This window comes from Fistularia commersonii, chromosome 10, assembly GCF_037954325.1.
Source record: "Fistularia commersonii isolate RoL2024-O1a breed Wild chromosome 10, RoL_Fcom_v1.0, whole genome shotgun sequence".
Classification (NCBI taxonomy): Eukaryota; Metazoa; Chordata; class Actinopteri; order Syngnathiformes; family Fistulariidae; genus Fistularia; species Fistularia commersonii.
The window spans coordinates 19,388,509-19,532,687 of record NC_141293.1 but is presented as its reverse complement, the minus strand read 5'-3'; the positions used below and the strand labels follow the sequence as shown (position 1 = coordinate 19,532,687).

General features: G+C 40.5%; 1 protein-coding gene across 1 annotated transcript; it reads right to left on the bottom strand.

The window, feature by feature from the left end:
* Positions 1 to 26,986: 26,986 nt before the first annotated feature.
* mgat5b (alpha-1,6-mannosylglycoprotein 6-beta-N-acetylglucosaminyltransferase B) lies at positions 26,987 to 138,871 on the bottom strand. Its single transcript, XM_086154236.1, has 17 exons — positions 138,710 to 138,871; positions 137,614 to 137,726; positions 112,431 to 112,575; positions 97,140 to 97,249; positions 92,713 to 92,798; positions 91,731 to 91,898; positions 88,524 to 88,688; positions 83,710 to 83,879; positions 55,122 to 55,253; positions 47,345 to 47,478; positions 45,791 to 45,921; positions 42,040 to 42,195; positions 41,801 to 41,947; positions 40,468 to 40,584; positions 33,734 to 33,808; positions 29,875 to 30,143; positions 26,987 to 28,564 (listed from the first exon to the last, which is right to left on the bottom strand). Exons 1-17 carry the CDS (start codon positions 138,775 to 138,777, stop codon positions 28,366 to 28,368), a joined length of 2,385 nt encoding a protein of 794 aa, XP_086010362.1. The 5' UTR covers positions 138,778 to 138,871; the 3' UTR covers positions 26,987 to 28,365.
* Between the last annotated feature and the right edge of the window lie 5,308 nt (positions 138,872 to 144,179).

Here is a 144,179-nt window from a genome sequence, read left to right as displayed (position 1 = left end):
TGATATTACTGAATAGTAATTCAATAATGAGGCGCGGTGTACGATTTTATCTTTAACAAAAGCGCAGATCAATTCGCAGACTGCAAAATGGTCCGCCTCCGCATCGCCGCAAAGCAAATCATGAAAATTTGAAAGAAATGAAAATAAATAAAGAAAATTGGTTATGTTCAAAGTAGGCGCGTGACGGCTCTGGAAAAACGCTGCTCTTCTGAGTCACTCGCTGAGCTTTGTTTCCCGCTCACGCATCGTCACATCAGCTGTGCTGACCGACGGGGCGGCATAAAGAAAGTTATCTCCCGAAAAGAAGAGAAATAATCCGGTTATGAATGTGCGAGAGCAGGGTCAGTATGAATCATCAAAACAGCTGAGTTTCAATTACACGGCCCATGAAAATCATAAAGATGTTTCTCCAGAGGGACACCCAAGAGTCCCTGGTTGATGATTAAACGTCCAGAGCACTTATTAAGACTCTTAACGGCAGAAACAACAGCTGCTGGCAGCAGGATGGGCCGCGGACTAATGAGAAACCCGGAAAAATGCAAAATGAATCCAGCACAGGCTTTCTGTGTTGCCAGAAGAAGGTCTTCTTCTGACAAAATAGAGCTCCTCAATCGCCCACGACATCATATGAAGACCCTGGATTAATGTAGAACTATGAAGAGCACGGAGGAACTGCAGGAGGACGTTTCTGAGATCAGCATGCTGATGGAAAACACACACACCTATGTTTTCCACATGTATGAATTCGGCGTGAATACACATTTTTCAAAAGCACCGTTTGAGATGAAAACCTGGTCAATATGTGGATGAAAGTAACATCATGAAAAAAAAAATATTGAAAATAAAGATATTTTATATTGTCACTTTCTTCAAATAATTTCCCAAGTCACTTTTGGATTTTTTTTTGGCTAATTTAACTCTTATTCAACATATGGATAAGTTTGCTGAATTTGCTAATAATAATAGTGATGATAATAAATGACTTTGGTGATCATTTTAAGATGACATTATACAGATTATTTAGCTTATTTGTGTTCATTTTGGGCAAACAAGAAATCACCTTTCGATTACGGTGGAATTCAACTCACAATGAATTTAAGTAATTAAAAAAAAGAAAGATATTAGTTGAACGGTAGACAGCACTTGACATCACTTCTTACCCTCCAAAAAAAGTGACACCCGCCCAAAAAAAACATTATAAATATTGTTAAATAAAGAAAGAAATTGTTAAATAAATGATTAAATTAAGTAAGTGAATACCTTATTGATTCCCATTTGGAAAATTCTGAAATATCATACACATATATATATATGATTTTTCCATATATACATATATATATATATATATATATATATATATATATATATATATACACACACACACACACACATATATATATACACATACACACACACACACATATATATAGAGAAAGAGATAGATATATATATATAGATATGTATATATGTGTGCGTGTGTATATACATATCTATATATATATCTATATATGATTTTTCCAAATTATAAATGTATTCAATTTTATTACATTTATTTTCAAATTAATTTATATATAAATACATACACTTATTTTTGTGGAAGGCCTTGTCTATTATTGCATTCTGGGTAAAGTCGAGCCACGTAATGTTAAATAATGTTTCTTGATCTCGTCGGTTTTCTACGAATTCCACTTAATTCACCAGAAATCAGCTCAGAGGTAAACAGAATGTGTCGAGATCAACATTAAAACGTTCATGCTCTACATTCAAAAATAATAAATAAATAGAAAATAAATAAATAAAATAAGTTCCAGTGTTGACTTTCTCAGTGAAATGCTGCTTAGCGTGTCAGACGCTTATGGTGAGAACGCCGGCTGGGAAAACAGAGGCTATGTTATATTAGTGCATCTGCTGCGCACTCATACACATAAAAACACACACACTCACACACACACACACACACACATGCCGCCTTCGACTTCCGGACGACAAGGAAAGAAATGACAGCAACAGTAAAACAGGAGCAGATGCTGGAGTTGGAGTTTTAAATCATGTCATCTTCGCGGTTCAAGAGGCAAACAGTCGACCCGGCTTCAAATCACCCGCCAGACGCATTATATGTGACGCCGTAAATTCAAATTTGATGTTTTGCGTAGATATATATGTTTACCTCTGTTTTATATTCCTCTGAGTTATAACTCAGCATTTACCGTACATCAAGGAGCAGTCAGATTTGGAGGAAGACGCACGACGCGCTCGCCTGAAGCTGCCAGATTTCACACTGGAAGCCGGTGAGATTTCAATTACTTTGAATTTCCAAGCCCTTCCAAGAGCGCGGGGGTGAAAGCGTCGCGCCGGCCGGCCACAACAACAGATGCACGTCAGTCTCAAATAATATCCCGCAAAGTAACAGCGCCCGTTGAACATTTGGTCTTCTATTGTGTAATTATTATCACTATTATTATTATTAACTTGAATGGAGGCCCGGGCGGGAGACTGGTGTTCCTGCACCATGGTGACGGCTTTCCATTAGAAACACAAAACTAATAAATATACTGCTCAAAAAACATAAAGGGAACACTTGAACAACACAATGTAACTCCAAGTCAATCCCACTTGTGTGAAATCATAGTGTCCACTCAGGAAGCAACGCACATTCATTTTGACTTGTTTTAAGGACATTACATCAAAGTTGGATCAGCCTGGAGTTTGTTTTTACACTTAAATTTGGAGTGTGATTCCTCATCCAGACCTCCATGGGTTGATACAATTGATTTCCATGGATCATTTTTGTGTGATTTTGTTGTCAGCACATTCAACTGTGTAAAGAGCAAAGTATTTCATAAGAATATTTCATTCATTTAGATCTAGGATGTGTTTTTTAAGTGTTCCCTTTATTTTTTTGAGCAGTGTATATATAAAAGCACATATATAATATATATAGATATATCATATAGTTACCGTGAGCGTATTTATATTGTGATTTTTTTGTCTCCGTGAAGTGCGGAACATTTAAATACTGATCTAAGTTTATGGTTTTAACTTCCGCACTCATACGAGGACGCCGGGCCCAAATTCCAGTTTTCGCAGACTTTGCGTTCACTCGGTAGTGAACTCCGTGCAACTGCTGCTGGTTAACAAGTGAACTCCAGCTGCTGGTTAACAAGTGAACTCCAGCTGCTGGTTAACAAGTGAACTATGCAACCACACAGAAAGTTAACCACATGTCGGGTTTGTGTTCGTACGAGGGTTAACCTCTGTATGCGTGCACACACACTCACAAATGCAAACATTAAACACTGACCAAATGTCATTTCATTTTCATTTCAATGAACAGTTGAAAAAAAATTGAAATAACCACAACTGACTTACTGGATTATAATCCCGGTGAGCAGGTTGATGCTCCGGTCATTTGTCCCATTTGCTGACCAACAATAAAATCCAATGGAATTTGCGTGTCTTAAACTGTGGGACTCAACTCTGCTTCTCCAACAAAGAGGAACTGTTTGCATGTGTGTGTGTGTGTGTGTGTGTGTGTGCAGAAAGAGTCAACATGGTCCAAGAGAGGCCAAGAAAGAGAGCGAAACAGAGGAGATAAAGGGAAGTTCATAATTTGTGATGCAAACTGCAGGAATAGATAGTATTAGATGAAGTCTTCTCATTAGTTGAGGTCTTGTTGTTTAATAGATTCAACACTTTTGTTGATTTTTTGTTTTGTTTATGAGTAAAGATAATCACCTGACAGCTCTTCCCATTCTAAGATTTCTCAACCACGATATCCGTCCCTGTGAATCCAGGGCGCGGCCGTGAAATCCATATTAATAAGATCATTCCGCCATCATGACTCAAGGCGCCGTGATGAAGTCTGAAAATTAGATGTCAGGTTCATCTGGCTCTTACATAAGAGTCCGATCTTCTGCACGTCAGATATAATCTCCGCTTGCCGTATCTCTTTTTAATCTGGGAACAAATACTTTAATTTCAGAGTGATGTTACTGTGTGACCTCTGGAATCCTGTGCTCAGGTCAAGAGTGCGTATTTAATTTTTCATTCATCCATCCATCCATCGATGTATTAACTCATTAATTCATGTATTGTCTAATTTTTTAATTTAATTCCTTTTAGTTTAGGTCCTGATTTCAAATAGTCTTGCCACCTTAATGACATATGAGCAGGAGGTGTAACCCTTTTTGGACAAAGTAATCGATTACTTGTTCATGGATACCTAATGTGGAGCGACGGTGTGCGTTACCAATGACGGAGTGAGACGCTTTTTAATGTGTGCATTATTTTTAATATCATTGTTTATTTTTCCCCCTTTCAAGAAGAGAAAACACGAGGTTTCGTGTTTTTCATTTTTATTCTAATTTTCCCCCCAAAAAAACAAAAGGATTTCCCAAATTCCCTTCAAATTCAGATACATGCCTCCTTTTTTCTTCAGTCAGAGAAAAAGAAACAATTTTGTTTTTTTTAAGTTTTGAGTCATCCGTCTCTATGAAGTTTAATGACGGTGATCATTTTAAATGGTAATAAAAACCTCTTTCTCTCCCTCTTGAGAGGGTGTTTTGGTTTCCCACCGAGGGCTTTCAAGTTTGGGTGCCACTTTCATTTAAACTCTAATTACGATCAAAGGCTTCACAAAGCATCCTCGACTCCGCTGTGACAAAAGTGGTTTCTTTGAAATTAATATCCTGACAAAAACCCCGCCGCCTCGTTGAAGGATAATAAACACGGGGCCTCGTTTCTCCCCGCATTTAAATCATCGCCCAGATTCTCCGGCAGCCGCGGCGATATTAGGCCGTTGTGACGCAAAGTGCAAAAGAAAACACGAGAGCCGAAGTTTCCTTTAAGCTCGACTCGAAACCTCGGAGCTCATCATCCTCTTTGGAATCCTCTCAGCCCTCCTTCCTAATTACCTCCGATAATTAAAAAAAACAAGGCGAAGAGACTTCGCCGCGACTTCGTTCGCCGAACGCGTGTGGCGGCTTAAAAGTGCCGCTCAATCTCAAGGAGAGAAATAACTGTACCACATACACTCACCGGCCACTTTATTAGGTACACCTGTCCAACTGCTCGTTAACACTTAATTTCTAATCAGCCAATCACACGGCGGCAACTCTGTGCATTCAGACATGTAGACGTGGTCAAGACAATCTCCTGCAGTTCAAACCGAGCATCAGTCTGGGGAAGAAAGGTGATTGGAGTGACTTTGAACGTGGCATGGTTGTTGGTGCCAGAAGGGCTGGTCTGAGTATTCCAGAAACTGCTGATCTACTGGGATTTTCACGCACAACCATCTCTAGGGTTTACAGAGAATGGTCCGAAAAAGAAAAAATATCCAGTGAGCGGCAGTTCAGAAATGCCTTGTTGATGCCAGAGGTCAGAGGAGAACGGCCAGACTGGTTCCAGCTGATAGAAAGGTAACAGTGACTCAAATAACCACCTGTTACAACCAAGGTAGGCAGAAGAGCATCTCTGAACGCACAGGACGTCCAACTCTGAGGCAGATGGGCTACAGCAGCAGAAGACCACGCCGGGTGCCACTCCTTTCAGCTAAGAACAGGAAACTGAGGCTACAATTTGCACGAGCTCATCGAAATTGGACAATAGAAGATTGGAAAAACGTCGCCCGGTCCGATGAGTCTCGATTTCTGCCGCGACATTCGGACGGTCGGGTCAGAATTTGGCGTCGACAACATGAAAGCATGGATCCGTCCTGCCTTGTATCAACGGTTCAGGCTGGTGGTGGAGGTGTAACGGTGTGGGGAATATTTTCCTGGCACTCTTTGGGCCCCTTGGTACCAACTGGGCATCGTTGCAACGCCACAGCCTACCTGAGTATTGTTGCTGACCACGTCCATCCCTTTATGACCACAATGTACCCAACTTCTGACGGCTACTTTCAGCAGGATAATGCGCCGCGTCATAAAGCTGGAATCATCTCAGACCGGTTTCTTGAACATGACAGTGAGTTCACTGGACTCAAATGGCCTCCGCAGTCACCAGATCTCAATCCGATAGAGCATCTTTGGGATGTGGTGGAACGGGAGATTGGCATCATGGATGTGCAGCCGACAAATCTGCGCCAACCGTGTGATGCCATCATGTCAACATGGACCAAACTCTGTGAGGAACGCTTCCAGCACCTTGTTGAATCCATGCCACCAAGAATCGAGGCAGTTCTGAAGGCAAAAGGGGGTCCAACCCGTTACTAGCATGGTGTACCGAATAAAATGGCCGGTGAGTGTATGTTTCTTTATGGGCAGAAAGCGATAGAGGGATGGCGTGGAAAGGGAGCGTGGAGCGCTGAGGCAAAGCTTTGCCGCCAGCGAGGACGCATGTGCAAAAAAAGATTGATTTCCAACCTTAATTCTGTTGAAACCGAAAGGAGGTGAGCCTCCAGCTCGGGTCGTCCTCGCCGCCGACATGAGGTGTCGCTTCTCTCTGACGCCGGAAAAAAGGGGGGAAAAAAAAAAAAAAGAAAAAACACAAGGATGTATTCAGTTTAATTAAAACCGGAGAGCTCGCTGACAGATTGACCTTCAAGGGATTTAAAAAAAAAAAAAATGAAACCAACATTGCATGAATAGATTATTCAAAAATACTTCCAGTAACTCTCTGATTTATTCATGCAAGACTTTCAAAACCAAGGGGGAAAAAAAAAAAAAAAAAATCAATTAAATGTAAAGGGTTCTCGCCTGCATGGGCATGAGAGTCCAATTATTTTAGAGAGAATTGAAAGTATTTTGGAAAACATTGCCCTTCGGAGCTGATCTGATTCCGGTACAACCAGGTTACATTTCTGTCTCTAAATCTTATCACATTTGCACCGACACACTGGATAAACGTACATTATGGCCTGCACTTTTGGGATATTTAGTGGAATGGAGCTCCTGGCAAACAGGATTTTAAAGTGACCATTTAGTTTCAAGAACACACACACACACACTCGGTCATTTGCTGGTCACACAACACACTCCGGACAACGGTCCGAAATACCAATCGACCGCAGATGAAGGACGTTTTATGTGATTATTTTCATCTTTTTACTGACAGATTGCAGCTGAGACAGAATGGCAGCGACACCAACTTTATGATAACGGGTCGGACCGGCGGCGTCAGTCAACCTCCACCAGAGGGCCTCAGTCAATTATCTATCGGAACGGTGAGGAAATAATGTCAGAATATGACATTGGAGAATACAAATGGGTTCAAGAGAATCGTGGAAGTGAAACAAAAGGGATTGTGTCGGCGTGGACGTGGACGTCACCTGTGTGTCGTTTCTGTTGACGGGGAGAAAGAAATCATTTTGCCTTTTGTTAAAGCTATTTGGTCGAGTTTCAAGAGTGTGACCGGGCGAGTTCGCAATTTGATAAATTGCATAAAAAAAGGAGACATCGGTTTTTATGGCAGCCATGTAACCGATGTAAACAGGCCCGAATTTAGCTGGACAGAATTCAAACGGCACATCATAAAATTCCTTTCAGACAGTTTGTCTGCTAAGCATGGGGAAACTAAATAGCAGCGCAAGAGCAGGGGTGAAACATTTCAGGATAAAAATAATTTTAAAGTCTCGGAAAAATAAAAAAAAAATAAAAAACGTATTAAAATGTAGATTATAAAACTGAAAAAATATAATACGGTCCTTCTCGTAGCTTCTCTTTCTTTTCCTTTTCCCGGCAAGTGAAAACTACCATAAAATTCCAAAGAAGCATAAGCCTTGCAAGTTACATCAGATATTCTGGAAATAAATGAAAATTAACAGGTTGCTTGAAAAATTGCGATCGACGCAGTTTGTTGTTTGCAAAGGTGCCAAACTTTAAACAATCACTTGTCGATTGTATCGTAAAGTGTATTTTAACAGTTTCTTGCAACAAAAGCACGGCTTGTTAGCTTTTGGCTAATTGTTCAATGTGTTGTGGCCCCTGAGCGGGACGGCAGAGGGGGTCACATTGAAATATATTCAAATTATTATCTTCTGGGGTCAAACAATCACGAGTAATCGATTACTAAGATCAAGAAAACATCTAATTTGTGGAAAATATCAATGAACTGAAATTTAAATTTGAAAAGATGACGAATACCAACAAAATCACAAGAAGCAAAGCGTACACATGCCTCAAACGCCAGGGATTTTGTAATATTATATCAATAAATAAAGTAAAAAATCTGGTAAATGTCTAATCCTGCTCTTGCAAAGCTGACATACATAGATTTATTTATTTTCAACATGGAAATGATCTCTCAAGCTTTTAGAACTAAATCATGATCTAATCTTAAGGTACGCTCGGGGGAAACTGGCAGCCAGAGGAAAAACTAGATCAATTTAACAAATAAATAAGCGCACACACACACACACACACACAAACACACACACACACACACACACACAAATCCAGAAAAATGCATTGTATGATTTTTAAGTAATAAATTGCTTTTTTTTGCATGACAAGTATTTGATATATCAGAAAACAGAACTTAATATTTGACACTGAAGCCTCTGTTGGGAATCACAGCGTGGCTGTTGAGCATGTTTGCACTGCAGCAGGGCCTCTGGCCCACCCCTGCATGCAGATCTTCTGCAGATCCTCCAGGTTTCGGTGCAGAAGATAGACTTTCCTCCAAAGAGTTTCAGGTCTGGAGGTCGTCCAGGCCACTCCAGGACCTCGAGACGCTTCTCGCGGCGCCTCTCCTCAGTTGCTCTGGCTGTGTTTGGGGTCGTCGTCACGCCAGAAGACCCAACTATCTCCAAGGCTCAAGATCTTGAGATGCACGGCCCAGTCCGTCCTCCGGTCAATACGCCGCGATACGATGAGGTTTCCACCTCCAGCTTCAAACGCGGTGAGTGGAGTTTCGACCCAAAAGCTGTATTTTGTCTCACCGGCCCACATGACCGTCTTCCATTCCTCCTCTGGATCATCCAGATGTTTGAGCTTGAGCGCCGCAGGATGTTAATCCATGACGCCTCATGGTTTTCTTGGAGACCGCGGCTCTCTTCAGGTGAAGGACCAGGTCTGGACTGATCCCTCCTCATGATCGCTGAGGCCCCGCCAGGTGAGATCCAGCGTGGAGTTCCAGACCAGCCAGATCGACACTGGTAACCAGTGCAAACCGGTGAAGTTAATCCAGGTAATGAGTGGAGAACAAGAGGGCGTCTTAAAGAAATAACTAAAAGCTCTGTGACAGCTGCAATTCTTACTGGATGGGAGGTGATCAAATGATTATGTTGTGCAATAAAATACAAATTAATGACTTAAAAATCATAAAATGTGTTTTCTGGATTTTTGTTTTACATTCTGTCACACAGTTGAAGAGTAGCAAGGATCAAAATGACGGAACTCTGCATGCTTTGCAAGCGGGAAACTATATATAGATATACAAGAATAAGAACAACTTTATTTGTCCCGAAGGAAATTGTTGTGCCAGAGTTACAAGAAAAACATAACAATAATAAATAATAGTAGGAAATTGTATATTCAGTAAAAAAAGGGGGGAGAATAAGAAATACAAATAAACTATAAAGTGTCTTAAGTACTAAGTGAAAGATAAGGAGTGCACAAGAGTATGAAAAAAATACTGTACATGTGTATACACACACACACACACATACATATATATATTTACTCACACACACCTATATATATACACACACATACATACATACACATTTATATATATATATATATATATATATATATATATATATATATATGTATATATATATATATATACACACACACACATATATGTATACCTATATATATATGCATACACACACACACACACACATATATTTACACACACACACCTATATACACATACATACGTATATATATACACATACATACGTATATATATATATATATATATATATATGGGGAGCACAAGATTAATCCGTCCAATCTAACTTTAGTTTCTCCACGGTTGCACCAGTTTCAATGCAGCGGATGTATAGATCCAAAATAATATCCCCCCTCTTGTTAGCGATCGTACGACCGCCACCTTTTGTCGACGCCGGGATGCCATTTTACGGCCTCATCCGAGTCACACGTTCCCAAAACTGTGGCACAACAGCACATAACCTGGGGGGTAATGAAACACGCCACCCCAGTAAAACACCACATCAAATAGCAGCGGCTCCCAGTTCACCCGGAGGATAAAAATCTAATAGAAGAGCGAAAAAAAAAAAAAAAAAAATGTAATTCATGAAGGCCCAAGCCTCTCATTTCCAAGAGAAAGAAAAGGGGCAGGGTAACCTAAAATTAGCCTTCTAAAATCACTGTAAGACAGAAAACCGTGATATGGCCTGGGAGGCTAAAATAATTACAACTCAGAGCAATATTTTCCAGCATTGGATTTAAGGGGCTCTGGAAACGGAGAAAAGGAAGCGAGCAGACGGAGATGCGAGGCGGTGATATGCATCGCTGTCCTCAAACAACTCCAACACGTGAGGTTTCTCCTCTTCTAGGTTTCTATAGGAGTGCAAGTCCCGTGTAAAACCCCTGCCACCCGTCATGCAGGTTGAACGTTAATCTGCACAGAAATGTTCATGCAGGTGATGTGGTGGAGATGACAATCTTTGTCATGGCGGAGATGATTGAATTGGACGTTCAAACGTGCGTGTTTTTAATCAAGCCGAGGTCTGAGCTTCGCCGCGGGTGACGGAGTGACACTTTGTGCGGGAAAAATACTCCGGTTGACTGCGATCAGGTACAATATCGCCGCCTTTTTGTTGTGAAGCGATGGCTGGCCAGGCTCTCCAACGCGCGGCGTCAAGCACCGACCGCAGGCGGCAGCAAACGGTCACTAAATGGTCTTCAGAGATGTTTCTCTGGAGGAGGGTGAAGCCGATGTTTTGAGGCTTCCTACATGCAAAACCCTCTTCTGTTCACCTCACAGGACTACTATGCATTGGGTGCTTTTCGTGGCAAAAAGACACATCCATGTATTACCTTCGATTATTTCAGCCATCGGTTCGTTCGGCGAGGCTTGGAGAGCTCTTCTCCACTACAGCTCCCAAATTCACCATGTGCCGGAAAGAAAAAAGAAATAAAATTCTATTGAATATGTTGTGCTGAAAGTGGGTTTACAATGACCTCTATGTTGGCAGGAAGGTTTTATCTAAATACGTGCTGATAAAGTCTTAACTTGTGAAATAACTTGAAGAGTTTCCAACTCTCATCTCAAGAGGCTTCTTTAAATCTAACGATTTGTTACAGTATTTAGATACAAGACTCAAAATTCAAGATTCATTTAAGCCCAATTTAAGCCCAGTTGTAATACTGAAACTCCCCTTGGCTACAGTCAATTGTGAGTCCACATCTTTCTTCGGCCTCCTGATTGGAACGTCCTCCAGCGCTGGTCTGTCAGTCAAGAAAATCCCAAGCTGTCCACCAAACCTCTTCATAATGACTTCTTTTCACTCCCTGGTTTTAAGGCAAAAGATAAATTCGCCTCCTGTCTTATCAATCCCTGCCCTCTAACATCCGGACCAACGTTTTACGAGGCTCGCGGTCCATCGCTCATCAGAGTCATCGGAGAGGAAAGGGCAGCGCTTACGGCGGCAGAAGGAAAATGTTCAGAAACCCAAAGATTCCTGAGCCTCCCATCGTTTTTGAAAATTTGCTGAAACCCCCTACAATAAGAACGGAATGCGAGGTCCAGCAAATGCTGGGAAACTATTTTTTGCTTTTAACTCTCCACAGCAAGAACAAACTTTCTGGTGTACAAAACCGGTTCCTCGAGCTTCAGCGACGACGCCTGCCGCTGCTAGCAAGCAGCGCCTGGTTCTGGCTTGTGACCAAAGAAACAGTGCGGTGCAGTCAGGGTAGGCAGGACTGGCCGTGCCTCACTTGCCAATCTTGGGAAGCAAAAAAATGGAAAATGGTAAAAATAGAATGAAATGGTTATATTTATCAGTGATTTGCACTAGAAAGGTATTTCTCATCTCACTTTATCAGTTTTAGATTGCTGGTTTTTAACATTTAGTGTTCAAATACTGAGAAGAGACGTGCGGTGAGGCAACGGATCGTTGCGCCTCAATGTAGACTGAGCATTGCACGAAGACCTGCACTAAGACCACATTGCTGACTCTCTGACTCTCTCATATTAAAATGTTTAAGCACTTTTGCTAAATGAAATACGTTTCCAATATACTGCGTTTTATTTTGGCAACAACTTTATGTGTATTTCTAGTTTCTTGTGCTGAGTACTATGCGAGGCACGCCGTTCTCCTGCCTCACCAGCCATGAACCTCACTGCACGTCACTGCAAAGAAAATACCAGCGCTGGATTTGTCCTCACAGAACCTCCGACAGACCAGCCATGCAGTCGTGAAGCCAGCAGTCCTACTGACGCGGTTCACTGGTACACATCCCATCGAAAACACACAAGCGCCGTAAGCAGGCCTTTGAATTCAACTGACAAAGACTGCATTGCAGAACGTAACCCAATCATTGCTGGTCAGCTGTCTGACCTCCCGCCATCAAGCCATCTTAGCCAGATGGCTTAGTTCAGTGTTTCCCAACGTCCGTCCAGCAGCACATTAGTGCACCCTGACAGAACCAGTAGTGCGCCTTGGTACATCTATACATTTAGATGGGCAGCATGCAGTGACAGGCAGAACATTAGATGGGCTTCCACTAGATGGCGACAGGTGGTGAATGAACTTGAGTTTGTAGCTGCTGCTGCTCAAACAGCTGCAGGTAGATTCACCCGGCTGACTGCTGACAAGGACTTCCCCATTCTGCCAAATAAAGCTGTTTCTCCACAACACACCGACGAGAGCTGGGCTTTTCCGCCAAGACTCTCTTCTTCTTTTCTTTTCAGCTTTTCCCTTCAGGGTCTCCACAGCGAATCCACCTTCTCCATCTCATCCTATTCTCTGGATCCTCCTCTCTCACACCAACTAACTTCATACCCTCCCTCACGATGTCCATCCATCTTCTGCTTGGTCTTCCTCGCGACCTCCAATTCCAGCATCCGTCTACCTATACATTCCTTCTCCCTCCTCTGTCCATGAACCAACCGTCTCAATCTGACCTTCTCTCCAAGACATCTAACACTTGCCGTCCCTCTGAAGTACTCATTCCTGATCCTCTCCATCCTGGTCGCCCCCACAGAGAACCTCAGCAGATTTGTTTGCAGATCATCTCACCAGTGTCTCCACCACCTTTCCTTTCGGCCGATGTTCTTCTGACACTTTTCTCCACCCATTCCAACCTGCTTGGACCCGTCTCTTCATCTCTTCTCCACACTCTCCTACGCCCTGGACTGTTGACCCCAAGAACCTGAACTCCTCCACCTTCTCGATCTCCATTCCCTGTAGCCTCAGCGTTCCACCAGAGTTCCTCTCATTCACGCACATATATTCTGTCCTGCTGCGACTCACCTTCCTTCCTCTCCTCCACCTCAATAGATTTTCAATTTTCAATCATGACTAATAAAGACTAAAAAAAAGGAGATCTTTCCTCTGTTCCTGCAAGAATATCAGCTTAGCGTTTAATCAAACAGGGCCAGATTTCACACTGAGGAAGTCAATTGAGAGTCAATTTCATTCTATATGTTTTTGACATATTTATTTGTTGGTGTGCCGTGTAATTTTTCTGCTGTAAAATATGCGCCATGGCTTGAAAAAGGTTGGGAAACACCGGCGTAGTTAAACACTGGAGTTTGAAATATCAGGAACTGCTTTGTTTCCAATCTCTCATGGAGGCATTTTACTTTATCCACTTTAAGTAGCCAAACCGTAGTAAAAGTCCAGATCGCCCAAAGATTCTGCGCTCATGTTCTGGCCTCGTCTCGACGAAAATCAAAGTTTGTGGTGTTTTCATCGATTCGCGAGACTTTCTGTACCAACATGATGCTGACGACGGATAAGATCTATCACTCTTGTCACATTAGCTCACGGCGTGACCTGAAAAGATAAGATAAAATAAGCTCGCACCTGCTCTTCAGGATAGTGGACTGACAAATAAAAGACAAAACCTTCAGGCTCTCTATTTGTAAGACAGAGCTCCTTGTTGTTCCATTCTTTCAATATAACTGAATATCCGGCTCCGTTCACCCCGACTCGCACAAACAATGCAAACCTATTAATAAACTAATAAATAATGAATCGTCATTAATCACAAAGTTGAGTTTTGTGCTACTTTGCTCTCTTTACATCAGCAAAACACGAACCTCCCCGTCTGGACGAGCAGCACAACCTAGATTCTGCTGTATCAATCTTGACATCGGCTCACAAGATGGACAAAAAACTGGCGCTTTCTTGGTGTCGGAAGGATTTAAAGATGTGTCTCTTTGAAGAACAGCACTTATTGGTGATGTTATAATTGTATAAATGCTGTAATATTGCAACTTAAAGCCCCTCAATCATCATTTAGACCATAACCACAACATTGCATCTGCTAGCCAGAAGCTAAACGCTGCCGTTGTCCGAACGTTGCTGTGACTGCATTTGATTTACTTTTTGCATCTTTCATCACTAAAGTCATTGAATTGAAGTCAACATTTTTCAATGACAATTCTGGAAAAATTAAACTTTTAATGTTTTTTTTAAGAGTCTTCTCCTCATCATACATTGGACAACTGCCCCTGTGTTCACAAGAGGTATTTTTTTCTAAGTAACTGAATTGTGGTTTGTAAGAAAATAATCAAGAAATATATTATGCAGAAATGCACTGCAATAAAAAATAATGCACTGTCAAAATTAGTTCTTATATATTGCAATTGCTGCGCGCCAAAAATACCAACATGGCTTCAAGTCAATCATCATGACATTTTACCGTAATTTCCAGACGATAAGTCGCACTTGAACTACGATGCGGCTAATATATACATTTTTTTTTGGGGGGGGGGGGGGGGGGTGCCAACGATTTTCACGCCGCTAAAACATTTTTCCTCGTCACATCAAACCGATGAAATGACCGGGAAATTCTGAGAATTTCCAAAGAAGACGACGACTTTGACGGTTATTGTGCGCAGGAGGAAGCCCAGGATCGCGACCGGCTAGTCGGTGCGGCTTATATTGAGGTGCGCTCAATAGTCCGGAAATTACGGTATTTTCCGAACCCCGTCAGAGAGGCCAGAGAGAACGGAGATGACCTCCAGTGTTACACGAGGACAAAATAAACTCTCCAATTCTGAACTGGGACTTGGATTAATCCGCAACAGGAAGCCGGTGGAATCGATTAGCAATCTATCGAATCATTTATCAGACTCGGCTTTGAGCTAACTAACAGTAAGGGACCCAAAGTATTTCCACAGAGAAAGGACATATTCAATCACAGGTAAACATCTTAAGGATTTACCGCGTTGAATATGTGTTTTGGTACGAGGCCATTTGCTTCTTGCAAGACGTCATCCAAGGAGTCAAATGAAAGTAGACAACGCTGGCAGGGAAAGGCTTCCAATTACAGACTCAATGATGCACCGGGTGCCTGCAGACTCGCCGGCCTGTGCAGGAAATGCTGGAGGCAGCAGGTTGTGGCCCCATATAGAATGGGAAATTTGCCGGCGAGATAACATTGTGCAGAAAAGCACTAACGTGGTTTGCAATTTCATGCGGTCATTAGGCTGAGATTTTAATGAATTTATTTGTTATTTGAGCATATATGCATACATCCGCCTCAGACATATTTGCATCCTTTTCATGATGGTCCATCTGTTTTTCTAGTCTTTATGTCCAATTTTAAGAAGGTTTGCCCATGCGGCTGAAATGCACCACGCATTATTAGCTCAGCGCCGCAGATGAAATGGTTTGGGGACAAAAAAAAAAAAAAAAAAAAAAAAAAAAAAAAGAGCGTCAACATGCAGCCACATTAATAAGTAGGTCAGCTGCTCTCGAGTTCCATTTATCAGATATAAAATGTCCATCCTCGCACCATTAGTCACCAGATGCTTTTAAAATGCTAGTTAGATAATGAAATATTCAATAAACTGCAGTGTATACATATATATTTGTAACAAACGTGGAGCATGTGATAGAGGCAGCTGTGTGAAAAAGGCTTGTGTTTTTTCTTTATTTTACATTTCCCTTGTTAGTAATTATTAAGAATCGGACAAAAATAATTCACTCAATGTTGTCTGTATTTTGGAAAATATGAAATTATGACATTGTTTGTCCTCATTTAATGGAAAGATGGATGATACACAAACAGTCATTCATTGTGTAAAAGTGCTGATTCTTTTGTTAATGATAGCCCACCTTGCGAAATACAAATCCAACGTCGATGCACCGTCTCTTAGTAACACTTCTCTTTTTAGGATAATTCACTTTTAAATGGGTTTTTAAACCATCCCATAATTTGCTAACTTGATGAGATCCACATAGCTTTTTAAATGTTTAATATATGCACACATACTTGTATGACTGCTACTTGTGTTAGTGTCATACAATAAAAAAAATAAATAAAAAATGAAAAAATACATATTTTCCTCAAACGTTTGTCTTTTGATGTTCAATTATTTTGATTGTTTTATTTGATCACAAGCATGAAAAACAACAAACAATGTTTTACTGAAATATTTTCAGAAATATTAGTGTTAATGTATTCTGTTCTTCTCCAAATCTTTCTTCTCATAGTAACTGGCCTGAAACTAATAAATACATGAATTAATTATCATTATACATTTTATTTATAGCTTTTATGTATTTATTCATTCAGATATTGATATATCTATTTTTTCCCCACGTTCAGCTGAGACAACTTAGAATCCTCTTTGTTATGTTTTGGTTTAAGGTTTTGTTTATACTGTAATGTCCATGTGGATGTAAAATGGAAATACACTGCATGACATCGACATCAGCATCCACTCTCCTCTGTCCTCCTGCCAGATGCCCCCTTACCTTCTGCACCATCCAAAGTTTGTTAAATAAGTCATGAGTACATGCACCATGTGGGCTGTAAAACTGCATGATATCTTTGATCTCTCCGAAAACTTATACATCAAGCTTCTGACAACACTGATCTGAGAAAACATGTTTTTCTGGGAATTCCCATTAAAGAGACTTGGCCTTTTTCTCTGCCTCCGTGCTTTGCTGCTTGTGCAAATTCCTTTGAACTTACCCTGTGCACACACACACACACACACACACATGTATGTATGTATGTATGTACAAACACACTATATGGCCAAAAGTATTGGCTCACCTGCCTTGACTTGTATATGAGCTTCAGTTCCATCCCAGTCCTAGTCCATAGGGTTCAGGATGATGTGGGTCTAGAACAGCTTCAAGTCTTCTGGAAGGCTGTCCACAAGCTTCAGGAGGGGGTTTATGGACATTTCTGACCGTTCTTCCAGAAGCGCATTGGTGACGTTGGACCAGAAGGCCTGGCTCTCGGTCTCGGGTTGAGGTCTGGACTCTGTGCAGGCCAGTCAGACTCTGTCCTCCATGTCTTTCTGGATCTTGCTTGGTGCACTGGTGCACAGTCATGTTGGAAAAGGAAGGGTCCAGCTCCAAACTGTTCCCGTGGAATTGTCCACCATGTCTTGGTATGCTGAAGCTTTCACTGGAACTAAGGGGCCAAAAACAAGTCCACACCATAATCCCCCCCTCCAGGGAGCTTCACACTTGGCACCATGTGGTCAGACAAGTAGCGTTCTCCTGGCGACCGCCAAACCCAGACTCGTCCATCAGCTCGCCAGAAGGAGAAGCACGATTGGTCACTCCAGAGAAGGCGTCTCCACGGCTCAAGAGTCCAGTGTCTCCATGCTTTACACCACTGCATCCCAACTTTGCGTTGCACTTTGGATGCAGCTGCTCGCCTATGGAAGCCCATTCTATGAAGCTCTCTGCTCACTGTTCTTCAGCTCATCTGAAGGACACATGAAGTTTTGAGGTCCTCAGCCAGTGACTCTTCTGACGCCACGCCGTCACTTTACGTGGCTGTCGTTCCCAAACGCATCCATGTTCTACCAATCCAGCTGACATTTGACAGTTGTGGAATATTTAGGAGTGGGTGGAGTTGCACAGGTGCATCCGATCACAGCTCCAGGCTGGACTTCACTGAGCTTCCGAGAACGACCCATTCTTTCACAAAAGTTTGTAAAAACAGTCGGCATGCCTTCGGTGCTTGATTTGATACACCTGTGGACATGGAGGGGATTGGAACACCTGATTTCCATTATGTGGATGGGCGAGCCAATACTTTTAGCCATATAGTGTGTATTTTTATATATATATAAAATTCAACTTCTTTGAGGTTACTCTTCAATCATCTGTCTTCTTGTCCATATCCCTTTTTATCTTTCATTCAGTCGTCAGGATATATGTGGCTATCTCACTCTCACGCCTGCTTAGTCACCTTTTCCAAAATCCACACAACAGGGTCAGAATCTTAAATGCAGCTTCTGTCTGGAAAAGGGTTCTCCTTAAACCTCCTTAAACATTTTGTTGAAAATATAATTCTTCATCAAATTAAATTAGATTAAATTTAATTAAATTTAATTAAATTTGATTTAATTTAATTTAATTTAATTTAATTTAATTTTAAATTTAAATTATTTTATTTTATTTTATATATTTATTGATTTATTCATTGACTTATTATATGCATTTCGACTCAGTCGGGCCTTTTCAGAAGCCAGGCAGCCGATCTGGGGACAGAAGTGATGTCGGCCGTTGAGTCTGTCGACCAGAGAGGAACCCGATTCGGGAACTTTGCATCTCATGAGCCGGGTTTTCTGCGAGGCCATTAATCAGAGCTATTGTTGGGCGACTCGCTCTCTTGTTTGACCCCGGCCGGCCCAGGAGGAACTCTCCGGGTCCGTTCTCGGGTAAAAAGCGCCAACTTCAGAACCACCATTTTGAGGTGATGCTGCTTTTGGTCTGAAATGATGTCACATTGTCTTCGATTTTGACACTTTTTCCGTTTATTTGTTGTTATATCTTTGCTCGGTTGGACAGAACTTTGGCTTCGTCCCTCAACCCCGGCCCCGTCATCCTGTTTTTGAGTCTTCTCCGACTGTCATTCTGCATCTACCATTATTTTAAATTTAATAGTCGAGCTTGAATGCCGTCAAGACGGGTGTGAAAAGAACGCATGCGAACGAAATGTTGTTTACCCAAATTTCTGAGCTTTTTCAGTGTAAAGGCAAGAATCCTGGGAAATTAGTGAAATGACTTATGCTGATAAAATGTGTAAATAATCACGACCTCGTATATAAAATCCCATTAAGCCTTACTTTGGTGTTTTCCAAAAAAAGACAGGTGAGCTTAAGAGGTGCTGGCAGGTGGGTTTGGTTGTATCGGGAAAGAGCTGAGCTGGTGTTTGAGCTTCCTCTCCTTCCCACAACCTCACTTGCTTCACCCAAACACAAGACCCATATTGTTTTTCCCATCGCTGCATATCAAAGTATGACATAAAAATTCACTCATTTCCCTTTTTCCCCAAACCAGCCATCAGTCGGTGTCAAACAGATGGATGAAATCTCTACAGCGTTTAAATAATTATGCAAATCTAGACAGAGTTTGCATTAATGATGCCATTTCCAGCAACTTATCCATGAAACAGCTTTTAACACCATCTGGACTGACCGCGCAAAGTGAAATTCTGATGAGTGTGGTCACGCATGTGTGTGTGTGTGTGTGTGTGTGTTGTGGGGAGGGGTCATCTCTAAGGAGGTGTAGCTGAAAAATCAGCTTGATTCAATATATTCTGTTAGCGCTGCCCCTTCAAACCTACCTGTGATGCCCCGGGTTGGTTTTTTAAATAACTTCCCTGCGGTAGACAGGGGAGCCTTATCATGCAGCAGCAGAGCTTCTGCAAGTGCTGAGCCGTCTGCTACCTCAGGAGCTTCGTAGGCGTCCAACCCAGACAACAAGTTTCCATTGCATTTATCCATTTTAATAAGCGCTGTGGAAATACCGGTTGTCGTCGCCGTGAAAACCGAAGCGGTTTCCGCTCTCGTCTCAAGCGGGCTTTCATTTAAATAAGGTTCAATTTTGGTCAAATGTAGCAAATGAAGATATAACGTGAATGAAGAAATCGGCAAATCAGTTCCGCAATTGATACAACGCAATGAAGTATTTTCAAGAAAAAGTACCATAGGGAGTCTCATTTGGCATTTGTTGCTTCTTTTCTGAATATTAAAGCTTGACTTATTAAACTTATGACATCATGTCAATCATTAGCATGTATTATTAGATATAGAGTTTGGATCTGCCCGGTGAAAGGCAGTTTTTGCCCAATTTGGGAGTCATTTCAAAGGGTGCGATCCAGACCTGCCCTACATGGAAGGGTCAGGGGACAACTCCGTTGGGATTTTCCACTTTATGAATAAAACCTGACTCGACTTGCCCTTTTTTTTTTTTCTTTTTTCATCCATGAATCAGGAGAAAACACTCAAAAGCCACAAAAAAAAATTGCAGGAAAGTAACATTTCCATGACCGCTCTGCGCCGAGCTGCAATTTCATCCATCCCTCCATCGTCTGCACTCAGGATCTGTCCCGGCCCTGGTTCAGATACCCTTCGCTCTTTCTTTCGGGACGATTTTCCCAATTCTTTTCCACTAAACCCGCTGCATGTTTTTGGACTGTGGGAGGGGAGAACGTGCAAACTCCACAAAGAAAGGTCTCCTTGTTGGAATCCAACCGGTGTTCTTCGCGCCACCTTCCCCCCCGAGCTGCATTTTATTGCTTTTATTTATTTATGGAGTCAAGCTTTCCCGTGACTGCGCTGACCGTCAAATTATCAATTATAATCTCGGAAAAAAAGTCCATCATCATCAACTTTCACGGTTGTTGTCAGAGCAGGTTTATAGAGCTGTTCGACTCCTCGAACAGAAGAATAAGAATAAGAATAAGAATAAGAATAAGAATAAGAATAAGAATAAGAATAAGAATAAGAATAAGAATGAGAATGAGAATGAGAATAAGAATAAGAATAAGAATAAGAATAAGAATAAGAATAACATTGTTTATCCTGAAGGAAATTGTTGTGCCAGAGTGTCAAGTAAAACATAACAATAATAAATAATAGTGGGAAATTGTATAAACAGAATTGTATAACAGAATAAGAAAATCCAAATAAAAATATAAAGTGTCGAAGTAACAAGTCAAGGCTATAAAGTGTCTTAAGGTCTTTAGTACAAAGATTTTGAGATTCCCTGCGGCTGAAGGGAGAGGAATTAAAAGTCTGATAGCCTCTTTAATTTAACTGGTGTTCTTTACCTTGACGTCATTCACTCGGACACAAACAGACCAGCTTTCACTCTCTCGTTCATTCGGGGTGATTTTCCCAATTTTTTGCAATGAACCCCTCACATGTCGTTGGATTATTATTAGCATTATTATCGTGATTATTAATAGCAGGCGTAAAATAAAATCAACAGCTGTGTATCAGTGACTTTGCAAATTCTTGTACTTTCATTTACAATCAAGAAAATGTTCTGTTGTTTTTACTTTTAGCTTAATATTCTAATAGTAAGAGTGAGAGAACAGGGTTATTGGATACATGGATAGCCACGTCTTGATTCTCATGTTTTGGAAAATCCAATCGCCCACGCTTTGTTTCTTAAATAAACGCTTGCTTCGTAACGCCGGATTAAATGTCCAAAAGCATCAACCTGTGGAAAAAAAAAAAAGCATCACCCGCTTGGAGAAAAAAAACTGTTAGGTTTTAACATTTGTTTATGTCCTAATGATCTCGGATAGTCAGGAGGCATTAAAAATTCATCACAAACAAAAGCGCGGGTCTCGGGAGGTTGAGGCTAAACGCTTCCTGATGATGATTTGTTCCCGCTCTGGGTGTTTTCGTAAAGAGCACATTTTCACGATAGTTAGTGGATAAATGGTAAAAGAGGATATGATTCGGTCTGGTGTAAATATAATATCCTAAAATGATCCATTTCCCCTTCGAGGGTGCTTTCTAAGTACAAATAAACACATGTTCACTTGGAACAATGGAGTTTTATCCTTGTTAAAATCCTACTGGTCCCAAATAGTAATGAAAAAGGCGTCACACATAAAAACTGGAGATTTTCAGACGGACGCTTCCACGAAAAGGTTTCTGCTCGTCCTTCATTAAGTCTCTGAAAAAGTCACTTTAGTGTGTGTGGGGTTTGTTACTGTGGAGAAAGACCTCTGCATACGGTGAGCAAGAGTGGGTCACCTAAACATTCTGTGATTCATCTTGACGGGCGGCGACTCGCCACATCCTTGTCCATCCTCATGAGCCAAAGGATAGAAATCGACTGAAAAAAAAAACACGGTGTACGCGTACGGCTGTAGACCGGGGACGATCCGACGTTTAAGATTTTAGAAATACAATCAAACATGCAAATAAGAGGTGAAAAAGAGATTTCATGAGGGGAGATGGGAGGAATGAAGATGCTGGCGGTTTGGGAAAGTATTATTAATCCCTCTCCGTGTGACTTTTCTGTCCACCAAATATGTCTTTCTGCACCAGGAATCACGCCGGGTCAGGGTCTTGTTTGGAAAATGCATTTTCAGCGCCCTGTGTGCTCTACAGCTTCATATATCTCCACCAACACACCTTTTGAAATGAAACCGCCGCCCCTTATTTCTTTGTCCAGTTTGAATTTTAAAGGACGGACTTGTAAATACGCCAAAGAATTGATCATATATCACCAGAATTTACCCATTTTGGAGCAAAACTTATTATTCATTGTCTAGCAAATGACCCTAATTCTATTTCTTATCACGTTAAAGGCAGCTTTTCTGAAGGACCGCGGTTCTGAGAAAGTCAAATGCCACTCGCCAAGCGTTTATTCATCGTCACAATTTCCCGGCCTCGGTCGGTCGAATTAAAGTGACAAGGAAGAAGGAATTTGGCGTGGAGTAAAATGGGTTTGCTGACGCAGCTTTCATTTCTACGGTCTGTCACCTCAAAACCATTGCAATCCAGGAAGGAAGCTAATGTTAGCAAATGAATCTCTTTCAGGGAGGTTGTGAGAAGAACATGGAAAAGTTTGACTGGATTAAATCCAACCTGAAGAAAACTTAAAAATAGATCAATCGAATAAATACATCACATAAAAAAACACCGTATATGTAAAGGGGAAAACGTGAACACGATGTAACTCCAAGTCAGTCACCGAACGTGATCTGGACTTATTTTAAGAACATTTTATTAATGTTGGATCGGCCTGTTGTGTTTTTACACTTTCATTTGGAGTCCAGACCTCCGTGGGTTCAAACTTTTCATTTCCATTGATCATTTTGGTGGGATTTTGTTGTCGGCACATTCAACTATGTCAAGAACAAAAAATGGAATAAGAATATTTCATTCATTCAGATCTAGGATGTCTTATTTTAGTGTTCCCTTTATTTTTTTGAGCAGTATATATATATATATACAGTGTTTATTTGTATGTTTTGTGCTATATATGTATACACTATATGTGTATGTATATGTTCTGTGTATACGGTTATATACATGTGTCTATATATGTGTGTGTGTGTGTGTCTGAACAGGACTGTCTCAGAAAATTAGAATATGGTGATAAAGTTCTTTATCTTGTGTAATGCAATTAAAAAAAAAAAACTTTTTCATGATATTCTAAAATTTTGAAATAGGATTTTTGAGTTTTCTTAAGATATAAGACATAATCAGCAATATTGAGATAATAAAAATCTTGCAATATTTCGGTTGATTTGTAATGAATCCAGAATGTATGACATGTTTTTGCAATTGTATTACAGAAGATAAAAAACTTTATCACAATATTCTAATTTTCTGAGACAGTCCTGTATATATATGTATGTATATATAGGAGGGAATCTCTCGTGTATATATAAACAGAAAATATACGGCATAAAGCATACGGATATACAGTGTATATGTGCATGTATGTATCTATATACTGCATGTCGTCCTTATTTCTTATGAAAAAAAGGATGACTGAATTATTGCAAGAAGTGAATGTTGCTACATATCGTGCACACAATGGGGAAAAAAAAAAAAAAATCAAAATAAATCTCCAATGACAAGCATCTGTTGGTCGGATCAAGAAGATGAAAAATAAATAAATACATTTTAAAAGAAGCTCTCTTCTTTTTGTTACCTGATAAATTCCGTGCAGGTGTTCGAGGTGCACAGCATCTTCACCAGGACACGGCGAGTCTTTGAGAGTCTGAAGTGAAACAGCTTATCAAAGGAGCCCACTTTATCAGCAGCATGAAAAAGCATTCCTGCGCCGCTGCAGCATTTTCTGGTGACGTTTTCTCACGGTGGCACTTACTTCTTGCCAGGGAAGTAATGAAACCTTTCTGCAAAAGGCAAAAAAATAAAAAATAAATAAAAAAAATAGAAGGGAGTCTTTCGTGATCAGTGGAGCTGAATAGAAATGTACTTAACTGAAAGAAGCTCTGCTGCATTACACCGGGAGGGAAACGGTGTTTTGCAAAGCTCTGAAATGAGTTTGTTTTTTGCCAGTTTTTAAGAAAAAAAAAACAACAAAACGCATTTTTCCTCTCCCTTCGCTCGATGAGAATAAGAGAAAGAGACGATGTCGGAGAGATTGTTATATTGCAAATGGTGCTATCAGTCAACGAAACGCCATCCCTAAATGAAAGTGACTAAATTTTGAGTCCCGTCTTTTGAGAGTCTCATTAAAATCCGCTTATCAGAAAGGGTTCGGCTTCAGTGGAGAAGCGGCTCGGATAATAATGGCTGCTGACATTTCAGCCGTTCCCTGGATGTTACAATGCTCATCTGTAAAGGTGACTTCTAATAGCCTGGGATAGTCATCTGAACATGCAAGGTCCTTCTTTAAGGCTGCACAGCTTCATATTAGGCCACCAAATGTGTGTGTGTGTGTGTGTGTGCAAACCTTCACTGATCTGCTTGGGAGTTATTTTGGGGGCATCATTCATGTGAAAGTAAACATATTTATACATAAACAAACAGAGAATGCACGTAGATTTCAATGTAATTTATTATTGAATGTCTAAGAAAATAAATAAAAATCTTCCAAATGAAGCGGTACGTCAAAACAAACGCTCTGCGTGACGTCCCTGACAATTGCTCTTGTAAATGATTTGCTAATAAATGTAGCGTATGGATTCCATTTGATGCGGCGTGCGGAATGGGTTATTAGAGAGGATAATATTGTTTACGATGCTTCCCGCTGCTCCGGCAGCCACAATTATGTGACTAGAAAACGACACTCGTGTTTTTCCGATAACGCCGATCACTTTTGCGTCAGCTCCGTTATTGAATGACGGTTTGATTTATTTCAGACGCATATGTGAAGTGTGAAAAGGTCATCATTTTACTCTCTTGACATAAAACCGCACTTGAGTGTAATATTAATATTTCTGAAATATTTTGCTTTCAACTGCAATCCTGTGCGCCGTAACTGTACGTGTTCGGCTGACGCTGGATATTTACTGCGGCCTGTCTTATCTTAATTCAAGAGTTGGTTTGTTGTTGTAATTTGTCAAGTGAAAGTTACTTCCCACGTGTTTATTAAGCATTTATAAGACATGTATTAAAACTGTGTGAGTGAATGATAGATTCAGCTACACTCAAGTGATTTGCATCCCTGTAGTTTTCATCATAAATGCTTTGTAAGATTATCTAAGATGCTTCTCTTGAACCTGGAAAATGTTTTCTAGCTGCTGCAATGATTCACTTACTATGTCAGTTTTATTTTTATTTTTTTGACATACGCGCTAACCAAGTTAATATCGTAATACATCAAAATGCACTTTTCTCCTCCTCACTATCAGGAGTTCAATCAGGGGTTGGCCAATTATTTTGGCTGGCGGGCCACATTTCACATTTAATATTTATACGTGGGCCAACTAGGTATCCTTTAAATTGAACAAAAATTAAAATTGCAATTTAAACTTTATTTCAACTGTAAAATCATGAATGATCATATGCATATATGTAGTCATCCATACAAAATTAAACAAAAAGGAAAAACTAAGGCGTTTCCAAATTCAATATTGATTGAAAATACTTATTAAAATATTCAAAGAAAATATTTTGGCGGACCAGATAAAATGCTTGGGTCTGCGTAAAAAAAAAAAAATCATGTTTAAGAATTAAGATTCTGTTGACATAGAATACTGCAATGTTTCAACCCAAACAACTCGGTTTTTTTTAAGTTGCACGCTTCCTAATGTAACTTTCGCCGAAATGCCGTTAAATGACGTGTAAATTTGACAAAGGCAACGCAAAGTGACCTGTAGAAGACGGTTTGAAAATAAAAATGTGCTGCTCGGATGTAACGCAGCCACAGAGACAAAGAACCCAGGAGGACCAAGGTGGCTTCCTTTCAGTCGACCAAACACCAGACAGATGTTGTGTCCAAAAAGTGATTTATAAAGTAATGAGCACCGGCAAGCAGTGTTTGCATATAAATCATAGTGGAGTAATTAGAATATTTCCTCTTGGCTTTGTGAAATTGACCATAAAAGATTGATGAGAAGTTATTATTCAATTGAGTCGTACTAATTGAAGAGCGCTGGGTAATAATAATAATAATAATAATAATAATAATAATAATAATAATAATAATAATACATACATACATAAATAAATAAAGTAAATAATATTAATAATGATAGTAATAATAATAAATAGATAAATAGATAAATAAATAAATAATAATAGTAGTAATAATGATAAAAATAGTAATAATAACAATAATAATAATGATAAATTAAAAATAAATAAATAAATAAATGAATAGATAATAATAACAATAATGATAATAGTAAATGATAGTAAATAATAATAATAATGATAATAGTAATAATAATAATAACAATAATAGTAAATAATAAGAATAATAATAATCATAATGATAATAATAATAATAATAACAATAATAATAATAAAAGTAATGATAATAATAAATAAATAAATAAATAAATAAATAAATAGCAATAATAGTAAATAATAATAATAATAATAATAATAATAGTAAATAATAATAGTAAATAATAATAATAATAATAATAATAAATCATAATAATAATAAGCATCTGTCCACAAAGAAAGCATCTTTCTTTTTACTCCATTTTATTAAATAACATGTATGTACAAATATATTTATTACGGAACATTTAAAATAGTACATTTCAACACGGTGTAAACGGCATTGGGTACATCTGGTAGAAATGTCCACACTCCACTATGGTACAAGTATTCACACGCCACCGGGTAAACACAGTTGTGGAATTCAAGCTTTTTTTTTTTTCGGCCCCACGTTCGATTTTCAATCCTAATCTACCCGAAACATCGAATGACTGATTACTTTTGTAAAGACAGTGGTCCCCGTACAGCCATGTAAACCGATAAGACGAGGTTTTCAAACCCTCCTGATTAGAAGCACAATCATGCAGGTCCCTGAGGTTTTTACCACCTTAGCTGCATTTCAGTAGTTGATTTCCAGCCCTCGTTCATACAGCCCTTATGATTCCCCGTAAGATCGACGTCTCCCTCTTGTTCCCGGCGTGATTTGCCAACCACGCATTTCTGAGTCTGCAGTAAGGCTGACATCCAAAACGGCGTTCGCGCGACGATAGCGCCGCTCGGCCTCGGCGAAAGTAATGGTGTTAATCGAAGCGAAGCGCGTGTTGCTTTTCATCGGACTTACAGTCGAGTCATCACATAAAAATGAGCGCCGATGTGACCATCGGTTATTTCTGAGCTCGGAAATATCGCTCGGATGAATCCGACCCCGACCGGCGGCGACGAAAACCGATCGGTAGTTTTGACGCCTCGCGGTTTAACCTCGTAACATCGTCCTTAGCGAAGAGAATAATCCCGACAAGACATTTCAGAGGTGATTTGTTTGTAAAGACTAGCAAAATCCTGTTCTACGATCGCAGATGTGAAACGTCACAGTTTGAATATTTTCTACTTTGCACTTTTTCAAACACATTCTCTCCGTCGCAAAGCCGGTTCGGTTCTTACGCGTGACCTTTTACCCCACTGGTGAGCGCTCCTTCTTTTATTTCTTTTTAATTCCTGGAACGCTTCATCGTCGCGGCTGACTTTCCGTTGAAATTTAACTCCGAGTCAAGCGCGACGGGGAACGCCACTTTTGTCGCCGGCGATTTTCCGACCCGCTCGTAAACTTCGTGTACGACGGTCGTGGTCGACCGGACGGGTCGGTGAAAACTAGAGGTTCGGAGGTTTTCGATCAGCATGTAAATCGAGCGGCGCTGAACAGGAAAGGGAAACGATCAGGATACATTCCGGAACAGATCCGCCGGATGACGACGCCGCTCAAAGTCCACTTGGGTTCCCGGGTGCTTGGAACGCCACAGGGGCGTCTGAACGAGGGCTCGTCTTTCGAAACGCGCCCCGAATCCGCTTGTGCGGCCACGTGCGCGGGAGTTGCGCGGCGGCGTTGCTGGAGTAAGAACCGGACGTCCGCGGTCATAAGCAGTCTCTGCACAAGGCTACCTGACCGCTGCGATAGTCCCTGCAGGGGCAGAGGCGGCGGTGCGCGGCGCCGGCGCCGGCGCAGCTGAACAGCAGCGGATCCAGCTGCAGGCGACATTCGCCGCGTTCCGACGAGAAGGCGGGGAAAAGGTGATTCATCTCCGACTCCACGCTCTGACACGGCAAGTCCAGCCTAGCAGAGGAGCGAAGGGTTCACAATCTGAGAATAACCGCATCGCCACAAGTCATTCGGCTCCGGTGTAACCGGGAAACGTGTTAGAGGTTATCGATTCTTTTGGACGATAATACGAGCAGGAACGCCGCAGGTGATCCTGATTATTCCGTAAATATATTTACGACAACATGAATACTGCGGCGTTGCCTGGAAGACCTCAGAGGAAACGAAAGGCTACGTATTCAAGACTTTGCGCTGCTGCATAATTTGCTAACTCCAGTCGCTAATGATGGCGGCCTGGCGAATCATCTGCAGGATGAGCTGCTTTACGCCGTCATCATCTGTGCTGTCGCAACCCTCCGGCCTCGGGTTCCACTTTTCGGTACGCAAACTAACTTCCGCAGAATTTAACACGAGCCTCACACTTTTTTTTGTTTTGTTTTGTTTATTCATTTTCCAGCGGCTGCAGTGATTCTCTGCAGAATAAATGATTTGATCAGAGTCTCACAGCAACGCCTCTCTTTTGTTTACTTCCGCTCAGCCTAATGAGGTGCCGCTGTTATTCTGGGGTGACCGGCATCTCCGACAGGAGCATCAGATCCTCGCCAACCTTCTGCCGTGATGTCGATCATATAATTCTGTTCATTTAAATCTCCCAGTTCAGCCAATGCCTTAAAATCAGAGAATGCATCATTTCACGTTCGAGCTGCTAAAATGAATAGATTTATTCGTCTCAGATTGAAATTGAGATTTCAAATAAACGAAGCACGTTTTTTTTGAGCGTTCATTATAACCCGGTTGAATATCATTAATTAAAACCACTCAGGTCCACTATCTTCATGAGAAAAATCCAAATATATATCTTGTGTATTTGCAGCTTCTGTTCACGTCCCTCTTGAGGGCCACATTTAAACCTTTAACAACTTAGAATTCATACTTTGAATTACTATGACAGTTTTGCATGATGAGCTGAGACATTTCTTTTCTTTCTGCCTGGTTGCACCAGATCCAAATACTAAAATTACAAACCTTATCAACTTTTATGGCTACTTTATTTATCACGTATTACTCTATATGATACTATGAAAGTCCACTAGGGGGCACTATACCTTTATCTCCAATCAGACTGAATATAGAAATATAAATATTACAACTTTATTTTTTATGGAAAGATATATATATATATATATTTGTTATGAATGAAAAATCCAATTAAGGAAAAATATGAGAAAGTTAAAGGAGCAACTGAACTTTTTATTCTTAGCGGAAAGAGCGCCTCACTTTTGCAACGAGCCGCTAGGATTTGTGGAAACAAAGACACGTCTTACGCGCTGAAGGCTTCCATGACGTTGATGAACCGATACAAGGTGGGTTCGCAGATCCAGCCGGCGCTCTGGCACGCCTTCACGCACGACTCGCCCTCCGCCGACGCCAGCAGCCGCAGAGCGCTGAGGGGGGGCCAGGACGCGTGGGGGTCCACGCCGGCCCCGCTGAGGAAGCTGGAGCTGGGCCGGAGCGCCGACGGACCCGAGGGGCTCGCGGTCCACATCCCGGGCGAAGTCACGGGAGGGATCGAGATGGCCGGAGCACAAAAGTCCTTCGGAAATAAAATGAAAACACCTTCATCAGAGAGTTCGCGGTTATATTGCAAACGCACAAAAACACGATTATACAAGCGAAGGTTCTTTTCCGAGTCCCCCGTCGGTCTAGCGGGGGATAATACGGACGCCATCGAGCGGCGAATGAGGCGGGAGGCGGAATTATGATTTGGTAAGAGCCCAGATAAGATTGCCCCTCCAGCTGGAGCTATTCATAAGATCCAGGTAATAACATTCCTCTGACACGTCCCTCCGGCCCCCCGGACCCGTTTATTAGGCGGGCGCCAAGTGCCCACAGGCAATAACTAGTCCTCCAATTTCTCCGTGTCTTCGGCCTTAAAGCTCACAAACAGAAACATATAGGATCACACACACACACACACACACACACACACACACACACAAGGCGCCCTCGCTTCGCTCATCCAAACGTACCGAGTTGGAGGATGCACGAGTTCACGCCGGCGGTTGAGGTACAAGTGGGAGTATCTGGATTCAAGTGTGAGTCTTGAGAAGTTTAAATTGGATTTATTCAGCCACTTAATTACGGATGTATTCAGACTGGAGGATTACAGCACATTTAGCTTCATTCTAATGGAATAATAGCAACGGCGTCAGACTCAAAGGCAGCGCTTTCTAAATATTTCTCTTGGAAAAAAAAAAAAAAAAGCACGATAACTGTGGAAATTCTACTAATTGAATTTTATATTAATACCCGACCGTTTTGTAATTGATCCGCAGAGGAAGCGGCTTCGCTCCGACGTCTGGCCGTAAAGCAATAGATGCAGTGGGATTGTGTAACAACCAAGAATGCAATGGTATCGCTTGTGACGCCGCCCGTTTGGACTCCATCCTGCCTCTCCATCCCAGAATATCGCAATTAAAAGGGAGTCAGGTGGCTTCACATTGGCCGGCGCCGATGGGCCAAAACATAAAACCACGCTTGTGAGAATATGAAGTATCCTTTGAATGCAACCGGATCATCGGGCTTCTGTGGCCAATTAATTGTGTTTACCGGTTTACCGGGAACGCGGCGATTGATTTGGACAGATGGGGCGTTACAAAACCCCACATAGAAACACATAAACACATGGACCGTTTATGAACCGAGAGCCGAACGTTAAACCGCTTTCTTTCTTTATTTCTACCTTTTATTTCTTTATTTAAGGCTGAAATTGGCAACGTGGCAAATTGCACTTTTGTGACAATAACAATAAATAATTCATTTACCTTGTATATAGTGTTGTTTTTTTGTTTAATTGTTAAACATCATCATCGCCGCAGATGATTCTTCATAAAAAAAGCGATTCAAAATTGTGTTAAATGAATTACGGCGGTTATATTTGTGCGTACAAAATATGTATGTATCAGGGGAAAATAAAGTCTTTTTTGGAGACTGAATGCTAAAATACACTTGGAAGTGATGAATAACTCATATATACATCCATATTCAAATATATAAGTGTAAATATATGTGTATGTGTGTGTGCGTATGCATCTAGCATAATAAGCACTTTGCAGATCAGCTCATGAATGTCAAATAAAACATTTAAAACTCCTTTTAGAAACATGATATGCATTCATGTAGGCAGGATAATTCATGAAATATTAAATATTTTCAATAGCTTGCGTCTACCAGGTCGCAGTTCTTATTAAGAGTCATATAACCGGCACGGGAAAGGAAAGAGCGAGCAAAGAAAGAAACGAAAACAACGGCAATAACATACCGCATTGATTACAAACCTTGCAGACGATGTAAAAATGAAAACGTCATGAGAACTCTCGCCTTCTTTGGAGTTGAAGGTACACGGATACATGGGAAGTAGAAAACACCACCGCCGGGACCGGTGACAAAAGGAATTAGAAATCAAATTGGAAATGTCCACGACAGGAAGGAAAAAAGGTAAAGAAAGTTGAGGGACGGGAGAAAGTGATTGAGAGTCTGGGCTTGTCCACACCGGGCAGGCAGCCTCATGCTGATTGAGTGTGTGTGTGTGTGTGTGTGTGTGTGTGTGTGTGTGTGTGTGTTTGTGTGTGTGTGTGTGTGTGAAGCTGACAGCTGGGGGCAGATGGAGTCAGAGCAGAGTTGAGGTTAACACATTTCCTGACCTGCCACTGCCAGGAATTGTAGCAGCCATCACACCATTTTCGATGTGCCAAAGGATGACAATACTAGTGCTAATAGGGGACACGATTTTTTTGAGATGCACGGATTTTCAGTTAAGGTGTACAGCTGCAGACACATTTCTATTTTATTACAAATATAGATCATTTTTTTCATCATTTTATTTTTATTTATTTTTATTTTATTTTATTTTATTTTATTTTATTTTATTTTATTTTTTTTATTTTTATTTTATTTTATTTTATTTTATTTTATTTTATTTTATGTTATTTTATTATTTTTATTTCATTTTATTTTGTTTTATTGATTTTATTTTGTTATATTTTATTTTTTATTTTTTTATTTTATCAATGTATATATTTATTTAGCATTGCAGTGGTGATAATTGCAATGGTTCTGATTTTTGAATGTTGAATTGAGAAAGTTAATCTTATGCTGCCATTTTCTACCCTTGGGTTCATTTTTCCTTATTTTGCAGTTCTTTTGAAATTTAAATCAATGCAATAAACTTGGCAATAAGTTTGTATTGCCTGTTTTTGTCAAGAGTAAAAACAAATTAGATTTAATTGAAATCGACTGAATATCCTGCACCAACAGATTAAGCATTTTCTATGATCCATAGACCATTTCCGTACCATTTGGGGAGGTGAGAAAATAAACATCATTTATTCCAGGGACTATAATATAAGTAAATCATGAAAATGACTTCAGCATTGGCTTTAAAAGTTGGATGTCTGACAGCAAAAAACGTTAGAATTTTTAAGAGAAATTATGCAGAAAAGCAATTAAAAAAAAACAACTATATATATATATCTATATATATAGATATATATATAGACTCCAGCATCCCTGTGACTCTGAGTGTAGGATAAGCGGTAGATAATGGAAAAAAATTGAAATATACATACATATATACCGTATATATAGATATATATAGATATGTATACACACACACACACACACCATGGAATAAATAAACATAAAAAAGATGAATGCAGTTATTCATTCCCTTTATTATCATGAAAAATAATCAGGTCAAAGATGTTGGAGATATTATACCCCCGAGATCCATCATTAAGTTTAGGTAAACAGAAAGCCTGGATGTTTTTCTCCCTCTTGAGTGATTTGTCTCATCTATCCGGTCAATGAGTGCAGCCGTCATTTTCTTTTTTTCCACATCCATTCTATATTATTCAGTTGAGATCGAATGCATGATTATATCCTACGCTGGAATCCAGGGCTTTTTACACCCTATTTTGCAATTCTCCTCTTCATGTGAGGCTCTGTGAGGTCTCATTGTGGTGATAATGTAACTTCCATTCACACGTTAAAAAGACTCTGTATTCTTAATCGAATTTTTCTTTTTTTTTTTTTTTTTCAACCTACTAAATATCTCTGTATTATTTGGGCTTTTGCTTCTGGGAAACCCAACACCGGAGTTTGCGCGATGGCGCCGGGACCCACCTGGTTCTGAATGTAGGCATGTAGTCTCTCCAGCATCCCCTCGCAGGTGTATTCGAAGGGCAGGAAGGGCTCCACCTGCAAATACAGGTGCACGTGAAGGCACGGTTCAAGAGCCAAGCCGCTGTAATTATAGCGCACCAAGCATCTGATAGTTAATCAACGCTGACATATTCATTAGCGTAATTGTGCAAGGCTTATATCTTTGCACATTAAAATCAATCACCTAATACATCACAGGTGACAGCTTTGAAAATTGATTTCATTATTTTTAGTGATGACTTCATCAATATGTCAAACAAGGGACGGCGCCGGCAGAGGACCAAAGGTCACGGCGAGCGGCGAGGGGACTGCGGCGTTTGTGCATTCGGGGGCCGGGTTTGTTGACGCCAAATAACCGGACTGACATTGATCAATAGCTTTGCCTTTTTTTCCAGCGTTCTCTGCGGAGGTTCCACTGACTGCCGCTTTACCGAACACATACTAACTAAGAAAACATCATTAATTTACAACGCACGGCGAGCGCCGAGGAAACGTGCTCTGATATGTTTGTCGCACGCGAAGCAAAACGCTGCTAATTTTCGCGGTAAATTGAAAAAAAGCGCGAAAAGTTCGAGCTCATTAGGAAGAAAAACGTCATACGAGACGAGTTAAGTCATTTCCAGAAAACACACGATAAATAACGCGGCTTGCAGGTCGCCGACGTCAAAAAGATGTCGGCCAGAAGAAGCGGTGGAGATCCAGGACACCAACTCTCCGTGGGGTTTTCCCAAACATGCTACGCTAATGAAGGTACTTCCTTAATAAGCACCTTTTTAATGATGCAAAAGGGGGCGGTTTAGTTTACTGGTTGTTGTCTTGACATTAATCACATGATTAGAAAGCCTATCATAGTTTTATAGCGCCTATAATTATGAAGTGTATCCGTCTAATGTGTATGCCTTGGCTCTTATGGTGGTTCATCAGTCTAAATGTCTCCCGAAGTGAAACCCCATTGTTTGCTCAGGATATTAAAGGCTTCGGGCTTTTATATTGATGAGTATCTCCTTTTGCTTTTGTGCCCCCTTTTGCACCGTCTTGTTATTTCACGACATCGCAGCTTAATGAAATGTATATCGTACTTCATCAGCAATTCTATGACATTATTTGCCTTTCGGGAGGCTTTACGAAATGGAATCCCGGGATCGGGAAACGGTTTCTGAAATGACAATTTAAAAGGAGGCCGGGGCTCTGCGGCAAAATATGACTGACATTTATGATTCCGTGTTGTCATTTATGACATGAAATAAAAGCGACTCGGTCCGGCGGCCGAGTCTAAACGCGCCGCTCAGACGACGGACACTTCAGTTCTTCTTCATCAACTCCCTTTTTGTCCTCCTCTCAATATATAACTGTCACCTTGCTATTAAAATCCCAGACAGCAGTTGCGAGTCAACAGGGAGCTACTGAGCTACGCCTCACTCGACTCAAACATGGACGGACTTAGAAACAAACACAATAGGCGTTAGAAAGCGACCCGTCAACACATGGCATCAGCAGAGTCACGCCGCGATCGGCGTTCACTGTCAAACACAGAAAGATGACTTCTAGTGTTCATATAATAACACTGGTGGGCCGTCAGGGCCTGCAAGGCCTTCTCTGCTGGCCTAAAAATATCTGAATCACAGAGGTTAATTATATTTTGTCCAGGGGAAAAGCTATGAAAGGAAGTAAACAGACCATTTGGAATTATTTAAAAAGTATTCATACTTCCTTCCTTTTATAGCTTTTCCCCTGGTTGTCCAGACATGCGTTTTCATTTTAAAGCGTTTAACCAATCACATTTCAGCCATCATTTGTTACCAGGCAGAGTCAAAGTTAAAAAAAATCTGCCTGTGTGTGTGTGTGTGTGTGTGTGTGTGTGTGGGTGGGTGGGGTGGGGGGTGGGGTTCTACTAGTCCTTTATGCAAAAAATGAGTGTTGATGACATTGTTACTTCAACCAATCAGATTTTGAGTTGGCGAGGTCAAAGCCTTCTAGCAGGCTACAGCAACACCAGCCTGTTCACACTCTCTGATTGGATAGTCAGAGAGCGGACTGTTGTATTTGTCGTCATCTGATGCGTTCCTGCGGGCTACTTTTAACACTACACAACATGCATTTCTGCATAATAAGATGTTTTTTTATTAATCACTGGGGGTTGGATTGTTTATGAGGATTACTGAAGGCCCGGGTGTAACATGCACGGCACGCCACTGTATAATAATATCGTGGAGCTGCCAAACCCGCTGCTTTGCATTTGCTCTTTGCTTTCATTGGTGTCACAGCGTTTTTGACCCTCCGTTACTCGCCACCCGTTTGCCGTCCAGCTTGAAAAACCTTCTCCAGCGTCTTACATCGACCACAGAGAGGGTGAAAACCTTCTAACATAAGAAAAGAAAACAGGGAGCGCGTTTGAAAACATCCATGAAGCGTAGAGCGGACAAACGCTGAGCCAATTATAGGCATTTTATTCACTGATGGTGACGATTTGAGGCCTGGGAACATCTGACGATGTTTTTTTTTTTGTTTTTTTTAAGCAGCAGAAAGATGCTGCCAAGGGGATGGCATAACAAGAACACTTTATCACTGTTAAGATAAAAATGAACAAAGATGTGGTTTTCTCGACCGCTGGAAGCGTCGGGTTATCAGATACACGTTTCCGAGCAGCTCTCTTAACTTAAATTATTTGTTTTATGTCCAAATGTCAACAGGACTTAAATATCCCCAGATTGCGTCATCCACATTTTTTAATTCTAGTTATTGACGGAGCGTCATTGACGAATGATGAAAATACATCAAATACATTTTTGAAAAGAATGATTAAAAGAATTTGCCCGGTTGTTTACATCCAAATAATGATAATAATAAAAATCTGATGCTTCTTATTGATGCAGAACATTCATCTTTTTTTCTTTGTCCTTTGACAAAACTTTCCCATTTATGCTAAAACCATCTGTCATTTTAGTATTTCTACCTATTTGGTCCCCAAGCAGCTCCATAACTTTTGAGATATAAAATAAAATCGGGGACGCGAGAGCAATTTGTCTTAGTGATTTTTCTCAGGCATTGCCAGACTAAAGGCTTATGATGAAAATGTTGCTTTTCTTGTCGTGAATAGGAAAGGAACCGATTGCTTTAAAAGACACAGTACAATAAAAATAATATAAAGTCCTATTTTGTGTGCCAATGTTTAATGGATGCCACTTATTCCTTATTTATTAATTCTCCAGGCCGGTAATCCTGCACATCGGGTCATAGCGGGCCGGAGCCAGCGCCGGCTGAAAGTCGGCCAGAGGCGAACTTTAACTAACTCTTAAGCTGTCATTTGGAGCGCCGCAAAAGGAGACGTTAACCCACTCTGTCATTCGCACCCATGGACAAGAAACTTTGGTTGACCGTCCGCCTGTTCGTGCTTTATCTCTGGAGAACCCGGAGAAAAGCTAGGTTGCCTCGGGGAGAGGATTCAAACATCCATCCATCCTCCTCCTCCGCTGGTCTGCCTGGACCAGTCGCTCATCCATCACAAAGCCACACACACAGACATACGACCAGTCAATGTCATTCATACATTTGTGAAATTTAGGACTGTGTGTGTGACACACACACACACACACACACACACACACACACACACACACGCACACACACACACCAACGCAGGCACAAGAAGAACTTGCAAACTCAACCTAGACAGGACCCTCATGAAAATGATGACCACTGCACTACTGTGTCTCCAAACGTTATTAAAATTATCATTATTATTATTAATATTAGTATTACCAGTATTGTTATTAACATTATTATTATTATTATTATTGTTATTATTATTATCATCAGCATTATTAGTATTATTATTATTTGTTATTAGTGGTAGTAGTAGTAGTAGTGGTAGTAGAATTATCATTATTATTATAATCATTATTATTATTATTGTTTTATTTTGTTTATTTAGTTTTATAATTATTATTAGTTATGTTGTTGTGTTGTTATTGCTATTAGCATTATCATAATTGTTTTTATTATTATTATTATTATTATCATTGGCATTTTTGTTGTTATTGTTGCTATTATTGTTTCTTTAGCTAGTTGGTATTATTATTGTTGTTTTTATTATTATTATCATTATCATTGGCATTTTTGTTGTTATTGTTGTGATTATTGTTATTGTTGCTTGTTGGTATTATTACTGTTGTTGATGCTGTATTATTATTATTGTTATTGTTATTGTTGTTGTTGTAGTTGTTGTTGTTGTTGTTGTTTTTTATTATTGTTATGTAAGAAGAATGTATTAATAGAAACGTATCATCATTATTAGTAGTAGTAGTAGTAGTTGAATTATCATTATCATTATTATTGTTTTATTTTGCTTATTTAGTTTTATTATTATTATGAGTAATGTTGTTGTGTTGTTATTGCTATTAGCATTATCATTGTTGTTTTTAATAAAATTATTAGTATTATTATTTTTGTTGTTATTGTTGCTATTATTGTTACTGTTGCTACTTGGTATTATTATTGTTGTTTTTATTAATATTATTATTATTATCATTGGCATTTTTGTTGTTATTGTTGCTATAATTGTTACTGTTGCTAGTTGGTATTATTATTGTTGTTTTTATTATTATTATTATTATTATTATTATCATTGGCATATTTGTTGTTATTGTTGCTTGTTGGTATTATTATTGTTGTTGATGCTGTATTATTATTATTATTATTTATATTGTTTTTATCATTATATTTGTTATTGTTGTTGTTGTTGTTGTTGTTACGATTACGATAACCGCTCAACAGACTAAGCTTACTAATGCAACTGTTGAATGGATTCCCATCAACCTTGTTGTGGACAATTTACTAAAATTCTACATCCAGATCACCTCTGCTGACCTTTTAAAGAAACTTTTAAAGGGAAACATTTCTAAAAGAATCCTGACCAAAGTAACTCAACTGGAAGAAGCTTTATTTGCCACTGGATATCAGCTAGAACCATTTTACCATCTGACCCATGTCATCAGGGGGCCGCCGGCCTTCGCTTTACTGGCAGAAAAAGCCCAGTTTGTCATTTGAATCCATCTGCTTCACTAATGGCAAGAAAATCGGAGGATTTTATCATATCAGATCAACAGATGTTGATAATGTTTTCCTTCGGGGACACATTCTGCTGCTGACAAAACTGATGAATAGCGATACGTCTTAATAAATTGATAACGCATCATGGGGCTCATTTTGATTTCCATCCCTGCAAGCTGTAATCATTTACTCTGGTAATGCGTCTCAGTGAGTAGAATTTTCAAACAACTAAAAGACGGATTACAACCGGCACGCACAGGTTTGTACGAGTTAAATTAACAGGTCATACTGAGGCCGTTTATATGCACTTTATATATCTTTAAGCAAAATACACAAGAAGCCAAACACAAATACTGTCAATAGTCTTTGACGCAATGCAGACATTTTTCCAGACTTTGCAGACACACCTGCATTTTTCTGTGTGTCACCCGGCTTAATTTCTACAAGTTAAGCGCGTTTGGATCGATTCTCAGCACGGCTTATTTTTAAAAATAAACAATTAGTTTTGAAGCCGATCAGAGCCGGTGTGAAGCCCAAAGTCCGCGATAAATTCAAATCTCATAAAAACAAGTTTATGAGGTCGGCGAGTGAATTCCACAAGAGCAACACACACACACACACACACACACACACACACACACACACACACACACACACCAAAAAAAGCGTTCCTTAATGTTAAGGCTCATCTGTTTGGATCACAGTTTTTATTAACTAATACGAGCTCATCCATATCCCTAAGAATAATTTAAGTTAAATCATTTCATTTAATGACTTCAGCAATGCAAGTGTGGAGATGTTTATGTGTATTTATTTGTGTGTGTGTGAGTCTATAGAAATATTTAAAAGGTATTTAACTATCTGTTCGTACGGAGGAGCTTTTCTATTTGTTTTTTACGGTGACACTCCAGCGGCAGACCCACGAGGGAGATTCTTCACCTCATTCCGCACGAACAAAAGGCGAGTCGCAGTTGATCAGTTCTTTGCTGACACGCACGCCTTCCTCCCTGGAAAGGGGTTATCCTGTTGCCATGGCGACCAGACACCTGCCCAACCTGACTTTTTTTTTAAATAAGGCCCAAGAGCTGACCCTGGCAATTGTTTATCCCGTCGCGAAAAGACCCACAAATGGGCGTCGGGATTTTTGCGCCCCTCCGACCCATCGCCCGTCCTACTGTTCTGCTTTTGTTGTTGTTGTTGTTGTTGTTGTTGTTGTTTTTGATGATGGCATCTTTAAAATCCCCAAAGGTAATTCGGCCACCAATTAAGCCCAAGGTCTTCCTCATCCGTGGAGCGATTGCGTTTGGAAAGCTGCCGTTTAAGCCCCCGGTGTGGGTGGTGTTTACATGCCGAGCCCTCGACAATCTCCGGCAATCAACGAAGCAACGAAGAAGCCAGCTAAGCTTTATTTATTTTTTTTGTTTGTTTGTTTTTTCGCAACGTCTGACGTCGTGATTAGGAGATCTGCGACCTAGATGGGTTTTAACAGCGGGTCAGTGAGTGTGAGCGTAGATTTATCCTTTCATATCTCTCTGCGCCAGTCGAAAAGAAAAGGCAATTATTTTTGTTTAGCGGCTCAAGAGGACAAACAGCCACCCCCCCCCCCCCCCACACACACACACACACACACACACATATGAACATACATTGGTCTCCACGATGTCACGGATGGCCGCCTCGAACTCTTCTGCGTTATCGAAGTCGATGGTGAAGACGTGCGGCCTGCCGATGTACTGCTCCACATACGGGTGCTGCGAGGAAACCTGAGGGGGAGCAAAATATGCAAAACACCAATAAAAAGGCTTATCAGTCAAAACAGAAGAGATGTTGTTTATTCATCATGGGTTTGTGTTAAACTAAATAAAACTTTGTTGAAAAATTTAGTTTTTTTTTTTCATTTATCACTTTGAACTCAGTTTGAGAACTTAGGAAAGTCACATTTCTGAATGGATCATAATCCTTACGCTACGTGAGTTAATGGCGGCATTTTACAGTTCAGGCCCAAAATTGTCTGAAATATCACTCGGGCTTGAAACCCGTTTGAAGATTTGGTGATTTACAGCTGAAATTGCTTGCTGTCACATTCTACTGGACATTTGTTCGGGCTACGGCTAACCAGGACATGTTGAATACTTTCACCGCTTCACATTTTCATCAATTTGTGTCATGGATTACTTTTATAACACATTGGTTGGCTTGTATTTCTTATTCTCCCCCCCCTTTTTTTTTTTTTTTTTACTGTTTATACAAGTTTCTACTATTATTTATTATTGTTATGTTTTTCTTGTTACTCTGGTACAACAATTTCCGTTCTTATTCTTATTCTTATTCTTAAATTTAACAGCATGGTTAGATTTTATTTTTGGCCTGCTTCAAAGCTGAAACATTATTCACATAAACTTACCATTTTCTATAGGATGAAATAATATTAATATTAATATATAATAATAATAATAATAATAATAATAATAATAATAATAATATTACAAATATCAATATAATAATTATTATATATATAAAACACAAAATAAAATAATAATAACAATAATGGCATTATTAATAGCATTATTATTATTATTTAAAGGTATTGCTAATGTTATTATTATTATTATTATTATTATTATTATTATTATTATTATTATTATTATTATTATTTGTATATGCATAGTATAATAATAACTAAAATGGCATTACTAATATCATTATTATAAATAACAACTTTGTTGTAATAATAATAATAATAATTATTATTATTATTACTATTATTATCATTATCAATAACAACAACAACAACAATAACAGTAATAATAATAATAATAATAATAATAATAATAATGATAATAATATATTGATGATGATGATGATGATGATGATGATGATGATGATGATGATAATAATAATAATAATAATAATAATAATGATAATAATAATAATAGTAATTCTTGCAGTGTTTGAAATATGTGTAAATAGAGTATTTACCTCCCTGGAGGTGGGCTTCCCTCTGAAGAACATATGATTGAGAGAACTATGAGGAGGGTTGAACTTGGGCTGCAGGAAGATGCATCCATTGGCTATGGCTTCGAGGGGAGCGGGACCCTCATATGGGAACCCAAATCCAATGAAGAGCTTGATAGAAAATGTGAAAGATAATCAAAATGTTACAGGTCAACTTGATACATTTGCATTATTATTTTCAATTTCTTCCGACAAGGTGACACCTTGGCCTTTCGAAGGAGCTGCTGCAGCTCCTGCTGAGTCAGGAGTCCGTGGTTCTTGACATAAGCCGGCACCTCGGGGGGACGCTGCGTTTCGTAGTACACCGTCCCGTGGACCTCCATGTAGTGATGCAGGATCTCCAGGAACTTTTCCTTGCCCTTTTAAAAGAGAAAGAAAAGAGCACGATCGACTCGCAGAAGGATGTTCTCCATTTGCGTAACATTTTATATTACAAGTCCCTTTCTGCAGCTTATTGCTATGGTTTCCAGGCCACATCCTTTATATTTATTTATATGTAAATATATATATTTTTTTTTTTTTCATAGGTAAATTTCATCAGTTATTGCGGAGAGACTCTTTCTACTTTCTACAGTGTGATATTGAATGAATAGGGTGAATTCTAATCAATACTAATCTCAAAAAGCATCTTCTGTGTGATTTACTTTAATAAAAAAAAAAAAAGAAATAACTAGGATTAACTTTAAGCGTTAAACCACCAGGATAAATCTGGAGATAACAGCAAAGCGTAAATTGCTTTTCTTTATTTGAGGGTGGAATCATGAAACTCCTCTCACTGTAACCAATTAAACCGTGTGGCTTTATCACTTTTTATGTTGCAAGGAAACTATCAACAACAACAAAAAGAATTGGAAACACAATTTACATCAAGTTCAAGGCACCTCTGTCATTTTTGGAGAGAAAAAAAAAATTGAAATGTCTGCACAGCTCAAGAGTTCAATTAGGATTATTTCCTGTCACAAGAGATTTCAGAGAAAGTTATGCATTATGTGCCGGTGTTAAGTCTTCCAGGCATAAATCATCTATAAATGTCATGGAAATGTTATTGCCGAGTTTTCTTTTTGATCTATTATAAAGTCCTCGCAGCATCACTGCGAGAAAACATGCTTCCTTTTCTTTTGACTGATGCAAAATTCTTCTTCCGCAAGATAAAACGATAAACTTAAACAAGGTGAAATCTCAAAAGCTTTCTCTTAAAGCATTTCAGCAAAAAACAAAAAAAAACAAGAATTCACTAATGCAAAATATATCACATATAGAATTGTGTTTCCCATGTATTTATGGAAAAAAAAAAGAAAAAAAAAAAAGAAGCAACAAACACACACACACAAGCACAGTCCTATATATGCACACACATATACTGTTTACATGTAAATATATGTGTACATATATTTTTCTTTTTATCGCCATCATTTTGCTCGTGCTTTGCTGAATTCAAGATATCTGCATATGTACGGTATGCATACATAAGTATATACACATATACCTATATATATACATATTTGTGTACTTTTATATGCTTTTACAAAAAAATGAAGCAAATTTGCTTGAAAAACACGCAAATAAAAAGATGCAGGAGGTTATCAAAGCAAAACAAAAAAAAAATTCCAACACTCCATCAACATAATGATTTTTTGGCTTCTTTTTTTTTTTTTAAGATGTCACACTTTTTTTGTGTGTGTGTGTGTGTCTGTTTGCTTTTTTTTTTCAGCATTCGGAGAATCAATCATGTCACCGAGGAGGAGGTGGACTCACTTGAAGCTGTGAGGATCCATCGATGATGCATCACAGAATGAATATAGAACAGTAAGGGGTGACAACAGTTGGAGGAAAAAGGGGAGTGGAGAGAGTGGAAGGTGACGAGGAGAGGAAGAAGGACAAATCGATTAATCCAAGATGTTGACAGGCCAAAATCTCAAAAGGTGAACCTCCGGCCGGGGGCGAGCGAGGCGGGAGCGAAGTTATTTGCCCGGAGGTACTCCGGCTCTCGAGGATGTTTTAAGTGCTAAATATTGCAGTTGTATCTTGCAAAACAGGGATGGTGGAGGAACAAAGTGAAGCAAACCTTGAGGAGGTGCTTCAAAGATCCAGAAAAAATGGATTCCGCACTAAAAAACGTTGTTCCTCCATCATCGGACGTCAAGTCAGATTCCTCACAGCGGTTGCTAAGAAACAGATGTGTTTAAGGGAGTCGACATTTATTCCGATATTACCGTCGGTTTATCAAATCTGAGTTGCTATTTCAATGAGGATTTCAACATCAGAGCTTCGGCTGCTGAGGAGATGAATTAAGGAAAAATGTTCCAAATGAAACAATGATTATGGAGATCGGTATCTCTAAAAGTCCATCATTGATCTTCGGTGCACTGATATCTCACACCCTGTAAAGCAGGGGTGTCAAACTCGAGGCCCGCGGGCCGGATGAGGCCGGTTTAATCCGACTCGCAAAACCAAACGATACCGTCTTTCAGGCGTAAACTGAACAATAGCTACATTAGCGGGAGTTAATAAGTCGCGACGCCCCTGAGCTAAAATGAGTTTGACATCTCGCCTCCGACGTTGAGGACAAAGTCTTCATCCACGGGGTGTCTTTGTAGCTCAAGTTCACCAAGAGCAACTTTTAAATACACATTAGCAGGAACAATTGTAGATTGTGTTATATTATAATCACACAGTAACTCTTACTTCTTCTTCTTCTTCTTTCGGCTTTTCCCTTCAGGTGTCGCCACAGCGAGTCCACTTTCTCCATCTAACCCTATTCTCTGGATCCTCCTCTCTCACACCAACTACCTTCATATCTTCTCTCACGACGTCCATAAATCTTCTCTTTGGTCTTCCTCCAGACCTCCTGCCTGGCAGCTCCAACTCCAGCATCCGTCTCCCAATATATTCTCTATCCCTCCTCTGTCCATGACCCAACCATCTCAGTCTGGCTTCTCTGACTTTCTCTCCAAAACATCTAACATGTGCTGTTCCTCTGATAGACTCATTCCTGATCCTCTCCATCCTGGTCACTCCCAAAGAGAACCTCAACATCTTCATCTCTGCAACCTCTAGTTCTGCCTGCTGTCTTTTGGTCATTGTAACAGTTTCTAGTCCAAACATCATCTCTGGTCTCACCACTGTCTTGTACACCTTTCCTTTTCTTCTGGCTGATGTTCTTCTATCTCTTGGTACCCCTGACACTTTTCTCCACCCATTCCAACCCGCTTGGACCATCTCTTCACATCTTTTCCACACTCTCCTACGCTCTGGACTGTTGACCCCAAGTACCTGAAATCCTCCAGCTTCTTGATCTCCACTCCCTGTAGCCTCACCGTTCCACCCGAGTTCCCCTCATTCACACACATATATTCTGTCTTGCTGCGACTAACCTTCATTCCTCTCCTTTCCAGAGCATACCTCCACCTCTCTAGATGTTCCTCCACCTGTTCCCTGCTCTCACCACAGATCACAATGTCATCCGCAAACCTCATGGTCCATGGAGATTCCTGTCTCACCTCATCTGTCAGCCTGTCCATCACCATTGCGAACAAGAAGGGGCTCAGAGCTGATCCCTGATGGAGTCCCACCTCCACCTTGACCTTCTCGGTTACCCCTACAGCACACCGTACCAGTGTCTCACAGCGAGCATACATGTCCTGCACCAGTCTAACATACTTCTCTGCCACTCCAGACTTCCTCATACAATACCAGAGCTCCTCTCTTGGCACCCTGTCGTATGCTTTTTCTAGGTCTACAAAAACGCGATGCAACTCCCTCTGGCCTTCTCTGTACTTTTCTATTAGCATTCTCATAGTAACTCTTACTGTTTCTGTCAAAAACACACCAAAATTAAGAGAAATATAATGCATGCATGCATACACATACGTTTACACATAATGCTATACTAAATGTCACGAGTGGCAGGGTTTCTGATAGGTGGATAGAAAAGATAATCTTTGTTTAACTAACCTTCCACATGTTGACTTCTTTCCCGTACACCACCGCCATATTGTTAACCTTGTTCCTCTGGACGTGTTGTCTCTCCGTCTCATTGAGCTCTTCTGCCACAAAGCCCATGAAGGAGTTGTCGGGTGTGTGAGCTGCCGAAGACCAACCACGCAAAAGGTAACACGAGTTCGATGTCGCGCGTTGAAATGTGAACGGAACAGAAACAGAAAATATTTTCAGGTCAGCTTTTTAGAGATTTTTTTTTCTGAGTGAGCTTTTATCCCGTTCACGTCTTTGGCAATGTGATGAAATACTCAAAATGTAAGGATTAATGCATGTTTACTGCTAACTAATGTTTATTTTTAACTCTTACACTTTCATTGCAACCCAGCAATATAAATAAAATACAACACCCTATATTACACTGATTGAAAGAGGGTTGCTTATTGATAAAATGTGATTTGCAAAATATTATGCGTTAATTGAAAATATAATACTCATTCTGGGTGTTCGATTGTACATTTTTTTACTTAAATTTTTTACTTTGAAAATGGATTTTTGTTGTTTTCTTGATATCCAGCTTGAGAGAAACACAGGTTCTTAATTGCATAATGACATATGACTTTAACATGGGATTTTTTCGACCACAATGCAAGTTGCCCGTGTGTAAAATCAGAATTGTCAATTTGATCACAAGTAAATAAGTTTTATCAATTTTAACATTGCTCAGCCAAAAAAAGGAATAATGACGCATGTCTGATCTATAACAAAGCAACAATTCAATCAAAAACAATTAAAAATTATAATACTTTAACAATATGGAGGACTCAATAATGAGTGTGTAAGGTTCATGTTTTTGAATAAATTATTGATATATTTCTTCTGCACTGATGTTTTGCAGTCTTAACCTCAAATATTGTAAACACCTTAAAAGGTAGTTAATAGGACGTTATTTCCAGGTGACTTGCAATAACAATGGGCTGAAAATATGAACAAAATAATTGAAAAACCAATGTCCGACCTCTGGGATCTGCCACGGTTTAGCCCTTTTTCACGACGACAAGAAACACGAAGAGCAAAGAAGTGACGGAAGAGACGAACGCGAACGTGTTTCACTAAAAAATACTTACAATAACACCAAGTATTTCCGAAACAGCCGGTCTTGTCCAATGACGCTGAATTAATTGGAGACTACAGGAACAGCTGTATTCATGCATGTGCGTGCACGCGTGCACCCGTGCTTTTGTACATTTCCCGATGCAAAAATGTGTGTGTGTGTGTGTGTGTGTGTGTGTGTGTGTGATTAAGGCTGGTTGTGCTTGGCCGCTGTTGGTGGCTTCAGGCATCTGTGCAGGCGCAGATGCTCTGGATGATTTTTCTGTTGCGTTTGTGTCCCCGAGCCCTGCCTTGTGACGCCGTTGTGTAAATTCACAATCTGCTTGCGACGTGCACCCGCCCTCCGATGAACGCACGTTTAAACACCCCGCATTTGTGGCTTGTTATCGTCTGCGAAGATTCCCGCCGACGTCCCATTGATTCGTGGCGGCGTAGCGCGAGGTCACGCGTGTGACTTACGGAACATGGTCATGTACTGCTTGCTGTGAAGGTTCCAGTAGCCCCAGTTGGTCCTGAAGCCGTGCATGGTGGCGTACGACTCGTGGTTGTAGGCCGGCTCCGTGCCAAACGTGTCGATCACCCGGACGTGGCACCTAGAATCAATCGTGATATGATAGAAGCCGATCACAAACATTGATCGCAACACCCACTGATGATTTACCACGTATATCAAGATGAGTATAGACCAGTAAACATATAGATCCTCATAATTCTGACAGCTATCAGCAGTGTAGCATTTAGATGTCTTGTTATTATTATCATTCTTATTATCATCATCACTATTATTATTGTTATCATCATCATCATCATCATCATTATTATTATTATTATTATTATTATCATCAGTATTATTATTATTATTATTATTATTATTATTATTATTATTATCATTATTATCATTATTATTATTATTATTATCATTATTATCATTATTATCATTATCATTATTATTATTATTATCATTCTTAATATTATCATTATTATTATTATTATCATCATCATTATTATTGTTACTATTATTATTATTATTATTATTATTTAAGTGATTTTTTTATTTTATTTATCTGTTTGTTTATTTATTTAAATACATTCAGAATTCATAATTACATATATGTCTATAATAATGCATTTGAAATGTTTATTGTACATAATAGTGTAGCATGATTTGCATAAATATGTATTTTTTTATGAGTTCATTGCTGTGAACCATTTATTATTTTGAATGTACTGTTAAGGATACTCTTTTCTCTTATTTCTCTATATATAAATATATATATTGAGAGACAGAGAAAGAGTATTTTTACGAACCCACTTTCTCAGAAGAGGAACGCTTTGATAGATGCTAAATTAAATGTTTGCGTCTATTTTTTTTCCCAGAATTCTTTTTTTCCCTCCTAATCAAAGAAAGAAGTACGTCAGAAACAGCAGGACACCAACATCTCAACCTCTTATTTAAATGACGACACTAGAAACTAAACTCAACTGATGTTTTGCATTTCATAGAATGTGGAATTCCTTGCTGCTAGTGACCAAAACATTAAAAAAGTCAAAAAAAGAAAGAAAGAAAAAAGAATTATCAGAATAAAAATGTGTTTGAAAGATATCTTCTTAAAGTTAATACCGGCTCATTTGAAAGAGAAGAAGCATCTCAGCCCTTTAGCGGGAACTCAGGAGGTTAAAAATTGCTAAATGCATGGAGGAGTGGGACATTTATGAGGCTTCGGAGTGTCTTAATCAGACAAAGAAGAAGGAGAAACATCCTCTGAACGCTGAATAACGGTGAATTAATTAAACGACGGATTAGATCGCGCTAAATCTCATTAGAGATGCATCACATCTCATCCCCGGTGGCGACGCGGCATCGTCGGGGATGAAAGCGATCACGACATTAAGATATCTGGCATCTGGAAAAATGCGAGGAGGCTTTCCGACGGTCCTCGCTCCATCCTGAACGATACGAGGGGACCGGAGGGAGGAAAGAAAATGAAAAGATTCCCGTCGTGAATTCTACTACTTATGCCGCTTTTGCACATCTCAATTCGTCGTCCTTGTCTTGCTGTGTTTTGCCTTTTTTTCTGGTTTCGCTTCCATTGTTCTCTTTCCCGCTGGTTTGTGGGGGATTTGATATCAGTACCGATGTATCAATAATGTAGGCGGCTGCTTCTGGATCATCCACCTGGAGCTACACGTGTTCCTCGCAAAAACATGCCCTTCAATTTGAGGAGAGATTGGAAACTATACGGTGATCCCTCGCTATAACGCGGTTTACTTTTCACGGTTTCGCTACTTCACGGATTCGCATGGTGCATTGTGTTCTACATTCTGATTGGCTGAAAAGTCACTCCGCTTCTTCTCTACCTGTGCGTCAATAACGTCGCAGTTTAATATGTACACGTACGTAAAACAGCTTGCAAACTTACATGACGTACGTGCAAATTCTCTTGCAATTTCGAGTTTCTCTAAAACCCATAATGTTGACAAAACGCTCTGGAGCGACAAAAGGCAGCGGAAGATGCTATCTATGGCAGATAAAGTTAAACTTCTGGACATGCTAAGGGAAGCTAAAAGCTATGCGGCTGGAGGTCGGCATTACGGAATGAATGAATCTTCCGTTCGTTCCGTAAAGAAGGAAGAAAAAAACATAAGGACGACAGCAGCGATAAGTTTTAATAAGGATGCAAAAAGGGTCGCAACTGTCCGCAATTTTTTTCATAATCATTTTTAATTTTCTCCCGTTTAATCCAATTCCTCGGGTCGCGGTGGGCGGAGCTAATCTCCGAAATCTGAAGCCTTCTGTTCACATTGATGATTAAAATTATTATTTGACAGTACGGCACAGAAGTTATTTGTTGAAAAAAATGTTTTCAAAGTACAGTACTTTTATTTGTGAAACAAATGATTGAGCCTGTAAAATGGTTTGTTCTTTCTTTTCAATGTATAATAGAGTATTTAATTATATAAAAAATACAATTGAATACAAAAAATAGAAAAATAAGGGTTTCTACTTCAGGGATTTTGCCTATCACGGGTTCTTTATAGAACGTAACCCCCGCAAAAATAAAGGGTAAACTGTATTTGTTTCATCTTCTTCTGTGAGCAAACATTTTGGGGGAAGATTTCTTCTGTTTGTCCTTCAAAACGAAGCAAGACGCAAGAAAGCTGCGGTTTTATCTCAGCTTCTGTGAAATTTTCGGAATTCTAGGATTTTTGAATCTCGCTGCAGGCGAAGTAAGAGAAAATGAAATATTGTTTGGCCTTGTTTTCAAATCTAACATCTCGTCCTGAAGGCAGGAAAACCAAGGAAAGCCCGTAAATCCTTTGGCCACCTACATCTGAAAACCAGCAGACGCAAAAGACCAGAACAGAAAGACAACAAATGGAAGGACATCGTCATGCCGTAAGTTGCTGGACTTTTGGAAAAACTCACCAAACACCAGCACACTTCAACCCCACAGTAGCCCAACACTCCGTCCACATATTTCCTTTGCTTTAGTGTAAAGGAGAACAGGTAAATGATAAAAATCTTTTCTATGCAATGAGCTGTTCCTTAAAAAAATACTTGACAAACAACCTGAGATTCTGTAAGAAAAGTAAGTGTGATTTCAACAACATTGAACCTTGGTTCCGTCTTCTCGGTTCTCCGTGCATTTCATTGTATTTTTTTCGCCACGGCGAGTCTCATTGGTGGCAGGTTTCTGATTAACCTCAACCAACAAATATTGGGGGGTAAAACCCTACATTCGATGTCCACGTTTCTCTTTTTTTGGACGACGACATCTTGCATCTTACGTTTCTAACAAGAAGACAAAATGCTACGTTCGACACTTCTGCCACGTTTTTCACACTCACAAAAACACTGCAATCCTAGCACATGATATAGGAGCTGCTTTTTTATTATAAAAAGGAATTCATGATTTTTATGTATTTTTTCAAATTGCACATTTTTTAACCCCTCGGTGGGCCAGTACTGGCCCGCGGGCCGTACGTTTGACAGCCCTGCGCTAAACCAACCCGAAACATCCACCACCACAACCAGACCTGGTAACTACCACCCAGGCCTCAGTCCAGCGCCTGTAAGCCCGTAGGTTTCTCTTCTTTGTTTCACATTCTGACAATTTTGCCAACCCGCCTTCCATTTGAACTGAAGAAGCCTCTCAGATAAGGCAGAACAGCGTCATATTTTTTGTGAGTGTGTTTTTGTGGAGCGGCATCAGCGCCAGAGACTCCGACAGACTAGCGAAGTCACGAGGCGAGCCGGCTCTCTGATGGGGCTCAGGATGGAGAGCTTGAGACCCTGGTGGAAAGGAAGAGGCTTTAGAAACTGCAGTCCATCATGGACAAGCTGGACCGCCGTCTCCATCTCACACCGGATGGACGGCGGAGCGGCTTCTGCAGCTTCTCCAGCTCCGACGTCCAATGCAAGATACAAGAAATCTATCCTAGCTCACGCTGTAACCCTGGAAAATAACGGTTACTGCACTATTTCACAGTGACACTTTGCTCGAGATGTATTCCTCTATATCGGTAAATATAGAGATGTTTTATTTTTGGATTATACTTGAACACTTCAAAGTGTTTTCATCTTATTTATTTTCTATTTTAATCAGGCATTTACTCGTCAAATTACTCATCTTTTCTTAAGCAACGGAATGCATATTGGTATACGTAGATAAATACAGTGCTTGATAGATAGATAGATAGATAGATAGATGGGTGAATGAATGAATGAATGAATGAATGAATGAATGAATGAATGAATACAAAAATTCTGGATCGCACCCCTCTGTTCAATTCACAGTAAAACACACACCTGATTATTTTCATATTGTCAGATTATTGTTTTCCGTGTCCACGTTTTTATTTCCAGCGTTATGATGGCCGTTCAATAAAGCGTTATCACCGTCCTGCTGGAAAAAAAAAAAAGCTAAATCTTAAAAATGTGTTTATAATCATCAAATCAGAGCAGCGGCCCCCGGAGACAGCGTCAATATTTTATGGTCATTTTAAATGCTTCACATTTACACTGTGTGCTTATTTGAACGCATTTCATTGTATCTCAATCATTGCATTTCATCCAATCAGATATAAGAAAAGGTACCAAACCACAAAACGACACCGGTTCATTATTAAGTGTGTAATATGTAATTATCTCCCACTGATACGAGTTGACGTCGAGCACCGACCAGCTTGGAGAACAATAAGCTAACAACGGCATATTTCATCGGGAAAGCAATTAGTGTCTGCGATGTACAAAACAAACAGTCGACACTGTCAGACGTTGTGACGCGACTCGGGAACGTTTCCATCCCTCCGGATGCAATTTACTCGACTGCCCCTTTGGAAGACTTATAACTCCGCCTTTATGTAATTGTATTTTGTAACATGCACTTTTACAGAGGTCCAAACAAACAACGTGCAATTAAAAGTACATTAATCTCAGCATCCTTCTATCAATAATAGGTCCTTCCTGCCCGCTGTCGTTCGACTCTTTAACCCTCAGCTCTGCTCGCGATGGACTTTCATTCATTCATTCACTCGTTCTTTCATCGACTCAAGTGTCCATTCATTCACTCTTTGTATTTTCTTCCCAGGACTACAGATGGAGATTAGCTATGAGCTACAATCTGGTACAAACATCTCTGCCTCTGTGCTTAATGGAATTGTACACTGTCCTAATAAACTTCTAAACAAACAAACTCTCCCGCTCATCCGCTCACTCCGACACCGCTAATGCTGCTAATGCTGCTACCGCTGCAAGTACTGACACTTTTGCACACTTTTTATATTGCTAATATATTATCATCACATTGTTAAACATTGTAAACACTTTAGTTTTTCTATTTTGGATCACTTTTCTTGCACTGTCCACTTTCTGCTGTGAGTTCTTTGAAATTTCCCAAACTGTGGGATGATGAATGGAATATTCTACTTTCTTCAGTTCTGTTCGGTACGCCCCTGCAGTGATGTGCGGTCAGGGGAGACGTCATGATAACATCAAATAAGTATTGATATTCATCCACTGATCGGTGTAAATAATGTATCTTCCGTATGATTCCAATCATTTCATCAGCAGCGAGCCGGGCCGAGCCTCTGCACGCACAAAACAAGGACCTGGACCGTGTGGCCTACGCTTTGTATGTATAATAAAATGTTTGTTGAAAGATTTATGGTATTGTGTACACCGTGACCTTCTCCAGTCTGTGCAATGCCTGTGCTGGAAGTGTGTGTGACAGAATTATTGCTGATTGGACAATAAACTGCAGAGAAAAATGGCAGGTGAGGCAGGCAGTACCGAGGCTCACCTGAAGGGGGCGCAAGTGAGCAGGAAGGTGACTTGGATCTGCCGTGTTTTTATAAGCAATAAAATGAGAAGGACTTTTACAATAAAGTATCCAATCTTTTCGGGGAGAAGGACACGCACATGGACGTTGTGTACAAATAAAAGCAACGGCACAAATGCTTTTAAGTTAAAAAAAGACTAATGAGATGAGAGTAAAGCAAGTATTTGAAAATTAAAAAAAAAGAGCCCAATTGAACAATTCTGTTTTTTTTTTGTATTCTTCCTGCATTAACACTGATTAAAGTATCTGAACTGAACATTTTAAAAAACAACTAAAAGTTTCACTTGAAATGCTTTCGTAGACCATTCTTTACTTTTATTTATTTACAATGAGCATTTTCTGTATCTGCTGTCTAAAAGAATTGTTATTTACTTAAGCGAACCGTGTTCCTATGTTTATGCTGTTATTGTTGCGTGAGAAAGAGGAAGCCTGATGAGATATCAAACATCGCCAGTCGTCAATATGCATGCAAGCGAATGAGGAATGAAAACCTCTTGCTCCTTTGCACGTGTTCAAACCATCTCGATCTGACTTTATCTCCAAAACATCTAACATGCACCGTCCTTCTGATGGACTCATTCCCGAGCCTATCGATCCTCCTCGGTCCCAGAGAGAACCTCGACATCTTCAACGCTGCCGCATGCAGCTCTGCTTCCTGTGTCTTCCTCAGTTCCCTGACTCTAAACCGAACAGCAGTACCGGTCTCGCCTTCATCTTTTACACCTTTCCTTTCATTCTGGCTGATACTTTTATCACACATTACCCCTGACACTTTTCTCCACCTGTTCCAACCTGCTTGACTGCATTTCTTCGTCTTTTTTCACACACTCTCCATTGCTCTGGACTGTTGACTTTAAGAACTTAAAAACCAACACCATCTTTAACTCTACATTCTCGGAAATGAAACCAAAATTAGCTCTTGCAATAATGTATAAACAAAAACGGCAATGACAGTGGTCGCAACATCAATGATAATAATCATCATTGTTGTCATGATCATGGTAACATTTGAAACTTATCTGAGAATTAACAAGAAAAATTACAAGAAAGCTTTAGGGCAGTGAGGTGCAGTCAGGGGAGGCAGGAGAATCCGTGCCTCACTTGAAAAAATGTAAAATGAAAAAAAAAAAAAATGGAATGGTTATATTTACCAGTGATTTGCACTAGAGAGCTATTTTTCATTTCACTTCACCAGTTTTAGATTGTTTTTTAATTAAAATTGCTGGATTTTCACATTTACTGTTGAAATGCTGAGAAGAGGTGTGCGGTGAGGCAGCCGACTGTTGAGCCTCAATGACAGCTGACTGCCGGCATGCTCTGCACTAACATCCCACTGCTGTCTCTCTGTATGTCACTAGTAAAATGTTTAAACATTTTTGCTGTCTGAACTATAAGAATGCTATATCAATTTCCCATGTACAGTATTTTTTCACAACACTGCTACACGTTTCTAGTGCTGAACGATCATAAAAGGGCTGCCAAGAGCCACAAAGTGAGGCACGCCGTTCTCCTGCCTCACGGTAGGAGGCGCTCGTGACTTATTTGGCCAATCAAGTAGGGTTTATATGTTTATAAGTCAGTGCCTCACCGGCCATGAACCTCACGGCACGTCACTGCTTGAGGGGATATAAATGACTGTGTTTATGTTCCATAAGTTGCAGCGTATCGTATGTTGTGTGCTGTATTGTTTCAAGTTATATTCAGAAGTATTTTCCGTTGTTCTGAGGTACAAATAATTCCCAGACTTGTGAAAAAGGTAAACATTGTTAAGATACAACAGCAGGACCTCTAAGGGTCCAATGTCAGTGACAAATGTTGGAGCCCTAAAGGTACAAACATGGTCTTTTGACAGCGGGTCGTAAATAAAAAGTATTTTCAACAAGCAAAGTGCTTACTTGTGCCTCTTCAGTGACAAGCCCATGTGCTGCTTCATTTGCTGCAAGCCGTGGTAGTCTGTGTAGATGATGTCAAAGGGCAACGGTCCTGCCACGGGGCAGCTTCCTCTTCCTGGAGGCACCCCCAGAAACCTGCGTGCAGATAATATCAACAACCCGGTAAAAGGAAGCGAGCTGCACATTTACCCCGTTGAAATATATCCATATACTGACATTACTCCTCTCACAGGTTATTTTTACACTGTATTTTACAAAGAAAATCCGGAACATCTGAGTCAGATTAGCGATGCACAACATTAATCACTGAAGTACTAAAAAGTATTTGTAATTTCAATACGAAAAGCTGTTTCTCACTTGGAATTCATGTAAACATTGCAGAAGGTAGCAGTAGCTTCTGCTTTCTACATGCAACACTCATTGAGCTGCAACCAATATGAGGGACTGATTAAAAGTTTGGTTAAAGCAAAGCTGTGGAAAACTTCATTTGCTCTGGGAAATGTAGTTTGGTCTGCTTGAGCTAACGTCTTCGCCTCTCCCAAGAGCCCCGGATTTAAAATACCAAAATATTGCCCTCTTGAGGTTGACAAGGAGGGGAAATAAATAACTCAGAACTGAATGCCCAAAATATTTTTGTTACTATTTTTTTTTGGGTGGGGGGTCCTACAGGTTATTTAATATAAAGTTAAATCAATATGAAATAGTTTGGCCATTTTTTTAAACACAGCCCAATAAGAATGCCAGCATATTTTACATTCAAAATAACAGTTCTTTTCCTGTTTACCAATATTTTCATTTTGAACTGAGGTCAAGTCTGTAGAGGTAGATTGATAATATAGAAACACTGAATAACCAAAAAACAATATGTATATATGTGCCCATCTTTGCATTATTGCATTATTGTACTATTTTCCACCACATAACCTAAAAGAACATATAAAAAGTAAAATATTTGCTATCGGAGAATGAAAACAAACCCCTTGAATCTCCGTAGAATTCAGTGAGTCACATAATGAGCAAAGCATTTCCTTTGTGAGAGGTCAAGGAGACCTTTCGTTGTGAACGCTTGGGATGAGTAAAATTGTACACTTTAGGCTTAGATCATTCATCAGTGAATTAATGTGAGAAGCTGAAGAGTTGTAAACCCACGTGCTATAAAAGAAGAGCGAGAACAAATACATCCTGGAAATACAGAGGCAATTATGAAGTAAAGAGAGCAGAGCCATTTCTCCCTCTCAAAAAAGTACTAAATGACAGCACAGTGGGTGTAAGATCATTTCAGCGTGAAAAACACTTTTTTTTTGTATAAAAGGTGAGTGGAGACATATGGTCTCACCTGGTTTGGAGTTGTGTGTCTGAAGTTTCTTCTGCAACAATCTTTTATCAACCAAATAGTACGATAAAATATTTTCACGGAGCCTGTGACGAAATATTGTACTCAAACATTTTTCATATGTTACCTCTACAAATTTGAACTAAACAAGCACTGATAATTGATAATTATATAATTGTAATAATAATAATAATAACAATAACAACAACAACAACAATAATAATAAAGTAATAATAATAATAATAATAATAATAAAGTAATAGCAATAATAATAATAATGATTACTATTATTGTATTGTTATTATTTTAATAATAATAATATGATAATTATTATTATTATTATTATTATTATTATTATTATTATTATCATTATTATTATTATTAGACTTGTCTTATATATTATCATTATTAATAATAATAATTACTTATTATTACTACTACTGATACTACTACTACTAACAATAATTATTATTATCATTATTATAACTAGTAGTAGTAGTTTTATATTCAAACCCTTTACCGTTTATGTCTAAATCAACGGTTTTCAATAGATTTCTGAAGAATAAAAGAAATGGATTGATTTCTCCGTCCGATTCTGCTTTTCCTTTTTCAAACCTCTTGTATATTAAACTGTTACCAGGTAAAGTAACTGGAAATAAGTCATACATTTGACACTTAATGTACTGCCAGTGTAAAGATTATGTCTCTCCGTGCACAGAGCTTGTGATAAATGAATCCTGAGTCAGGGACTATATTGAAATGACAATCATTTTCAGCTGCCACATCTTTTCAAAGCTGGGACCGATGAGGTAAATGTCACGGATCTCAGCAGAACACTGTCTCAATATTCTTTCATCCCGGTTCCACGTTTGATGGAGGAACGGGGATCACTTTTGCGGCGATAGAAGAAGAAGGCGGTCCACCGCTCCACCAATCAATTCCAATGAAGGTTCGGCTCTGGGGCAATACGTTTCCGGACTACCTCATTTGGAAACTCATATGAAACGGCGGAATTTCAACACGGAATTGTTTTCTTTTTGGCCGAAAGTTTGATCTAGCAGACAAATATTGAAATGTAGCTTATAAAATGTGATTATCTATGAATAAGGCTTCACCTTCCTCTCCAGTGTTTCACCTTCCTCAGCAGTTTGTACAATTTCTATCTAGCAATTAGCCTCCTACAATATTATATCATCTCCGTTACCAAGTGCGGTGACGTTCAGTCAGTAGAGGCAGCTGAGGCCGGGCCTCACCCGGCGTCATGGAAAGAAAAAAATGTAAAATGATTTGAATGGTTATATTTATTCAGTGATTTGTATTATAAAGTTATTTTCCATCTAACTTCAGAATGTTTAGTCGTTTTTCTTTTTTCAAAATCGCTGAAAAAAAAAATCCCATTTAGCGTTTAAATATGAAGAAGAGCCGTGCGGTGACACGGCAGCCAGCGGAGCCGCTATGGATTGCACAATGATTCTGCTAACTGTGCTAGCATGCTATGCGGCTGAGACCGTATTGCTGTCTCTGTGGATGTCACTATTAAAATTTTCAAACACTTCAAGCACTAATATATGAACTAAATTTCCATACTTTAGCTGATGTGTATAATTTTGTTCATCAACAACCATAAATTGTTTCTTGTCCCGAGCGATTGGGAAGCGGCAGCGAAGGCACACTAAGTGAGGCACGCAGTGACGGTGCCTCAAGGTAGGGGGTGCCGCTGATCCCAGGGAGCCTTTTTACTACTCGGCTAAAGAATAATAGAATTAGCAATAGCAAGCTACTGTAAACAGTTAGCAAGTAAGGTGCAGCCATCCAGGTATTTTTTCCCTCTTTCTTGGCTTTATTTCCAAAATAGAGGATTACATAGCTAAACTGAAAGAATTTTCTAACATGGACTTTCAGTCAAAGCAGGAGATAATAAGTAAGGGAAGACCGACGCCGGCGCTAACGGATTTGCTTCAGACTAGGAGACGGAAGACTCGGTCTGTTCAAACGGAGCGTTTCACTCGAAAAGGCTGCTGTGTGGATGTCCAATAAGAAAGAGCCTTTTCTGCTTTTCCTGCATTCTTTTCTCAACTTCTGACAATGTCTGGAGTCACATGGGATATTGTGACCTGAAGAATCCGCAAAGAAGCCGAATCAAACATGAGCGGTCGGCCGCTCGCATTCAAAGTCAAATCGCGCTAAAAACATTCAAGATGTCCAGGATAGATTTGGCTTTAAATGAACAGCAAAGACTCAACATCAGCATCCACAATGCTAAGCTAAAGGAAAACCGATGTTTGTAAATCTGACTGATGACGTCAGTGGCTCGGCAGCCGTGAACCTCATCACACGTCACCGACTAACTGTACGTGAATGGGAATGTGTACGTGCACATGCGTGTGCATGCACAAGGGATACCCTCAATTTTTCAAAGCTGTGTTATGCAATGTCATGTACGTGCACGTCGGTGTGTGTCAGCACCCTCATGAAATCAAGGCTTGAAACAGCAGCGAGGAAAGAGCTCTCTTTTTATTGAAGCGTGTTGACGCCGTGAGGATAATGATTGCAGGCGATTTCTCTGCAACAAAACAGACCGTATGGCTGAACAAAGCGGCGTCTTGCGGCGGCGCGCCCGCCCATTTGTCTCGTCGCAGACTCTCACATGAAAATGCATGAATATCCGTTACATCTGCGTCGTCGTCGTCGTCTTTTGACGGCTTTGTCAACGTTCGCTTTCTGCCGTTGAATCCGTGTCGTGCAAGATGTCTCCCAGAACTTCTTAAATAAACGTCGCCTCAAAATTGCGAGGAAAGACATTCCGTATCAAACGTGGCGCGGCGCCGACTCATGTCGCCCCTCCGCTCGAGTCAATGTTGCGTCTGACTGAAAGGTTTCTTCGCTTCCTTCTAATGTGGTGTCAAAATGAGGTTCCATGTGTTTTTATTTTTCTGAATTTACATGTGACTTCTCCTTACGGTGCATCTGAGGCTGAGCGCTTCCTTCTTTCTAGTTGACCGCCCGCAGATACAGAGAAAAGATGAGTGTTGCCAGTGAGATCTGGCAACATGCAGCCTAAAGAGAGAGGCCTCAAAAAGTTATTTCCCACGATTCAACTGAAATATGCCATTTTTTTTCTCCTTTTGCATCCCAATGTTAAAAAGAAATATGGCCGGCTCAAAAAGGTGAGCACCAAGAGAGTGAACTGGCATTGATCGGTGCGACTGCAGACTCCTCACGCCCGTCAGTGTTAATAGACTCGGGCTCTTTCAGTTCAGTTTCGGCAGCAAAGTGCAATCCCATGTGACCGAAAGGCAAGAAAAAGCTCTCCGGAGAGCCTTTGTCAGCTCTCCAATTGAAAATAATTACCATGTCAGTGTATGAGGATTGCTTATACATTTATTCTGTTTTGTTCTTTTCTTTTTTTCCTCCTCCTGTATCCTTAATTTTCTCAAAGGGGACACGTTTCATCCCGGCCAACCGCTTTCTGCACGGCTTAATTAGTATCATCGGTCTGCTGTTTTTAAAAGATAACACGTGAATCGCAGTTATACAATATCTTCTCGATGCCAATAGGAGAAAAAAAAAAAAGCACCCTGTGAAAAGTTGCTTCAGATCCCGGCGCTCGCTTCAGATCAAGGAGGCACTTTGTTGAAGAAAATCACAATCAAGAAGGTCTGCTTTCGTTACAAGAGAAGACAATGCTTCCTCAAACACGGACGCTTAAAAACAGATCTAATAGCAGGTAAATTACAGTTAATAAACTCATGAGTTACCGCATCCCGCGGTAGCCGACAAGAAACACTGTCATACCTCATGTGTCCTGATATTTTCATTAATTCAAGTATATTGAGCTGAGTTTTTCCATTTATCTATTCCCCTGATTTTTTTATTCCTACTTTTAGTCCCACTTAGATCAGAGATCTCCTTTCCACGACAAACCTGGCCAAAATTGAAAGTACGTCTGAAATTTGCTTGATACACGAATGAACGTTAAAACAAGAATGGCTGCTGTTCAAGGTCAGCGCCCTCGTTACTTTCTTTATAGAACTCGTAAAACCATGAATGGATATTAATGTATTTAGCTTTTCATAATCAACGTCATCAATCACACACACACACACAAAGCTTTTGGTTAGCCGACCTGTCAATCAATATTTCATCAGATGTTAAAAAATGTATAAATAAAATCCCTTGACTTGCAGAATTTTGCAGAATTTGGTGCTTTTGATAAAATCCTGAACTTTGCTTTCTGGGCATTTAAAATATATTTTTGATGCTGCAAAGCTCTTTGAAGTGACTGATATACGGTCAAAAGTCTATGGTGATACTCTATATTTCTGCAGAGTATTACCGATGATATTACTTGCAGTAAAACAGACTTAATATAAGATGTATTTTTATCCTGAGAAAAGGAAATGAAAATAGCAAAAGGCCTTATTTTTGAAGTATAAATGACAGCCTCCTCTCCAAAGGACATAGGAAAATAAACCCACAGCGATGAGCCTACATTTCTTTAACTGCAAGAAAAGAATAAGACGCATCATTATTATGCAAAGATTGCATGAAAGTTTAATTATTTTTATTTTAGTGCTTTACACACATCAATGCTTTCTTTCGCAGTGTTGTTCAAGAGCCTATCTATTCTAGCCGTTACCGCGCACACACAAACACAAACAGGCAAAAAAATACCTACAAAAAAAAAAAAGGGGACTATTGATCTTCCTGCACTACATCCTTCTGGCAGCCGGTTCCCGGCACTGGATGGGATAATGAGCCAGAGTGTGTCAGCCGGCGGCACTTTAAGTTGCAGATTCATCAGTCACAGGTACTCGCACAGGGGTTTCAATACTTACACCTAAAGAGTGTTGTTCACTTCACATTCCTGTTTATTAGGTTGCGTGTAATGAATTGAATAGCGCCGGGAGGTGCGGCTCACATGACAGCACGTTACCGCGCTCGCGGGACCGAACTTCGACTGACTTATTTACAAAATGGAGTGCTTTGGTCAAATGTCTTTTTTTTTTGTGGTAAATAAAGCCAAAGTAAGATATACTAAATGACTGTTTTCGTGATGTTTGACTATACTGGGCAGTAAAATTAATGCAAATTAATGATGACATTTTTGAGGATACAATTTCAAACATGGCGGGTCTTTTCTTTCCTTTGATAGCAACATATTGTTCTTCTCTTTCTTTGGGCTTTTCCCTTCAGGAGTCGCCACACCAACTACCTTCTTATCCTCTCTCACGTCGCCCATCCATCTTCTCCTTGGTCGTCTTCTAGACCTCCAATTCTAGCATCCGTCTACCCATATATCCACTCTCCCTCCTCTTTCCATGACCCAACCATCTCTGACCTGGTCTCCAAAACATCTAACATTGTTCCGTCCCTCTGATTTATTCCTCATTCTAACCATTGTCATCGCTCCCAAAGAGATCCTCAACATCTTCATCTCTTTCAGATCTACCGTCTCCAAAGCTTACAGCAACATTATTCTTAGGCAACATTAAACCCGTCTCTTCACCTCTTTTCCACACTCTCCATTGCTATGGACTGTTGACCCTAAATATTTCAAATCCTCCATCTCCTTTATCTCCACTCCCTGTAGCCTCAGCGTTCCACCCGGGTTCCTCTCATTCACACCACACATATATTCTGTCTTGCAGAGACTAACCTTCATGTCTCTCTTTTCCAGCACAGACTTCCACCTCTTTAGCTTTCACTTCACCTGTTCTCTGCTCTCCCTATGGATCACAATGTCATCTACCAACATCATGGTCCATGGAGATTCCTGTCTAACCTCATCTGTCAGCCTGTCCATCACCGCTGCAACCAAGAAGGGGCTCAGAGGTGATCCCTGATGGAGTCCCACCACCACGTTGAACTTCTCTGTCACACCTTCAGCACACCTCTGCACCGTCTCACATCAAGCATACGTGTCCTGCACCAGTCTAACACACTTCTCTGCCACAGTTCACCTCTCTGCACCCTGTCGTCTGTTTTTTCTTGGTCTCCAAAGGCACAATGAAGCTCCCTTTGACCTTCTCTGTACTTCTTTGCCAGCATTCTCAAAGCAAATACTGCATCTGTAGTACTCTTTCTAGGCAAGAAGCCATACTGCTGTTCACAAATGCTGACTTCTGCTCTCAGCCTAGTTCCGCTACTCTTTCTCATAACTTCATTGTATGGCTCATCAACTTTATCTCTCTATAGTTATTGCAATTCTGCACATCTCTCTTATTCTTAAAAATGAGCACTAACGCACTTCTTCTCTACCCCTCAGGCATCTTCTCACTTTCTAAGATAATTTTACATAATCTAACCAGAAACTCTACTGCCGTCTCTACTGGACATTTCCACACCTCCATGAGTACATCATCGAGACCAACTGCTTTCATCCTCTTCAATGCCCTCCTCACTTCACCTTTGCTAATCTCTGCTACTTTGTGCTCCACAATAATCACCTTCTCTATGCTTCCCTTTCTTTCATTTTCCTCATTCATCAGCTTTTCAAAGTACTCCCTGCATGTTCCCATCACTCTTCCGGCATCTGCCAATGCATTGCCCTCTCTATTCTTAATCACCCAAACCTGCTGTGCATCCTTTCCATCTTGCTGACCAGTACAAATCATTCCCTTTCTCCTTTCTGTCCAACCTAGCCTATAAGTCATCATACACCCTTTGTTTGGCCTTTGCAACCTCTACCTTTACCTTACGCCGAATCTCCCTGTACTCCTGTCTGGTCTCTTCAGTCCCCTCTGTATCCCACTACTTTCCTGCTAACCTCTTTCTCTGTATGCACTCCTGCACTTCCCTTATCTACTTTCCTTCCAGACGGCACACTATATACTTGTTTACTCGTTCCCTGGTTACATTAGCTGTAGTTGTTCAGTCATCCCTGACCCTGACCGACCCAACTTGTCCTTTAAAAACCATACAAACTCTTTTCAGCTTCTGCCACTTTGTGCTTCGCTCTGCCTCTGTCCTCTTTAGCTTTTTTGTCACCAGATTCATCCTACAAACCACCATCTTATGTTGTCTGGCTACACTTTCACCTACCACTCTCCTTTGCAGTCACCGATCTCCTTCAAATTTACATCGTCCATACAAGATGTAGTAAACCTGGCTGATCCTACCTTTGCTCTTATAAGGTACCCTATGTTCCTGTCTTTTTTGCCATTTCCATCCTTCCATCCAACACAAACCTGCTCACCACATTTTCATCCCCTCTCTACATGTCCATTGATGTCTGCACCAATGACCAATTACTCTGCATCACTTCATCTCACTCCAGAAATTACTCTCCTCTAACTCACGTCCCACCTGTGGGGCCATAGCCACGGAAACATCGAGCATCACACCGTCCAGTTTCCAGTTTTACTCTCTATCTGACACTCTTTTAATTCCCAGAACGTTACTAACAAACATTACCTTCAAGATAACTCCTACTCCATTTCTCTTCCTGTCAGTAACATGAGAGTACGAATTAAAAAACTGCTCCTAAGCTTCTCGCCCACCTGGTCTACTGGACAAACAGTATATTAACCTTCCTTCTCTGCATCATGTCAACCAACTCTATCTTATCCGGTCATCATCCAAACAAGGTCTTTCCTCTCAGACTCTTGCCTTCCTTCTTCTCTCTGCTTCCAAACATGTCTTCCTCCTCTCCTTCTCCAACCCACAGTAGCCTGATTTCCACCGGTACCCTGAAGGTCAGCGCCGCTAATGGCGGCTGTCGTTAACCGCGAGTCGACTTTCGCAAGTTCCATTTGCATATTTGGTTTTGGCACAGGTTTTACATCGGACGCCCTTCCTGAGAGAAGCCTCTGCAGGTATCCCAGCTTTGGATCGGCTCAAACGGACACTGGCTTGCAGCTCCCTGAGGTCCAGTAGTTAATGTGAAAACATTGCTGGATGAAAAAACATTTGAAAAAATAAATAAAATACAACAAGTCCAGGTTTCTGAGTTAAGGAGCTGCAAAGGCACTTGAATAAATAAACACACTTGTTCATTTGTCCCCCAGGCTGCTTTCTGTTTTACTAGAAAAGTTAAATCTATTGTTTTTGCCTTTGAAAAGAAATGTAATTTAAAAGGTAGAAAATATAGTTCCTGATTAATTTTGTTTGTAGATGTATAAATAACGTTGTGACAGTTGTTAACAATAGACAATTAATATTTAATAGAAGAATAAAAAAAATAAAATCAATTAAAAAATTAAAAGTAACAGTTGTTAACAATTGACAATTAATATTAAATAGAAAAAATAAAATAAAATTAATACAAAAATTAAAAGTAACAGTTGTTAACAATTGACAATTAATATTAAATAGAAAAAATAAAATAAAATTAATACAAAAATTAAAAGTAACAGTTGTTAACAATTGACAGTTAATATTTAATAGAAAAAAAAACAAAATTAATTTAAAAATTAATAGTAACAGTTGTTAACAATTTATCCATAAACTAGTACCTAGAGTGTACTAAGATGTACTTTGTATGTAAAACAGAGAAAGTAACCTGGATATCTGCATCATATATATATATATATATATATAGATGAATAATAAAGATAAAAATATATCTACATATATTTTTATCATTTACATTTTAATCAATATTTTTATTTTACTCCCATTTAAACATGACCCTGATCAGCTGTTATCCCATTGTGTATCCTGTGTGTGAGAACACACCAGGGTGCCATATTAACACGTACATTAACTTGTGTTTTCTGTTTCACTTATTCGATGCGTCTGAAGTTGATGCCAAACGCAAATATTACTGATGAGGTAGTTTGGCTGAGGGAAGATTTTCTTGTCACTATTATCTTAAAACCTATCACGCACACATAAATTCCAGTCACAATGGGAGACAACATGACACTCCAGGGGTTATCAGGTAATGTATCATTGCAATGTTTCCCAGCTATTTGGGAAATTAGGACAATTTTAATATTTTAACATGTGGTTTTTGTCAAATGAGACGACCTCAAAGGGGACGCCGGGATTATTTCAGTATAAGATGGTCACGCCGCACTTAAGCCTTTGTCTTAGCGACCACACAGAAAGTGCTCACTGTGCCTCGCTGTCTTTACATGTTGAAAGCAACACTAATCTCCATACTTCAGTTGGTAAGTTCACGGTTTTACAGAATGAAGGATGAGGTGTCTCGAAATGTAACGAGGATTCAGTATCACAGGAAGTTAAAGTGTGTTCTCTCAAGGGTTATTGTGTGCATGATGTGTTAGTCCGCAGGGGAAATTAAAACAGCAGAGTCCTGCATAATTTACTGCTAAATGGCATCCATTTAAAAGCAGATGTACTCAGGAACTGAGAGGAAAAACTCGGGGAATCCACTCATCACAGACCCATTGATGCAGCTGATATTTGAAGAACTAATGGAGGAGAAGCATGACTGAGGCACTTTTAAGAGGCGAGCAAATGGCTTGGAAGGGGGGGGGCGGGGGGGCAGAAGTAAGGCGTGTCATCCGCATGTGTTTGGGTCGCAACATGTAAAGCCTCAAACAGTGTGGTTACATTTAAAATGCTTTTAGCTGTCCACTTACCTGAGGAAGAATATGTCTATAATATATAAGTATATCGATCTATACATACACTCACCGGCCACTTTATTAGGTACACCTAATATTAGGCAACCTACTAGCAGCACCTTCTCCTCGCTCTAAGCGATCTCGGGCAAAACTGTTCTCAGTTCTACTACCTCAGTGGTGGAACAAACTTCCAGAAGCAACAAGACGAGCATCATCTCTCTCAACCTTCAAGAAACAGGTAAAAACTTTTCTCTTTCAGGACTTTTTACTGCGCTGATGCCCCAGATCAGGTTAGGCAGCAAGTTAGGCTATGCAGTGTGTGTGTACGTTTGTGTATGTCTTTGTTAAAAAAAAAACAACTCACTAACCTAAGCTTACTGTTCTGTATATTTCCTGTGCATCTTGTATTTGCAAGTGTTATTTGCAGTCCTTATGTCCTCTATTGTAAGTCGCTTTGGATAAAAGCGTCTGCCAAAATGCAATGTAATGTGATGTAGTAATGGGTTGGACCCCCTTTTGCCTTCAGAACTGCCTCAATTCTTGGTGGCATGGATTCAACAAGGTGCTGGAAGCGTTCCTCAGAGAGTTTGGTCCATATTGACATGATGGCATCACACGGTTGGCGCAGATTTGTCGGCTGCACATCCATGATGCCAATCTCCCGTTCCACCACATCCCAAAGATGCTCTATCGGATTGAGATCTGGTGACTGCGGAGGCCGTTTGAGTCCAGTGAACTCACTGTCATGTTCAAGAAACCGGCCTGAGATGATTCCAGCTTTATGACACGGCGCATTATCCTGCTGAAAGTAGCCGTCAGAAGTTGGGTACATTGTGGTCATAAAGGGATGGACGTGGTCAGCAACAATACTCAGGTAGGCTGTGGCGTCGCAACGATGGCCAGTTGGTACCAAGGGGCCCAAAGAGTGCCAGGAAAATATTCCCCACACCGTTACACCTCCACCAGCAGCCTGAACCGTTGATACAAGGCAGGACGGATCCATGCTTTCATGTTGTCGACGCCAAATTCTGACCCGACCGTCAGAATGTCGCGGCAGAAATCGAGACTCATCGGACCGGGCGACGTTTTTCCAATCTTCCATTGTCCAATTTCGATGAGCTCGTGCAAATTGTAGCCTCAGTTTCCTGTTCTTAGCTGAAAGGAGTGGCACCCAGCGTGGTCTTCTGCTGCTGTAGCCCATCTGCCTCAAAGTTGGACGTCCTGTGCGTTCAGAGATGCTCTTCTGCCTACCTTGGTTGTAACGGGTGGTTATTTGAGTCACCGTTGCCTTTCTATCAGCTGGAACCAGTCTGGCCATTCTCCTCTGACCTCTGGCATCAACAAGGCATTTCCGCCCACAGAACTGCCGCTCACTGGATATTTTTTCTTTTTCGGACCATTCTCTGTAAACCCTAGAGATGGTTGTGCGTGAAAATCCCAGTAGATCAGCAGTTTCTGGAATACTCAGACCAGCCCTTCTGGCACCAACAACCATGCCACGTTCAAAGTCACTCAAATCACCTTTCTTCCCCAGACTGATGCTCGGTTTGAACTGCAGGAGATTGTCTTGACCACGTCTACATGCCTAAATGCACTGAGTTGCCGCCATGTGATTGGCTGATTAGAAATTAAGTGTTAACGAGCAGTTGGACAGGTGTACCTAATAAAGTGGCCGGTGAGTGTATATATATATATATATATATATATATATATCGATCTGTATATATGCATGTTTGTATATGAATGTATGGGTATGTATCCATATGTACATGTTATTTGTGCCAAATCCTGAGCAAATGCGGTATTATTGTTTTCTGTTTTTGAGGAGACTGTAGACAAGTGGCTCGCAGTACGCTATCGATCCCAGGTACAGACAATAAATAAATATCAATGTCATCGGGGAACTGCTCCCTCCCATCGCTGGCCTGTAATATATATGGATGAGACTGTCAAAAAAGAATAAAATAAAATAAAAGCGGTGTGTGGAGGTGAACGTCTCTGGACAAAATCCTCCTTAAAAAGACTACTCGCAGCAGTGCGGCTGGGTGGAAAGTGCAAGTACAAGTGCAAGGTTACAGTGCAGAAAGAAAATGAGGCAGCGCCGCATGAGGTGAAGGGGAGGAAACGGCGTGTTGGAGGAAGCCAAGAAAGAGCGCATCAAGAATCAGTAAGAGGAAAATAAAATCTTGCTGTCAGGTCAAACTCTGTGTTCGAGGGGGAGGCAAAATGAGGAGGATGGCGGGAAGCTTCGGAGCTTCGGCATCCAAGACAAGCTAACAGCTGCGCCCCAAACAAAAAGCACAGCTGGCCGGGGAGGCGAGGGGGAACCTCGACGGGGCGGAGGGGGACCCCGTCTGCACAAGGAGGCCCGGGTGGCAGGAAAGAAAAAAAAAAAAAAAGTCACTTTACAGGACAGTTGTGTCTCAGTGGAAAGAAAAGGCGATGAAAAGATCTCCAGCATGTCAGCGTGTCCTTGGCCAAGACACTGAACCGCCAGTTGCTCCCAATGGTGTGGTTAGCGCTTCCATTCCAGCCGCCATCCACATGTGTGTGTGTGTGTGTGTGTGTGTGAACGGGCGAATTCAGCGCGAGTGGGTGTGCAAGTGGAGACCGTTCATTCAAAGACGTTCAAGGTCACCCCGTCATGTATGGGATGGAAAGAACATGCAAGCCATGATAAACAGGTGTGTTGAAAATGTAATGGAGGAGATCCGGCTTGTTTTCCTGCTGCTTGAAGAAACCAGCGCTTCACTCCGCCTTAAATCTGCCTCCGTGGAAAACCCCTCAAGCACGCCGCGCTTCCTCCTATTCCTGTCCGGAGACTTCACTTTCCGGGAGATGAAGAGTTTTAAAAATGCGAATGTGAAATCCTGACTGAGCTGCAAGCGGTACCAGACCACCGGCTCCAATAAAATCCAACGGTGGGCAAACTTTTGTTTTCAATCACATCTCAAAAGACTGAATGCGCCGGCAAGTGTACATTTAATATTTTAGTAGGACAGGTATATTAAAAACGGCAAGTTTGTTTATAGTGGCATTTCACATGAAGTCATTGACTATAATACACTGCAATATATAAATATTCGTATGGCATATAAATATATAAATATATAAATATTATAATATATAAATATATATACATATATAAATAATATATAAAAAATATAATAATATATAAATATAATAATACATAAATATTATATTTAAAATATATAAATATTTGTGTGTATACATATATATATATATATATATATATATATATATATATATATATATATATATATATATATATATATATATATATATATATATTTTTTTTTTTTTTTTTTTTTTTTTTTTTTTTTTTTTAAAGAAACGCTCTGGCTTGATACGGGTGGGAAATGATGTAGCTTGAGCGGTTTCTTACTGGTCATTTTGACTTTCAACAAGCAGCGTCAGGTTTGTAGAAAAGATAGAAGGATCAAGAAGTGACCAAATGTATTTTATCAGAAGTACAGAGCCTGATCTATCCGGTTTAAGAGGAGCTCAATCCATTCGATATGCAGTCAATGAGATGGAAAAGCCAGGAGACGACGACATCATCATTAGTGACAGAGAGAAAAGGTTGAAGCTGCTGGTATAAAAATGTGAGATTTATCAAACGTTTGTATCCGAACATACAATAATAGCCTACGGACTTATAAGAATGGTAAATAATCTCAACTCGGAGCGCTTAGCATTCGATAGCATTCACACATTCGGGAGCAACTCAGGGTTCGGTGCCTGAATCCGCAAATTCTGGTAACATTTATTTCTATTTATTCATTTTAATAACCACGTTATTTTCTTTACCGACAGGTAATCCCAGAGTGTCTACGGCCTCATTACCCCCAAGAACAAATAATGATAATAAATAAGGGCTGACAAGAAATGACAACGGGAATTACACCCTAAAACTAAAAAAGACACTTAATGAGACGAATTAATGCAATCGAAAATGAACGTTCGGTTCAGAATAAGATGAAAATGTTGTATTTTTCAACAAAGTATAAAAGTGACGTTGAGAGTAAAGGCATAAAGTGGAGTGAAAATCATGTGTTCAACAAGATCAATAGGTTTTCATATTTCAGATCAAGGTGTCAAAGAGAAGAAACCCCAACATGGCAGATTTAAATAAAGTGCTGCGTCAACGATCAAACTTCTCCCGAAAGGCTCGGGCCATCGGTCTATCCATCACTGTCGTACACGAAACCGGGATATTAATAACATGTCATCATAATTTCCATCGGGTCGGTTAAACAAAGGGGGTCATCATCAGAGAGGCCTTGCAGACGCATTAAAAGCTCGTGTCAAAACTCAAGAGATGTACTTCTATTGAAGATGCAGTGCATGCTTTTGCATCAAAAAATAAAAAAAAAAAACAAGAAATGTGGGGGTGTGTCGGTGTTCACGCGGAGACGTTAATATTTGAAGAATCCGGGGTGAACTTTTTTGAACTTAATTTGCTTTGTTTGTTGTTTTTAATAAGCGTCAGCGCGACGCAACGTCAGCAGCTCATTCCTCTTTACTATTCTGGGCTTGTGTGACGAGCCGTCAACATCACAAGGAAGCCGAACCTTCTAGAGGAGGTAAACAGCATCCTGGAGCAGCTCATGACGCACCATGCGGGTAAAATCACCTTCCATATTTTTTTGCATTAAATGCCGGGACGCGCTTCGCTCTCGGTCGGTGATAATATGCGTTTTGGAAATATCCGGTTTCGGATCATGTTTGGAAGGTTGATTAGAAACCAGCGTGTGAACCCCCTCTGATGTTATAACTCGGCGATGTCTTCACTTGTTATTTTTAACCGCTGCTTTTTGCTTTTCCACAACAAAGCGAAGGAGACGCATCAGTCAGGAGGCTCCGGGGCGAGAGTGCATCAGCGCTCATGGAGAGGCGCAACCTCAAACTGGCAGCGCAATAAAGCTCTTTGTCAGGTCTTCCAGATTAAAACAGCATTGATTTCCAGTTTCAGATTTTACACTCTGGGGAGCCTGTCGAGCCTAACATAACTTTGACTCCTCAGACAAGGCTGATGGATTATAAATGCTATTCAAAAAAACAAAAACAAAACATCATTCTTTGGGGGTTCACTGATCCATGTGTTTGCTGAGAGGTCAAATTTTGTTAATGGCCTTCCGTCAAGTTGTCAACGTCGTTCCGCTAAACGGAGATGAGTCAGAAATGCAAAGCGAGACTCGCATCCGGCGTCAAAACGAGCGCAGACGGGTGACGTTAACGTTCCTCCGGGGGAACCGGGGTGTTTTCTCTGCAGTGAAGGTTTCCAGGTCTATTTTAGGCCAAACAGGAACCCCAAGTTTCATCCAAGGTTTTCCTCCCTGCACATGCGATCCGAGTCAAAAAAAGCTCTTTCTATTAACTTTGTCTGAGTGTGGTTGTTGTTGTGGTTGTGATTCTCTTTTTTTTTTATTAATTTTGTATAGTGGGTGTGAGGTGTAGCCAACAATGCTGGAATTTCAGTCCCTTTTTTATTTATTAACCTTTTTCTCAAGTTATTTGAGTGTGTGAGAGCTGAACCGACCTGATCATTGTCAGTGTTTTTTCCCAAAACAAACCCCATAAATAAATAAGGAGGGCTCAGATACGACCTCTGAAACCTGCAACCTGAATCACTTGTGATATAACTGAAGGTATTATGGTTACTGTTTTGGAAAATCCACTTATTTGCACTTCTACAGTTTCCACAGCTACGATCATCAGAGCAGAGCAGGACAAACAGTACCCTGAAGAGTAGCTTGAAAAATACAATTAAAAATGACATTGAAAAAGAAGTTCTTATTAGTATTAAAAGTAGTAGTAGTATTAGTAATCGTATTATATTATATTTTAGTATATCATATTATATTATACTATATTATATTATATTATACTCTATATGATTATGATGATTATGATGATGATTATTATTAATATTATTATCATTATTATTGTATTTGCAGTCCCTATGTTGTATTTGCAGTCCCTATGTCCTCTATTGTAAGTCGCTTTGGATAAAAGCGTCTGCCAAATGCAATGTAATGTAATTATTATTATTATTATTATCATCATTATCATTATTTTAAATACTACTACTATCACTATTACTACTACTACTACTACTACTAATAATAATAATATTAATAATAATAATGATAATTAATAATAATAATTAATAATAATAATAATAATAATAATAATAATTGATAATAATAATTAATAATAATAATGATAATAATCCACAATATAAACTGTTATTATATCATCAGTTTCCAGCTATCATTGGGTGAAAGGTGGCGTTCACTCTGGAACTTTGTCAATTTATGGTCTGAAAATGAATATGCCATGTTTTCGGAGACGAAACTGAAGAACCCAAAGGAAACGCATCTGGACGTGAGGAGAACATGCAAACACCTCACTGTTGGAGCCTCCTGCTGAAGATGGAAGCGCAAACCGCTGAATCAACGTACGGTCGAAATAAATCATGGGATCGTTGATAGGGATTCAGTACATTTCGCCTTTTCCCGTGTTAATGTCAAAGCAAAGTTAAATTTGTCGTCGCAGTTACCGACAATTAGACACAATCATAAAGCTGGCAGTGAGATCGTAAGTGCATGTAGCTCAGGTGATTTAAAGACATTAAAACCTTCCCTCCAGGCAGCGAGTTCGGGCTGTAAAAGCCCAGATCGCAGGGAGGATCTGCAGGTTTAACCCAGGAATTTGGGTCTCGTCGGACGACGGACCTCGGCTGCGGGAGGCCGGGAGGTTTCGTCATCTCATCAAAGGGTCAGCTCTCTTGTTGTTAAAGAGGCAGGTGAAACCGGCGGCGGGTATCTGGTTACCATGGTAACGTAACAGCTCTTTTACCAGGAGGAAGGCATGAGTGTCTCCCAAGACCTGATCGGATGTGATTGTGTTTTTGTTTGAGGAGGATGCGGCGAAAAGACAAAATAAAACACGACTCCCTCCGGCCCGAACGCACTTACGACCAAGAAATCCCACGAAACGACGGACGAACGTCGAAAACGCAAATATTTCAACGCAGACTGACAGCGACCTTACTAAAATTAAAAATCCCCAAATGTCACATCGTATTATTCTCGGTGATTTTAAAGACCCATGGATAGGTGTGAATGTGGCGTCTGCCCCGCCCGCCGCCTGGAGCTGCCGCACATCCAGACCCATCGCACGCTGTTGAGCCGCTTTTTGTAATAATGGTGCATTTTGTAATAAACGTCCAAAATGTAATAACTTTTTCATTTCATTTTGTAATAAAGCCGCATTTTGTAATAAACTGCCGCATTTTGTAATAAATTTTGCCGCATTATGTAATAAGTTATTACATTTTGAGAAGATTATTACAAAATGGACTTGCAACTTTTTTATTCTCTAGGAAATGTAATAACATGGAATTTATAGAATATTCTCTGTTAATGCAACCTTTGAATAGTGTACTGATAGTAATTGCTAAGTACTGCTACTAGGCTAATACACTGATACTAATAGGCCTAGCTTTTACAAATACTTTAAAGTAAAATAAAATACAACTAACAAACAAACTATGCTTTAGAATTGTTATTACATAATGCACCCTGTTATTACATTTCCTAGAAAATAAAAAAGTTGCAAGTGGATTTTGTAATAACAGTGCATTTTGTAATGAACTTCCAAAATGTAATATTTTTTTCATTTCATTTTGTAATAAATAATGTAATAAGTTATTACGTTTTGAGAAGATTATTACAAAATGCACTTGCAACTTTTTTATTCTCTAGGAAATGTAATAACATGGAATTTAAAGAATATTCTCTGTTAACGCAACCTTTGAATAGTGTACTGATAGTAATTGCTAAGTACTGCTACTAGGCTAATACAGTGATGCTAATAATAGGCCTAGCTTTTACAAATACTTTAAAGTAAAATAAAATACAATTAACAAACTTATGCTTTAGAATTGTTATTACATAATGCACCATGTTATTAGAAAATAGAAAAGTTGCAAGTGCATTTTGTAATAATCGTCTCAATATGTAACAACTTATTACACAATGCGGCAAAATTTATTACAAAATGCGTTGGGGCAGTTTATTACAAAATGCGGCTTTATTACAAAATGAAATGAAAAAGTTATTACATTTTGGACGTTTATTACAAAATGCACTATTATTACAAAATGCGGCTCAACAGACGCCGCTCGCAGCTGATTCGGATTCATCCAATCCGGCGTCTCCAAACAAGCGTCTCCAGCTCGTTGCATCCTGATGTTTATCAAGCTCACAGAGTTGATACAGAAGCTCCGACGCCGCAAACATTCAGGCGGTTTTAGCACGAGCTATTCGTCAACAGCACAAGGCGTTTTCAGACAAACGCGCTCAAAAGGTATATTTGCTATCTTTAAGTCGGCGTGCACGGCGGAAAAAAAAATCTATCACGTGCACGCGGCACACGCACATCTATTAGGACCTCCGCCGACACATCCGTTGTGGCGTCACTTCCCCGATCTACTGACACAAGCGGCTAACAAGCCGAAGCCTCCTTTCCAGCTCCACCAGAGCTCAGGTGCTCCGTCGCTCGCTAATTATCGTGCAGCTCCTGGAGAAAACGTGGGCGTGGCGTCCCCGAGCGGGAGCGACAGCTGTTTATGTCACCCGTCAGGAACGCCGTCGGGGATGCGAGGGCCTCCGTCGTCCGGCCAATCACGCGTAAGGGCTGCCCTCGGAAGAACGGCGTCAGTTAAAAACACTCCAATCATAGCGAAATGATGTCGCGCGGATTCAAACGCGAGCGAATCGTCTCCCAAGGGGTCGGATCGCTTGCAGGGAATCTGGATGTGATTTGATTTTAAACTAAGTCTTTGTGTTTCCCTCAAACTGCCACTTATAATCACGGCGTCGCCCCCCCTTCCTCCCCCTTCCTCCCCCTCTCCTCGGCAGATGTTGTCTCGCTGTTGTTTTGCGCTTCGCTTCTGACTCTAAATATCCCCTCCGGCGGTGGATGTTTGTATTTCGCTTCAGTCGCAGGATAAACTCATCATCACACTCATTCCGCGGTAAATCCACTGAGATTCGCTCGGACTCAGTCGCAGATCGCTCAGACAATACGCCGGGGAGCCGCTCGGTTAAAGAGCGTTTAATGTGCCGTCCTACCGCTTTGGATATTTGCTTTTGCGAAAGGAGTCCCTCCGGGCGACGTCTGGATAATGTCGGATGCGTGTGTGAGGACGCTCAAGGACAAACTTAAATTAACAGACACGTCAGAAATGCGGTCAAGAAGTTGAAATCGGCGGCGCGGAGGCCTTTACTTTGACTTGCTCCTGCAAAGATCAACAATTGCCAATGTGATGGAAGATGTTCTTTTCCTACGAAGCCGCTGCCATCTTGCAGTCAAACAAAAATGTGTGTATTTGGACTCGCTCAGGCTGACATTACACACAAGGAAGCTACAATAACCCTCAATATGTCAAGATAACCCTCAGACGGCCGGTATCTGCCGGCGACAGACGCAGAGCCGTCCTCGATTTCTCGACCCATTACGACAAACAAGTAATAACCGTCGGCCTTTTATTTCCAGCGTTGGAGGTTCGAACCGCTCAAAGCGGCTTGAATTCACTCGCGTTTGTTATGTTTTTCCATCCGGCTCTACATGTTTGAAGCTTAACTTCTAAAAAAAAAAAAAAAAAAAGAAAAAAAAATCTCAAACTTTTCCAAAAGCGCATCACGGACTTCCTGTAGTAATGCAATTGTCACGGTCTGAATGCAGCTGTGCGACGTGAACCGTGCGAGAGCGTTTGCAATCCACGAAACGTTCAGATCGACGCGCCCGGCAGGACACAGGTGGGTTTTTCTATTCCAGATACACAGCAGGCATTTTTATACATTTCAAGAGAGAAACAGTCGCAGAACAAGGCTGTTCATCACCTACTTTGATAATTCGGTATAATCACCAATTATATTATCATTTTTTTTTCTTTTTAGATTTTATTTTGGTTTTACACTTCAGAGTGTTTTTATTTTTTTACTTGTATTTTTAGCTTTTAGTCACTGTCTCGCCCTTGTATCTCATCTCTTGCTGCTGCTGCTAAACAGTTTCCCGATGACGGGGTTATCAAAGTGCGTCTCATCATCGTCATTCGGGGGAATTCGGTCACTGACGAAGAAGAAAGTTCGACCCGCCAGGAAGTCGTTCTCTTTGAATAAGAATAAGAATAAGAATAAGAACAACTTTATTAATCCCGAAGGAAATTGCAGTGCCAGAGTTACAGAAAATATAACAGTTGTAAATAATAAAAGGCAGAATTAGAAATAAAAATAAACTATAAACTATAAAGTGTTTCAGTGAAACTATAAAGTGTCTTAGTAAGCAGTGATAACACTATAAGTGTCTTAGTAACAAGTGAGGTAAGGAGTGCACAATAGTATGATAGAAGGGAACATTATAGTGTAGCTGTTATGAGATGAGATGAAATATTGCACAGTTTCTGAATATTGCACAGAAATTAGATATTGCACATTTTTGTTTGTTTTTAAGTTAAAGATAGGTTGTTATGGTTGTCGGCGGCTGAATGGAGAGGAATTAAAAAGTCTGATCGCCTCAGGGAGGAAAGACCTCCTGTGGCGTTCAGTGGAGCTCCTCTGTCCTCTTTGTCTGGGTTTCTTCAAAATTAAGGATGTCGCTGTTTTGCCGACACGTGAGACATTGGTACGGTGTGCTGTTGGGGTGACAGAGAAGGTCAAGGTGGAGGTGGGACTCCATCAGGGATCAGCTCTAAGACCCTTCTTGTTCGCAGTGGTGATGGACAGGCTGACAGATGAGGTGAGACAGGAATCCCCATGGACCATGATGTTTGCGGATGACATTGTGATCTGTAGTGAGATTAGAAAACAGGTAGAGGAACATCTAGAGAGGTGGAGGTATGCTCTGGAAAGGAGAGGAATGAAAGTTAGTGGCAGCAAGACAGAATGTATGTGTGTGAATGAGGGGAACTCGGGTGGAACGGTGAGGCTACAGGGAGTGGAGATCAAGAAGCTGGAGGATTTCAGGTACTTGGGGTCAACAGTCCAGAGCGTAGGAGAGTGTGGAAAAGAGGTGAAGAGACGGTCCAAGCAGGTTGGAATGGGTGGAGAAAAGTGTCAGGGGTACCAAGAGATAGAAGACTTTCAGCCAGAAGAAAAGGAAAGGTGTACAAGACAGTGGTGAGACCAGCCATGATGTTTGGACTAGAAACTGTTCCAATGACCAAAAGACAGCAGGCAGAACTAGAGGTTGCAGAGATGAAGATGTTGAGGTTCTCTTTGGGAGTGACCAGGATGGAGAGGATCAGGAACGAGTCTATCAGAGGAACGGCACATGTTAGATGTTTTGGAGAGAAGGTCAGAGAAGCCAGACTGAGATGGTTGGGTCATGGACAGAGGAGGGATAGAGAATATATTGGTAGACGGATGCTGGAATTGGAGCTGCCAGGCAGGAGGTCTGGAGGAAGACCAAAGAGAAGATTTATGGACGTAGTGAGAGAGGATATGAAGGTAGTTGGTGTGAGAGAGGAGGATCCAGAGAATAGGGTTAGATGGAGAAAGTGGACTCGCTGTGGCGACACCTGAAGGGAAAAGCCGAAAGAAGAAGAAGAAGAAGATGTTTTGCCGACACCAGAGGAAAAGCCAGGGGGATTAGCGAAGCCATCAGGATATATTATCTGGGAACAATGAATGCTTGTAATGAATTGGATGGTAATCCGTCATTTAGTTCTGAGCCGTATGTGGCGTTTAATCAGCGATATCCCAGGAACCGCGTCGCGTTTGCCGTTCAAACTAAGCAGCGCATTGCAAATGAAGTACTAGAGATGATAAGACGAACAAATTCAGTACAATAAATGAGTCAATTGAAAACGTTGCAGATAAATTTTAATTAAAATAAATTTGTTTTCATTTGCAAATACACCGTGTGGTTGGGTTGAACTCAGAACCCAGCATGTGTGGTACACAAACACAGCAAACGCAAAGATGTTTATATTTTCTAAAATGACTCACGTGTCTAGATAAAGCGACACACAGAATTAAGTCTCGCAAAGATTCATGAAATATACATATATTTTTTTACAGGTTGAATGATGAGAGTAAAAATCGATATGTATCCGTGCAGCGGACGGGGTTTTCCCACTCATGAACATGACAGCGGCACTCGGCCCATAATGTCATTATTTGTAATTGGCTCCCTCGGAGGTCTGGCTGCGCTGTGATTCATTTCAGCCAGATTCGGCGCTCCGTTCCGTTTCAAATGTGGGTCACATCTTTACGATTTATTTGCCTCTATTTCATGCCAAATATCAGGCTTGGACCGATCCAGCGTAGTGGAACTGACAAACTGACTACAAACATGGCGATGTGCACTCACTGTGCAGAATATTCGACCGGAGGCAGAGATAAAGCTTCCCGACGCCGTTCTGGCCACAAATGTCCGTAAAAGCCGCTCAACCTGGACCACAAAATCTGAGGACTTTCAAATTTGGAAGGGGAAGAGGATGTTAAAAAGTTTATTTCCATAAGCTTGGGACTTATTTTTATTTATTTATTCAGTTTTTAACCTATTTGATATCGTTCTAAAAAGTAGAGATGGGACAATATTTACGGTCCAAGCTCACAAACTCAGCCTTTTGCTACAATACAAAAAAAAAAAAAAAAAAGGATGATTTTAGCAATTTCACCGAAAAAGAAAAGGAGGGAAATCAATTGTTCCGACCGATGGCTTTCCTTTAGATTGGAAAGACAAAATATATCTTCAAAACAACATTTTTGAGCTCTTATAACAGCACAGATATGAGGAACTGGCCATGGTTTAATACAAAAATGCAAAACAAAGGAATACATAGTCTTCAGCCATTGAAAACCATGCGAATATTTTTCTCACCTCATTGCTTTTGTTTTCCTTTTGGATGCTAACAAAGTCATTACAGCGTAGAATGATTGATTATATTGCATCATAATTGCTCTAACATAATATCCTATGCAAGGAAACGTAACATAATTCCATAACTCCTGACCGGGAGATGTATAAATATACTGCTCAAAAAAATAAAGGGAACACTTGAACAACACAATGTAACTCCAAGTCAATCACACTAGATTCATTTGGACTTGTTTTAAGGACATTACATCAAAGTTGGATCAGCCTGGCGTTTGTTTTTACACTTTAATTTTGAGTGTGATTCCTAATCCAGACCTCCATGGGTTGATACCATTGATTTCCATTGATCATTTTGGTGTGATTTTGTTGTCAGCACATTCAACTGTGTTAAGAGCAAAGTATTTCATAAGAATATTTCATTCATTTAGATCTAGGATGTGTTTTTTAAGTGTTCCCTTTATTTTTTTGAGCAGTGTATATAGTTCTGCTATATAGGTCAAGTTTCAAAGAGGGTGAATTCATTTTTCTTTGTGACTTCATTTGACTCTGCTCAGCTGTAAAACATCCAGGAAAGGCAAACCAAAATAAATGTAGACGAAATATATATTTATATATATAGAGAGAGAAAAAACAGCTCATTTATCTGAGACGGGCAGTGAATAGAAGTGATCACTCAAAGGAAACCACAAGCGAGCATCCGTGTTCCCAATTAGGGGCAATAATGTGAGGCAAGCCTGCAGCTTGACTCCCGCAGTAACTAAGCTCCCGTTGTGGCTAATCTGTCCATCACAAGATAAATTCCACACATATCAACAATCTTGTCCGCACATAAAAAAAACCAGCGGAGCCCCCTTTCAGCTCCACTCAGCTCTTTCCAAAGTGTGGGCGTGGGGGGAGTGAAAAGTAGTAAATGTAAATAGATACAAGCCTGAGGGAATCTGTGGGAGCGCAACCCACATAACGATCTGTCAATTTAATGGCGTGTCAGGGCCCGAGAATGAGAGACGCCGAGATGTGTTTTTTTTTTCTGATTATTAATCGCCAACGAAAATGTATTTATAAATGTGTTGCGTGCGCCTGTAACTGGACGATTTAAGGAAGCCGTGGAAAAGGACAAAAAAAAAAAAAACATGCATTTTTACGACAAACTATTTGAGTCCATTCTGTCCCCCGGGGTGTTTAATCAACATTTTACTGCTCATTACTGGACTTAAATGTTATTGTATGTGCTCCAAAGAGTCATCACGTGGTAATAGATGCATAATTGTTCATCACAACTTCTCAGTGTGACGGCAGTCGCTCGGAGGAGATGTTAAAATGGTCAAAATTAAATTGTGCTAAAATGTGAAAATGTGCCCGGAGAGCTCGCCGGTCCTGCATCGGTTTGCCCGGGAGAAAAAAAAAAAGTAATTAAAACATATTTTTCAATTATCCCTTCTTGATATTTTTTTTTTAATTGAAAAAATGTGATTTAAAAAAAGACAGAGCAAAAAAACACAGCTAATAAATAGATAAATACAAAGAATAATGTGGGAAAATCAAAACAAAAATGTTCATTTTTTTGTCAGAAATAATGTCAGATGTTACCTTGAAATTACGTCTGTATGTAAAATGTCGGAAACGCATGAGAACAAAATCGTATTCAAATAAATACGGCGTGATATGAGATATGTTAAAATATATTATATATATTTATATTATATATATATTCAATATATATTGAATATATGAGATGAGATGAGATGAGATGAGAACAACTCTATTTATCCCGAAGGAAATTGTTGTGCCAGAGTTTCAAGCAAAAACATAACGATAATAGATAATAGTAGGAAGGAGGGAGAATAAGAAATACAATAAAATATAAATTGTCAAGGTTAAGGCTATCAAGTGTTCTAAGATCTTAAGCACAAAGATTTGATTTATTCAACCGGAACCATTTCTCTGGAACAGTGTGAATGAAAGCAAACGTAAAGTAGACGCAAATATATCTGTATACCTCGAAATCCAAACTGATTCACAATGAATGCCTTTTCTGTATTTATCCTTCAGCTGGAAGTAAAAAAAAACACCCGATGAAGTTCAAGCCTGCCGCGAAACATTTGGGACGAATCAGCGTCCGTCGTCGGGGTAAAGCGGCGGGACCGAAGCGTCGAGACCTCGATGTGGACGGTAAAACCGAAAGGTCAGATGGTGACTCATTTGTTTGCCTTCTACTGCAGCCGCACAGTCACTTTTCCCTCTGAACAGATGTCCTGCAGAATCTCCTCATAAGCAGAGTCCAGTATATATATATATACACGTGTGTGTGTGTGTGTGTGTGTGTGTGTGTGTGTGTCCATCGGCCCTATAAACCTGACCTTGTTGCGTGTAGAGACATATAAATCCATGTGGTCAAACTTGATCAATGATAGGTTTGTGCATTTCCTCTTATCGTCTAAAGCAGGGGTGTCAAACTCATTTCTCATGGCGGGCCACGTACGGCCCAGGTAGATGTCAAGTGGGCCGGACCATTAAAATAATAGCATATTCAACAATAAATAACCAAAATATCATGTCTTTCCTCTGTTTTGGTGTAAAGAAGTACATAGACATTAGAAAATCTTGGAATTTAATGACCAATCCTTTTACAAAACATTTCATGAAACACCCCAATACATACTGAAAATGTATGGAGTTGCATGAACAGTAGAATTCCATCATACTAGTTTGTAGTGAAGCTGGTGACTAACTTTAAATTGCACATATTCGCTAGCAATTAGCTCGCTGGCTTTTACCGCTGCTTCACTGATTTCTCAGCTCTGGGTGAAAGTGGACGCTGTTTCCTCGGACCTGCCAGCGATTGGTTGATCTTATCTCTTCTCAGTTTCTTTGCGAGCCGTCATATTTTTCGCGGTGATGAGTCTCGTAGTGGCGCCGCATATTATATTCCTTAAATACCAAACTTGTTGCAAACACGCCAAGCACAAAGGTTTCCCGTGCGTCTCCGAAAATAAATAGGACGTAGTCAATTTTTCTTTGAAAATTCTACACTCTTTAACTACTTTTCTCTATTTTGATAATGACATTTTGGCGTAGGAGGGACGTAGAGAACAGGGTAGAAACAACGTCATAACAAGCAGCAGGTGGTGCATTGATACCGTCTGCTGATTGGTCCGTCTCAGTGATGCGGATTGTCTTCAACTCTGACCAAAATGATGCGCCTCCTCGCGGAAAATTCTCGAATTGCTCTTCATTAAAAAAAAAAAATCCTTGTCTTTTATGCATTTTTTCACTTTCAAATTATCCTGCGGGTCCGGTTGAATCCCCTTGCGGGCCGGTTCTGGCCCGCGGGCCGTATGTTTGACACCCCTGCTCTAAAGGTTTCCGGCGGTGGAAGCTCTGCGGCAACCGAGTACGATGGCAATTAGCGGAGGAAAAGGGTGTGAGGGCGACATGTTTTCCACCTCACTGATCTCCGCGGCGTGTTCTTATCAAAGCATCTTCTCCTCACAGACCTCCACAATACTTGGATCATTGGAGCTTCTACCTTCTACCCCGACAGCAACGGATCTCTGGCTCAACGACGCGTCGTCACCAGCCTTCCTCGCCCGCCCACAGCAAACATCACCTTTTATTATTCTTATTTCCCTCCTCGCCGACATTGTGCTGCTGCGAAAGCATCTGCTGGATTGGACCAGTTAGAAATATCCCCTTTTTTTTTTTATAAAAAAAAAAAAAGAAATAAAACAGCTGCATGACAGTCAATACTCCTATATTTTTAGACGCTTCCTGCCTGTCTGACAAGAAGGTGTGTGTTTGATTTATGTGTGTGTGTGAGTGTCCACTGGCATGAACGTTCATGTTTGTGATGACGAGTGACAAGCCCCTTATCACTCTGGCGTCTGTGAGCTACAGTGGTGGTAATGCTTGCGTAGCGCCTGTGTGTGTGTGTGTGTGTGTGTGTGTGTGGGAGGGTTTGCACCGGGATGCTGTCAAGCCCTCGGGCTAAAACAACACACTGCAGGAAGGAGATTTCACATGCAGAAATAAGCAGCGTTCCTAAGTGCACGGCCAAAGGTAGCCAAAGCAGGAGAGCTGCGAGCGCACGATGATGGATTTGCCTTCACGTGAAAACACAATTTAAAGGATCATTTTTCTCCTAATCAATACACTGACTGTTATTTTTCATCTATTTTGTTTAAAGTCTCGCGTGTTGACGGTCACAACAAAACACTTGGTCGAGTGTGTAAATATGGCGTCACCGTAATCACGATGAAACAAAGGACTGTTATTGTTAAAAAGATATTCAGTTGCAACTAAGAATAGTTTCTTATTTGACAACAAAGTTGCATTTAAACAAACTAAATTCACCCACGGAATGAACAATCGACTTTTCTTTTGATGAAATGGTAACATGGTAACGTTTCAGCTTTAGCCAAAGGGCTCAAGTGCAAACAACTGCCGTATTAGCATGTACAACAAGAAAATAACTTTTTAAACTTGCTACTCATAAACTTTTGGTATTTTGAAGGGCAGGATAAGTTTTGAGCCGCTTCAATTTTATCGAATAAATTGCGTCTCTTTAAGGCGCTCCTGTATGACGACGAGACAAATACGACTTCTTCAAGACGGCCGCTCAGAACCACGAATATTATTGATTTATAGCTTTTATTGACAACAGCGCCTCCACAACAAAGTGACCAGTGTAGCTGTTTACGCAACACGAGATTGTCTAACAATACGACCCATGTTAAGATGATATATTGATGATGAAATTGGCGACGGCGGTTTTAGCGGTAGCGTAGCACGGTAGCGTGGCACGACTTACCCGTGCAGCTCGCTGACGGACAGTGAGATCTTCAGATCGTGTCCCAGAACAAACAGCGCCGTCAGGATGTCGGCCCACTGCACCATCTCCCCCAGCGGACCCCCCTTCAGCACCAGGGGGCTGAAGACGTCCCCGGACTCATCCGTCAGAAAGCCGACGTGCACCAGAATCTGAAAGGAAGAAGGGAAAAGCGCGGGTCAAATGGCATCGTTTGGTTTCGTTTCTTTTTTACTGCAGTTTAAAAGAAAGATTCGGTTTTTCGGATCGCCTCCGCCGAGAGTTTCGTCGAGACACTTGAGTTGCTGCTTCCGTGAATAAATGCAGATATGCCGAAAGCACCAATGAGGGCAAATGTGGTTTATTTTCAATATAACGGAGTATTAAATGGAGGTCAGATGTCTCGGTGACAACGCACTCACCGGAGAAACACAATCAACCGCGGATTAATTCCCTATGAGGACTGAAATGTCGAGGACCAATTGATATGCAGAATGCCGCCGCGGCAGATTAATTGCTGATGTAATTTCAAGCCAATAACAAAATTAATTTGGAAAGTCTTTTTCCTTTGCAATTATTTTTGTCTCAAAGAAAATAAAAGACAGTTTCATCCGGCTTCAAGTGCCCACGTTGCTCGCCGTGTCTCGGCTATCGAGGGTTCTTTAGTGATGAATCTTTAGCCCTTTCAGACGTCGTACGACTTTCTGCCGCCTGCTTTCACAGTTTGACCGTTAATGACTCGCCATTCCTTTCCTCGGGGGGGTTTATAAATGTCTAAAGCTGCATGTTTCTTCCAATAAAACAAGACTTTCTCTTTACATGATTATTTTTTTCATTTGTCTATTTCATATGTTATTTGACGTTACCCATGCAATCCAATTCCAATTCATTATCAACATTGATAGGCAGTAACAGAAGCAGGATTTTAATAATAATTATTAATAATACATTTTATCTTATTATTTCATTTTAATAATAATATATATTATTATATATATCCACTATATATTAATAACAACACATAATCATATCTTGTGTTGTATTAATATTTATTAAATATATATGAATTCATCGAGTCATCACGTTACCCCACTGTCGTCCTTCAAGTCAGAGAATATAATCCTAAAAATACCAATAAATCAAAGACCCTCATGGAAGCATATTAGAGGTTCAAGCTGAAAGTGGAAAAAGTTTTATTGCGTGAATCCTAAAGGGATGTTACGCTAACAGAGAAAAGAGCAGGGAGACAGAAAAAACATCTTCGATCAACAAATCTGTTGCTTCTTCCACTTTTCCTAAAAAGTTTTCATGTGCTGGAAGCCATTATCATTGTCATGCCGTTAATCTCACGTGCTTTCATTTAGGCCGAGGAAAATGTCACTGAAAATTAATGAATGGTAGAAATATAGGTGAAATAAGATGAATCCGAAAGGCAAAATGCTTTTATGTCAAATAAATCTCCCCCCGCTCTATTTACCAAGCCCAGCCCCTTTATCAAATTTAGTAATATTGTGCAAGATTTGGTATTTCATGGCCTTAAAGACAAGAGGGCAGCAGTGGGATTACACGAGGATTGTATCTATACTTACTTTCTTACTTTTATCAACATTCCCTTTGTTTAATAAAAGATTATTAACTGATTTAGATTTGCGCTACAAGTCCAGGACTAATATCCAAGGCTGCAGTTGCACTGAAATTCTTACTCTGATATAAGTGACGATTCTAGTGAGACTAAATGAATCCATTTGGAGAAGAAATTAAAAAAAAAACATTTATTGTTGGTAGGGCAACTTCTGGTTGAGGTGAAAAAAAAAAAGAAACGTTCATTCAAATTGAGGACTTGGCAACAGTTCCCACAAAGCTGTTTTCTTTAACAAATGACCTCATTACTATTAGTATGAGATCTATTTGTCCACCGGCTAAATGTCTAGACAGCGGAGCTCAATAATAACATGGTGTGAACTCCAAAAGTCAGAGTGTGTGCAACACAAACATTATCTGCAGCAGATACTTAAGTCCACTGATGCCGATCAGACCACGTTTCTTCCACAATATAGCTCTGAGATAGCATGGCTTTGCTACAATGCTACTGAAAATACGCAATTTTCATGCATTATATGGTCTGAAAAGGTAAATACAAGCACATCCAGTGAGGTGTGCCTTTGACAGCTATGCCATGTTTAGCAATTAAAAAAACAAAAATTACCTTTTCATGATATTCTAATAATTTGAGATAGGATTTTTGAGTTTTCTTAAGATGTAAGCCATAATCAGCAATATTAAAATAATAAAAGGCTTGCAATATTTCAGTTTCTTTTGTAATGAATCCAGAATGTATGACATTTTTGTTTTTGTAATTGCATTACAGAAGATAAAGAACTTTATCACAATATTCTCATTTTCTGAGACAATCCTGTACTCTACAATATATCATTATGCATCTTCTATCAAGAGGAGGTAGTGTCTCCTAAAATATTTGGTGAGAAAATAAAATAAATACGTATTTTCTGACCGTCAAAGACACAGGGAAGAGTAAAACGCCCCATTTATTCTTTTTTTTTTTTTTTTCCATTGATTATTTTCATCTTATTCAAGCTGGTGTCGCGCGGTCTGGATTTGTTGTATCAACAGAAAAAAAAAAAAAGTCAGCCCCACATAGCTGCAAAAAAAACAGGGTGTTTTTGCTGATCAACAAATTCTGCACATGGAATAAAGAACGGCAGCTGCAAATGAAAAATTAATGACGAGGCTCTGAAATGAGCATCAATGATGATGATGATGATGAGGAGGAGGAGGAGGAGGAAGAGGTAACAGCTAAATGCACGCTGAGACACAATATAAACCTTCAGCAGATCTGATTATAATTTTGTTTTCCAGTTGTTTAAAGTCTCCTATTATTTAAAATAACTTAAACAACTGCTTTTATTGCGCTGTTATTTGTTTGCTGTTCGTTCTTAAAGGCGACTGCTGATGCTTATATTTCTAATAAGTTACTTTCTACTCTGCAAACTCACTGCACCCCTTTTTATTTTACATGCTTATTTTCTGTCTCCCAACTCGGGGAATATTGGACACAACGGACGCAACGGATTTATATTTTCCAAAGGGAGCAACTCAAAACGAACCGTCAAAATTGATGTGGCAGAAAACCGATTCATGCAGAATAGCTGAATTAATAAACCGCATCAAGATTTGTTTTATTTTATTCCTATGTATTTCTAGCTTGGCTTCTGTTGGCGTTGAATATGAGTTTCCAAAAGTAAGAGTCGTGCAAAGGAGCGTTACAAGCCGTTTTCTAGCTGCGCCGCGTCCATCAACAGACGCCCCTCGTGTCAGAATAATACAGGAAATAGATGAACGGATAAAATTCACGCCTTGTCATCCAGGTGATGTTCTCAACTGGCAATGTGTTCCTGTTGCCCCGAGCAAAGTGAATGGATTTCAAATGGCAAGTGTGTCCACGTCAACCGGCGAGTGTTTAATCTGGGTTGTTGTCACGGCGCCCTACGTTTGGCTGTCTGGGAAAAAAAAAATAAAAATTGTCATGGCCGGTTTAATTAAAGTTGATGGATTGAAGGAAGTTTGGCTGAAAGGGGAGATCAGTTAAAGAACGTCAACGTGTCTCAGACACACTGAACATTAGAAATGGAAAAGCCTCTGCATGATTTCCAGAGCTGCTTCATTCTGATGGGATATTTTGATCAGGATGTGCAGAATAAAGGGAATCTAGGTTTTAAAACTATAAAAGATGCCTTTTTTCTAGATAGATAGATAGATAGATAGATAGATAGATAGATAGATAGATAGATAGATAGATAGAGATAAATTTATGTACATGCATACATAAATATGCAAATATGCAAGCATGCATAGGTACAAACAAACAAATGACATAACGAACCAACACGTACACATGTACAATACATATATGCATACATACATAAACACACAAACAAATATATACACTTGCAAACGTATATATATAAGTACAATTTTGCTGCCTTGTTGATGTTTTGATTTTGGTCTCTCTCTCTCTCTCTCTCTCTCTCTCACATTCCTTATGAAAAAGATTTTTTGCACCATTCTGGGGAAATTCTGGCTGATTTTCTTCTTTACAGTTCTAAATAAGATAATTCCATAATTACTCATCCCTTTTTAGACCATTTGTAAGTCAATTTTTGCAACAGCTGGATTTTAAGATAGTATCTCGCTGATTTTTGGTAGAATATCCCGCAATCTTTTTCATGATTTCAGCATTATTTTACTTCACGTTGACTTAAGAGTTTCTAATCTTCATTATAAAGTAAAATGTTTATCATTTTCTGATTTATTCCTTTTGAATTTCAAGTCTTCCCATGTGGGTCCTCAACACATTTTGTTATTTTGAGGTGATTCTTTTGGACGTTTTTCAGCTAATTTGCTGCTTTTCAGCTAATTCAGATAAATCCAGGAAATTTGCAACCGTATTTGAACCAGTTTTTTTTTTACATCATTTTCAGTCATTTTAAACAACTACACGATGATTTCCAGGTTCCTTTTCTTGTAAAACTCTGTGCAAGTCTGTTTATTCAGCAATCACTTCTCACAAATTTCAAGTAATTACCGCTGATTTGAAAAAGAGGACAAGAGGAGTCTGTGAGACAATGTCACAGCTGTTTTTACAATTATGATATATTAGTGCATTCTGGGAACGTGTGTGTGTGCTGGTTTGTCCGTCGCCGCTGACAACCGTACGCATCAATTTAAAAGTGTGACAATTTTCCGCAGCTGCAGGAACCCATGAGGAACGTCAGTCAAAAGGAAGGCATGGCGCTCACCCTCTTCTGGTCTCTGGCGTGGTTGCGGAGCTTGTCGTCCAGCCGTCGGGCGGCAGAAGCCCACTGCGCCGCCAACCTTCCGATCCGCGCCTTCATGAAGTTGACGGATTCCTTCCCGTCGCCCACCTGCTCCAGCAGAGCCCCGAGGTCGGACCGGAAAACAGCCTGGACGGCGGAAGCAACAAAACCAGGGTATTACAAGGTCATTTCTGCAAACGATTGCTTTCAGGAAAAATCAGAAGGGATCTGGTTTACGCGGGACAGGAAGCCCGTCTGATTGGCCGGTACCCAAAGGTCACGCCTCTTCTGGCGGGCCAGCGGAGGGATTAAACATGGCTCTCATAAACAGTCTGCTCTCGTTTTACACCTGCCGCCCAGCGCCCTCCGCATCGCACCGCAACATCAGCATCGTCGTATCAATCAAGAGACTGAGAGCCTGGGCAGCAGAAAGAGCTTACATCTGCAAAACTGCATCAGGAGCACCAACTCCAGCAGGTGACACCCCCTAACACACACACACACACACACACACACAGTTTGAAGTTATTACGTGGTTTGCTGCTGTGATGCATCATAATATCGTAATATACTATGAATTATCCTTTGATTTTAAACATAACGCTGATGTTCATATATATGTGTAGCAACCTGGAGGGACTTTTTGGGATTTAAATGTTGTATTTCCGGTGCCCTGCTTGGTCAGTTCTAGAACAAAAGTATTCAAAAAAATAATAAATATTGTAAAAAAAAAAAAGAATTATTATTGTATTATTATTTTCTAGTAATTAATTTTAGTGTTTAAATCTTTTTTTTTCATCTAACATATTATTTGTAAGCGATTTTCAATGCATATTTGATGTAAACTATGTATTGTACTGATGTATTGTTTAAACAAGATTTTATTTATTATTCATTTATTCAATCATAAATTCATTCATTTATTCATTCATTCATTCATTTATTCATTTATTTCTTATTATTATCTTTACATTTCCAATAATTACAAATTTTGTGTTGTTTTTTTTATATTTCATTGTGGATTTTTAGGTCATTTGTCAAAGGAATTTTATTCTATAACATCTTGAATGATAATTGTTTGTATTTCTAAGGGTTTTCATGCATATCTTATCCTCCTAATTTCTTTAAAATCTCGGGTAACATTCTGCCAATGCTCTCAGAATATTCAATATTAAATGTGCAAGACTTCTTTCTCAGGAACCACAGGCAGAACAAGTAAATACAGGAGAGCAGAAAGAGGCCTTGGAATGACTGTCAGAAAGGGCAGCCATGAAAGACGCTGCAGGCTGAGCCTCACAAAGGTTTCACACTTCAATGAGTTATTAAGAGAAATAATTTACGGGCGGCTAAAATAGAAATGAACAGCAAAGAGGGGAGCGACGGCCGAAGGAAGTGAGACATTCACGACCTCCCGGGATGATTTAGATCAAATGTGAAAACCTATATTTGACCTTAAACATCATGCTACAACGTAGTCACCAAATATTAAACATTCACATTCTTTCACATTTTCATTGAAATAGTATATTTTCTCTTTCTAGCGCCATACATCCCGGTCAAAGCGAAGTGCAGGAACCTGCCAGAGTGAAGAATGTAGCCTAGAATGGGATTAAGAAGTTTAATCAAAAGCGCAAACTCTTATTCCATGCAGGATTTGATTAGACAAGAAATGATTTTGTTTCCAGGATGGGAGTTAAGACTCCTTTATAAGTCACCATAACTGATACGAATGCCTTTTTTGGGAAAACAAACAACCTCCAAACTTGATATTCCTTCTTCCTTGGACCAAGAGGTGGGGTTGCATCCGACCCGAGCGGCTGTCAATCATCGGACCACCAAGAGAGACACGACCGTCCCCCCTGACGTTCACACCTACGGATATCATGGAATTGTCGCTTTATTTCTATTTTCTATTGTCAGTGTGAGGCGGGAGTGCTAATCACTGCATCGCCGTGCCGTCAAGTTGTTTTCTTCTCTTTTTCTTCACATGGTTTTTGTCCGACGGAACATCTTTTCTACTTCGGAGTTGCACCCAGACCAGGCGCGGGTTCACTGGACGTTGGGTTTTCCTCCCCGCCTTCAGGTCCGAGATGGATTCCGACTCTTTCCTTGTTGGAATCTTCTCGTCGTGGCGACCGGACTTGAATTTCTTCACTTGAAGAGACTCCTTCGGTTCCTCAGAGGCTCTCGGACGAGAGGTGAAACATCAGGTCGCCGCGCCGAGAATTCATCACGACCCGGGTTAGCAAGAACCATGGCAGACATGATTCACCATCCCGGGTACAAAAGTACCGGATCGCGCCGTCGGCTGCGGTTCAGGGATGGACGGTTGGACTCGCGGCCGCATGTTCTGGACACTCTGGTCATGAGTCGTTGGTAGCGATCAGCGGCCGAAACCAGTTTTCTCCGCAAGGCTTGTGTTCAAATCTACTCCGTCCCGCTGCCTCGGTTATAACAGCAACAATCACATCTAATTCCGTCCAGCATCTTGTTTATGATGAAGTTCCCAGTGAGCGTTTAATAGTGAATAATATGTAACGTTTCAAATGAACCTAGATATTTTGAATCTTTCTAATTTTTTTTTTTTGTTCCTGGAAGACATTTTCCTCATGTCATGTGGTATTCAAGTATAAAAGACAGAGTGATTTTCGGTAAAACCTCTGATCCGCGTTCCGTGTTAAGACATGAAAAGTATGCCGATTGTCATGAAAAATTTCATTTTGCATTTGGCGTTAACGGTTCCGAGAACGTCAGGCTGAATGGTCGTCCCTCGCACGTTTTCCCCCTCATCAAATATGTCCGTCTGTGCGAAACGTTTGCCTCAGAGGAGCTGAAAGGCAACGGAAGGAGCTCCGAGTAGAGCTGCTGCTCCTCTGCATTGTCCAGGAGGCATCTGGCCAGGATGCCTCCTGGACGCCTCCCTGCTGGGACCTCCAGCCCTGGGCAGGAGTGAGTTTGTCTCTAGGCTGGACGGGAACCCCTGGGGATCCCCTGAGGAAAGCTGCATCAGGGCAATTTGGTGTCTTTACAAAAAAAAAAAAAAAGCAGGGAGACGATATTAAAGAAGAAAGCTAAGCGGATCATAAGACATTCTCTGCCGATTTTATAAGAAATAACCCTCAACGTTTCTCAGAAAACGCTGACTTCGAGTGTATTCGTGTTCCGAAATGTCGCCGAAAGAGTCCGTACTTGTTTCTTGGGCAAAGGCCTCAGGGTGGGAGTGGCGCTCTGGTTCCTCCACGCCAGCGGGGGGCAGAACCACTCCACCTCGCTCAGGTAGATGAGAAAAGAGCAGTTGGAACCGTCGACGCCGTAGTGAGCGTAGCAGGGGTCCGAGGTCCAGCGGGCTCGCATCCACTGCAACAACACAACAACATGGACACGTCCAGGTTTCAACGTTACAGTGGCGTCTGGCTTTATTTGAAAAACAAATGTCGTCTTCAAAGGCTCATTTTAAGGCCATTCACAATGATTCCTTCTCAACTCTATAGGGTTTTAATTTATTCAAAAACTGTAGCTTGAGTCTGTGAAAAATTGGGAATAACGTTTTGGCTTGTTTTGTCGTGGCGCCGGTTGATTTGCTGGTCAATTTTAAATCTTATCCTGATTCCCAAATACTGTGTTGCAGTATTGTCAGATGTGTCCGATGGATTTTTGCTGATAATAAAATAGCTTCTGAATAATTATTCCGGGATTCATTGTACATGATTTTAATTTCAGTTTATTTGAAGCTTTTCCTACCTCGTTTCAGGCTCACGTTAATATTCTCAACATTCTGTCAATAATGTTGCTTTCCTTTTCAGATGACGCCCTTTACTGAGAGATGCATTCTGTATTTAAACCTTAATTTAATTTGAGCATCTCTGCTGTTCTGCTGTCTCTCTTTATTTCTCCTTTTAAAACTGACAGTGTCATGTTGGGTCAATATTAAAAATGAAGTCTTAACTTTCTATAAAACCTTAACCTGCTAACCTTGGCTTCTCTTCATCTTCTTTCCATTTCTACTTTTTAGTTTTCTTTTTTCCTGGCTGTGTCTCCGTTGCCTCGGCAACCCGTTGATGATCTTATAATCTAAAACGTTGGCGTCGGTGTGGCGCGTCTCCAGGCCGAGGAAGGTGAGCGGATGTTTGTCATCTCTGTGTTGATGTTTAGGGAAGAAGTGAGCACTTACATCCATTTTGCTGCTGCACTCTGGGTAACGGGGATCTTTAGGAACTTCGCACGATGACGCCGCCGCCGCCGCCGCCGCCGCCGCCTCTGTGAACGACAATAAATAAACACAAGATGTTCAGAGAGCCAATAGAGCTATTCTCAAGAAGGTGCAGAATATAATGAGACAGCTTGAACGTTTACAAAAAAAAAGTATTTTCACACTTTTTCCCAAAACTATTTAGAGGACCAGCCTGTGTCGCGTTTCCCATCCACGATAAACTCAAATGGAATTTTATTCTTTTTTTTTTGTTTGTTTCTCCATCTTTGATCGTTTCTTATTTCCTTGCTATTTTGGGAAAAATTGCATGGATGAAAATGTAGCTGTTATTGACTCTGGCACACGGTTTTCATAAACTATCACGATATCTTTTCATCTGGACCAGCCACTGCAGAGACAAAGAGTCAGAATATTACCGTAATTTCCGGACGATAAGCCGTGACTTTTTTCACTTAAACGATGCGGCTAATATATGCGAGCTTCACGCCTCTAAAACGTTTATCCTCGTCGCATCGGACCGATGAAATGACCGGGAAATTCTGAGTTTGTTCAACTCCGACACCAAAGAAGACGACTTTGACGGTTTTAGTGCGCAGGAGGAAGACCGAGATAGCGACCGGCGAGCCGGTGCGGCTTATATTGAGGTGCGCTCAATAGTCAGGACATTACGGTATTCATTTTTACCGCGTGTTTGTCTGTATTTGTGATTGAGACAAACAGATTATAGATTGTCAGATTGTACACTGTATAAATAGCTCATGTAATCAACAGTGTGGCTTTACGTGTGAATTTGGTCTTGATTTTGCTGTTGGTTCCAACAAGAAATCAATAAGCAAGTAATTAAATAAAATAAAAATGAAAAAAAATAATAATAAAAAGATAAATATCCAGGACTTCAGGTATCTAATCAATTAGAACTGACCTGAAAATTAAAAAAAAAAATCAACAAGACATCAGTCAAGTATTTCCACAACTTCACCCAATAAATGTGTGATAGTTTGCCTCAGAATGGGCACGAAATAAGATCAACGGAAAGCATCTTGCCATGAAATTTGTACTAATGAATCAAAATATCAACCTGTCGGTTTTCTTTCCCGTGAATGAATGGATTCAATGATCACTTTCATTGTCCGCCTTAAACTTAAATGGATAAATTTAGTTGTTTATTATTTTTTTTCCCGGTATGTCTTTACCAGGGTTGCTATCTGTTTTCCTCACATGTTGCAGTAACTACCCCCCACCCCCAAAACCATCTCCAACCCACCCCACACCCCACACCTCCATCTCTGGACAGAGATAAATGAGATAATACGACCGGCTAACAAGCTACTGCACAAAGTATGGCCTCCTCTGCTTAATGACCATGTCTTTGTTCCAGGCCTTCTATCGCTTGGTTAACTCTCTCTCCCTCCTTTTTCTTTTTCTATCTCCCTCCTTTCTTCTCCTGGAAGCTCAGCTCTACAGAGCCTAATTAGGAAAACACTTTCGCCAGCATCCCGCCAAGCATCCAGGAGCACAATCACACGCAAATAATTGCGAGCCGGCGTGTGTGATGAGCATGATAACAACACGTCTCTGATACGGGGGTGCGACCGCCGTCGTCACGTCGACCTTATTCAAATGATATCAGACATTTTGACGCGGCTCTTCTGTCGGGAAGGGCGGCGAGGAAGTGACTCGTAACGCAGGAGACGAGTGAAGGTTAGGCTCGGATCCTGATGCCTTTTGTTTATTTTCTTGCGATAATTTTGCAAAAAAATGGGGTCGGTAACGGTCAGTTATGTGACCGATGGCTCCGGAGAAGCGGAAGAACAGCCTGAACTCTATATTTGGTTTAAATAAAGCAAATATATAAATGGATAAAGAGGAGACACAAAGTCAATGCACATTTTTTTATTCTAATTACATCAATAGAGCAGATCTGATTAATTAATACCATCAATATGACATCGGGGCTCGAGAATCCATACAGAATCTCACTTAGGCGTTACATCGCCTCATTACAGGCTAGCTGAGCCACATTTAATGTCTCGAGCATTCAAAATCAATAAGCTCCCGCTCACAATTAATAATCAGAAACTTCACGATAACGGATACTGTCGAAACCCAAGAATAAAAGGGGATTTCAATAGATTAGTGAAAAAAGTTTTAATGAGAACACCAAAAGTACTTTGACAAGTTTGTCCAATAAACTGTGCATCATTTCACATAAAACATCAACGAGAGGGCAATGAAACAACTATTCATTAAAAATAATAGTGTAATGATCCCCGTAATTTTTTTGGCGGCACTGATCTTGACTGCTGGTGTAGTTTTATAGTTTTATTTGCAACCATTGAAAACAAAACGTAAAAAAGGACAACCACCGTAAGAGCTTGTGCCCTATTACGGGTTTATATCAAAAGTAGAAGAATAAAACTAGTAAGCGCTCTCGCAATACAACCGTTTTTCCGGCGGAAGTAAGAAAATAAAATCCTCCGACCAAAATAAAATATCAAATTCGGAAAACACAATCAAACAACTTACCTAGAATAATAAAACATTTCAGGTGGTTATTTACAAATAGTAAACTCTTTTGCATTTGTTTTTAAGAATACGCAACATATGACTTCAATCAAAGCTGCACCACTTTAATTAAATTGCAAATGATCCAAATGTTTTTCCAAATTTTTAGTATTTGTGTCATTTTATTGTGGTACCATTGATTTAATACTAACAAAATAAAATGACAAAAACATATTAGAAATAAAAATAAAACGCTTGCCCTCACAAATCGCCTCCACAGCGCCTGCGTATTTCAAAATAAAACCCATCCTCGTTTCTTTTTTCAAGAAGACTTCAATGGCTGCTGGGACAGGCAAGCTAGCATCTCTTCACACGAGATACAGCTTTTCATGAAAGATCTGTCTTGACCAAATCTCTCTCTTCTAATCCGCCAGACACCGTGAATTAAAAAGTACAGCGCTAGCTGTTGGTAGCTAGCAGAACTCCGGGTTTTGTTAAGATATTTTGCAAAGAGCAACCTCTCAGGAGCTTATCTGTCAAGTTCAGCGTAAAACCTCCCAGCAGGCCGTGGTGTCAAGGACTCGAGATCGCAGCATTTTCAGAATTGTTCACTTAGCATACAGGAGCCTGCTCTGTTGATTCTGAAGGCCTCGAGCAGATTCCGTAGAGCCCAACAACACAAGCTAGCTGTATTATGATCGGTTAAAACTCTACGACAGTAAACAACACTGGAAGCAGCACAACCAAGTGGCTAAAACGAAGAGGACAGCCGATGGAGAGCAATTTCCATAATTACGAAAAATAAAAATACAAACAGGTTCAATTCTGAGTATGTTTAGGCCAGCAGAGAAGGCCTGGCTGGCCCTGACAGCCCACAGCTGCTTGCTAGTCAACTGTAATAGACAATGCTTATAATGGATCTGTGTTTTTAGCAAAGATTTCATGTTTTTTCAAGCCAGAAGTGGATGAATACCTTTTGAATTTCTTGTAATAAAAGTGTGATCATTTAACATCTTGCTTGGTGATTTCTCTGATCACTTCTTGCGTCTTTCAAATGCAAGGACTAGTTTAAAAATATATATATTTTAAACTTTGTAATCAATAGTCTGGACATCAGTGTGTACCTCAAAGTGAAAAAAAACTAATACATCACATCATCTATTCACCTATTTTTAACAAGTGACCTTTCAATATCTCCAACAATTGTTTTTTTCTTGAAATTACACAAAGCTTGTGGGAAACTGTCAAATAAAGCACCTAAAAAAAAACGCTACCGAGTTTAGGCAGCTTGCAAATCATCCAGAGAAAAGTTGAAGATTATCCAAGCTTACCTTAGCTAAGCAAGATAATGTGTTAATTAAAAGAAGGCAAGTGCATATCTGTGTTGTGTATCTGTTATAAAAGCCCCTTATACTTATATCAAGACTTAAAAACAGGCTTTGGAAATAAATATCCACTTCTTCCCTGCCTAAAAGTTCAACACTGAGGAGTCGGAGGGTGGAAAAATAACTGAATTTATAATTAAGTGCCTTGACAGAATAACATAAATTAAAATATCCTTATTTCATTTCTCCTCTAGGGAACAGACCGGTTTTGCCCTAAAACCCTACAGAGGGTTAAACGTCCAATAGCGGCGCTGTGCTGTTTGAACAGGAAATGTCTGTCATGTTTTATAAGATCAAGCAGGAAATGCCGCTCGGATATAAATTGTGCATTCCGGCTCTTCCTCGGGAGCCGGGCCTGACAGGTGGGCTTAAGTGTTTTCAGATTGCACGGATTGAAAATGGACAGGTGAGATTCATGTGAAGGGTTTCCAGTGAATTTGAAATTCACCAGGTGTGTGTGTGTGTGTGTGTGTGTGTGTGTGTGTAAATCAATCCCACCTTTCTTGCCGGTAACGCTGCGCTGCAGTATGTGCTCCACCCGGAGTGCCATGTCGGACATGTTCTGGGCGATGGCCTGGATCCGCTCCACCAGCCCTATAGGCTGAATCCTGACTCACACAAACAAAAGAGGATGATCTAAAAATACTTTCAGAAACAAAACATCTTCTGATGACCTAAATTCTTATTTAAAAAAAAATTGCAATCAAGTGTGCCGACAAGAAACGGGACACAACATTTCTTTGATCTCCCTCCTTCGTGCTGTATTTGTCATTTTATCACTGTCACTGGACAAAAACGTTAATTGTCTGCAAATTCAACTGTGAAATCGAAACAAAAACAGAACAAAAAAAATGAAAAAAAGTAGCGCATAATTTATTTGAGATCAAAAAAAAAAAAAAGAAGTGACGGAGAATATTCAACTGGCTCCTTTGGGGGAAATAAAAGCAAATAATTAAATCATAGAGCGGATATCCTCTGACTTCTGTGGCGCAGCAGAAAAATAAATAATTGAAAAAATTAATCAAGAAATACATACGTACATAAATAATTAGACAGAACAAGGAGAAAATATTTTTGAAAAGGAAAGGGTTTCACATGTTTGAATGATGTGGAACTATTAGCAGCACTTTAACACCAAACTCTGCAGAAACAAATAACATTTGAAGGAAAACACGAGTTGATATTTCCTTCATTCCGATCTAGGATGTGTGATTTTAGCGTTCCCTTTACTTTTAGAGCAGTGTAGTTATGATGTCATATAGCAAAGGATCGTAACCCGAGTGACGCCTTTTCCAACATGCTATGAAAGAAACATTTGTATTTAATTGTTTTCTTTCTCTAATCTAACATTTCTGCTCCTGACACAAAATGTGAGAATTGTTTATCAGTGATGTTTGTGAAGGCTTATTTCCGTAAGCTATGGAATGGGACATTAGTGTATTTAGTAAGAGTCTAAAGTTGTCACTGTGCCACTCACTGGTTTGATCCGCAAAAGAAAATACTTTTCAGACGCTTGTCTGTGTCAAGAAACCCATGTGAAAAAAATATACAAAAATAATCTTTTCATTCCCGGATAAAAAATTCCCCCCATCAGCCACCACATCAGTCATCATCCCAAGAACGGGTCTCTGAATCAAACATTTATTACGGGTTTGGGCTCAATATGCAATTTACCTGGATCCACATGTGATTCCTCTCAAGTTCAAACCTTTTTGTTTTTCATTGTCAGAAGTGTGTGAGGTGTGTGAAGGACCCTCAGACCGGTGAAGGACAAAGATGTGCTTCTACACTATTTCTATACTTTTCTACACTATACCTAATTCTATACTACTTCTACACTATATCTATTTTTACACTTTACCTATTTCTATACTATTTCTACACTGTACCTATTTTTACACTTTACCGAATTCTGTACTATTTCTACACTATACCTATTTTTACACTTTACCGAATTCTGTGCTATTTCTACACTATACCTAATTCTATACTACTTCTACACTATACCTATTTTTACACTTTACCTATTTCTATACTATACCTATGCGATACCTATTTTACACTATACCTATTTATGTATATACTATAACTATTTCTATACTGTACCTATTACTACACTATTTCTACAGTATAGCTATTTCTTTACCTATTTCTTTACCTATTTTTACACTATTCCTATTTCTATGCTATTTCTACGCTATACATACCATACCTAATTCTATATTATTTCTATACCTATTGCTACACTATACCTATTTTATACCTACTTATACACTGTATCTATACTATACCTATTTCTATACTATACATATTTCCATACTATACCTATTTATATACTATACCTATTTTACGCTATGCCTATTTATACACCATACCTATTTAAAACCTGGTTATATACGGTATCTACACTATACCTAATTATATACTATACCTATTTACATACTATACCTATTTTACGCTATATCCCTATTCATATACTATACCTACTTTTACACTAGACCAATTTATACACTATATCTATATTATACATATTTTTAGACTATACTTATTTCTATACTATACCTAATTTTACACTGGACCTATTTCGATACTCTACCTATTTTTTGATAACTCAAAAGCCAATTCAGCATTTGAGAACTTTTTCGGAGTGAATATTTCATGAGCCGAGGTTGAAAAGAGGAGAGCGGGTCACGACTCTCCTGATTACCTTCGGCGATAGATCACATTAAATTTGTATGATTAAGCCATTTATAACTGGAGTTTGATTTTGATACCGCAGCTTTTCACACGTGTCACTCTCACTGCGGATATATGTGTAAATTAAGAATGTAAATAAAGAAATTTAGGTAAGAATCAAAGGATGAATGGAGGGAGGAGGCCTGGAGGAGGGCTGAAGAGGAGATTTATGGATGGAGTGAAAGAGGATATGAAGTAAGTCGCACGGAGAGAAGAAGGAGTTTGATGGAGGAAAGTGATTTGCAGTGGTGACCCCTGAAGGGAGAACCCGAAAGGATAATAAGATGATCAATAGTTGATTGTTGAAATATTCAGGTTTTGCACTAAGCCGTCGTCACATTGTGGAAACTGCTTTTTTTTTGTGTTCTCCTTGAAGTTTCCATTTCACATCTGGGGTTTGGTGCTGGTCTAAGTAAGGAGGGTTTGTACAGCAGCGGCTGGTCCAGATGAACAACCTCCAAAGACATGCTCTTAATATTTACACAAAATATCCTAAAAATGACAAACAATGACCTCACAGACAAATCTCCCGAGGCAGGGCCGGGCAATTATTTTGGCCGCCAGGCCGCATTTTTGATTTAATTTTAATTGCGCGGGCTGACTAGGAATCAAAATGGAAATCACAATATAAATCTTTACATTTTTTTGGCATTTTATTTCAATTTCAAAATCATAATGATCAGATACAGTAAATGTACAGATATAATTTTGTATATAATCATCCATGCAAAATTAAACAAAAGGAAAAAATAAGGAGTTTATAAATTCAATATTGATTGAAAATACTGGATAAAAAAGATGTGGCCTGCGGACTGACCCAAGGTAATCATCAACTAACCAGAAAACTTTGTAAACTTCATGAAATTGCTTGAAAAAAGACCTGAAATGGCTTTAAATTAGTGCGTTTTTCATCCAAAGACAACCATAAAATTTGGAGGAAATTTTCAGAAAATGTATCATCTTGAAAAAAAAAAATCTGAATTAGCAAATATTTATTACTTTTTTTTTAACTTATTTATTTTCTTAAATTTCCAACTAGCGGCATAACGACGCAGCGGTAAGCATTTCGCTCTCCCCGAAAGATACGGTAGGTCCTGATTCTCTGCGTGGAGTTTGCACGTTCTACCCGGGTTCTAAAACATCCAAAACCATGGAGGAGCTTCACTGGAGACCCGACTCGCCCAGATGTGTGAAGGAGAGGGTGAATCATTGCACAGAGATCCCTCGCTATATCGCGGTTTACTTTTCACGGTTTCGCTACTTCACGGATTTGCATCATGCATTGTGTTCTGCATTCTGATTGGCTAAAATTTACATGCCGTACGTGCAAATTCTCTTGCAATTTCGAGTTTCTCTAAAACCCATAATGTTGACAAAACGCTCTGGAGCGACAAATGGGCCCAAAAGGCAGCGGAAGATGCTATCTATGGCAGATAAAGTTAAACTTCTGGACATGCTAAGGGAAGGTAAAAGCTATGCGGCTGTAGGTCGGCATTATGGAATTAATGAACCTTCCGTTCGTTCCGTAAAGAAGGAAGAAAAAAACATAAGGACGACAGCAGCGATAAGTTTTAATAAGGATGCAAAAAGGTTGCAACTGTCCGCAATTTTTTTCATAATCATTTTTAATTTTCCCCAGTTTAATCCAATTCCTCGGGTCGCGGTGGGCGGAGCTTCTTCTTCTTCTTTCGGCTTTTCCCGTCAGGTGTCGCCACAGCGAGACAACTTTCTCCATCTAACCCTATTCTCTGGATCCTCCTCTCTCACACCAACTACCTTCATATCTTCTCTCACTATGTCCATAAATCTTCTCTTTGGTCTTCCTCCAGACCTCTTGCCTGGCAGCTCCAATTCCAGAATCCGTCTACCAATATATTCACTATCCCTCCTCTGTCCATGACCCAACCATCTCAGTCTGGCTTCTCTGACCTTCTCTCCAAAACATCGTACATGTGCCGTTCCTCTGATAGACTCATTCCTGATCCTCTCCATCCTGGTCACTCCCAAAGAGAACCTCAACATCTTCATCTCTGCAACCTCTAGTTCTGCCTGCTGTCTTTTGGTCATTGGAACAGTTTCTAGTCCAAACATCATCTCTGGTCTCACCACTGTCTTGTACACCTTTCCTTTTATTCTGGCTGAAAGTCTTCTATCACATAGTACCCCTGACACTTTTCTCCACCCATTCCAACCTGCTTGGACCCGTCTCTTAACCTCTTCTCCAAACTCTCCTACGCTCTGGACTGTTGACCCTAAGTACCTGAAATCCTCCAGCTTCTTGATCTCCACTCCCTGTAGCCTCACCGCTCCACCCGAGTTCCTCTCATTCACACACATATATTCTGTCTTGCTGCGACTAAATTTCATTCCTCTCCTTTCCAGAGCATACCTCCACCTCTCTAGATTTTCCTCTACCTGTTCCCTGCTCTCACTACAGATCACAATGTCATCCGCAAACATCATGGTCCATGGGGATTCCTGTCTAACCTCATCTGTCAGCCTGTCCATCACCATTGCGAACAAGAAGGGGCTCAGAGCTGATCCCTGATGGAGTCCCACCTCCACCTTGAACTTCTCGGTTACCCCTACAGCACACCGTACCAGTGTCTCACAGCGAGCATACATGTCCTGCACCAGTCTAACATACTTCTCTGCCACTCCAGACTTCCTCATACAATACCAGAGCTCCTCTCTTGGCACCCTGTCATATGCTTTTTCTAGGTCTACAAAAACGCAATGCAACTCCCTCTGGCCTTCTCTGTACTTTTCTATTAGCATTCTCAACGCAAATACTGCATCTGTAGTACTCTTTCTAGGCATGAAGCCATACTGCTGTTCACAAATGCTGACTTCTGCTCTCAGTCTAGTTTCCACTACTCTCTCCCATAACTTCATTGTATGGCTCATCAACTTAATCCCTCTATAGTTTCCACAATTCTGCACATCCCCTTTGTTCTTAAAAATAGGCACCATCACACTTTGTCTCCATTCTTCAGGCATCTTCTCACTCTCTAAGATCCTGTTGAATAATCTAGTCAGGAAATCTACCGCTGCCTCTCCTAGACACTTCCACACCTCCACAGGTATATCATCAGGACCAACTGCTTTTCCACTCTTCATCCTCTTCAGTGCCTTCCTCACTTCACTTTTACTAATTTTTGCTACTTTGTGGTCTACAATAGTCACCTCTTCTACCCTTGCCTCTCTTTCATTTTCCACATTCATCAGCTCTTCAAAGTACTCTTTCCATCTTCCCATCACTCTTCTAGCATCTGTCAATACATTTCCCTCTCTGTCCTGAATCACCCGGACCTGTTGTACATCCTTTCCATCTTTATCTCTCTGTTTCGCCAACCTGTATAGATCATTCTCACCCTCCTTACTATCCAACCGAGCATACAAGTCATCGTACGCCCTTTGTTTTGCCTTTGCTACCTCTATCTTTACCTTTCGCCGCATCTCCCTGAACTCCTGTCTGTTCTCTTCAGTCCTCTCAGTGTCCCACTTCTTCTTCGCTAACCGCTTTCTCTGTATACACTCCTGCACTTCCTCATTCCACCACCAAGTCTCCTTATCTACTTTCCTTCCAGATGACACACCAAGTACTCTTCTACTTGTCTCCCTGATAACACTAGCTGTAGTTGTCCAATCATCTGGAAGCTCACCCTGACCACCCAGACCCTTTCTCAACTCCTCCCTGAAAACCATGCAACACTCCTCCCTTTTCAGCTTCCACCACTTTGTCCTCTGCTCTGCCTTTGTCCTCTTCATCTTCCTTGTCACCAGAGTCATCCTACAAACCAGCATCCTATGCTGTCTGGCTGCACTCTCACCTACAACTACTTTGCAGTCACTGATCTCTTTCAGGTTACGTCGTCTATACAAGATGTAGTCTACCTGCGTGCTCCTACCTCCGCTCTTATAAGTTACCCTATGTTCCTGTTTTTTCTGGAAAAAGGTGTTCACTACAGCCATTTCCATCCTTTTTGCACGGTGGGCGGAGCTACTCTCCGCAATTTAAAGCCTTCTGTTCACATTGATGATTAAAATTATTATTTGACAGTTCAGTACAGAAGTTATTTGTTGAAAAAAACGTTTCTAAAGTACAGTACTTTTATTTGTTAAACAAATGATTGAGCCTGTAAAATGGTTTGTTCTTTTCAATGTATAATAGAGTATTTTCAATGTATAATAGAGTATTTAATTGTATAATAATTGTAGAAAAAATAAAGGTTTCTACTTCACGGATTTTGCCTATCAGGGGTTCTTTTTGTAAACCCCGTGAAAAACAAGGGTTTACTGTACGTCTCTGTGTGATAAGCATTATAGAAAATGAATGAATGAGGTTCCTACAACTCCAGTCAGGACCAAAAAGCTTTTCAGTTTGTTTTTCATTTGGCTCCTTCCATAAATGCGATATTGTGTGGCATTAAAACTCTGGAGAAACACACAATTTAGGGTCTCCATGAACCTACTGCCTATTTTGGGATGTCGGGGGAAACGATAAACCCACGCAGGAGCAGGGAAAACCTGCAAAGCCCACACAGAAAAGGCCCGTCAGAATCCAACTTCTGGCTGTGAGTTCTGGCTGTGAGGCGGAAGCTCACCGTGCTGCCGATTCAATCATTTATTACGGCTTGAATTTCTTTCTTCAAGCCCGGACCACAGTTGGACTCATTACATTTCACAAGCAGGAGCAAAGCACCAAAAGAAAGCTAGGATTTTGACACACCGACCCCCGAAAACGTACAAGGCGCCGACTGCGTGATCTCCCTCCCCTCTAATTGGCCTGTTTTACAGGGAAACAATATTTAAGCTGATTATTTTAATGAGCGCACTTGTTAGCAGGAAATTTAGAACCGATGTGGCTCATTAAATAACCCTGGCTGCGTAAACTCAAGTCATGGGAAATTAACTGAGGTGTTCCTCTTTTCACGTGCCGAGGGACGGACGTTTAGCCGCGCAATTTTAAATCTTACGTCCTCATATGAGGACGTTGCATTTGGAGCGGCCTGAAAAGCCTAACTCAAATCTGACGCCGGACGCTTTCCTTTACATACAGATGCTCTTCAGCGTCTTCAGTCCTATTGCACCTTCCCTGAGTTCAACTGGACAATATACAAAACATCTTCTTCTTGCTTCTTTTCCCTTCAGGTGTCGCCACAGCGAGTCCACTTTCTCCATCTAACCCTATTCTCTGGATCCTCCTCTCTCACACCAACTACCTTCATATCTTCTCTCACGACGTCCATAAATCTTCTCTTTGGTCTTCCTCCAGACCTCTTGCCTGGCAGCTCCAACTCCAGCATCCGTCTACCAATATATTCTCTATCCCTCCTCTGTCCATGACCCAACCATCTCAGTCTGGCTTCTCTGACCTTCTCTCCAAAACATCGAACATGTGCCGTTCCTCTGATGGACTCATTCCTGATCCTCTCCATCCTGGTCACTCCCAAAGAGAACCTCAACATCTTCATCTCTGCAACCTCTAGTTCTGCCTGCTGTCTTTTGGTCATTGGAACAGTTTCTAGTCCAAACATCATGGCTGGTCTCACCACTGTCTTGTACACCTTTCCTTTTCTTCTGGCTGAAAGTCTTCTATCTCTTGGTACCCCTGACACTTTTCTCCACCCATTCCAACCTGCTTGGACCGTCTCTTCACCTCTTTTCCAGACTCTCCTACGCTCTGGACTGTTGACCCTAAGTACCTGAAATCCTCCAGCTTCTTGATCTCCACTCCCTGTAGCCTCACCGTTCCACCCGAGTTCCTCTCATTGACACACATATATTCTGTCTTGCTGCCACTAACCTTCATTCCTCTCCTTTCCAGAGCATACCTCCACCTCTCTAGATGTTCCTCTATATAATATACAAAATACAAAATATACAAAATACAATATACAAAACATCTTCTTCTTTCGGCTTTTTCTGTCAGGTGTCGCCACAGCGAGTCAACTTTCTCCATCTAACCCTATTCTCTGGATCCTCCTCTCTCACACCAGCTACCTTCATATCTTCTCTCACTATGTCCATAAATCTTCTCTTTGGTCTTCCTCCAGACAATATACAAAACATATTGATAAATAATCATCCATTATGGTGTTTTTTTCCCCTTATTTTCTTTATTTATTCTTGCTTTTTTTTTTTATTTTACATTTATTCTCACGTTATTCATTCATTATTTTTACATCTGTTTTTTATTTATCTTGATTTATAATTTACCGGTTAGACATCCCTATACGCTGCTTTTAAAGCTGAATCAGCATTTATTATGTGTCTTTATGCCGCCAATTAGGAAGTTCCTGTCGGAGGACAGGGATTCGTGAAGGAATATTCACCGAGTGCCACCTGTGGCTGCCGGAGCCTGCAGGGTTTCCCTAATTAGATCTCGGCATCCTCAGATACTTTCATTCAATACGGCATCGTGTCAAATATATTGGGAGTTTGAAGAGGACCATACATTTTAATATTCCCTGCATGTACATTACACACAAATAAACCCATTGTCCTCATGGGAAGGAAATTGATTTTGCAAAATATTTATTTAGATATATTTATTTAAAAATAAACATATTTATTCTTCTCCTTTGGGCTTTTCCCTTCAAGGGTCTCCAAAGCCGATCCACCTTCTCCATCTAAACCTTTTCTCTGGATCCTCCTTTCCCACGACGACTACCTTCATATCCTCTTTATTTACATACATGACCGTCTCAGGAGTAAAAAATGTGTTATGTGGTTAGAAAAACTACAGATACGCAAAGGGACGGCCGATGAGAGCTCCTTCACGCTCCATATTCATGACTTGCTGAAGGGCAAAAGGACGACCTCGTTACTTTTTTCACCGGACGCCAGATGGGTGAAATTTTTCGACGTGAAAATATGACAAATATCTCTGAGGTCGGCTCAAATGCTGTCATGAAAAGAATTTGTCATTGCAATTGCGTCTTTATTGTAAACTATTATGTCTTTGTCTTGGTAGCATTTAAGGTCTAATTAGTTTGTTTGACCCCCAGTAAAGGCTGTAGCCACCGGATGTTTTTAACTCTCTTTTAGTTTTTATTATTTTGTAAATCTGCAGAAATATACTGTATATATAATAAGGTTTGGGGTTGTAGGTGATAGAGTGTAAAACGCTCAGGCTTGACTCAAAAACTGAAATAAATCATAGTGTACAGGTCAAAACGGTTCCTGTTTATCCGTCTATTTATTCCAATTTTACCACTTTCAGCCGCCATCGCCCAGTTCGACCCCGACCTCCATCACGATCTCAGATCTCCAGCCTGCAGGATCTCAAATCATTATCGTCTCGGGCAAATTACCTGCTATTTTGAGGACCTAATAAATCACCTCTGGCTCAGGCTCCTTGTTAGAAGGGGGTCCACGGGCACCTCATTAATTCATGGATGTGCTTTATAAGACCACAAATAAAGCTCAGCGTGCATTGGCCTTTAAAAGAGAGGGTACACATGATGCAGGTGTCTGGTAACCATGGCAGCATCTACAAGCTTCTCCAAAGACCTGATCTGTGCTGATTCTCTTTGTGCTTTGGAAGACTCGAAAAGCACTCGTGTAAAAAAAAAAGGTAAATCCCAAAAGTATCCCAGTTAATGCTGCACTGACAGATAGAAAAGAATTCAAGAGAGCGTACATGTAAAAATCCTCTAAATAGCCCATAAATGCATGTTTATTTGACATATTGAGGCAATAGTGTTTCCTTGAAACCGACACACACGATAAAGAGATGTGTGTGCGAAGATAGATAACACTCCATGAGTCTTCTACCACCCACGGTTCGCGGCCGCTAGACCTTCTGATGTCTGGGATCGGCTGATCGGCTCCGATCCCGTCCTGCGTCGCCACGACGACGTCGGAGCTCTAGTGGTTTTGGTTTCATCTCGTGATTCTAGTATCGGGGATTTAGTGTCGATCTGCAGCCCGTAAAACGTGTCGCGTGAGGAACGAGTCGATTCGGTGGAAACATAGCAATACGAGATACGCTTTTCCAGAAATTCATCAAAACCGGCTCATTTTCAGACAAACAGGTGGTTCCTCTAATTTGGGCTCGTGGTGTGTATAAGACAAATGTCTGGCTCCGTGTATTTTACTTGCATTTCCCATTGGGTAACTTACCGCGAGCGCAAAAGAGATCCATCTTTTTGATCGCATAAGACAAATTATAACTGCTTCCCTTTCTGTGCCTGTTACTTTCAAATATGTGCACGGAAACAGATACTATAAGAGGAATCCAGTGGTGGATTTAGGTCAAGTGTGTCTTTGCATGTAACAAGACAACACCCACGGGCTCCCAGAGGCAGGTCAGCTCACCTTTTCTTTTACCGCAGAGCTTACACACTACCCACCAGCGCTGAGAAGAGCCACCATATTATTACACTATTTAGTATCATGGCGAGGTTGCATGTGGGTGAAGAATGTGAAGCTAAATTTGCAAACCGTCCTCGATTTGCGCCGTCAAATAAGAGCAAAATCAAAACCGGGCGGAAATCGGTTTGGCCAGATTGTAGAAATGCTAATCATTCATAAATAAATGAACAGGATTTTCCCAATCTGTGATTATGTACCAGTAATTTGCAGTCAACAAGTTTCTTTGTTTTTTTTTTAAGACGATCTAATTGCAACAGGGCTTGTGGGCCACGATATTAAACGAGAACTCACTTCAGACTGTATGAATAAAATCTCTTTTAAATAACTAAATGTTCCTAAAATGAAGTATCAAGATCGCAGGAATGAAATGCACCGGTCTTGAATTTTTTTCTGCTTTTTTTAAAATTACATTAATATTTTTAGATTTACTTATTTATTTATTTGTTTGTTTATTTTCGAAAATTATTCATCTTTTTCATAAAAAAATAAGGGGTGAAATGATCTGTACACGTGCTCCGTGACACTCCATTACTTTCATTCATCATTCATTATATATATATATATACATATATATATATCACTAATCCTGCAAAAACAGGGAATCGCGGTGGAAACCCGTTCAGATGCAGGGAGATGCAAAGACCCCCGTCAGAACTGAACCGTGGATCTTTCTGCTGCGAGGTGGAAGTGCTGACCAATGCATCAACATGCCGACAGCTAAACATTTTAGAAAATAAATGATTAAAAGAAAAAAGGCAAATCTTTTCTATTGAAGCTCTTAATTCTCAGCGTTTCATCCAAAGTTCATGGTTACCTCTTGTAACCTTGACAATTTATATTTCATTGTATTTCTTATCCTCCCTCCTTCCTGCTATTATCCATTATTGTTATGTTTTTGCTTGAAACTCTGGCACGACAATTTCCTTTGGGATAAATAAAGTTGTTCTTATCTTATCTTAAATTCTGATGTGCTGATTTAAAGCCATTTAAGGGCTTTTCAATTTAGATTTTTGCAACTTTTCTGGTCAGCTCATGAGAAGTGCCGACCACTTCGTTTCAAATTTAAAAATAAAAAAATGTCTTCTTTAGTCAAAATTTGAAAGAAATTAATCATTTTTTTTCAAATCCAATCAAATTTGCTGATGGAGCTTTACTTTAAATGAACTGAATCTTTCAACTTGCCTGCACTTGAATTAGAAAACAAAAACCATCATGCAGACTTCACAATTTCTGTTTCACTAAAAATGCCCCAATGATCCGGATTTATTTCAACACGCTTCATATTATATGGTGTTAAAGTTTTAAACGATGTGTTGTAATGGCTCCAATGAAATATCATAATCTTGATCTTCTAACCGGCGATAAACGAGTGACATTGTAAACATCGTTGATGACAGACCAAAGTTTAATGCGCACATTGGATTCCTCATTAACATGAGTGCAAATAAGCTGGAAAACCATCGTGCAAATATCATCATCAGGCCGCGGAGCCCCCCCACCCCCAACAAGTGTTGTGCCAAGAACTAACCCTTTATCAACTCCTGACACTGAGGGGGCAGAAAGCTTGAGTTTAAATCCTCGGCCTCCGCGGAATCTATTTATTCACATCGCAGGGTTGCGCTAATGTTCTGCCTGATATTCATCTCCTACTATTTCTGCAAAGCTCCATGCTAAGGCTGAAATAGCGGCACGGCAACTTCGCTACGCTCAAGATGCGTAGAATGTTTGCTCGCCTCACGCCTTGCAGGTCCGACGCGAAAAGCAACCGGCTTTATTTAAATCCAAAAAAATTCTGAAACGTTGTGAACGTTTTTTGAAATGTTTCTGAGCACTAGTGTATAGGGGTGTAAATCAGAGCCATCATGACGATTCGATCCGATTCGATTTCTCAGGGCAACGATTCGATTTTTTTTCGATACTTAAAAATGCCCCACGATTCGATTCGATACAATTTTTTTTAACTACGATACGATTTTTTTAATGCATGACTGGCTGAAGTGCTGCCGAGATGGTACGTTGTATCTGGGCTCCAATGTTTCGAGCAGGTAGCTAAAGCCCTCGTTCTCCACCGCGCTGTACGGCCTTGCGTCTTTACATATGAAGAAGGCAATTGCCTTCGATATGTTTTTGGCCCTTTTCGAACTGCTCGGTAACTTTTGTGGGAAAAATGTACTCCGCTGTGCTTTTTCTGAACATTCGCCTTCAACAACACCATACCGTCTTTTCAGGTGAGCCAACAAATTAGAAGTGTTGCCACGGTAGCTAACTTCAATTCGACATTCTTTACATATCACCACATCCTTTACCAATTCTTTCCCGTTTTTGCGGAAGCCGAAATACTTCCACTCGAACGATTTTAAACCTACAGGAGTGTGTAAGTCCGCGTCCTTCTCAGCCATATCAATGTCCGCCTCCCGAATGTTTAAATGCGAGTGCTGTGCCAAAGAGGGTGTGTCCGCTGAAAGACTGTGCTGAAAGAGGGGAAGGAAAGCGAAGTAGGTGGAGATAAAGTAGGTTACCGTGAGAATTACGCCTCAGAGCAGACTAAAAAGAGACAGGTAAAATGCATACATGGATCGATACTCTTGCGGACGTGTCGATGCATCGGATCGTCAGCTGTCGGATCGATATGTCGATACATATCGATTTCTTTTACACCGCTACCAGTGTAAGTGATATACTGCCAGGATGGGGTCGACTCAGTGGTTGCACCCTCTGCTTTGTAGCAAGAAGGTCCCTGATTCATTTCTGACTGAAGACCTCTTTGTGTGGAGTCTCCATGTTCTCCCCGTGTCTTCGCAGGTTAACTGTGGTTGGGTTGAAGAAAACGAATGTTGGAGAGCCTCCATTGCCGAGTGTAGGAGAATATGAATGAACTAACGGTCTATTCTTACACTAAATGGACAAAAGTATTAGCTCACTCATCCAAATAACCAGAATCAGGTGTTCCAATTCCTTCTATGGCCACAAGTGTATCAACTCAAGCACCTTGACTGTTTTTACAAACATCTGCGAAAGAATGAGTCGCTCTCAGGAGCTCAATGAATCCCAGCAGGAACTGTGATAGGATGTGGAACAAATCCACTCGTGAGATTTCCTCGCTACTAAATATGCCACAACCGTCAACTGTCAGCTGGTTCAGGAGAACATGGAAGTGTTTGGGAAGGACAGGAACTCAGCCTCCAAGTGTTGGGACATGTAAACTGACAGAGCGGCGTCAGTGGACTCAATGGCTAGAGACCCCCAAACTTCATGTGTCCCTCAGATGAGTTGAAGAACAGTGAGCAGAGAGCTTCATAGAATGGGTTTCCATTCTAAAGTGCAATGCAAGCTGGGATGCAGTGGTGTAAAGCATGGAGACACTGGACTCTAGAGCCGTGGAGACGCCTTCTCTGGAGCGACCGATCGCGCTTCTTCATCCGGCGATCTGATGGACGAGTCTGGGTTTGGCGGTCGCCAGGAGAACGCTACTTGTCTGACCGCATGGTGCCAAGTGTGAAGCTCCCTGGAGGGGGGATTATGGTGTGGACTTGTTTTTGGCCCCTTAGTTCCAGTGAAAGCTTCAGCATACCAAGACATGGTGGACAATTCCACGGGAACAGTTTGGAGCTGGACCCTTCCTTTTCCAACATGACTGTGCACCAGTGCACCAAGCAAGATCCAGAAAGACATGGATGACAGAGTCTGACTGGCCTGCACAGAGTCCAGACCTCAACCCGAGACCGAGAGCCAGGCCTTCTGGTCCAACATCACTAATGCGCTTCTGGAAGAACGGTCAGAAATGTCCATAAACCCCCTCCTGAAGCTTGTGGACAGCCTTCCAGAAGACTTGAAGCTGTTCTAGACCCACATCATCCTGAACCCTATGGATTAGGACTGGGATGGAACTGAAGCTCATAGGTGAGTCAAGGCAGGTGAGCCGATACTTTTGGCCATACAATGTATATGTTGTCTTCTGCAGTACTAAAGAGGTACACTGGAGTGCATTCACCCTGCACAGACATACAAGGTTCTAACCAGACCATTTGGACAAAGTGGAGGTTCAGTATCTTGCCAAAGGATGATTTGGCATGAAGCACCTTGTAGATAAATATGACTTTATCTGGAGGCGACGACATAACGGATCATAAACGAATCATTCAACTTTAAGATTGAAACTTTCCACCGCAGCCACAAAATTATATTGTCACCAATTTAGAAGAAGGTATTTTTTTTTCCTAAATTAATTCCTTGTTCAACATACGGCTACGTTTTTGCGTTTTCTGAAGAACTTGGAAATGTTTTAAGACGGCGATGATATTCACTCAGACACACACACATTGTACTTGCTCACATCTCCAGCGCGACTTCATCAGTTATTCTGCTCGAGGAGCATTTCTGTCCCAAAACACTGTCAAGACAACAAGCCTGACGAGCCGGTTCTGTCTTTCTTCAAGACGCAAGAGTGAGGGGAACTCGGGTAATTTATTCTCCGGTTGGCATTTAACTTTTTTTTTTTTTTTTTTTACACCGTCGCAGCGCAGACTTGCCCTACACTGACAAAAGTGACAGATGGTTGCCTCTCAGGTTTGAGTCTGGTGTTACAGCAGCAGGGAGTCTGCCTGCACAACCCAGCACTTGTACTGCATCCGGCTTGTTAAAAGCGACCGTTAAAGATGCCGGAGGGCTTACCTTTCCAGGGCTAACGTGAGCTCCTCCAGCCTGTGGGAGTCGCTGGTGTTTCCCAGTTTGGACAGAGCGTCCATCCTCTTCATGATGATCTCCAAGGTGTCGCTGATCTTCCTCAGGACCCCACGAGATTCTTGTCCACTCAGCACTAGAAAAGAGAGAGCATGCTGCTAAACTTATATGGAGGTATAGGGGTATAGTGGTCATCATGCTCTACTGTTGTCATGGTAACAGTAGCTCATCAGTGTTTTTTAAACGGTTGTAACTTATATAGCGCTGCAGTTTCAGCCATTACAGCATACAACGCTAAACAGGCCGCGGGGAACAACTTTCCCGAGGACGCTTTGGTGTGTTGACCAAATTTTCTTTTTCACTAAAAATTAATTCAAGAATATTTTGTTGACCTTTCTTGCCCATGAGAATGGAGATCATGTGAAATGTAAAAAGAAAAAATTGAAAAAAAAAGACAAAAAAGAAGATCAAAACCTTCCTATTTCACCAGAAAGTGCCGAAATCCGGTCAGACGAAATGCTGTGTTCAAAACAAGCAACTAACACTGACTAATAAACAGCCGCCAGAAACAAAGTGACAACAGGACTAGAACCTAAATCTAATTTAAAACCCGGCTCCATCTTAATGCATTTTAAACAAGTCCAGCACTCAGATGTGCGTCGCTGCTTGTGCCGGTCGTGGCGACGTCCACGCTTTTGTGCCAACGGTTCGCAGGAAATGATTTCCATCCAAATACGACGCAGAAAAGCAACGACATAAGAGGTTTTAGAGACTTGAAAATGAATTGATTTTCCACAGGCACCTTTTCTTTAATATTTTTTCCCCTTTCACAAGCACTCAGATCAGCTCAAGATATGGTTTCAGCCTCTGTCTTACCAGATTTAAACCGCCGATTTAAAACTAATATAACTGCTAATTACAACGATTGCAACGCTAGGATATTTGTTTCGATGAATCTCGCACCTTTGGTTCATTTACTCAGGATCAAGCAGCTACTCGGCTTAGAAAACACACACACACACACACACACATGCGCACTCTTGTTACCGTGCACTTGTCCCATGTGAAAGCCCGGTCGAATTCCGGCGGGGCAACGCGCTTCGTTTCACACGTCTCGACTTTCTGTGTGTTTGACAGAACTTGCTTGTGCGAGAAGCTGTTCTGTTCGAAAAAGGACACAAAAAAAAAAGGAAAGAAAATAATAAAAAAATAAAATAAAATCTCAGAGGATGAATCATCCCATTTGGGAAAAGTCTATCCTGAAACTCCGAACTTTCGCTGCTTTGATTACATATCCCTTGTAGTCAGATAACAGAATGTGTTTATAAAATAAATATTTCAAATAAAATGTGTTTTTCTGACCCACTGACACGGTTCGACCAAACAAATTGATGTTGACACCCCTGGAGTGAATGATGAATAAAAACATTTTTTTTTTTTTTTTGTATTACTTATTTTTTATCTTTTTTGATGATTTGTTTCGCTAATCTTTTTGTGAAATGTGTCATTTTCTGGAATTGTTTTTGACTTTCAGCCACAACCATAATCAAGGTCAAAGCAACAAAAAAAAAAAAATAGATGTATGACAATTTTTTTTTAAGTTTTTTCACAAAAAACCACCTGGATGGCCTTACCTTTTTTTTTTTTTTTTTCCATTTTTCTCTGTTTTTACCAAATTCCACAGCCTCATCATTAAATATAAAACACAGTCAAGGGTAGTTTTTTTTTTTTTTTTTTGAACAGCTCAAATGAACAGCTCACTGCCGGCATTCTACCGACACGGGGATCGGTAATATACTCCGACGGTATCGGCTTTGCCTTCTCGGTCCGCTTGGATAATTAATGACCTAGATGGTGGTAAACCGTAGAGATTCTGTTGGTAAACGCCTCGCCAATTAGCATCCGGCGACAGACAATAAGGTCAAAGGAGGTCAACGTGCGATCCTGACCTCCCAACGCTTTGTTTGATCACGCTAAGCCCCACGCCAAGTAATGAGCGTGATAACGGGAAAAAAAAACTGAAAGGGTTATGTGAACATTTTGTGGCCGAGAAAACTACAGCCAGCTTATTGCCTCCGGCGAGAAAATATCAGAAACAAAGCGCGAGCGCCTCATATCGAGAATGAGAAAATATAAAGCCTCACCTCTCGACGTCCCCACATCAATTGCATTATGCTTTCGAAAGTGCAATGTTTGCAAACTCACTTCCTCTGTCAGAGTTCATTGATCACCAGCGCAGAGGAGAAAGTCCTCTTTATCAGAAAGAAATTTTATCACATCGCCAGTAAACAGACTAGGGATGGAAGTAAAAAAGAAGTCCAACAATGTATCAGTGCGCCGGTTGTTGTCAAGACTCAGCACTGGGAAGCCAACTCACAAAGTCTTAAAAGTGAAGTCTTTTATTAAAAGTGAATTGCATTATTGGCTGTACATATTTCCTCATTTCGCTTTCCCTCCTTTAATTATTTTGACAATATCTGTTTGCGAACGAGCCCTAAATAATCTCATTTTTAATGATTTAACAATTTGACGATGACGTTTCCTCCCGTGGAAATGAAAGATGAGGGGCATAAAAGCCAGAGACTGAATTAATTCCAATTCATTTTTCTTTAAGCTTTGTAGCAGCAGTTAAAGTGTATGCAGGGAAAGTTTTGCGGCTGCTTTGTGATCTGCAACAATGAGCATAAGAATACATCGCTACCCTGCAGTGTTTACTCCCTCTGCTGCAACATAGCAAGTCTGAACAGTTTGTGGCCCTGTGTTTATATAACTAAATATATTATTATATTATAAAAATATTTACATATTATTGTATAACATATATATATATATATATATATATATATATATATATATATATATACACACACACATTTATATACATACCTATATATACACACATATATATACACATAACACATATACACACACATATATAAACAGATATACAAATATATACACACATACACATTTACATATAAATATATAAATGCATATATATATACATATGCATTATATATATATACACATACATAGAGAGAGAGAGATGGATGGATGGATGGATGGATGGATGGATGGATGGATGGATGGATGGATGGATGGATGGATGGATGGATGGATGGATGGATGGATGGATGGATGGATGGATGGATAGATAGATAGATAGATAGATAGATAGATAGATAGATAGATAGATAGATAGATAGATAGATAGATAGATAGATAGATAGATAGATAGATAGATAGATAGAACCTTGAGCTCCCAGTTCAGAAAAAATGATTTATAAAACTTAGATTTGAAAACATCCGCAGTAGTTGTTTTCTTGCCGACTTGTACCATCTTTCCTTCCTTTTTACAAAACGCCCACATTGTCATAATAGTGATACACAATGAAATCATCACATTATGTATTAGTATTTATGTATGGATAAGAAATAATAAGAGGTCGACGTTGGGGTAATCAATTTTAAATACACAATGGGTTATTCTTGATGCGTAAAAGTAATGTTTGTGTGTAATTGAATCATTTTGCAAAGGTACAGGAAAGTTAAAATGAAATGTTCTGATAAGAACCCAATGATCCTCCAACGAGGACTTGAGGGGCAAAATGTCCGTCACATACATTTGCTAGGTGACGGAGGGAGTGTCAGTCTACCGCTGGAAATGTGAACCCTTCTGGGCTAAAGTGTGGGAGGGAAAACTCACATTTATCCACAGTGGCGCTCAGCTCTTATAAATCACCATTACTGAGACCAAACACCCTTCCGACACGGTACATTTTTTGAACCGAACCTTATATATGTTTGCAATCAACTGTTCATTAAGCTGCCTTTTGCCCCGGCGCTCGACCGCCTCTTGGGAAACACTGACTAATGTGATTTTTTTTTCTTCACTCTTCTCCCGGTGCAGGTCTGAGGTGCTGACGAAGGTGTATTCTGAGTTGATACTCCCAGTCGGCCACCGTCTGCCGCTTCAGAAAAGGACCGATTTAGCGCCGGCTAATCCCCTTTAACGACTCAATTTTCAGAAGTGTCGCGACATGATCGATATAAGAACGATATTCTACAAGATCAACATTTGCATGTTGGCTAGCTGTGAGTGGAAACAACCTTGTTATGTAAACAACTGCCTGTTACCCCCCCAAAAAACCAACCTAGGTCACAGATGTGACTCCGAAGAGGGGACTCATGCTAGCGCTCCCTGATTATTCCTGCTTTTTCATGATAAACACCTCATTCCCTCACATGAGCCTGAGCCATGAGCAGCTTTTGTCTTCTGGTCTGCAACGGGGGCCGATGAATGCTGCGAAAGACTCGGAAATAAAGGCTAATCCTGATTGTGAAAGGGAAAAAAAAAAGGATTGGACAGTTTTTTTAACCAAAATGAAAAGATTCTCTACATTCTGTATTAACTTCATATATTATTTGTTTGTTTGCTTTCTAGAAGGGGTGATTAAAAACAATCCCAACAGTGTTTTCACCACCTTAAAAATGGATTCATCCATTATCTGTCAATCCCAGCTGTTACTGGATGGGAGGCGGGATTCATCCCGGTCAATTCCAAGGTGACACGTGCACGCAAACCACCGTTCACGCAATCATTCACCCATCTGGCCAATCCAAGGTCTCCTGTTGACCCTCTTTTGGACTGTGGAAGCAAAAGAGAACTTGCAAACTCCAAGCCGGAAGGCCTCCTATCGGACTTCTGTGAGGTGAAACAGCAAACCACCGCGCCTAACGAAAAATAACAGACGAAATAAATGTGACCCACTAAAATAATAAAATCTGCCGACCCTTATCTATCTATTTGTTCTTCTTTTCCTTTCTGCTTTTCCCTTCAGGGGTCGCCACAGCGAATCCACCTCCTCCATCTAAACAAATTCTCTGCATCCTCGTCTCTCACACTAACTAACTTCATCTCCTCTTACAAGACATCCATAAATCTTCTATTTAGTCCTCCTCAAGACTGCCTGCCTGGCAGCTCCAACCCCTGCACACTTACATATACATATATATCCAGTATATTCACGAGCCCTCTTCTGTTCATGACCGAACCATTTCAGTCTGGCTTCTCTGACCTTCTCTCCGAAGGAACAGATACATATATCCTGTATAAAAACAATGCTGGTTTCAGAGAAAACATGCATCAAGTTGACACGCTAAATTGCCAAGGCGAATGAACTGCTCAAAAAGGGAAAACTTGAACGACGCAATGTTACTCCAAGACAATCACACAAACCGTCCACTTAGGAAGCAACACGGATTCATTTGGACATTTGGAGTTTGTTTTTCCACTTTCATTTGGAGTGTGACTCCAAATCCGGACCTCCATGAGTTCATAAATTTGATGCTAATGATCATTTCGGTGTGATTTTGTTGTCGGCACGTTCAATCATGTAAAGAACAAAGTACGTCATCTGAATATTTCATTCTCTCAGATCTAGGATATGTTATTTGAGCGTTCCCTTTATTTTTTGGAGCAGTGTACCGTATTTTCCACACTATAAGGCGCATTGGATTATAAGGCGCACCTTCAATAGATGGCCTGTTTTAAAACTGTTTTCATATATAAGGCGCACTGGATTATAAGGCGCATAGAATAGAAACGACTGTAGTGGCTGGGGTTGCGTTATGTATCCGCTAGTGGCTTCATCTTGTGTCAACAAAACAGTCAGATAAGTCAGTCAAACTTCATTGACAGAATCCAAATCAATGTTCTGACAACTCCGTTCACTCCCAAAACAAGTTAGTGCATTCACAATAAGGTATCGTACGTACCGGAAGCTCTTACCGGTATTTGCGCCGCCTTTGTTGAAAACAATGTTTTTCCAACTCCATTTGTCACAGTTCAAAGGTTTTCATAACACGAAAGCACCGAGAAGGACCGCCTCTAAATTCATCGACTTTCATGTCGCTAGCTAGCGCTGTAGAGACGCTTCTACTTGCTGCTCTCTGTTCAACAACCCACTGTTCAAGTTTGTCTTCCAACTGTGGGCGTTCCGGAAACTCTGTTTAGTCTTCATTGCTGGGCGCGGGTCATTTTGTCGCTTCCTCCACTTCCGTACCATTGATTGGTTAATGTTAAATTCTCTCGCCGCTTCTCTATTCCCGTGTTCTACTGCGTGACCGATCACTTTGAGTTTGAACTCTGCGTCGTAAGTATGTCTTTTGAAAGGTGCCATTTTGGGGTCTTTAAACACACAAGTGGTGGGACTGGAATTCCCTTTTACTGTTTTTTACCCTTTTACTGTTTGCTACTTCGGCGACGCGCCCTGACCACAGTAGCCATAATTAACCAATATCGATCCACGTATAAGGCGCACCGCATTATAAGGCGCACTGTCGGTTTTTGAGAAAATTAAAGGCTTTTAGGTGCGCCTTATAGTGCGGAAAATACAGTACTTTACAGTGGAAAACAATGATAAATATAACCATTTAATTCTTTTTTTTTCCATTTTACATTTTTTTGGCAAGTGAGGCACGACAGGCCGTGCCTCACTTGCCGGGCGCTATAGATACTGAACGAAGGAATCAAATTTATTCAGAAAAGGAGTCGTCTCATGGTTGAGGCATTGCGCCTAAGCTGGATTTGTGTTCCTCAGAATGGATATCAGGCTCCAGATATTGTGCAGATAGAATTGATATTTTTGTTTTGTTTTAGATAATCCTTCGGATAAACATTTGTAGTCCTTTATCATATTTTGCTCGCCTATTTCAGACAATTGTTCTTTGCGGTGATCTAAAGCTGGCTGTACGTGGTATTAGGAAATCTTTTATTCATAATCCGGTTAATTTATGACGTATCGCTGTCGTATGACATCGAAAAAGAAATTTAATTTCAAGTCGAGCTCGACGAAATGGAAAAAAGGTATTTGGCTGATAAATGCGGCCGCCTTAATCCGCTGTGCCGATGCGTCCGATCTGATTTACATGCAACAATTTCTTTGTCTCTGGTTTTTTTTTTGCGCCACGGCCGGACAAATAAATCCTGTCATCGCGAGATATGCAAGCTGGCGTTTCCTGGCCGGGGAGCTGGGAGTTGGACCTCTCCATCTTTTCTGTCAACACGATAAATTTATAATTTCCCTCCTCGTTTGCTCCCTTACACACACACACACACACACACACACACACACACACACAGCTAAACCCCTGCACTTCGACCACTCCCAATTCAAATATTCATTAGAGAGAAAGCTGATTGAGATTGAGTTTGGGTTTTTCTTTTGGCCGTAGGAGGTGTGTGTGTGTGTGTGTGTGTGTGTGTGTGTGTGTGTGTGTGGGCCATTGGGGAGCTGCCAGATGCAGGAGCTATCAGGGCAAAGACCCTCTGTCACTTATCCCCCTTCCATCTTCAGCCCCTTATTGTGTCTGACAACCTGGAAAAGGAAATCAGCCTGCAGTATTTTTAACAGTCAAACCTCTATTAAAAGCCCCGTCTCCTTTCTTAGACGTCTTCCTCCCTCTTTACCACAGAATCTAGATGTGGCATTCATAGTTTACATTTTTAGCCATTTGCAAGAGATGTAAACCCTTGTGTCGGCTGCTATTTGAAACACAAGGTGAGACTTTATATCTTGTCTTCGGGACGAGCTGAGATATCCGTCGGCTGTAAACCACACAGTTACATCGCTGAGAATCCCAGAAGTAATTCCTTCAATCTGACGCGCTGCAGTTTTAAATACACATTTCAAGCCACTGAAAAATAACCACGTCATAAATAATAGAGGCATAAACGTCACGGTCAGGATTATTCAGGTGGCAATTGTGGGGAAAACAAACAAAAAAAAAATCAAAATGTCAAAAGTGAAATGGAAGTGAAAACTGAATATGAATAGCACAGGTTGGGCTATTCGATACAGCAAAGTTGGTTCATAATATGAATTGTATCAATCTATCCATCCATCATTGCATCTATTTGTCCATCCAGTCTGTCTGTCATCCATCCATCCATCAATCTGGCCGTCCAACTTTCTCTCCACCCACTTTATAACCTGGCTGTCTCTCCTTTCTACCCCCATATCTATCTATCATCTATCAATCTATCAATCTATCTATCTTTCTATCAATCTAGCCAACGATCTGTCCATCCATACGTCCACCCACTTACCTACCTAACAACCCGCCAACCTGCCGGTCTATCTTTCTATCTATTACAGCCATCCATCCTTCCATGCTTCCATGCTTCCCCTTATCTACCTACATTAACAGTGAGGGGAGGCAAGAGAGGCCGTGCCTCACTTGCCGATCTCGGAAAGTAAAAAATGTCAAATGAAAAAAAGAATTAAATGGTTACATTAGTCAGTGACTTGCACTATTTTTCATTTTACTTCACCAGTTTTAGATTTTTTTTTTTTTTGTCACATTTACTGTTCAAATAGTGAGAGGAGATGTGCGGTGAGGCTGCGGACTGTTGAGCCTCAACGTAGATTGCACAATGACAGCTGACTGCTGCCATGCTCCATGCTAAAACCGTATTGCGTTCTCTCTGCATGTCACGATTAAAATGTTCAAGCACTTTTACTGCAAGAAGTACTGTACAGTGTTTTTCAGTGTGTGTATCTTGTACTGAGCGATCATAAAACGTCTGCAAAGAGCCACCAAGTGAGGCAGGTAGTCCTCCTGCCTCATGGTAGGGGGCGCTCCTGATTCCAGGACTCGTAAAACTGATTTTGATGAAGTCAGTGCCTCACCAGCCATGAACTTCTCCGCACGTCACTGCTGTCGGACCACCCGCCCGCCCATCCGTCCGTCCGTCCGTCCGTCTGTGTCTGGAAAATCCCCATCACTATTGTAGCACCTTTCAAAATACAGGAGTGCTCTTTGAGCAGAACTTTTGAGTAAGCCTGTATTAAACTATTTGATCTTTTTAATTCTTTTTTAAAGAATATTAAATCTCTCCTCCAATATGAGGCTTTTTGTGGATTAGTGGATTTCTATCCCAGAATATCTTGACCGAAGCAAAGGCAAATACATTTCAATTTGACATTTGAATGATTTCAAGCCCCCTATGAACGTCCGTTTCAAGGTTACGATCCTTGTTTGCTTTAAACATCCAGACGGAGTTTTTAACCGACAAGCCGACGGCCAAGAGGAGCACCGATGTGTCAAGCCTTGCTTGATTATATGGCATTTAAGACATGTTTTGAATGCTCGACTCGGCATCAGTGGATGATACAAACGCTGCGCTTTCACCGTTCGGCCGGGTCGAGGCTCCTTCCCACATTAAATCCTATATTTCTGCCACTTTTTGGTCAGACTAGTCAGCACAGAGCGGCTCGGGGATCACATTTCGCTCTTGAAATACAACAGGAAATCAAAAACGGCGTCATCCTTTGAGAGAGTGTTACTACGTGACCTGAAGAAGAGTCGGATATCCCCCCCGGGGGAATTACAGATTACAGAATTACAGAAATACAGTTATTGCAGATTTGGTCTCGTGATTTTCGAGCGTTAAGAAAGTGGCGTTTGAAAAAGAGACGGGTGATTCTGCTGTAAGCAAAGCAGGAGGAAGGTGTTGACATGTTGGTGCTTGCCTGTAATTTCGCTCACGTTAATAGACTGTAACCGATATTTACCGCAAATGTGGCGCCCTGCAGCAGATCCTCCGCTATCCACTCAAACCTACCGCTTCAAGTCTCTTTAATAGCCATTACATTGATATACCTTTTTATAGAAAAGGATATTCAACCCGTTTGGCCGGCGACAGGAGGTAAAAATTGGAAAACTGAGCCAGAATGGAGCAAAGCGCATGAATCTTGGCAGCACATTTATTGAAAAGGTACATCTGGGCAGGAGGTTAAGAGTGTATTATTCCAATCTCTGAAGGTCAAGCTGCCGTTTACTTTAACAAAGGACAAGAAATCATGCCCAATATTTGATTTATACATAGATTGTATGCTTATTTAGTTCAGGGTGGCAACTATTTTATTGTGTTTCAAGTAAAAAAAAGGGAAGGTTGAGGCACCAAAGCAAGAATGGGACTCGGAAATGTACATATGTTGTTGATATTTACATTAAATTCAGCTTGATGTACGTACAGCGTTAAAAATATACACATAACTTACATCAATTTCTCCAAAATATAACAAACACATGACACGGGGGTAAAAGTCACAAAACCACAAGTTTCTTTCACGTTTTGTAACAGCAGGTATTTTGTGTGAAACAAGAACGTGAAAGAGTTCAAGTGATATTTCTTTGGATAAACCTTTTGTGTTTCCTCTGCTATTGTCAACTTAATTGGGTAATTCTTTGTAACCATTGTCAATAAACCAATTCCCGTGTATCGCAGCTGTGCACTTCACTTTCACCCAACCTCTTTACAATTCCAAATATCTTACAGTAGAATCCCCCTCGCTGAGGTCTCACCTACCAAACAAACAAAGATAATGGATCCGGACCAAATTACTGGAGACAACAGAGTGGTTTCGTCCGAGTTTTCTGCAAGTTTAGAGAAGTTCATCCGCTCATTCATTCGTTCATCGTTATCACAGGGTCTCTCTCACACACTCTCTCACACACACCCGTGGGTGGTTTCGGGTCTCCGTTGAACCCGACGGGTGTTTTTGAATGATGAAAAATCCAAACTTGCTTCGAGGCAGCGGCGCTAAACACTGCGTCAATCCCTCTCGACTAGAGACATCAACTATCGGATCAAATGAGAAGAGCGGTATGTCGTCACTATCGTTTCTATTGAACATATAATCATAAATAATAAGCCTTTCAACAACACGTGCGGATGCAACAGCATCAACCAAAGCAGTCACACTTGCCCCAACTTAGCTTACGGGTCTGTCGTGCAGGTCAGTTTAACAATTTTCCAAGCACGGACTTATTAAAATACATCTCATCATCAACTGTCATCGGAATTATCGCACCGTCGCCCACAGCAGGATTCCACCGCGGAATTTCTGCAAAGTGCTTTCTTTATCAATCTCCTATTGAGATACGGAAATGATAAGAATGATATCGATCCCTGTGTCCCTCCGTACATCCATCCATCCACCTGTGACCACATTTTTTTGCTTAATACATGAAAAATATGATACTATAAAGAATAAATACATACATACATGAGAAATTAAATGTAAATCTGTGTACAGTCGAGGTCGTGCAAACAATACTATACAGTATTGGCAGGCGGTGATTCTCATGGCCTTTTTTGTTTATAACCCAAAGCACATTCAACTATTTCCTTTGTCACAGCAAACAATAAATTTTCAAGATAGGACGTCAGTCGCTAAAGTCTCTTTTGTGCGCTTGCTTTCATTGTGTCGAACCATGAAAATATCATGAGCATTTGCATAAACATATTGTTTTCGGGCAGATTTGCAAGATCTGTGGGCTCGGAAATGAAAAGAAAAAAAAAAAAAAAAACAGTAAGTGAAAAGAGAAAGCTCCAAAAAAACAAGCGGTGAACTTCCTGACCCATTTTTACGGCAAATCCAGCGTAGCTGACGTCGTCTGATTAACAGCAGGCGCCAAATACCAGACCGAATTAGTCCAGAACAGTCGCTGCAATCATGCACTCCTGCGACTCCGCCTGTTTCCGTGGAAGAATTATTGCAGCGTGATAAATCAAGAATTAACGACAAAGCCGGGCATCTTTATTAACTCCTTGAATGAGCGGCTTTGTAACACCTATTAATTGCATGTTTTAGCAAACGGAGCGGCACTGCCCATTTTTAAATTAAAACGCACAGAAGACCAGTTTACGGGATGTGATTTAACATCACGCAACCTTTCAAGTCTTCGAGTGAGGAAAGAGGCTTCTCCGTTTTCTTTTATTCACGTTTTGATTCTACCACTAACTGTAAGTAAATCTACCCCCAAAAAAGTCTGCTTTAAATTCATGTCTTTGTTAAATTGCACATATATCGGCAGATTAATATTCATGTAAATATAAATAAAAAACTGTCAATTACAGGACTGTCTCAGAAAATTAGAATATTGTGATGTGGTTCTTTATCTTCTGTAATGCAAGTACAAAACCAAAAATGTCGTCCATTCTGGATTTGTTACAAATCAACTGAAATATTGCAAGCCTTTTATTGTTTTAACATCCTGATTATGTCTTACATCTTAAGAAAACTCAAAAATCCTATTTCAAAATATTAGAATATCATGAAAAAAAATTGCACATATATTGGCAGGTTGATATTCATGTAAATACAAATAAAAATGCTGTCAGTTAGATACCTTTCTGGAACCATTTTAATCCCATCAACAGGAGGATTAATGGTTGATCCCAACTGACCAAACCAGGTACAGTAGAACCTCAGTTTTGGAATTACAGTGATCACTCACTATATCGCGGTTTACTTTTTACGGTTTCGCTACTTCCTAGATTTGCATGGTGCATTGTGTTCTGCATTCTGATTGGCTAAAAAGTCACTCCGCTTCTTCTCTACCTGTGCGTCAATAACGTTGCAGTTTAATATGTACACGTACGTAAAACAGCTTGGCAAATTTACATGACGTACCTGCAAATTCTATTGCAATTTCGAGTTTCTCTAAAACCCGTAATGTTGACAAAACCCTCTGGAGCGACAAGAGGGCACAAAAGGCAGCGGAAGATGCTATCTATGGCAGATGAAGTTAAACTTCTGGACATGCTAAGGGAAGGTAAAAGCTATGCGGCTGTAGGTCGGCATTACGGAATGAATGAATCTTCCGTTCGTTCCGTAAAGAAGGAAGAAAAAAACATAAGGACCACAGCAGCGATGTATAATAGAGTATCTAATTGTATAATAATTGTAAAAAAATAATAAGGGTTTCTACTTCACGGATTTTGCCTATCACGGGTTCTTTTTGGAACGTAACCCCTGAGAAAAACAAGGGTTTACTGTACATTTCTTTTTTGACTATGTTCGCAAACCAAATCCAATTTCCCATTGAAATCAATGTAAATCCCTTTAGTGTTGCAGTGGTGATGGACAGGACGACAGATGAGGTTAGACAGGAGCCTCCATGGACCATGAGGTTTGCAGATGACATTGTGATCTGCAGTGAGAGCAGAGAACAGGTAGAGGAACATCTCGAGAGGTGGAGGTATGATCTGGAAAGGAGAGGGATGAAGGTTAGTCGCAGCAAGACAGAATATATGTGTGTGAATGAGAAGAACGCTGAGGATACAGGGAGTGGAGATCAAGAAGGTGGAGGAGTTCAGGTACTTGGGGTCAACAGTCCAGAGTGAAGGAGAGTGTGGAGAAGAGGTGAAGATCAAGCAGGTTGGAATGGGTGGAGAAAAGTGTCAGATAGAAGAAAATCAGACAGAGAGAAAGGAAAGGTGGAGGAGACACCGGTGAGATGATCTGCAAACACTGACGACGACAAAGATGCTGAGGTTCTCTTTGGGAGCGACCAGGATGGAGAGGATCAGGAATGAGTCCATCAGAAGGACGGCACATGGTAGATGTTTTGGAGAGAAGGTCAGAGATGGTTGGGTCATGGACGGAGGAGAGAGAGGGAATATATCGGTAGACGGATGCTGGAATTGGAGGATATGAAGGTTGTTGGTGTGAGAGGAGGATCCAGAGAAGAGGTTGAGATGGAGAAGGTGGATTTGCTGGGAGGCCCCTGAAGGGAAACGCCCAAAGGAGAAGAAGAAATCAATGTAAATCCCATCGATCCATTCTCCAAAACAACATATTATAGCATTTTAAATGTTTTTATGGCTTTAATTTTGGCAAAAATACAGAAAGGAATTAGACGTCCTATATCTTCTTGCCAGCACTTGTACTCGGTGTTCTCCTCTCTAAAGCAGCCTGCATAAGTAAAGCCTTCCCTCATATGTGGCCGCCACTAACGCTATCTCTAGCAAGTTGTCTTCAATTAATCCAAACTAACAACTTTACGACTTCTTCTAAGACTTGAGAGCTTTGCTTCGATAATATAGTTGTTCCTTTAGCCGTCTTTAGCGCATCCTTGCTCTTCATGATCGCACAGAAGGTGGAGTTCTGCACAGAAGCCGTATGCTGGAGCTCTGAGGCGAGATCTTTAACACTGATCTCACGTTTAGCTATTATTTCCCTCTTCAGATTGAATATTGTTGTAAAAACCACTATCACTACCACTTTTTACCGTTTGGGAGCTACGATGAGGGATATTTTTCGGAAAAAAAGCACACCAGAAATCATTATAACAGGAGAACACAACAATGAACAATGTAAACAATGCACACGGCTGTCGCTATGACGACACAACACGGAAAGCCCACGGGTGTGTTTGTTTGTGCGTTTCAAAATTTGATCAATAACACGTCGGCCGATACGTTTGTGATCGGGGGTGTTCGTCGGCCGAGGTTCCTGCAAACATAGGAATACGTGATGCTCTTCACTAAAATGATTGCAGTTTAGTTTTTACATTTAAATAAAACCTTTTGTCCCTGAACACAAACACTTTTTTACCCGCAGTATACAACCGGCCATTAAAAATAAAAGCATTACATATTTTAAAGGGTCACAACTCATAAAGCGCTTTTATAGCTTGCAGTTTTAAAGTGCAAGCACATTCTCACACACTCACACACACACACACACACACACTGATGATGACAGAGCTGCAATGCAAATCGCTAACCAAGCCAAAGGGTAAATTCAGGGTTCGGTGTCTTGCCCGAGGACGCCGACATGCAGACGGAGCAGGAATTCAGCCGCCAACCTTTGGATTGGATCCACGCCCGCTCTCTCTGAATGATCCCGGCCAGATAGAGACGTGAAACCGTGCACGGATTTTGCGTCTCCGATAAAGCGACCGCGAGTTTTTGGATTGTGGTCGACGATCAGCTGTCATTCTCCAACCATATGACTTCAACTGCCCGGACCTGCAGATTTGTGCTGTACAACATTCAGAAAATCAGACCCTTCCTGACCCAACAGTCGGCACAGCTGTTGGTTCAGGCCATGTTCATCTCCCGCCTGGACGACTGCGATTCCCTCCTCGCTGGACGACCTGCTCGTGCAATAAAACCACTGCAGATGGTTCAGAATGCTGCAGCACGGTTGGTATTCACTCAACCCAAAAGGGCTCATGTTACACCTCTGATCGTCCAGTAGCTGCCAGGATCAAGCACAAGATCCTGACCCTGGCCTTCAAAACCACCTCAGGAACAGGTCCAGCATATCTGAACCAAATGATAAGACCTTATGTTCCTCTAATACAAACCTACTAGCAGTACCTTCTGCTCGCTCTAAGCGATCTCAGGCAAAACTGTTCTCAGTTCTACTACCTCAGTGGTGGAACAAACTTCCGGAAGCAACAAGACCAGCATCATCTCTCTCAACCTTCAAGAAACAGGTGAAAACTTTTCTCTTTCAGGACTTTTTACTGCGCTGATGCCCCAGATCAGGTTAGCCAGCAAGTTAGGCTATGCAGTGTGTGTGTGTGTGTGTGTCTCTGTCCAAAAAAAAAAAAAAACTTCACTAACCCAATCTTACTGTTCTGTATATTTCCTGTGCATCTTGTATTTGCAAGTGTATTTGCAGTCCTTATGTCCTCTATTGTAAGTCGCTTTGGATAAAAGCGTCTGCCAAATGTAATGTAATGTAATGTAATGTAATGTAATGTAATGCAATGTAATGCAATGTAATGCAATGTAATGGTCACGAAGAGTCGAACACAGAAGCAGGATCTTCTGTCTGACCGCTGCACCACCGGCTTCCAAAGCTAACTAATGCTGCAAAATATGGGGAAAAACTTTGACGCTGGGATTTGATTAAGAATAAGAACAACTTTATTTATCCCGAAGGAAATTGTTGTGCCAGAGTTTCAAGTAAAACATAACAATAATAGTAGGAAGGAGGGAGAATAAGAAATACAAATCAAATATAAAGTGTCAAAGTTAAGGCTATAAAGTGTTTTAAGGTCTCAAAGGTCTTGGTTGTCGCATCCAGATCTTTAGATGTCACAACATTTCCGTCACAATAAGGCGAGTTAAAACGTTTTATGTTAAAGTAAATACATTAGTGTGGCGGAAGTTGACATTCGAGGTCATTTTTGTCTTAATTCATTTTCACTGCCGATGATTACTATCTTATCGGTGTCGCTAAATGTTAGAAACAACGACTAAAACCCGGTTATACGTGATTATTTAACTACGTAACAACAATATGACAACAAGCGACAGTCCTGTGGAGTTCAGATAGAAATATATCCATATAGAAATGCACATGTAATATTTACTATTCTATACCAGATGTCCTGGTATATCAGGGGATGATGTGTATTTACACCTGTTGTGTGATAAATAATTCTTTCAGTAAAGCTCGCGGCTCCAGGCCATTAAAAATACAGCGAGCGAAGATACAAACGACACAACAACCTCCGCCGTTGTTCCTTCCACCCGGCAGCCGGTGAACAAGTGAACGCTCATTTATCCTCACCTCTCCGCCAAACTCACTCCACTTGCTTTTAACAACCGCTGAGGTTCCCTGAGATGTAAAGGTCACTTTAATTTATTCGCAATGTCTACAGACGCCGGAGAGGAAGTTTTCTGTTTAAACAAAGCATCCAACTTGATGAATCATCGCCCGTGAAAGAAACGCACGACGACGAATCCGATACCGGCCCGCTCATCGGCGACTGGACGGTGTGATGGATAAATTCCTCGCATTCTCACACGGAGCGGCGAAAAAGTGGAATCGTTTCGAGGCGGCACCTGTCACACCGCAGTTTAAAAGAATAAAATAAAATAAAACAGGAATGTAGACGCGTAAAATAGATGGATTGTGACGACGGGATGATTTAGATAATTGTAGTAGACCGATGATGTAAAACTACATTCTGCAGTCATGACCGAACTCCATGTTTCATTTGCAATAAATTTAAGGAAGGTAAAAGAGATTAATATTTATTCATCCAATGTCATTTCATTTCACCATATGCATATATATATATATATATATATTGTTGAAATATTCTTTTTTTTTTTTTTTTTTTTACAAAACTCCATGTCTCTTATTCTCTCTTTACTTGCAAATGAGGAAGATAAACATTTTCAATACACATCTATGTGTAATTTTTAATGCTTTTTGTTATTTCTAGGTGATATTTGAGCTTTTTAACAGATTTCCCCTGGCTTTCGTATAATTCGTGAGCTAATTATAAGCTTGTCCTTTAAACTCATCTAACAATTTTGCAGCGCCACATATTTATTTTTTTTGTTTAAATCTGCTCATTCCCATTTAAATTCACGAGTTAAATCCATTTTCTAGGTTCTTTTCAAAGGTTTTCCAGCTCAATTACTGGCCTGTAGGTTCCTGTACATCTTTTGACCTCTCATCCTTCAGCGCAGTGGATTTGAAAACAGGTCCGCGTTATGATGCATGATATCATACCTCTAAACCAACATTTATTGTTCCACAGCGACTTCTAAGTGCCTGGTTGAGATTCAACCAATATATTCCGCTTATTTTCCTCCTCTCAGGGACTGTTTACCAGCATGGAACCACAGACAGAGCAAACATTATCTGTAAATATCATTTGTGCTGCAAACAGAAACCAGAACGAATCCGGTGGCGAAAGCGTGCGGATTCTGAGCCGATATGGGGAAATACGTTTTTATGTTAAATCTCAGAGTCTATGGCGTAATAAAAAATGAATCCTTAACGCACACACTTATGTGATCTCATGCAAAAGCTCCGCAATTAATTCTTTTGATAAATGATTTAAAACTTGCAGAGTTGGCTGTGGCACTGAGGAACATCATAAAGAAGTGTCTCCTATAGTTTGACCTCCCTGTTTGACAGCAGAAGCAAACACGGCAAACTATAACTGGAACAAGAATTTAAAGATATCCTCTCACAATAGCAGAAAGGTGAAAAGCCTTACAACCTTAAAAAGGAGTATAATTGGTAATTTGTTTACATCGGTACGCGATATATTAAGGTGAAATAGCGGGCGCGTCTCTACATTTTTTTATTTTTTTTCCAGCCGTGACGTAACGCCTTTCCGGATTGAAGCCTTATTTGCCTCCAGAAAAAATAAAAAAATAAAATAAATCTTCATCGGTTTCAGGGAGAGAAAATAGCTGGCAGGTAGGAAAAGAGGAGACATTAACATCTAAACCGTTTATTTATACTTCAACCGGGATAAAAACCAGAAAGGATTCCGGTCCCATTTCCGACTTTGCGGGGAAGCTGCATTTAGACCCTTGTGGTAAAAAGGACAGTGTGAAGGTGGTCTTCAGAAGGCTTATTAGAAAGCTGCCATACACCTCTGGAGCCTTTAAGATATCTCGGATCAAACGCCTCTGCCTTTCATGCTTTATACGGCGGTAAAAAGACTCTCCCTCTGTCCCCTCTTCGTTCTGTTCCACATCATTAGTCTCCAGCACCTTCAAGGGAAGGTAATGAGGGAAATGCATGTATTTTACATGGGGATCCGGTTCTGTATCTGCACCCGACCTGTGCCGGGCCTTCGGGGTCAGAACGCTCTGTGAAATCTGGATCCTTCCAGGGAAAAAAATACGCTTCCTGCTCCCCGGCTGCAAAAACGCATCCTCGGTCGCGTGGCAGGTCATGATGGTAACCAAACAGCGCGAGAAAACATGGCGGCGGCGAGAGACGGGAGAAGGAGACGCCGGAAAGATAATTATGTATTAATTTTTCTTCACAAATTTTTGGTCTTCAGGGTTGCAGGGTCGAGGATAAAGAGTCACAGCTTCTGTCATTGGCGCCTGATATCCTGTTTACACATTTTAATTTCAAATACACCCAATTTAAAGGTGGATTCAAAAATCATCTGTAGGGTCATTTTTTTTATTTATCTATTTATTTTTATTTTATTTTATTTTTTTGGTGGATGCAGTTTGACAAAAGCAAAGTCGAGGGAACTGCAATAGATTGGGGGGAATGATAGTTTATGTGTTATTAATCTCTCATTTTCAGATAATTAAGAGCAATTTCACAATAACTTCATATTGATTCTGAGTGTTTGGTCAACAGATTTTAAGGAAAATCTTGCCAGATTGTTTTATTTTTGTGTTACTTGCTTTTTTTAATGGATTATTAAGTTTTTCACAGCAAACTGTGGTATCTTTTATGCCAATTAATGGAAATTTCTTGCAAATTCTAGATGGTTTAAATTCTGATTCCGGTGTTGGTGTGACATTTTGGTATATTTCTGAAAATATCACCCCATTATCCCAAAAATGTCCATTCACACTGCCATAAGGGGTAAAGGTTGATAATAGTAATAAAACATATTTATATGACTATTCGTATTGTAGATTTGACATGATTTTGTTTTAAATTTCGTGAAATTCACTGAAAATAGTCTCAGGACCTGCAGCAGAACCCCCTCTGAGCTCTCTCTCTCTCCATTGGGCAAAAAAATGCAATTAAATCCCATAACGGACAAACTACGACATGCAAAAGTGTTTTTTGCAGACAACACAAGCACATCGGCAGGTTTGATCGATCGGCGATCGGCTCACCTCGGCGAATGATGTCACCAACCTGGTATTTAAACACTTTAAAACACGCGCGCTTGCAAAGACGACGTCTGAGGTTGAATTTGCAGGACTTTTCCTGCTGGAAGACGAGGCAACATTTAATGAGCTAAAGTCGGGATGCTTTCTATTAACTGCAGTCTGTGGTTAATTAATCAGACGGCTCCCTCATCCTCTTTAGAGATGCACATGCGTGGCTCACACACACACACACACACACACACAAACAAATAACTGGCTTCCTCACCCTGAACCACTTATTGGTTCATAAATGTGTGTGAGCCTTGAAGTTGTTCTCCGATGATGAAACCCGGTCCAGCGTCCAGGGCGACGACACGGCGGCACAATATTTTTAGAAGGATCCATCGGCAAAATACATAAATCAGACTATTGAAGATACTTCACGACGTCCTAATATCTCATAAAAGAATCTGCTGAGATGGCGTTTGATTGATTAAACCAATGTTTAAAAAAAAAAAAATGCAGCGGTCATATTTGAAATTTGAAAAAAATGCAAACAAACCAGATATATATGGCAGGATACGTATGGACACTTTAGTGGACACACTGGATGTGAAAGCTAAGTGGGAACTGGAATCTAATGCCTTGATTGCTGATGGAGAATGTGAGAGTTCTTGGTTGCCCCGGCAAAAATGTTTAAGCAGCCCAACATGGAGGGAGTTCAGCTGGAAGTTAAGAATAAGGTGTTTTAAAACTCCCTTGATAATAGCTTCTTATGATAATAACTGTTCTCCCCTGTGTTGGAGGGGCTGTGGCATAACGGGGGACTTTTCCCACATTTTTTGGGACTGCCCTAAACTGATGAAACTCTGGGAAGAGGTAAAAAAAAACAAATAAGTGAGATTTTAAAATTAAACAGACCAATTGTTCTTATGGGTACAGCATCAACAAGCGATTTAAGGAAAAACCAGGTGTTTTCGCTTAGAGTTCTTCTATTAATTGCACATAAAATGATTAATTGCACATAAAATGACAGACCTATATCTTGACAAATGGGCATCCATCAAAAAATATTTGGAGAGTTGAAGATATTATCTCTATTTGACTGAGCTAGATGTTTTTTTTTTTTTATCTTTTGCTTGCTAGTGAGGAAATAAGTGACCTATAAAGAATATTGCATAATGTGTATCTTGTCATGAGGTTTTGTAAGAATGTGTGTGACTCTGTCAAGGAACCTGTTCTAATAAATGTTCAAAAAATGCAAACAAACAAACAAACAAACAAACAACCGGCGTCGTCGGATAAGTTTCGGCAGACCCGGCCTCCCCCTTCCACGGTGCCAGCCGGTATCTGTCTCCAAAGGTGAGGAGCAGTGTCAACAATGTGCCAGGCGGTGATAAAAGGTGAGACAATAGTCCTAAAGCTAACAGAGACTCTCCCAAATGGCTGCTGCTACGGTGGTTTATGCAGAGGCACAAAGCGGAAACAGGGAGGACGTGCCGGGAAAGACAATAACGCCTTTCTCTCTCAAACTTTAGTCCAAGAAAAGCTGTTGTTCATCCCGGTGAGGAAGGGTCACTTCAACCTGTGAGAAGCAACTGGGACGAATCGAAAGGGAGGATTTTGAAGCGCGTGCCGATGGAGATTTTATTTCATTTGATTTTTTTTTTCTATTGTAATAAATTAGCTGATGTTCCAACTTCATTTAAATGTTGTCATTAGAAAAGTAAGAGTGCAAGAGTGTTGGAAACTAAGTGACACCTGAGGAATGTCAGACGTGATCTTAGCAAAATATATATAACAATTCCACATCATCCTCTTTTTCTTTCAGCGTCTCCCTTCAGGGTCTCCACAATGAATCCACCTTCTCCATCGAACCCGATTCTCTGGATCCTCCTCTCTCACCGCCTCCATCCATCTCCTCCTTGGTCTTCCTCTAGACCTCCAGCATCCGTCTACTGATATATTCCCTCTCCCTCCTCTGTCCATGACACAACCATCTCTGACCTTCTCTCCAAAACATCTACCATGTGCTGTTCCTCTGATGGACTCGTTCCTGATCCTCTCCATCCTGGTCGCTCCCAAGGAGAACCTCAGCATCTTCATCTCTACAACCTCCGGCTCTGCCTCCTGTCTTTTGTTCATTGTCGGTGTTTGCAGATCATCTCACCAGTGTCTCCTCCACCTTTCCTTTCTTTCTGGCTGATGATCTTCTATCTGATACTTTTCTCCACCCATTCCAACCTGCTTGAACTTGCTCTTCACCTCTTCTCCACACTCTCCTACGCTCTGGACTGTTGACCCCAAGTACCTGAACTCCTCCAACCTTCTTGATCTCCACTCCTTGTAGCCACCCGAGTTCTTCTCATTCACACACATACATTCTGTCTTGCTGTGACTGATCTTCATCCATCTCCTTTCCAGATCATACCTCCACCTCTCTAGATGTTCCTCCACCCGTTCTCTGCTCTCACTACAGATCACAATGTCATCTGCAAACCTCATGGTCCATGGAGGTTCCTGTCTAACTTCATCTGTCATCCTGTCCATCACCACTGCAACACTGAAGGGATTTACATTGATTTCAACGGGAAAATTGATTTGGTTCACGAACATTTCGGTCAAAGAAGAAATGTAATTCCTAAACTGGTAAATTGGGATTAACCATTAATTCTCCTGTTGATGTGATTAAACTCTAATATCCCAAACCTACAGGACTGTCTCAGAAAATTAGAATATTGTGATAAAGTTCTTTATCTTCTGTAATGCAATTAAAAAACAAAAATTACTTTTTCATGATATTCTAATATTTTGAGATAAGAATTTTTGAGTTTTCTTAAGATGTAAGACATAATCAGGATATTAAAACAATAAAAGGCTTGCAATATTTCAGTTGATTTGTAACGAATCCAGAATGTATGACATTTTTGTTTTTGTAATTGCATTACAGAAGATAAAGAACTTTATCACAATATTCTAATTTTTTGAGACAGTCCTGTCACTGACAGATTTTTATTTATATTGACATGAATATCATTCTCCCAATATATGTGCAATTTAACAAAAACATGAATTCAAAGCAGACTTTTTTGGCGTTGATTTATTTACGGTTAGTGGTAGAATCAAAACCTGAACAAAAGAAATCGGAGGAGCTTCTTTCCTCATTCAAAGACTTGGAAGGTTGGTTGAGGTTAAACTCCTGAAGACGACAACTAACAACCACACCAGGTCACCATCACTTGAAAGGTGCATGTTGCTTTTCTCTGATGACCTTTTTTTTCCATGCGATCACAAACCTATTCTTTTTAAAACATCATTTAGTTGCAGCTTCAGACAGCCGTCCTTTGCTTCTGGTTTAGGAGCTGCTGATGTCATTCATTCATTCATTCATTCATTCATTCATTCATTCATTCATTCATTCATTCATTCATTCATTCATTCTTTCAGGGTCTCTGATGAAACTATTACATGTTATTGCTGCTGCCGGGGAAACCAGAAACATGGAAACTCCACGTATAAACCAGGAACCTTCTCGCTGTGAAGCGAAAGATATGATAAACTTAATGATTCCCATAGGGGAAATGCCTTTGTCACAGCAGCGTAACAGTTATAATGTAAAAAAAAAGGAAATAAATATGAATAGGAAAGCAGAAGACAGGATATAGCAAGACAAAAAAAAAAAAGAAATCCACAAATAAATAGACAGCAGATAAATAGACAAGACGACAACAACATCAGGGAGGACAATGGGCAACGTCAAGGAACAGCGAGGGTGAAAACTACACAACTAGAAGTAAACAATATAAATAGAACGGCCAAAGAAAGGCAATGAATAAAATAAATAAGAAAAAGCGGCAGGATGTGTGCAGGCTGGGACAAACAAGAGGAGACAGCAGAGTTTGGACGCGACGTGAACGGTGAGGGGGTGAGATTGGGAAGCGCGAGCCGCTTCGCCATCACGCCGCTGCTTAGAACACGTCAACAACATGATAGCTTATGCTAACATCAAGATAAAGCAACATTTAGTCTCGAGCTGGAAAGAAACAGACGGTCATCGTGCGAATGGACGCCAAAGGAGAATTTGAGAGAATGCACTTTGAGCCATGTGAAATTATGAAAATGAAAACTAAAGCAAAACGTGGAAGGGGGAAAAAATGTATTGCAAGAAAATGCAAAGCATATTTAATAAAACGCAAAGAATACTGCAAGTAAAAGCATCATGTTTTGTTTTTCTTGGGGTTGTTTTGCAAGGAAAATGCAAAAGGATGGAGGGTGAGACGTGGCTGGTGAAGGAAGCGTTGCTGCGATGGAATTTAAAGAAATGTAAACGGTGGTTCAGTAGTTAGCGCCTTAGCTTCACGTCTCCACCGTCCACCTCGGGGGTCCCCAAATTTTTTTCTGCGAGGGCCGAATAACTTTTCCCCTCTCTGACGGGGGGCCGGGCCAGTTTGGCAGAAAAAAAAGTTACGATCGCAGAGGCGTCTAAATGTAAACATTTATTGTTTTCCAAAAAGACACGCATAACCAAAAACTAACACTTTCTGGGATCTTGACAGAAAAAAAAAAAAAAAAAAAAAAAACAGAAAATAAATAATAACATTATTAATGAATGATGTCTTTGTCTCATCTCTTGACAGATGAAGCAGAGTTTTTTTTTTTTTAATTCAACAAAAAAAAAATTGTTTGTCCATTGCAGGTTAAATCCCCTGCATTCTGGATCTATTTTTCTCTTTCGCCATCATTCCATGTTATTTAACAGGGGTGTGTACAGGATTTTTTTTTTTGTGAAGGAGGGGTTTCGGATAAGATACAGACGGCAGAAGGGTGGAGTAGAATATTACGTTCTATGCATGTACAAATTACAATTACGTGACCAGAATAAAAAAAAAAAATCATAATGCATCTCTGCTATTGTTCAGGGGCCGGGAAAAATATGGAGGCGGGCCGAATCCGGCCCCCGGCCCGTAGTTTGGGGACCACTGGTAGCCTCTACATGGTTCCTCCAGGTCCTTCAGTCCAAAAAAAAGGAAAAATTGGAGACACTAAAGCACACATATGTTTGAATGAGAGCAAATTGTAATTTTTCTCTATAATACATGTGAATGTGTGATGGTTTGTTGCCATGAGAAGTGAGAATGAGAGGGTCAGCGGTTGCATGTGTGTGTGTGTGTGTCTGTGTGTGTGTGTGTGTGTGTGTGTGGGGCCCTGCCATACACTTTTTCTCGCTAAGTGACAGCTGGAATAGACTCCTGCAACCCCGCCTGCAGGAGGGAGAGTGGATGTCATAGCAAAGTAGTACCAATTTTGTTATTTCTTTGAATGAGCCCCGACAGTTGGAGCAGTTAAAGCAGTGTTTGCGGTGGAAAGTCATCCTTCATCCTTGCATGAACATGAGCGGCGCAGAAGCAGCACGCCGTCCCCGCACACAGACCCGCACAAAGAGCTTTTACTGCAACCGAGGACCAAGAAAACGAAAGCAGATCTTAAAAAAAAAAAAAGATGAAAAGAAAAAAACATGGCGATGTAGGAGAGGGGGGAAAAAAGAAAGGTAGCCTTTCCAGGAGATGGTTTTCCCCCCTGGAGGGCGAAGTGAGCGGCTCTGTCAGCCCGGTAACTGCAATCACGGAACCCCGCGCAGCTCAGCACGACTCCCGCCTGTTCATTACCAGCCCGGAGCCCGGAGCCCGGAGCTGATCTGGATCCGATCTGGATCTGATCTGGATCTGATGAAGCCGCCCCGAGGTGAGACCGCAGGCTTACCTTCAGCTCGCACGGTGAACGGGGAATCTCCGGGTCGCCTGGTTGAGAACTGGCCCCCGAGAGAGGTCATTAGAAAGCAGAGGCTGAAGAAGCCGATCCCCGCCACAAAGATCCTGCGGGAGAAGGACCAGGAGGATGAGGACGAGGCAAATTGACAAGGGAGAGCGACTTTTGAGAGGGAAAAAGACAAACGAGGACGGGAATGTTGGGGAAATGACGCGTCGGACCAAGTGGGGGGTCGTTTCCCAGCGCAGGGAGTGCAAGAGAGTGCACGTCCACTCCATCAAGTTCCTCTGGAGTCTCGGTTGGTTGTGAGGTTTTATAAAACACGGAGAGGATTTTTCCAAAGTTCACATTGAACCGATGAGCGCGCAGGAAGAGCGTGTTTCCAATCACCCGTGACATGGATCCCACGGCAAGACCCAAAATACAAGCGCTCACTTCCAGCTGGACGGTCGTTGTTTGTGTCTAAAGCCCACATACTTTTCAACAATTACACTCCAGGTGTGTGTGTGTGTGTGTGTGTGTGTGTGTGTGTGTGTGTGTGTGTGTGCAAAACCTATGCACAAAACTTAGAGCTAACCTCGCTCCTGCGCTACCGATTCATTTATTTCTTCTTCTGCAAAGCAAGTGTTCACCGCGCACGGATTGTCACACTTCCAGCAGCTCGATTTGTTTCTTAAAATGGTTTTAATGTCGGTCACGCCGTTGCTTTTGCGTGCGTGTTCCTCCGAGTGCCACCAGGGCTTTCCGGCTGTATCCGCTCAAAAAGCTGCAACGATCAGGACTTGGAATCGATCGGGATCAATGAGTAAGTATCGGCACCGCAGCGATCATCCCGCTCCGTGCGTGTGAAGTCGTCGTGGGATGCAAAACTTCCCCTGATCCCGCATCCACCCGCACAGCCACGACAAGCTGTGCGGGATCCACGGCCACCCAGCAGCAGATCCAACGACTCCACCACGCACTTCTCATCATAAAGTCTTTGCATTCATACTGTTTGGGCCGATTTGATTTTTAAATTTTTACTTTATCCTTATTTATTATATATTTTTTTTCTAATATCACCTTAGAAAGGGAGGAAATGGATTCTTACCTGAACGGTTTTGAAGTGAGAAAGCATCTCCTCATCATAACGGATAGGTCGCTGCTGCTTCCAGTCATTTTCCACACGCACAGAACCCGCCGTGTCCGCTCAGCATGGCGCAGGTCGGTGTCACGGACGCGATTAAACCCATAACTTTCCGTGGATGTGATGGACAACTTCCCACGGGTGACCGCTGGCCGTATTTGTGCTGCAACTTCAGCGGGGAACCTCCGGCGCCTCCGCCGATGGTCGCGGCTCTGCAGACAGAGCGATTTGCATGAGGAGGAGGAAGAAGAAGAGGAGGAGGAGGAGGAGGAGGAGGAGGAGGATGGGAGGGCAGGAAGTGACCGGTCCCGCATGCGGTCAGGACTGCATCGTTCACCGTGTCGGTTCCTGCGTGGAGTTCAGTGGATTCCTCTTGAGTGGACGCAGGGCTGGTTGTTACTGTAGCGCCATCTAGATTGGAAGAAGCGAAATAAAAGTCCAAAAAAAAAAATGGAAGAAAAAAAAAGCACCCTGGAAATGTTGGATGAGTTATTAAAATAGACGTTTTCCCTTCGTTGCGTGACTTTATCGTCAATACTTGGTTTAAAAACATGATTTTAAGGCTTTCAGCACCCTGGACAGAGACGCGGCTCAGCAGCGACACCTAGCGGTCAGAGTGGGAACTGCACCACTCGCCTTGTGTTCAGGAAAACCCGGAAACCGTTGAGATCATTAGAAATTATAATAATAACAGAGGGATAAACACTAAAATACAAATAAAATCCACCAGCACATTCAACAACACCTCATATATTAACAGTTTAAAGACACGAGAATTGGCACACGTGATTTTTAAAAGATACTTTTAAGGGGTAGTATTGTGAAAAAAATCTTGTAATATTGGTTACTTTTGATACGACTTGTACTTGGTTCGGGGATCCATCTAACCGGATAGCTGAAAAAGATACTATACAAAAACATCTTTATTGTTAGCTCTTTTTTTTTTTTTTCTTTTACTTTTTTTCCTTATGAGGATAAATTGATCCATTCATACCAGCGTCACGCACTGTTTTGCTAAAGTCTAAATGTGAATCCACGACCACTGTGTTGAATCTGATGCGGTCAATTTCATCCATTATTGCAAACGCAGCTCACGTCTATACAAGGACTATAGATGGAAAATAATCAAGTAATTAGAGAGGAGTGAACGGCGTATGATAAGGTGAGCTTAGATTACTCATCATGAAAACATCAAGAATTAAATGTACTGTAGAAGAAAAATAAAATCGGGGCAGATCCAATGTGGGTGTAATGGAGAGGCAGCTTCCTCTGTTGTCATGCCAACCATTTCCCCTCAGACTATGATGGGCATTGGCTCTGTTTGCTGCCGCTAACAAGCTTGCTCGGTTCAAACCATATCATAAACTCAGGCTTGGATGACAAAAAAAAAAAAAAAAAAAAAAAAAACACATACCAAGGGTCAGGTGACACACACGTGTGTGTGTGTGTGTGTGTGTGTGTGTGTGTGTGTGTGTGTACAGATGCACTTTCCAAATGTCCAGGTCTGGTGGCCCAAATGAGCAAACGGCTCTCAAAGATAAGCCCGTGTTCATTTAGCCTGAGATTAGGTTTCCAGCAATAATGTTGCATAATGTCCGTTTGATGGAGGAGAGTTTAATCAAGGACAAACAGTCTGCGCCTCCCCCTTAAATCCTTCAAACTTTATCTCCTTTTCATTTTAGCCGCCCGTCTTTGCAACATCCAGAGCCGTTGTGCGCTTTTTCGTGCTCGTTTCCTTCACGACCTCTCCACCGACATATTGTCCTCACTATTTGTCACGTAACTGTTCGACTGCTCCTTAATTCCTCGCCTTCTTAATCCCCCTCACATCCTCCCCTCCTCTCTCTCGGGAGACTATTTCCACAGCAGTTCCTCTCTCCGTCTCTCACTGTTAGGTTTGGATTCCCTCTGCTTTGCTGAGAATTCACAGAGGAGGAAAATATCTTAAAAGTAATTCTTTCAACCTCCCGAGGACCTGAGCTTTTGTTTGTCAGGCATCCCAAATGCCTTTTTGTTATTTGGGATCTGCATGTTATACATTAGTGTGAGAAAAAGAAATGATTGCCTTTGCAAATGAAGTTGCCGTCAGAAAAAGATTAGGAAAAATAGATATATTTGGGGACGATGCAATAATTTCAGAGTGATTTTGAGACCGTATGAAGGAAAAGCTGCGCTTCTTATTCGACTTGAGAACTGTGTCCAAAAGAATGCAAATACACTGCTCAGAAAAATAAAGGGAACACTTAAAAAACACATCCTAGATCTAAATGAATGAAATATTCTTATGAAATACTTTGCTCTTTACACAGTTGAATGTGCTGACAACAAAATCACACCAAAATGATCAATGGATATCAATTGTATCAACCCATGGAGGTCTGGATTAGGAATCACACTCCAAATTAAAGTGTAAAAACAAACTCCAGGCTGATCCAACTTTGATGTAATGTCCTTAAAACAAGTCCAAATGAATGTGTGTTGCTTCCTGAGTGGACACAATGATTTCACATAAGTGGGATTGACTTGGAGTTACATTGTGTTGTTCAAGTGTTCCCTTTATTTTTTTGAGCAGTATATATACAGTAAACCCTTGTTTTTCGCGGAGGTTACGTTCTAAAAAGAACCCATGATAGGTAAAATCCGAGAAGTAGAAACCTTAATTTTTTTTACAATTAATATACAATTAATGCAGTCATTAATCCACAGAGCTAATACAGACTCCATCCTCACCACGGTCTTGTTACGGACAGTTGCAACCCTTTTTGCATCCTTATTAAAACTTATCGCTGCTGTCGTCCTTATGTTTTTTTCTTCCTTCTTTATGGAACGAACGGAAGATTCATTCATTCATAATGTCGACCTACAGCCGCGTAGCTTTTAGCTTCCCTTAGCATGTCCAGATGTTTAACTTTATCTGCGAAAGATAGCATCTTCCTGCAGCAGGTGCTTTTGTCGCTCCAGAGTGTTTTGTCGACATTATGGGTTTTAGAGAAACTCAAAATTGCAAGAGAATTTGCACGTACTTCATGTAAATTTGCCAAGCTGTTTTACGTACGTGTACATATTAAACTGCGACGTTATTGACGCACAGGTAGAGGAGAAGCGGAGTGACTTTTTAGCCAATCAGAATGCAGAACACAATGCACGATGCGAATCCGTGAAGTAGCGAAACCGCGAAAAGTAAACCGCGATATAGCGAGGGATCGCTGTATTCTGCCATTTCTTGCACCAGCAGGTACAAAAAAATGTCTTCTTATTTAAGTACATTCAGATGATATGAAGTAAATGTGAAAAACTAATGTGACATTGCTTTCATTTGAGGACTCAACATCTTATTTCAGTACTTTGGTAAAATTCAGGATTTGCTCGATTCAGTTATTCTTGCTGGCGCTTCAATCTAAAATAAAAACAAAAAAAACAAATATCTCTGCTCTGCAATGAGATGCCGGCAAAACACGTGGGAGAAGCTCTACCTCCACGAGTTTCACAGTCCTTCAAGCCAGATTACCTTGTTTCGCTTATCGAGGTTGGAAAAAAATAGATTTGGAAAAGAACGGGAAATTTCATATGGGACAAGTTTGATGCACCTTTTTGGTGATTTGAATTCTAGGAAAACTATTAAAGAATAAATCATAAAAGCGTGCAAATGTTTTCATTTCTTACTGACACGTTTTTCTCTTTAAACAGACGAAACATCCGTCATGTAACATTAACTCTAGTGCAGGTTATATTTTTATTTTTTTGTGTGTCTTGAAGACATCCGTAATCAAGCACGTGATGCTGCATGTGGGAAAAAGCGACGCCTAATTATGTGTCACAATATAACAGTGACATTTTGAAATAAGTGTACAATTCGAGTAAATACATATTCCTCATGTAAGCTTTTTATAGCGGTAGATTTGTGGAACAACGCAGGCTTCGGTAAAGGAAAGCTTTTATAATATTTTCGGTGTCTTACACGAGCAGTGCCTGTTTACTGGATCACATCTTACACAGTTTTTAATTTCAAAATGTCAGTGTTACATTTAATTTCATGTTGGTTTTTAACATATCAAGAATTGTACATTGCTCATGTCAGTAATCAGTCATTTTTAGTGCGTAAAGTGTGGGAGCGTTTGACAGAGTGGTTTGATCAAGTTCTTGAAATGGACTTGATTTGTATATTTAATGTATATTATGACATCGCAACTGATTATTTATGATGTCAAAAGTTTGACTATTTTTAGTTAAAAGCATATTGTTATTTTGAGAACAACCTTGCTGGGATTAGTGAATTTGTTCCCCTGGCAGCTCAACTGCTGTGTACACATTCACTTCAATATGTGAATATATAGAGAGAGGAAAAAAACAAGAAATGAAAAAATACATATAATGTACCGGATAATTAAGGAATTATTTATTCATCGACTTATTTTGTTTGTTTGGCTCAGAACGATGATCCATAAAGCACCGGCCCGTAACGTTCCCTACCTTTTCTCACTGACGGTCTTTTAAGACGGTAAAACACACTTTCTGTAAGCAGTTTTCCCTCCATGCTATTGGCTGCCTAAAAGTAGATAAGATGATATTTTCACATAAACTCTGCCCGCATGTTTACACCATGTTTTTATCTTAACTCTGATCGTGAGAGTTGCAATACTTCCTCTTGCAAGCCCTGATCTCAGTCACCATCTACCGCCGACACAAAAGGTTTGTCAAGACCAGATACCTTGGAAAAAAAAAATAGCAAATATTTTCCCGCCGTCTCGCTCCGTTGCACGGTTTTCACCTCATTCCTCCATATTCCTCATCTGTTTTTGCATAACTGTATTTCTTGGAAGAAAACAGTCTAAATCCCAGCCAAGCGGTTTTGTTATTGCTTTTCCCAGGACTGAAAACACGCCGCGCTTCCCCTCCATTAACCCTTAAACCTTCTCCACGCCGTGGCTTTTCTCTGACCGATGATGGGATGTGTGTTTCACCTGCTTTCCTTTTCTTTTTTTGCCAATTTGCCCGCTCTTCAGCCGTTAATCCCTTTCTGAAGGCCTGTTCATTTGGTAAACAAAAGCCCTGAGATCCACACCTGATGCCTCCTGGATTTTTTTTGTTTTTGTTTTGTTTAGCTGGCAAGAAACAACATGAAAACAAATTAGTGCAGTTTTGTGGTTTGTCTGTCCTATCTGCTCTAATGCTATTCACATGCAGAACACACACTCAAATTAAGCACCATAGGAACACACACACCTGCACACTGAAAGACTCGCAGACACACAATGTGACAAGAGCTTTCGGGTTTGCTTTGCCAGTACAAATGTTTTCAATCCTCCGTTCTTCATTTTCGACCACTTTTAGTTCATTTTCATGAAGTCATATTTAAAATTACAGCCCCGTTCGCAAACACAGATTTCTCCAAAACCCCGTGGGAAAACTCCAAATGTATTATTTATCAAAATGG

Coding starts and splice junctions, on each gene's coding strand:
- mgat5b (XM_086154236.1), bottom strand. CDS start 138,777: ATGACTGGAAGCAGCAGCGACCTATCCGTTATGATGAGGAGATGCTTT. Junction 97,250..112,430: donor CTCACGTTAGCCCTGGAAAG/GTAAGCCCTCCG, acceptor TGTGTGAGTCAG/GATTCAGCCTATAGGGCTGG. Junction 28,565..29,874: donor GTCATGGAAGCCTTCAGCGC/GTAAGACGTGTC, acceptor CTCCTCTGCTAG/GCTGGACTTGCCGTGTCAGA.